The sequence below is a fragment of the Trichomycterus rosablanca genome, chromosome 21 (assembly GCF_030014385.1).
Source record: "Trichomycterus rosablanca isolate fTriRos1 chromosome 21, fTriRos1.hap1, whole genome shotgun sequence".
In the NCBI taxonomy this organism is placed as follows: Eukaryota; Metazoa; Chordata; class Actinopteri; order Siluriformes; family Trichomycteridae; genus Trichomycterus; species Trichomycterus rosablanca.
In genome coordinates, this window is record NC_086008.1 from 6656484 (window position 1) to 6778379 (window position 121896).

Sequence of the window (121896 nt, forward strand, 5' to 3'; positions counted from 1 at the left end):
ACAACTGTACATATTTGATCACTTAATTTTTGACATTTTAGGGGAAGCTGAGCTTCCCTTGCAGTCTTAGAGAAATCGCCACTGCAATGCATTCAGTGTTCATTTGTCGAAGAGGGCATAAAGCATTTGTGTGATGAGGGGACTTTTGTCTGCTTGGTCAAATGTAATTCAAGCACCATCAAAACAGGTCTGCCATGAATTGGGAGCATGGGTAATATTTTCCACAGTCAAGCAAGCTTTACAACGCTTAGAGGCTGTTGTGTGTAATGTTGCTGTTGCTTTATCTATGTTCATGGGATCAGAAAGAAATTTTAACATCTGAATAGATTTAGGGCTGGAATCAGACTACAGTAGTGGTGTAACCCTTTGCTGGCCCTGTAAGGTGCTGAATGAGCCTCTGTGCGATTTACTGGCTGAACGCCCTTCCTATCCATAGGAAATATTCAGTGTTGAAAAACTCAAAACCACATGTCTGGCTGTTTGGCTTAGGCTAAGCTCTGTGTGCAGGTGTGAGCGCTGTTTGGTTGGAAGGATTTCTTTAGAAGAGCTTTAAAGTGGCTACATTCCTGTAAGCCTGAGGGTTAATATACTACAAAAACAAATTAGAGGAAATTAGACACGGGTAAGAAAACAGGACAGTAATTGGATGGTTTGGAGCTAAAAAGCTTGAAAAACATGTTTTTGGCTTAATATGAAGGCTGCGATCTTTGGTCCTGATTACACGATTCTGCTGATGGAGTTATTTGATATATTAGTATGTCATCTTGCACATATCCAGGCTATTATATAATAATAAAATATGTTTGCATGTTTTGGTTTGCACTGGTAAAGTCTATAGCCAAAAGCCTTATTTACTTAGTGTGTACGTCTGTATATAAACAGGAGCAGGGGCTGGTAAGCCACCCAGAAGTCTTCTTTACAATAAAACATTTCTTATTTAAAATAAACACAGTAGTAGAATATCAATCTGTTTAATTACACTAAAAACATCACATTCAAAACATCTATAACAGATCGTCCACTCTTCTGGTAAGGCTTGTTTAAAAAAAAGTGACCATGGGGGATTCACTTCCATTCCATTACAAGAGCATTTGTAAGACCAGACTTACTACTTACTATTGAGTTACTGACTCTCTGGAAACAACATGAGGTTCTAAAGCTTTAACTGAAGAGACAGCAGCGGTATGCACTGTAAGACGAACCACCTTAAAACGCACAGAAGTTAGAGACCCTGCTATGTGCTGATACCAGCTACCTACAATGACTAGAACAGTTTTAAATAATTTTAATATAAGATAAATTAGGAAGTAAAGCAGAGCAATGTAAGATTTTATATACAGGACATCAACTGAACATGTTTGGTAATAAAATGGCACCCCATGAAATGGTACCATATTGAATTGGTTTGATGACTTGAGCACAGAAGAACTCAACTCTAGTTTGAAGGCTCACTTTCCTGCTTAGAATTTTCTTTACTCTCAACACACCTGATTGAACTTAAAGTATTTATAAATAAAGTATTTATCAGTCTCTCTATAAGCTTTATTAAGTGTGTTAGGGAGCAGGGATTAGACACGTCTGCTGGCACCAAGTACTAGGAAACTCTTTTCTGGAACATTTCTAGTACTTCTGTAACATTCTGTAGTGCTAAATGTAACATAGGAGGCTTCAGGCTAATTTCGCAGAATTATGCTGTAGCAGTTATCTTTATCCTGACAAACTGCTAACGAGCTGCCATTGTGGCTCATGTGTAGCAGTAGCATTTAAATGTGGCCTAAATGTACTATGTAATTCATGTCATTAAGTCACAACACGGATCAACCCAAAAATAATATTAATAACAATAATATAAACTGACAGGCTATGTATTGAAGAGCATGTTTAATACATAAATTACGGCATGGTGGCTCGGTGGGTAGCACTGTTGCCTCACAGCAAGAAGGTCCTGGGTTTGATTCCCAGGTGGGCCGGTCTGGGTCCTTTTTGTGTGGAGTTTGCATGTTCTCCTCACGTCTGTGTGGGTTTCCTTCCACAGTCCAAAGACATGCAAGTGAGGTGAATTGTGTAATGAGTAACTTCCTGTCCTGTCATTTTCTGAAGGCGCATTATGTTACATGAACCTAGTCTTTGGGGAAACATATTGGTGCACCCTTAGTCCCGGTCATAAACCCTGTTAAATAGTAGGGTGGCATCAGAAAGGGCATCTATCATAAAAAACTGTATCAAACATGCGGAGGAACAATCCGCTGTGGCGACCCCTATCGGGCGCAGACAAAAGGAATCGTTCATATACAGTATTTATTTTATGTAATTAGTGCTTAGTTTGAGGTAAAGTAAGGGCTATACACAGCATAATGCTTACTTTGCATGTCTAATAATTTTTACACATGATCGGATCCCTAGATTATAATAAACAATTATAATGTATTTGTTCCTATAGATGGTGCTATAATCCTTGCTTTCTCTTGTGAAACATCTATGCTGTTCAGATAGTCTATATTTAGGCAAATCATTTGAGGGATGGGAGCTGTGTTTGTGTGCTTTTGTGTGTGTGTGTGTGCTTTTGTGTGTGTGTGAATGTGTGTGTGTGTGTGAATGTGTAGGATTCTCAGTTTAATAGTGAGAGTATGTGAGGTCAGGCATGTTCTTATTCTGTTGTACAGACACACACTCACATGCTGAACTTTCTTTTCTAAACTACTGTAGAATCATTACTGAGTCTATGAGCACTGGTATATTGGGTGTAAAGAACTGAGTCAGATTTGTGTATCTGATTTTCCAAAAGGATTTTTGGCAAAAGTGAATTCAAAACATTCGAGTGACTGAATTCTTTAGTCAGAATTTAGAAGTCTGATCTCATTTATAGCGTGGAGCAACAAAGCGAACTATCCACAAGCAATGACAGAACCTGTTGCACAGTGTCATTCATTCAATACACTGTCATATCACAAAAATCTTTTGCTAAAGCATGATGATGCTTGGGCATCTCTGAGATTGACAACTGGGAGAAAAATACATTCAGATGCAGATTGGCAGTTCTGTTATATGACGACTGATAGAATCAGACATTGACAGTGAATGCACTTTCTGTGCCTGCTCTCTTTTTCTTTATCTTTTTCTTTTTTTTTTTTTTTCCAACCATAAAGAATGACCTCATCGCTAAAAATGGCTCCCGGCTCCTTCCTCGTCTCATCATCAGCAGATTGGAGAGTGGGCACTGAGCCAGTTTTCTCCATCTCTTAAAGGCACAGTCGCTTTCTTGCTTTATCTTTCGGCTTTCTCTGTGGCACTCTATCTCATACACATATATCAATGGGAGCATACATCAGAAAACTAGGCTTTGCTCTGTCTCTTTCCACTGCCTTCATCAATCTCACACATTCCCAATCCGGGCCAATATATGAACATCAATTATAGCCATGAACTGTAGAAGCTTCATCTCGCACGTCTTGGAAGTTGAGAATTCTGCTTTGAGTACCATATCAGCAGACACAACAGATCCATCAGTATTTGCTGGACATCATAATAAAAATATGGCTTCAGTCATCACCCAGCTACTGAAACTCTTGGCTTTTTCCAGAGTGCTCTTTCTCAAAATTGAGTCTTGGCATTGGGTGCCCATACCTTTTAATATGTGATTTCCAAATTTAACACATCAATGGCTAACAGTTGAGTCTGAAACTTGTTCTGGTCTATATTATCTGTACTGATGAGCCGAAACATTCGGACCACTCTTTTGTTTCTGTTTTGTTACAAGTTTAAATGTTGGGCTGATGGTTGAATGCTGCAGATATAGGCTGCATATAGACCGACTGCATAAAGAAGTGACTGTGAAAATGGCCAAATCATTATGGCTAAATTACTGGGTTAAAGTATCTCTGAAACAGCAAGGGATGCAGACAGCCATGGTGAACACCCATCAACAGTAGTCCAGGGAAGGACAAGCCTCCCCCAAAAGAGTTTTGGGTGGGCAAGACTCATTGACTTCCAACAGAGAGGCTACTGTGGCTCAAACTGCAGATAATTTTAATACTGATGATAAGTTGAATGTGTCATAACACGAAGCACATTTAACCCTTGTGTGGATTGTGGTGCGTAGATGCAGGTCTGTCAGAGTATAACTCAACTTCTGTCCACAGTCGACAACATCTACAATGGGCACACAGGCTTCAGAACCGGATCACTGGAAGAAGGTCGATTGGTCCAACATAATCCAACATCATGTGGAAGGCAGGGCACATGTTTCCCTGTGGAAGAGATGTCACCAGGATGCACTGTAGTACAGGTCAGCTCGCAACATAGCGAAATTGAAGGACGTGCTTGTAATGTCCTTGTACCAGATACCACCGAACTCCTTCAGATGCATTGTGCTGTCAATGTTTCTATGGATCAAAACTATTTTGACAGCATATAATGCAGGGGTTTTAATGTTTTGGTTGATCAGTTGATCACATTACAATATTTTACTTTTTAAGTGACCTGGGTCCTCACTAATGGAATAAGTTTTCATCTTTGATTTGTATGGGCCAGTATCTTACTTCCATTTTAATTAATACCAAAGGTGTTGGATGGGGTTGAGGTCAGGGCTCTGTGCAAATCAGTTCTTCCACACAAATCTTGGCAGGCCATTTCTTCTGGACAAGTGACAAGTGGTAGAATGAGCATCCCACTTTCTACTAAGTCTAAAGTCATTTTTGTGCAAAAAGTATTAATATGAGACCCCTGTAGATTTATTTTATTAAAACAACTATTTAAATGTTTAGGACATTTAAGGATTTTTCGTAATGTGAATAACCTCGTGGATTCAGACCATGAATCAGATGCACCATGACCCTGACCAGGATAAAGTGGTGGTAAAATAATGAATGAATGAAAAAAGAATGAACTCTTGAGGATAACTCATTCTACCATTATTGTTTGTCTATAGAGAATTTAAATGTTTTGTTAATTTTCAAAGTGTAAAACAGTTGAAAATTTTTTATTCACTACTGTAAATAAACTTCTGTACATTTTAATGCACAATTACGAGTTATTTGCTGAATTCAACATGTTGAAAAAAATAACACAGGACTTACAACTCCAAAGTGACTTACAGTACTGTGACAATATATTATCTAAGCAATTATGGGTTAAGGGCCTTGCTCAAGAGCCCAACAGTGACAACCTGACAGTGGTGGGGCTTAAACCAGAGACCTTTCCATTAGTAGTCCAGTACCTTAACCACTAGGCTACGACTGCCCTTTGAGGTGAATAATGCAAAATGAATACTTTGGAGAATTAGGGATTTAGCAAACATAGAAATTATGTTTAAGTTTGTTTCCTGTGGAGAACATGTTATTTTAGTTTCACTTAAATAATGAATGAAACATGGAATTGAACAGAGGTGTCCAGAATTTAGACTAAGTTGTGTGTGTTTTATGCACCTGTTAGAAACAGTTGGGGCTGAAATTAACAAACTCAGATATTAAAAGAAGTGTTCAAATACTTGGTGATATGTAAGACCATGCAGGAATTGTCAGTCCCTGCAGGAAGTCTATACAGTGTTATATGAAGAGTGTAGCCACTCTTGATTTCTCCTGATGAGTCCATCAATTCTATGCTTAGCACAGACTTAATCAATGGTCCTCACTGAGGTGACCCGGCAAATTAGTCTGCAGTTTGATGAGTTTAAAAAGAAAAAAGCTTATATCATGTCTCAACCTGTGGCTAAAGCACCCATTGCTCTTTATGTCCTTATTTTATTTGTTGTTATTGGAGTATGTATTGGAGTGTTACTTGTGGCAACTTTATGGTTAAAATCATATCAGATCAAAAAAGTATTTCTCATTCACAAAATATAAATCCACCAGAGCCTCGTTATAATGATGTGGTTCATTCAAGTTTTGTTTTCTGCATTATTTTGCTGCTCTGTGGTGCCCAACTTCTTCCAAAAGCTCAGATGGTTTAAATTAAAGCTTTCCCTTTTTCCCACTGTAAATAACGGTTTGGGGTTCCTCTGCCAATGCTTGAAATTCTCCAAAGTATTCATTTTGCATCATTCACCTCAAAGTATGCTGAACCCGGGCTTTTCAGACAGTTTCAAAGGCTGATTAAAAAAATCTGGACCTCTTTGTCTTAAAAAAAAGAACTAAATAAATATTTTTTTTTACAAAAGCTATGCCAGTATGCCTGTGTCTTCCACACTGAGCTCGAAGGGCGTCCAAAAAAAAAAAAGGGTTAATGATCTAATCTGCAGTTTGGGTTTGAAAATTATTAACAGCTACAGTCAAGACAGCATTTTTTGAAGAACAACACACCAAAAGAAAGCCCTGATTCCATTCCGTCTGTTAGTGCTTGGCACATCTACAGTAGCTCTGAAGTAAGGTAATTTCAAACCTGTTGCACTGTGGAAAGTGTTTGTTTGTTGTGGCTGCAAGGAGCAGCAGGCCAAACCAAGCGCTGAAGAGGTCTAATAGGGTAACGGCCTCCAAACACGCTGCCGTCCGCTGCCTGCAGCTTTATAGAAGTATTTCCTGCGTCTGTTTGTGCAGGCAGAAAGTGGTGTTCCAGTAAAAATAACAAAAATAACCACAACAAGCAGCAACCAGAAGGAAATAAAATACAGTAATATTAAAAATATTCTGAATCATTTCCATGATTGCTTAAAGGCAGCACAGGCAGTACATAATGTGTTCAGTAAGTTTATCTTTGATGTTTAACAATAGATTTTTCGGGTATATTGCTGCAGCTTAGTCTACAGTGTGATACCATCATTCAATATTCCAGTCATATATACCAGATCTAGAGACAACAGTTGTTAATAATGCTTTCAAGACAGGCATCTGGAAATCTTCTGAAACATGTGTCTTGATGTTGGTGGGGTGGTTTGGCACACTGATTATTGAACTAGTTCCTACTAAATGTAAATGTTATAACTGTAATAGTTAGGCTTAAGTTAAACCTAAAGCTCTGATTACATGTATTTATATGTTTTTGTTACATTTTTACTGATTTTACTATATATTTTGTAACACATGATGTAAAGGCTTGAAGGCAATTAGTGTTTTCTGAAGAGTCCTCGAAAGCTGTCCTTAACCTGGGGTCCATGGACAACTTGGGTCTTTAAAGGTAACATAAATATTTAAATTAAAAATATAAAATTTAGTTCTAATGTCCTGTGTTTTTCCTGTTCCTTTGTAGATGTGCTTACTTTATATCGTCTCTCATAACGAATAAGAGGGAGTTCATAGCTTTCACTCTTGTTTTTCTGACTCCCAGATGTACTAAAAGCTAAGAAGGAAAACATGTATCTTAAGGTTTTTCTGTTCTTTATCATTGCAACATATTGTTGCACAGCTGGTAGGTTTGGGAAGCCGAAATCAAAAGCAGTGTATTTTGTTTAATTGGGAATGCACTGGAAGGTCATTCCAGGCTATGGATTGTTAATATCTGTGTCTCTGCAGTGTGTCTGTCCAACTATGACCTTAAATGTGCATAGTTTTGTATTTAGCAGGTCACGGCTCCAGTGGCGGAGCCAGACAATTTTCATAGGGGTGGCCAGACTGAGACCATTGCTCACACAGGGGTGGCACAGAAACTGATACCTTTTTTTATGTGGTCACTCACTCATTTACCTATACAGGCAGTAAGTGCCATGTAGAATTACATCACGAAAAATAATAAGCTTTTTTTTCTCTTTATTTTCTCTGACAAGTGAAAAACCAAAATATAGCCTATAACCTTAACATTATGAGGAAGAATTTCAAAGATATTCCTTTGCAATACTTTATCATTTGGCTGCCAACTAGTGTGCAATATGATGACACTCAATTGAACCCCAGAACATGCTAGTGTGAATACATGGAAAACTAATTGTAATTTTCTTTCAACAATATGATACAGACTGACCAACACTATTAAGCCAAATCAGCATTGAAAATAGACTTTACTTTTAATAGCCTTCTACAATGCTGGAGCTTCTTAAAACGGAATATATTCTTTTAAATAGAAGTGTTATTTAACTGCTATTAAATTGTTTTCCAACAATATAATATTGGATAATCGCCCAATCTGGCAACACTGGAATGCGCAGAGCCAGCTGGCGCCTTTACTCGTAGCTCGCCACAAATACTACTAAATAGTAATAGTAGTACTAGTAGCACTAAGTAGTACTACTTCTGTAATTGTGTTGGTGGTTGACATTTATGTCGAGTGTATTACTGCACTGTTTTGGTGGAGAACTACTTCTTTGAGGTGCGCTGTTGAATTGCGTCCCTGTGAGAACACCTGCGTGCAGAAATGCTTCCGCAAAAAAAGTTGCCGGTGATGGGGGGGCCGGAGGGGTGGCCGAAGATTCATTTATGGTGGCCATGGCCACCACTGGCCACCCCCTGGCTCCGCCCCTGCACGGCTCCCTGTAACCACAGTACCTGAGATTCTAGTGATATAGGAGGGTGGTCTGTCATGTTTTTTATTTGTAGGCAATAAAAATGTGGCAGACTGTAGGGCTACTGATGGTAATTTCTACAGCATGAAAAATGTGTTTTTAAAAATGCTATTTTTCAGTCTTATAATACACTTAATTTGACTGTATTATTTGAACACTGTTTTATTGTGTTATACAGATATTGATGACACAACTAGATATTGTTTATCTAGTTTTACATGTTAAGAGTAATTCAGCATTGACCCGTATGTGGCACACGGATGGCATAATAGTGTATCATGCCAGACCATCACTGTGGAAAGTTCGAGCTTCGATTTGGAATCTCAGCAGCCTGACAAGATGCTTAGCACATACAATTGGCCATGTCTGATAGAGGAAAGGTTGGATAAGGTTTTTCCTCATCTCTACTCCTGGGTTTCTCCTGCTGTCTGGTCCAGGTGCTGACGCAAGTGAAGAAACACAGGTCATTGTGTGATCGTATGCTTTATAGCCCTGTTTAACAAAACAATGATGGCTGGTGTAAGAAAGGAGTCAGTGATTGTATGCACCAGTATTTTGTTGCCCACTTCAGCCAACATGAGGGATAAAAGCGTCTGCTAAATGCTGAAAATGTAAATGTAAATGGAAGAAAAAGGGGTAGAGAAGCTAAATAAATTAAGAAAAAAATAAAGGAAGAAAGGAAAAGAAATAGTAAACAAAGAAGTAGAAGAGTGCCCCTTAAAACAATACTCCAGTGTTTTCTTATTTCTCTTATGGATTTTTTTTGTTTGTGGCTGTTAAGACGAAACGCCAAACCAGTTTTGGGAAGATTTTAAAATGCAACGAAAAGTAACACAGTGAAATGCAATATATAGCATAGTAATGTCTCTGCATTTGTTTTGTCTGAAGAGCCTGTCCACATTTAAAAACTGCAGGGGTTTACACAACCACAAATCAAACCTTCAGCAGTAACACCACTTCTTTCATGCTGTTCTTCAGTAATCAGGACTCTCCCAGGACCACTACAGAGCAGGTATTATTTAGGTGGTGGATCATTCATAGCACTGCAGTGACACTGACAAGGTGGTGGTTTGTTAGTGTGTGTTGTGCTGGTATGAGTGGATCAGACACAGCAGTGCTGATGGAGTTTTTAAACACCTCACTGTCACTGCTGGACTGAGAATAGTCCACCAACCAAAAATTGCACAGGGCAGCGTCCTGTGACCACTGATGTACGTCTAGAAGATGACCAACTCAAACAGCAGCAATAGATGAGCGATCTTCTGTGACTTTACATCTACAAGGTGGACCAACTAGGTAGGAGTGTCTAATAGAGTGGACAGTGAGTGGACACGGTATTTAAAAACTCCAGCAGCGCTGCTGTGTCTGATCCACTCATACCGGCACAACAAACACTAACACACCACCAGTGTCACTGCAGTGCTGAGAATGATCCACCACCTAAATAATACCAGCTCTGTGGTGATCCTGTGTGGGTCCTGACCATTGAAGAACAGGGTGAAAGCAGGCTAAAAAGGTATGTAGAGAAACAGATGGACTACAGTCAGTAATTGTAGAACTACGAAGTGCTTCTATATGGTAAGTGGAGATAATAAAATGGACAGTGAGTGTAGAAACAAGAAGGTGGTTTTAATGTTATGGCTGATCGGTGTATATATATATATTTATATACACACACATAAATACATATATATGTTAAAAAAATATTTCATGATCAAGCATTATTGTAATATAAGAAGTCATCCAACCAATATCATTTTAGTTTTCTCCATGTAGATGACCCTTTGGTTTTTTTTCTTTGTACTGTATCTTCTAAAAGTTAGCTGGAAAATTCATTCATTCCTAGGGTTTTAATCGATTTTCAAAATTTCCCTAGATACCCAACAAGACGTTTTAATGTAAGGTCTCTGTTTTTCATAGACGTGCAGCTTCCATGTCAATGGCTGCAGATATCACACACTTTTCCCATCACATTAAAGGGTCACACACATCGTGACTGGAAACAAGTAAACAAAAAGCAATGACGGCTACTACAGCTGCTGGGGCCCAGATTCTCCTTGACTACCAAAAGACTGAATCACAAAGACTTTTTCTAAACAAACTGTCTTCTCTCTCTTTTGTAAAGTTTTCACCTGATGCAGTCCATCAGGTTTTCATTGACAAGAAAAACAAAAGATTACCAGTTTCCACAACAGGTCTCCCCCACCCAGCTACCTCCTTAGAAAAATCCTGGCTAATTCTAAACAGCTGTGTATTGCACCCGGTGGTACATGACATCCCTTTTTTTGTAGACCTCTGTTGTAATCCATTGATGACACTGTTGACCAATAAACTGAAGGATTCTGCATGGCCATATTTCTTAACCTACAGTATGGATAAGAGTGGCGCTATCAAAGGCCTTAAAGCAATGGATTCTGGCCAAATCAGACCTGGAAAACAAACCTGTATGTCTTTTTATTAATACATTGTTTAGTCTGTTTTTTTATTATTTGTTATTTTCGAGAAAATACAAAAAAAGTTATCAAATTACAGAATCTTAATTATTAAAATATTAATGAATGTCAAATTTGGAAAGCCTTCATGTTTACAGATCATTTAATATACTGTTTAGTTAGTCCTCCCATAAGAAATGAAATACATGGACTACTAGTTTCCAGTTTTAAGTAAAATGTGCATACTGAATGCCAAATTTTGCAAGTGACATTTCTGCTCACTCTTGGCACACATTTTTCCTGAAGAGAAACTGAAATGTCGACTCATCAACCGCAACACATGGGTTTCTGTCTTTTGGCCCACCTGAGATGACCTTTGGGCTAGAGAACTTAGGGCCAGGCCATGCATGGACCAGAAGAAGTGTTTTGTATTGTGTTTGGAAATAAACAGGAAGCCAGTATAGATGTTTGACTATAGAAGTGATGTGGGCCGGGGGTCTGTGCAGAACAGCATTTCAAGAGTCAAGTTAAGATTTGAAAAATGCCTGGACAAGCTTCTCTGCAACAGAGTGGAAAAGGGGGTGAATAAGTGTTATAATATTCTTGAGGTGAAAGAAAGCTGCTTTAGCTGTTTTTTTCATGTAAAAATTATAATGTCATAATGGATTCCTAGATGACACTGATGCTTTACTGATGTTATAAGGCCTGAGATGCTCAAGGATCAATGTTTGTGATTGCTGGTGATGGATTGCTGGTCATGCAATCAATAATGCTTCCTTTATATTATTGTTTATCATGTCTGTAGCTCAGTAAGACAATCAACCAGAGCAGAAGGAAGTAGATATTTAGTACACACACACACAGTAGGCCACAGGTGTGTTCAGAATGGTCTACCATCCAAAAAGTGATGGGTTATGTATAATAGAAATGTCAATATTTTTTCCATGCATTTCCCAGCTTTATTCAGTGTTGTGTGTGAAACATAAAGGACAAGAAAACTGTGGAATACTGATTCCATTTACCTTCTCAAAAACACCAACTACAACTGTTGTTCAAGACCTGATAACTACAGGTATATAATTTGACCTATATACATGTATATATAAAGATGATATATAAACAGTGTCTAATTTAAGTAGTCTCTGCATATACAATTTATTGTGCATTACTGAAAGAATGTTAATTAATACAGTAAGTAATTAATTAGTTAACAGCATTACTTAATATGTTAGTAGTTAACAGATGGCTTTATTAAAGGCTATTCATATGTCACTCATTAATTTGTTAATGTATACATATCATTAATTCATCATTAATTCATGATGCACTAATTATTAGTTGATGTATTAACTCATTGTTAATACACTGGTAGTTAAGTGTTAGTATATGCTTAGTTATGTACCCGTATTGTAAAGTGTTACCATTTTTTGTTTGCTTTGGAACAACAAAAAGCTGAGGAAAAGTCAAATCTAATATCATTGCACACAGATTTGGATTGAACAAAATTGTGACTGTTGTTAATGCTCACATATTGTAATCGTCAAACACAAACACAGTTAAAATACTTTTACTGTAAAGCCCTGCTATGGCTAAATTGTGTCCCCATTAAGAAAATAATGAATCCCCCCCATACACACACACAGACATTATGATCCCAGTACTAAAAAAGGTTAGTCAGGTTAGAGATGTTCAGTGTAGAGTGTTTTACTTTACATTTATAATGTATATTTGCTCAACTGGAATTAAAGAGCAGGAAACAGTTTGTGCTACAGAGTGTTCCATGCCCTACGGTTCAGCTCTTTGAGCAGGACTACCATAAATCTTCCCAGTCCCAATCGAAAGTGTGGGATTTTTTCTGCTGTGATATATGATACTTGGTGATTTACGTGGACGTGTATGGCACAGAAATATAACTCCTCCAATCACTCTTATTAGCCAGTATGTACTGGGACTTTTCCATAAAAAAGTAATAAACTCTGGATAAAAAATGAGCCATTATGCTTAAATTTGAAGGATCTTTCCTGTTCGCTTAAGACTTGTTCTATCTTCTCCCTACATATCCTTTTTGCTACTGTGCAGCCTTGTCACCTGGCATTCATCTTCTGGAATGGAAAGCAGTTTAAGAGAGAGGAAAAAACAATATTTGGGAGGTCCGAGACAGCTTGTTTTTATCTTTGAGTGGGTCTATTCTCTGTTTCCATTTGACATCTTTTTCAGTTTAGAAATTAGCCACAATTTAGTTGGTTGAGCAGCTTCATAGCTGGCTGGTAAGGCATCCTTTGTATGCATTAAAATTTTTCCTTTCTTTTTTATTGGAACAGCAACTGATTTTGCTACGTAAATGGTCCTAAACCCAGATGTCTCTACCTCGATCAAAGCCTTTTCAAATATTTTACAGCATCTTTCTGTGAGGATAAAAAGTGTCATAAAATATAATGGACAAAACGTTTATGCCTGTCTCATTAATAAATAAAACCGAGGAGGGGTTTCAGTCTCACTTTTCACAGTTCTGTATTTTCTATTTTAATGCTTTGTACAGTGTAGCTAATGAACATGAATTTGCTTTATGGCTGTAAAATATTTCCTTGTAAAGAATTCTTTAGAATTAAAGCAGCCCACATTACACAGTTTACAGCAAAACATACACTGACCAGTGTATGCCTGATCGGTGTATAGCAGTCTTGGTTAGATGCTTGGCAATTGGTTATTTATTGCTTTGTAATGCATTACCCCAAGCATTATTCATAATAATGTCTATTACATCAACAATGTTATTTGAATTACATTTAAATGCTTCCCTCCAAGCTTTCCTTTTGCTGGCCTACTTTATCTTTACTTTATCTTTTAAAGAAAGTGTGTGTGATTTTGATGAAAGCAAAGAGTGATGAGCTGGATGTAGTGTAGGAAAAATATGAGTACATGTTTTTTGCCTTAAACTTGATGCTAAAATTGTGTGAGCAGAATAAACTGCTTGTGCATCTTTGAAGGGATAATAGTCCTGCATTTATTTATTTAAAGCTAGCAGAGTATTGGCGGGTAATATAATTCCCAGGAATCTTTGCTGCCAACCTGCTACTCGCTCCAACTCCATCTCAGCAGCATCAAATTCTATGGTTGTCTGCACAGACCCATATGAATTTCACGTGTGGAGTCCGGATACATTTTTGCACCACGAACATAAGCTTAGTCATGAAGAGTAAGAAATGGACCTAATCAGTGATGTCTCTTTTAGAGATGTTTTTCATTTTTGTAGCCTGTTCTTCTCCCAGTCATTACACGCAGTGTTACTTCAGTTTGATTGGATTAGTGTTTGCACACGATGACTGAGATCCTTACAGACTAGTCCATACTGATTAAACTCTAGCAGGGTGATACAGTAACACTTTTTTTAATAAGGGCAAATAAAATGTAATGTATTGCTGATGCTGATTATTTATCATTAAAGCACTGTTAAAAATTAAGTAAACAAAAATATACATTTAAGTGAACTTCTGACGCCAACACTGCACAAAGTCTCCTGGTAAACTTGTTTGTTGTTTTTTTAACCTCAGAGACCATACATCACACAATTCTCTAGCACTATAAAGTCCTGCACAATGATCTCAACAGCAACACCAGGTATTTTACAGTTTAAGTTTCTGTATGAGGATAGATGTGGTGTCTGGTGTAGGGTGTCTGGATGATTGAATAAGACTGAAACGCTCAAGAACTGCTGCCGAATCTTTTTTCGTTGTTTTTTTTGTACATGACCTTCCTAAATTGAGTTCATTTTTTTCTTTTTTATGCTAATAGCATCAATCGGTGCCAAGTTTCCCTTCATTCAGTGCTGGAAAACAGTAGTTCTGACTAACTTCCTTAGATACTGTTGTTATCAACACACTTCTGTTTGGAGTGTTTTTTGTTTTTCGTTGTCTTGCTGCTATCATGTATATTTTACATATTTATCAGTAGTTCAACATAGTGTAAATAAAAATAAAAAGTAGACCATACTGTGAAGTCGTTTTGCTCTTTTTTTAGTTTGTTTTACCTATGTTGACTGCAATTCTCCCACCTACCACATTTTACAGTTGCTTTACTGGATCTGGTGATGATGGAACAATGGAAGTAAACTATCATGTTATTGTTAAAGTTTGTATGCCTGAGTTTACAACAACACAGAACACACAGAGGTATAACATGATTTTATGATTTTAAGTTGTCATACAGGTATCCAAACATTTAAAACAGAACATAAAAACATTAATGTATTAAGTACATTTCTAATTGGGCGGCACGGTGGCTAAGTGGGTAGCACTGTCGCCTCACAGCAAGAAGCTCCTGGGTTCAAACCCCAGGTGGGACAGTCCGGGTCCTTTCTGTGTGGAGTTTGCATGTTCTCCCTGTGTCCGCGTGGGTTTCCTCTGGGTGCTCCAGTTTCCTCCCACAGTCCAAAGACATGCAAGTGAGGTGAATTGGAGACACTAAATTGTCCATGACTGTGTTCGATATAACCTTGTGAACTGATGAATCTTGTGTAATGAGTAACTACTTTTCCTGTCATGATTGTAACCAAAGTGTAAAACATGAAGTTAAAATCCTAATAAAACAAACAAACAAACAAACATTTCTAATAATGCCACCAAGGTGCCAGATTCTTTTCACTTCTGTGTTTATTTCAAAAATATCTATAATATCTGTGTTTTCATGCACTGTCGCCTCACAGCAAAAAGGTCCTGGGTTCGATTCCCAGGTTGAGTGGTCCGTGTCCTTTCTGTGACTGTGTTTGACATTAAGCTTGTGAACTGATGAGTCTTGTGTAATGAGTAACTACCGTTTCTGTCATGAATATAACCAAAGAGTGTAAAACATGACGTTAAAATTCTAATAAATAAATAAATACATTTGCACTCTCAGAATTGCATTTTAGACCCTTTTTGGTCATTATTGGAGCCTTGAGTTGGTCCATGTATTACTGAGAGTGCTACTATTCCAGCTGTACAATTTCATCTGTCTTTGCTTATGTTTTGCAGCACTGTACTTCTGAATGCATCATGTAATTGGTTTGCAGTTTCTTTGGTCTGTATGTGCAAGTGTGCATGTTGAATCAGAAAATGTTGAGCAAATGTTGAAATGTGTTGAGCAAATCCATAAGGAGATAAAATTTACTTTAGGTCTACATATGTGATGTAACAGCTGTGTAGCAAATGACCCACACAAAGATTCTAGCAAGGTAACAAAACATGTTTTTTGCTGATTTTGAGTGTAAGATGTGCTTATATTTTCATAAAAATTGCATTTTTGTTTTCTCACAGTTCAAAAAAATACCTAAGAAAAGATCCAGCAAGGAGGTTAAGAGCTAGCATGCCTTTTATATAAGAATGTACTGTATTTCTACAGATATGGAAATGGTTATAACCAATCTGTGGGAGATAAAAGTACACAGACTTTCTAACGTATTGTGGTCAGTGCAGTGAAACATGCCAAATGATTGTCTATGTTAACTGCAGACATAGTACAGATGTGGTAGATGGAAATTAGGTTGGAAAATGCTGACGTATTTCTTTGTGGCAAAATAAGAAACCCTTAAACAATAACACAAAATAAATGTGTGGGGGTTGGGGGTATGTATGTGCCCCCAGAAACCCAATTGACCCTTTAGTCTGAAATGGTCTGAATCTCTTGTGCCACTGCTAGTCCTCTTGTTTACAGTGCTGTGCGTGTGTTTTTACACACTGACTGCTGGCCATTTGAATTCACAGTGGTTCCCGTCCGTATTTACCATCCCAGAATAGCGCTGAAAAATAACAGGCTCTGCTCCTCTGTGCAATGGTTCGCTACCAGTCCCTGAGGTCAAGTTCTTTTCCAAAATGAGTTTGTTCTTCAATTTTTCCACCCTTGTGGAAGGTAAGGGAAAATCCCTCGCTGTTAGAGGGACACCCAATTTGGGCAGAGGCCTCCTCCCTGAGCGGACGGGCCTCCTGCTGACCTTCTGAGGGCTGAACTGGCTGCTGTAAAAGCCACAAAGCCATGGTTGTCTTCCTTATGCCAGTTTTACTAGCTTTTTAGAAAGTTGAGTGGCCTCTGAGTTCAATAGGCACCAACTTGTTTGGCCACAGTGGGGCTATTTTATGTTACAAATGCCAGTAGAATCATAAAGGATTTTGCATATGGTCGCTGTAAATGAATGATAAAAAAAATACATTTATTAAACAAACATGCCACACAATGGCAAGTTACACACCTAGTCTGGTCACATTAAGCATCTCAAAAGTACTTCCAGGAATCATGTTAAAAGTGCTGATATGACTAAAATGACTAAGAATGCTTAATATTGGGTATCAGAAGAGTATAGAAGTTTTATATTTGGTTAAGCAGAGTTATACACATGCCACCCCATATAATAATAATAAGTAAGTGGATCTATACAGAGATCTGTGCACATTTCCTATTTCTTGTTGTCGTGTATAAATGCATAGGTTTGAGCTGTGGTAAACCTTATATCATGACTGTTGTTGACTCTGTTGTTTCTGTATGCTGTATGTATATCAATAATCTACTGTAGCATTAAAATTAAACATCAAAAATAGCTGTCACTATGACATTAAACTGCTAATCATTTAGATGTGGGTATTTTATTACTTTCGTCACATACCTCTATGTATAGCAACAAAAGATCCTAAATGCAGCATGGAGAATGTATGCTGGTTAATTTTAAATGAAGAGCCTTGCACTTTCATTTAAACCATTTGTTGTAGGACCATCCCTGATTTAATTTTTAAGTGTTTTTCATTGCTCAAATCCTTCATTTGACCCCAGATAAGTGCAATTGGCTCGTGGTTTTATCACTGGTGGTTTAACCCAAATGAGAGTATACACGAGGAAGCAATAATTACTAGGGCATTTTGTTCATTCTGACAGATTTCAGATTTCAGTTCTGTTTTGTTTTTAAGGGGTTGGTGGCATTTGATCCACTCCTGTGTCACTGTGTTGCATGCATTTATGCAAATAATTAAAGGAAGCATTAGGAGCTTGTTGAGAAGTAAAACTGAAGTTTGTATTTTGCCAGTATGATACTGGTGGTTTACATCTATAACACGGTGTCATTGTTATTAAGTGTTGTTAGTTTTGTTAATCATTTTCTCACCCCTGTATTGATTAGTTAGAAAGGCCTGCATGCACTTTGTAATATACAAAAATACAAAAAAGTAACTAACACCAAGAGAGGCTATTTAAAAGAGGTAGCTAGTATAAAAATAAACTACAAATGTAAGTAAATGTTTCATAATCATTTTTAAACTAATTCTGCTTAAATTATTTATATAAAATGCTACTTAAAAACATATTTTTTCTAAATCGAATGACTGTTTAAAAGCACATACAATTTTAATCTAAAACTAGAGGAACATGTATGAAAGTGAACTAAAAATACAAAATATTTAAAACAGTGAAAATCATAGTATTTCAAAGAAGTAAACACAAGTGTGACAAAGATGTACTGAACCAGTGTTTATTGTCTAAATAATACATATCAAGAAAAATAATGTCAATGTCCTTCCTATTAATAATGTTTGAGGAGTTTATGAAAATATACAGTACAGCTGATGTCTGTTGTTTTTACAAAAAAAGACATTAAAACATGAAACATGACAGATCTGTATGGAGAACATTAGGTTTTATGGCAAAAAGAAAAAAAACAAACAGAATGGTGGTAAGTGCCCGAACCAGTGCATTATTGAGTGTGGATCAGAGTAAAGTGGGTTCAGTAAGGTTAACCAGTGCTTCCAGAGACCAGTGCTTGCAGTGTAGATGTACAGCTCTAACCTTCTGCACCATGACCCATACAGTCACACCACGCTAACATCAGCAACGAGCAATGTAGAACGCTGGTGCTTTTACTTTATTTTCTTTATTACAGAGCAAATTGAGAACAGGATTTATTTATATGTGTAAAAAAAAATAATACAGCACCAAATACACCTGTTGCATACCTGCCAATTTCCCAGGTTCATTTAGAAATTTAAAAAAATTGGTAGATCTTGGGTGATCTAGTAAACATAGTAGCAGGGTTACAGTTTGTCTGTTACTCATCAATTAATAAAAACATTCTTGTAAAAAATGTTCAGTTTTAATATTGTGTTATAATGGAATTATGGAGAGCTAAAATGCTATGCTTTTCTCATGTGCTTAACTATATACAGTAAACCACATGAATGCCTTTAGTGATAGTTCAAATACACACCAGAAATCCAGTTGCCCATGCAGAGCATTTCCCCTGAATTACATACACACAGATTATGGAATTTCAAACAGGGCAGGAATTCAATGGAACAAAGATTTGTCTAGATTTTGCCCACTTGACATTCCTATAACATTTTCTTCAGAAAGTTGGTATGTTTATTACTGATGTGAGTGTGACTGAGAAGAAGGGATCATTTCTGCAGTTGGTTTGCAGTAAGGTTAGACCTGTAGCTTTTAACCGGAAAGAATAAGTGGACAGAGATCGAAAGGAAAAAGAAAAACAAACGTTCACTGACACCAAGTAACGTTTACATCCAAGACATATAAAAAAATAACTTAGATGAACACTGTGTAAATATAAATAAAAAACAACCACATTTTAATAAATAATTCTATTATTTACAACATTGTATATTGCTAAGTGACTTAAATTACTAAAATACTGAATAAGTAAGCAGCAAACATTCCAAGCATGAGGTACAGCAAAAAGAATCCTGTTCGAGTTTACAGTAGAATATGTATTATCTTCAAACATCTACATCAGGCTTCACTTGTTTCCATGGCTTTCAATTGATTTATACAACGTTTCTACAGAAAATAAAAAGACATTTATAGGAAAATCTCAGAAGTGGTCCCTTCTGAAGTGAAACCAGTTTTGTATACTGCTTCATGAAATTGCATGTGTACTGGCATTAGTTCTAGGCACTCTCTCCAGGTGATATAAATATAAAGCAGCAGTATTCTTGTATTTATTATTACATACAATAGCATACAGTTTAACACTAAGAATAAAGACATTAATAAAGACTACATATCACGTGGTACATTGAAAAAACTGAGCACAGACCTATGTTTGAATGCTAAACAAGCAGCCCACTACTTTGCTATGCTACCTACATGGTCTTTTCACTTGTTATTTATTGCCATGCTTTTCTACCGGTGTTGAGTTGGTCCTTTGGATAGCTGTATTAATGAAAGCTGTATTTTGAGTGTATTTGGGTTTGCACATTTTTACCTTCATTAGGTGCTAACAAAGTATAAAAGGGGGGTAAATAAAAACAGGTTAAAGTACATTATTAAGATGTAAACTAAGAATATCATCTCATGCAACATTTACCTTTCTGACCATAGCAGCTTTTGTTTCTGATTTTTTTTTAATCTCATTTTTTATCTATGACATACAACTTTACAAAGACAAGTGCAGTAATTGAGGTCAATGGTAAAAATACTGATGCAGTTTAAGTATACACCACCAAATACAAAGACATATTAAAACAATCTACATACACTATCTACCCCTTTATACTCATTGTGACAATACACAATAGAACCATTTCTTTCCAATCCATTCCATAGACATCTATTAGCTGAGATCACTTGTTGAACTAGCTTGACCCGTCTCTGCTGATTATGCAGTCTTACATTTTAAAGACTACGTTTCTGTATCTACTGCTGTTCCCACATTATCAGTAACAGATGCACAAGAGGAAGCCACAGTGTGAGTGTGTTTTGTAGAGTTCATGGACAGTGTGAAGGATAAATGTCTGTAAGTCCATCTCTACACTGTTGTTCAAATTTATGGGCCTGAATGACAGAAAAAGTCCACATTAAATTCTGTGTAATCAAAAAGCTTCCTTTAGCAGTTATTTTCAGCCATGTACCATGACCAGCACACTATGAGTGGGGGAAAGCCTTATACCTCCAAACTCCAAATAACAAAACTGATGTATGTGAAGTCACTGGGCAAAGGTAGTTTTTATGCCTAATAGTGACCCAAACTATCTGCATCCTTGTACTACATAGGATACAATATAATGGGTAGTGCACTATGTAGCAGAAATATAATGGTTTAGGATTTGGGTTCAACATTCTAACATCTATGTTTTTATCAAAATGAATCAAAAGTGTAAGGCTTACTGTATTTGTATAAATTATATTATTCTGTTTGGTGTCATTTTGCACAGATCTGGTATCTCTTTTATTAGAAATTCATGTTGATGAATTCCTATATTTAAATCTAACTTTGTGGGAAGTGCAAGGGTACAAATAAATACCCTTGGGACAGTGGTAGCCTTGTGGGTAGAGCTTTGGGCTATCAACCGGAAGATTGGCGGTTCAAATCCAGGCTCTGCTATGCACCCACTGTAGGGTCCTTGAGCAAGGCCCTTAACCCTGTCTGCTCCAGGGGCGCCGTACAATGGCTGACTCTTCGCTCTGACCCCAGCTTCCTAACAAGCCGGGATATGCAAAGAAAGAATTTCATTGTACTGTACAACTGTATATGTGGATATGACAAATAAAGTGTATCTTCTTCTTCTTCTTCTTCAAATAGAATGAAATACCTGTGCTAAAATGCTAATCTGTGTATACAGACTGTACAGTATAGACAACAGCCTGTAATGGTAAATGAGAGAAAATAGTGTAACTGCTAATATGAAAAATGCTTTTTTATAGGGCATTTTATGTAAGTGCTACAGATTTATATTTCTTTATTATCTGTGCTATCCGAGAGCCAGAAATTTGCTAACAGTTAAAAACATGGTAGATATTTACCTGTGGGTCTGTTTGTGCATTATGGCAGGTGGTATGAAGGAAGGCAAACTGTATTTAATAGTACATGATGTTTTACATGCAGAGATACTTTATCTGGCAGCACAGTGAAAGCAGCTAAACAAGTAATAACAGCTGTGCTTAAACAACGTTTACTACTAGCTCCTAACAGCCAAATTCTGTTTCACTTCATTTTCCTCTTTATATCTCTATTTCCCATGTTTCCCTCCCTCCTTCACTCCTCCTTCCAAACATAACTGGGGTTGTAATTTATTGAATTAGTGTCTCCTTTGAGTCGACACTTTTTAAGTTCAGGTGTGAGTATCTTGTGGTGATCTGGAGATTTTATTGCTGATTTACTGCCACACACACATGCTGACCCCCCCTCCCCCACAATGTGTTCCAGTCTAGACACCTCTGGCTTCCTATGTTTCGTGCAGCTCAGTTTAGCTGAGAGAACAACATCTGTCAAAACGTCCTGGTAGTGCTTGTCTAGATTAAGTGGATGATCTGTTTTCCCAGTTTCTATGCTATATTAGGCTATCTGGTGTTAGAAAAACCTTTATAAATAACCTAACTGAACCGGGACTTCTGGCTTTTCACTTCCTCACTTTTAGTTCAGTCATTTTTGTTTGCATATAATATCTTAACAAGTCACTTTGAATAATAGCTGATTTTAAGAAAGAAAAACTGATTTCTTTTCTGTGTGTCTTGTGTTTACTTTTGCACTACATTGTTTTTGCTATGGTTGCACCTTACAAGTGATGACTAGGGAATACAAAAACAATAAAACTGTCAGATCCAGGCTTGTGTCCAACTTCTTCCACTGATGACATCTGTGAATTGTTTTATTGAGCTGGCCTCTAAAACACCGCCTCTTCTTTTATCCATATGTGAACCCTACTGTATGTTGTATTTTGAACTGTGTGGTTTGCATGTTGGACGGCATACCATGGTGGGTTGGCATTGTTGGCGAGGGCACATCAGCGGGCATGTCGGGGTACAGCATGAGTGGGATGGCCCTCTTGTAAGCAGCATGGAGAGAGAAATGTTTTTGTATGTTTTTTTTTTTTTTTTGCCCTGTTGGGTACTTCAGGCGTTGCAGGTCTCAGCCCATGGAGCGATGTCTGGGTCCTTTGCTGTTTTCCTGGGCGTTGGGGTCTCGACATGCACAGTCTTCTTTTGTATCACAAGACGTGGGGAATGGTATCACCTACAAAAGAACATATCACATGAGACAAAATGCCAAAAAATCTTTCTGCTGACACGGTCCTGGTGCCTAATTGTTTCTGTACCACAATGTTGCTGGTATAAAATCACGGTTCAGCGATGTTTAACACTTGCAGTAGTATTTTGGGGGTAAAATTATTTTTGTGTAGTAAACAACTTTGGAAGATTACATCCAGCCCTGCTAAAATTCATTTTTAAGATCAGCAGTTTTAAGATTCCAAAACACCACTCAGCCTAACCACCAAAACAAAGGTTTTTTTGGTTTTGCATGGAAATATCACAGTAGTAAACTGTTTGCTGCTCCCAGGTCTGTTTTAGTGGACATTGCAGGGTAGCTGAGACACATGGTCCAAGCTACAGTACAGGAAAAAAGGAGAAACAGCGCACACATATGGATGTAGAAGAACAAAGGCTCACTTATACTTGTTGCAGTGGAGGGTGGAATGGCCTCACATTGCCCCGTGAAACACCCAGGGTTTCCCTCTTACTGTCCACACACACCATGGGAGATTTTCCCAAGTATAAATCTGGCCCATTCATGAGGCCCACAAGGTCTAGCTGACAACTTTCCCCCATAGCCATGCTCCTCGTTACAAGCCGCCAACACTTCTCCAGCCACTGTGTTCATGCGTGTGTGCACAAAAATGTTTTCTCTGCCCTCAAGCATCATTAGAATTGTTTGTAAAAGTGCAGCTTGCATTACACACACTCTCCAGGCAGTACATCTGGTTTAGAGACCTTAATTACTGCAATTAAAAAGAATACTGTAATGCACCAAATGTTGTTCATTAAGGCACAGTAAAAAGTAAGCAGGATAAAATCTGCCTTAATTTTTTATATCATTAATATTTTATAAATGATATAATTTTATATTATATTTAATATTTCAATTAGGAAATAATAAAGGCTGAAGTTAGCTAAAAGTTGTACAGTCCCTCCCACAATTCTTGGTACGTCAGGTAAAGATGAGTACAAAGAATGATAAAAAATTAACTTTTGGTGCTTAATTTCACTGAATTGATTATTACACTGGATTGAAGAGAATCCAACCTTTGATTGAAGTAAATTTATTCAGAGAAAATAAAGTAAAGGCACTAAGTGAAAATAAAGGTCCTAATCCTTATAATTGTAGTTACTTTTACTTTGTAACAGAATCCCAAATGCTTGCCATAAATAACATCATATACATTGGATTCAGAAAGTATTCAATGCTTTTGACATTTTGCACACTTTTTCATTTTCAGTACCATAGTTGCCATTTCTACCCATCAAACTACAGTTAATCATTCACAGTGACATTAACAGTCACCCTGAAATATCCTATTTACAAAAGTATTCTGACCCTTTATTTAGTACAAAGTGTAAAAGCCCCTTTGGCAGAAATTACAGATGCATGTCTTCCTTAATACGTCTCGCTTTGCACACCTGGATTTGGGCAGTTTATCCTATTCTTCATGGCATATCCTCTGTCAGATTAACAGGCGAGTTTGTGTGAACTGCTATGCCCATGCTTAATGAATTAAATTAATCTCATTAAACTAGAGAATCTTTAAAATTATGTTGCCAGAGACCTTTACAAATTCAAAGCAAGCTATCATATGCCTTTAACTGAACAGTGGCTTACGTGTTGCCACACTGCTATAAAGACCTGAGTTTTGTAGTTTAGTGTTTTGTAGCATTTTAGAGTTAGTTAGTTTTGTAGCATTTATTTATTTATTTATTTATTAAGGTAAACCAACCAACCAGAAACACCCACGTGTCCCACATGCAAGCATTTGAGTTTTTTAAGGTAAGTATCATTTATGTCTTACGCAATATTATAATCTAAATATTACTACTACAATTTTACTGTATGAATCAGCAGACTATTTAATGGGTGGTTGATTGTTAGAATGTTAATTTAAAAGAAAGTTACTTAGAAATACTTAGGTAGCTTAATGAGGCAATTCGTGTCTCTGGCTAAATCCTAAATTCTGGGTAAATTACACGTTTTAAAATGACCCTCAACAGTGCTGACTAAAAACTTGGGTTGTGATAATAAAGCTCCACTAACGTTGTTGTTTTTACTTGTACAAATCGCAGATCCACTGAACGTTCTAACAACAACCAAGCTTATCCACATTGACGTCACTTAGCCAGGGAAACATGCGTTCTGTTGACAGTCTCCATGAGAATATTGTAAGCTAACAGTCAGTTTTTCGTCTTTTAGTCATAACATTGGAGTAATAAATAATAATGTTATCAAAAATAATCGATAGCACCATGGCCATTGTTTAAAGTCTGTCATGTTAAAGGCTGGGTTATCTAGGTGTGTTTAAAAGCACACCATTGTTAATAATTACACTGTTAGTAATAACAGACAGTTCTCTAGGAAATACAAAACAATTTGAAGATATAGTCCATACATTTTTGTTTAAAAATTAGCATTGTCAAAACTAATACAGTGATTTCTGTATTAAAACTTCATTCATTCATGCTCAGAGCTGTAGCATTGACATTGGCTTGCATATTTTTTGGAAACACATGATAAATTTTCCCTATCACACACTGTTCGACTTGAATATGTGTTTATTTGCCACAAGCAATTATCAGAGAGGATTAACCTAAGATTTAGTTTAAGTTTATTTAATTTCAGATTAGCACTAATTCATGCAATTTTTTATGATGATACAACTGCCAACAAAATCTCTCTTTCTCAGAAACATGTGAGTTGATGGAATGAGATGAAAGTTCACTTCCACTGCTTTAATCTCATTTCCAAAAATGTTAGACCACACTCCTCATGACCTGACCATTAGGTTTTGTGTTAGCAGCTTCCCATTCAGGACAGGTTTTCCTGCACGAGTCCTGGGAGAGCAATTCTGTCCTATTGATGGCACACTGAGAACAAGAAGATTTTGGCTGAGACCAGGTTTAGTAAACAGACATGTGATGTATGCTGTGACACTGTGGAACACTAGACAGAACCATATGCAGGCAATCCAAAACAACAATGCGAACTGGCAACCAATTTTGCAAGACTGCTGAAAAATATGCCAGCATAGACCTCCAAAGTTCTTTCACACAACATTGGCTTTAGAAAAACAATAAAATAAATCCAGTAAACCACTAAAAAGAAGAAAAATGGCTGCAGGAATATAATGTTCAGGCTTTTTGAGGTCATCTCGAATGTTCAGCATGTCTGTGTTCTCTTTTGTGTGCTGTTGCTATATGATTGTTCTCATCATACTAAGAAAGAACAATGATGCCACAGAAACGTTGTATTAAGTAACAAATCGTTTTAGGATTTTAATTTTATCTACTAAAGACATTACAACTGAAAGCTTGTTGGATTCTTGTCACCCACTCAGTGGCTCAGCATGACATTTATCTTTATTTCTGTGCTTGAATAATCTGTGGTGTGATAAAGCAAATCTAGTGTTTATGTACAAATGTAATTACACCCTCAGGAGCTGTTTAATGCATTTATAATTTGTTTGCAGATTCACTGGGGTTTTTCCACAGCACATGCCATGCGTGTCCCATTAAGCACTAAACAGAGGAGTTCACATATGCCCACTATTGTGTCGGCATGATAAGAATTAAAATCTTTTGTAATAGGCCTTATTAAGTTAGTGCATCTTTGCTATAGACATTTGAACCATTTTTGCACTTAGACATAGAATTTAAAAATTGAAACAAAAATAGTTCAGGTTATTATGAATTGTTAATCCAACAAAAAAATTTTTATTTCATTATTGTCACCACAGTTGCTTATTTTAAACATGTCAATCCGATTTGGTGTTTTAAGTACTGCACTACTTGTGTCGTCTTCTCTCTAAACACTCATAGTATTTCAAAAGTATTTGACTTTGGTCATACATTGTTAAGGTACTTTTACCTGGGTTAAAATGTTTGTTTAAAAATTCAGCAATAGTCAAAATACCAGATTAATTAAACAAACCTGTTAGAATATCTTTTTATTCAAATAAATGTGCCCATCCATACTAAATATCATGCCTTTTAGGTCTATGTTAAGTTTGATGTCTTGTAAGCCATCACAATAGGTGTCCTTTCAACACTCTTTCAAAATGTATTATAACCTATTATTCTGGTTTAAATTTATCATCCCATTAAAACCAAAAGTCCTTCGACAGACCTAACATTTTAACTTTTACAGGTTTACATTTTAATTTAGTTTGGTTGGGCATTGTCAGCGTTTTCCCCTTTTCCGTTTGGAACAAGCACAGATGTGATTACCTGCTGTTTTTAGTAAACTCACTGCAGACTGATGCCACACATATAAGGGCTGGTTTTGACAGCTTTATGAGGTTGCTTTAGAAAAGTCTCTGAACCATTTTTTGGTAGGGGTTGAAATTATTCACTATTCTCCTACATGACAGTTCAGTAGCCCTGTCTACTTTCCTAAAATAGGTGCGGTAATACTAAATATGTCAGTTTTATTTGTGGTGTAGTTATCACATGTAATTAAAAAACAAAACAAATGATTAACTAAAGAGAAACATGTACACAGTGGAAATGTGCTGCAGGTTTCTCTGTAGTAAGTAACAATAAATATATGGGCCAGGAAATGAAACACATTCCACTCAGATGTAGCGTTATTTTTAACCACTGTTCTTATAGAAGGTTTAGATTGCACATATTATTTATTACACAATCGGTATAACATTGATGAAAGGATCAGAGACCCCTTCCCGCCGTGTGACCTTAAACTGCACAAATCCAACGAATAAAAGCACGTTTGTCATTAGTTTAAAACTGTAAGGCCTTTTTATTGCAAACATTTTAAATACGTTTATGGCTGTATATATTTAACACGGGTCATAATTAGGCATGTGCTATTAATTATTTATTTGCCATTCATGTAGTCATTAGAAATAGGTGAATGTTCTGACCATCTAAAATTATATTGCTGTTATTATTATTATTATTTAAATACCAAGCCATAGCCTAGTGGTTAAGGTACTGGACGAGTAATCAGAAGTAATCTGCAAAATGGCAAAAATGTAAAAATATAATATTTTTACCAAGCACATTCATTATCAATGTTTAAAAGTCTTACGGATTAGCAAAATAGCAGCAAATAATACTTATGCCGGTGTGAAAAAAAATCTTATGGTACATTTAATTTTATACAAAAATATGTTACTTACCATTTTAGTTTTAACAGTAGAATGGCAGCAGTCTCCACCATCATAGTTACAGAATGCTCGGTTGTTGATAGCGTCACAGTAGTTATCACCCATGAAAGGCTATAAAAGAAAGAACATGATTGGGATAAGCATTTTAGCTCAGCAGTCATTGTGATTAGTGGTTTTACTTGTTCGCTAGTAAGCATTATAACAACCCAAATTTCTGTAGGTTGTGAGATGGATTGTCCCACAATGCATCCTTGTGCCACCTTGCAGGTAAATCATGCACATGTGCCTGGTGGTCCACAGGATCTTAAAGAAAATAGGACCCTTCAGTGGTGCTCATTGTAGATGCTTTGGATGGTGGACAGGGGTTTGCATGGACACTTTGACTCGCCTGCAACTTCACAGCCCAATACACAGAAAGATTCAATGCGCTGTGTGTTGTGACACTGAGATAACTCAAGCCGTGCAGCCCCACTTTAGCTCATCTGCTGCCATGTTTACTTGTTTCTAATATTTTGCTTACTTTGTGCATGTTTGTGGCTGAGATCAGTGAGAAAAATGAATTAAATGCTTTATTTAAAAAAAAAAGTTAAATACATTTCGGAATACTGGGTGTATTTATGTGAGTTAAATGTAAACCATAACCCTAATTTTAATACATGCCTGTAAAATGTTGATGTAATATTCTTTTTTTTTCAGTAGTTCTCTTTCTTACAGTCACTATTATTTTGTAGTACACAGCCAGAAAATCATGAAGACCAGAATAAACCCTTCCTGTGTAATTCCAGACAGGGAGAGAGAGCGAGAGCAGCATTCACACATATACATCCACACCATGCAAAAAAAGACACACAGACAGAGTCTGTTGTAATTATGCTGGCGTGGAAAAATTGAGTTAGTATTCCCGAGCCTGTGGATGGAGGCTTCTCTTAATGGGGAAACTGAAGTGCTGTTAAACTCATGTGTGTCTCCCCTGAGAGGTTTTTTTTCCATCTTGACAGACACCAAATGTTGTCCAGCACACCTGTGACCTTTTTGCTGTTAGAAATCATCTCCTAGGCAGAACCTGGCTTTGTTTGCAGGACCGCTAATTAATTATCCAGCAGCTAAAAGTGGGTCAGCATGTGGCTACTTAAAAGACTGTTGCTTGGGCGCAAATAAAAAATGCCATCACATTACTGTCACATTACTGTGCTGCCTTATTAAAGATCGTTTGTTGGAAGGTTATGTAAATAACAGTTTTTGTTTTAAATTTTTTTGGTCTGAGGATGCACTGGCACTTTGTTAAAAACAGTCAAAGTCAAATCCATGCCAGTTATTCCTGGACTTGCATGAAAAGTGTAACTTGGGAATCAGATACTCTAGTATTCTAGAAGAGGGACATTGTAGCCTCCTCTTTTCCCAACCTAAAAATTAACACTGGTGCAGACAGGCATTTTAGGTCCCTCTAAAACACAAACAAAAACAAATCACCCGTCTAAACAAAACACACACACACCCACAAACACCCCTTTATAACTTTTACGACAGTCTTGTTAAAGCCGAATCAGTTCAGCTGGGACTCAAAGTGCCCAACAAAGAGGAAGACACCCACTGTACGCTTATTTATATATAAAAGAACCCAAAACTTTAAAAGAGCACAAAAACTGTACAGGAAGACTTTCAAGAAAACTTCACACATCCAAGGCTGTAGGGAATCACTATAATTTAGCATTAGGTTGTATATTTTAATTATTTATTTTTATATTCTATTTTTCTTCGTCCACAAATTAAAACAGTGTTTAAAATACACAATCAGGCATAACATTATGACCACCTTCCTAATATTGTGTTGGTCCCCCTTTTGCTGCCAAAACAGCCCTGCAACTGTGATTCTCTGTGTATTCTGACACCTTTCTATCAGAACCAGGATTAACTTTTTCAGCACTTTGAGCTACAGTAGCTCCCCACGTGCATCAATGAGCCTTGGCCGCCCATGACCCTGTCGCTGGTTTAACACTGTTCCTTTCTTGGACAACTTTTGATAGATACTGACCACTGCAGACCGGAAACACCCCACAAGAGCTGCAGTTTTGGAGATGCTCTGACCCAGTCGTCTAGCCATCACAATTTGGCCCTTGTCAAACTTGCTCAAATCCTCACGCTCGCTCATTTTTCCTGCTTCTAACATCAACTTTGAGGATGAAATGTTCACTTGCTGGCTAATATATCCCACCCACTAACAGGTGCCATGATGAAGAGATAATCAGTGTTATTCACTTCACCTGTAAGTGGTCATAATGTTATGCCTAGTCGGTGTATATTTGCATAAATATGGACACGTAATAAAAAAAAAAAAATCGTATTAGATGTGAAGGTAGTATGTTAACAGCATAAATATATGGCTTACCTCACAACCTTTAATGCAGTGGAGATTTTCAGGGCTTGGATACCACTTCAGACCAATTGTACAAATTATACTCTGCAAAGAAGACAGTTTTATTATTATTTTTTAAATTGGAAACATCAAATTTCATCAACATCAAAATTGGCAAATCAATTCCAGGCTACATATATATGAGGGATCTTCAAAAACTTTTTACACTTTTATATTTTGGTTGGAGACGGTGAGGGTGGGAGGAGTAGTAATTGGTTGTGTCTGAGAGACTGAGAGAGAGCTTATAGTCCAGATTTAGCACCATCTGATTTCCACCTTTTTGGACACTCAAAGAAGCTTTAAGGGAAAGATGATTTTCATGTGATGATGTGAAAGCAGTGGTGCATCAGTGGCTATGCGCTCAACCAAAAACATTTTTGCTGATGGCATTGAGAAGTCGGCAGGTGACGATGTAGAAAAGTGATGTCATTTGTTTTTGAAATTCTTATTAAAACATTTTTTAAGAAGTGCTGAAAATTTTTGAAGAACCCTCAATATTTTTTCATAGTGAAAATCACACTAAAATGAATTGCACAATTTTTCTGACAAAAAAAAGATTCCGATTTGCAAATCGATTTGACTTGAACATTTTTCTGTTCTACAAAAGAGTTTCACATAAATGTATATACATAAATGGACCCTTTATAGAATTAGATTTGAAGCATTGTAGATCTAAGAGCTCAGTTTGGTAGATGAGCGTTTAATCTTGCTAGCTGGCAGCGGCTTTGGGGTTAGCACAGGTAGAGAGGATGTTTGAAGAGGCAAATCGACATGCTCTGGGGGAACTCCAGCAGCCATGAGGAGTGGAAAAGCCTAAACATAAACATAACATTTCCAAGAAAGCAGGCATTGGCCCACTGTTCCGGCATGGCATAGGGTGGTGAGGCTTGGACAGGGTAATACACATATACACACGCTCATGCGGACACACACAAACACACAGCATTCAGTGTCACACAGGGGACCCAGGCAGCCTGTTTACTTAGGCCTAATTTAAACCGTCTGCTCTTGAACCTGTGCTTGTTTTTACAGTTACTCTAAAGACCCGGCCTGGATAAGCACTACCTGCCTCCTATTAAATAGACTTTTATACTACCCCTATCAGAGGGCCGTACTTTTTCCTTCATTTTCTGAAGCAGACTGTTTAGACATGGACACTTTCCTATGGATTTAGAGACTGATTTCTTAAGAGGTTACGTTACAAGAGCTGCATGTTTTCTTTTTCTTTTAAAAATGACGTGTCTAAGGTTAATCACGTAAATTACAAGCGCCGCCAATTTGCGGGGGCGACAGTTCCATCAACACGCTCGCCTCTTTTGGGGCCACACAGGGTCAAAGAAACGAAGAAGTATTATTCACACACTCACACATGGCGGGCAGCTTTCAAGGCAAATGAAAAACAATCAGGCTTCTAAAAACATCCTCTACAACAATTTGGGGGGGAAAAAAGGGAAGAAAGTCAGACAACCTTCTAACCACTCAGGCATGATGTCACTTAAAAATGGTTCAGTTTGCTAAGAATAAATTAATGATGCAATAAATCATGACGATGACTTTTCCTTTAAATGTCTTTTTCCCCTAAACTTCAAGCTTTAAGCTTTGGTGCTTTTTCTGGATATGATGTGAAATGTTTGTTTGTGACAAACACAGAGAACTTTTGGTGGTGGGCCTTTATTTTGTGTGTCATTCAATGAGTCTAAACAATGAGTCATTTAATAAAGGAAAAGACATTTTTAACGAGTAAACTGTGCTCTGTGGTGACGTGGTGGGGGAACACATTCATTGTGTGAAAGGAAGGACAACCACCTGAATTATTTGTTTTGCTATTTTGGAATGATGTCAAGCCATTACATGGTTAACGCCACGCCGTCACAGCTTTGATGAGAAATTCACTCTCAGGAAAATAACAGCTGTTCGTCCGGCTCATTCACCACCCTCATGCTTGAAGGTGCACTAGGTCAGGTCAGACAAACAAGTCAAAACGATGTGTCATACTTCATAAAACATAATTTAGAAGCCAAGTCAAGGTTTCTGACAGCTTTCGGTGTCTGGGACACTTCACTACATTGAGTCTTACTTGGCTGTGCGTTTGTGGTTTTGTGCCAGGCAGTTGTCTGCAGGGGTAAATTACTACTCAATAAAACTACTTGATATTTGGCTTGTGTGTTGACTTTATAATTAATTATAATTAATATTATCACATAATTTATTATAATTTATATAACAATTATAAATTATAAAAGGCTTTAATTAAAAGACTAACTTTGTAAATGACTGATTTGAAAAAGAAAAAAAAGCTGTAAATGACACAGTTTATTTGATATAGTGTCAACCTCAATATAAATATATTTACATTTTCAGCAGATGCTTTTATCCAAAGCAGCTTACAGTACTGTGACAGTATACAGTCTAAGCAATTGAGGGTTAAGGGCCTTGCTCAAGAGCCCAACTGTGGCAACCTGACAGTGGTGAGGCTTGAACCGGCAACCTTCTAATTGCTGGACCAGTATCTTAACCACTAAGCTACAACTGCTCTATAAATATATAGGTCTATTAAAACACTGTATAATGTATTTCAATTACTAAATATTTTAAAGGTCACATTTTGACCACTAGAGGTGCTATAGAGTGCAGTAGGACAAGGAGGACCCTTAAAGAGAAAGCTTAACTGCAATCATAAAATCAGAAATCAAATTCAATTCAAAATTGTTCAAAAATCAAATTTTTGATTTATTTTAATTTTCTTTATAAACATTAAAATAATAAAAAAAACTTTACGTTAAAAAGCGACATACATTTTCACATTTTCAATTAGATCTGGTGTTTTCCAGTGACAAGAGGCAGCGTGAACATTGCTCAACTTTTTTGCGTCGCCAATTCCACCCACTTTGGGTTGGCAAAGTTTAACTTTATACAAGTTTGGAGAAAAGGGTTTACCAATAGGAACTGAGTATTTAGCAGTGTGGTACACGCATTGGGTGCTTAGATGATAGTTTCTACTAAAATGAAAGAGAAACACAGCAGCAGCGATCACAAAGAACAAACCAGCTTTCTTTTCACACTGAATGCACAGACAGTGATGCACTATACACTACTCTACTGCTTTTTTGGTGTAAATCTGATCCTTTGGAGCAACAAACTACTTAATTATTGGCTGTCTAATATGTAAATGAAATGTCTTTACGAGCAAGGATTTAAGCTACTCCATGTATGTCTGGTTCTGTTTGACAACAACACATTTTTTTACCTGTTATCTTAATATCTTATTCAGTCTTGTTTTTTAATCCTTGTTTAAAATACTGATAAGGGCAAAAGGAAAAATGTAACGTGTGCAGGTTACTGTGTAAGTACGTGTGGTCCTGCTGGACTGTTCTCCTTCCACCTGATAAACAATATGTAGCCCAGGAGTGGAGTAAGAATTTATGCTTTCTATTTTCATGATAAGAATGAGAATCACAATCTGTTATTACTGTTCATTTTAGGATTTATGTATGTTTATCCTGCCCACATTTGGTGCTTATGTTAAAACCCTATCATAGTTGTATATGAGTGATTTAAAGCAGTTATATCATGGCTTATACGTGATACAGGGTTATAGTTACAGAGCTATAAAGGCATTATAAATATATCATGCTTCTGTTATGACTTTAAAATACTGTTGCTGAAAATGAATAATATCTTTGATTATTTAGTTCTAAACTCACCCGAGCTTTGAGTGGATTTCTCCAGTGGTCCTTCATCAAGGCCTCTACTGTCATGTTCCTTGGGAGATGAACCACACTGCTGCCAGAATCCATACAACTCAGCTCACATTCCTCTCCTGTTAAACACACAGGTCTGAAATTAGCCCAGACTAAAAGCTCTACCACATTTATAATAACCTATATGCATCCAAATGTCAGTGAGTAATGAAAGTGTAGAGGTTAGATGAATATAAATTTTTTCTAGCTGAAGGCTGTAAAGTGATCCAGTTGTTTTAGTAAAGGTCATGTACTCATTCATTCCTCACTAAAAATAAAGCCTGACGGCGAGTGTAGGTTCGTACCTATGCCGTATCGTCCGCTGCAGCTGAGCTGGATGTGAGGACTCAGGTTCTGAGGAAGTGAGCACTGGCCTTTTATTTGTGGACAGATCTGGAAAGATCCAGTCCAGTTCCCATCCTTTCTGCAGCGAATAACAGTGGTGGTGGTGCTGGAAACCTGGAGGAAAGGGGAACCAGAATTTTGTTGATTGTAAACTAGCATGAACCAGTTTTAAATGTAAAGGCAACTTCAGAATAATGTAACTCTGAGTTTCTAGTGTAATGAGTCGTTTTCTTTCTTGTTGTTACATGAAATGAAAAATGAGACGTGAATAAACAGTGAATAAAGTGCTTGTCGAGAGGGTGAAGAGGCTGAAAGGAGGAGAAGTCACATAAATAAAGAGGACAGACCTGAATGGAATGGCTGTGTTTTCTCACCATGTCGTTGGTCTCGGGGCAGCTCAGCCAGCACTCGCTGTTAAACTGGAAACCGTTGGTGCATTGGTAGCTGCCGTGGAAGACTGGTGCAGGTGGCGGACATGTCACGGGCACACACATGCCTGGCTGCCAGCTACCATCCTCTGTACACTGCCGGGTGAATGCGCGTCTGTGTGGACTGGTTATATGGATATGTCAATGGAGCACCAATAAAAATATTTAATCATGAACTATTGAACAGACACTAAAGGACAGAATAATTGATTGCAGTCATGCATGAGGTGGGGTTCATTTACATAAAGGTTTTTTGTAAGTCTCAAAAAGTCTCACTTAGAGACACTGCAGGTTTAAAAGTTGTATTTCTGATTTCTAATCTTTATGGCACAAGCAGATAAACACTTGATAATTTGTTTGTTTTCTTTAAATACAAGGTGCTGACTTGCATAGTCTGACTTGCTGACTATGCAGGATATTTTGCAATGTGTTGGAGTCACTATCCACTTTGGCTATAAAGTAATTTGTAATAAACAGTTATAATTGGTGCGACACGTAGAGACAAATGTGTTTAGCTACCTTAATGCCAAAGCAGGTTTCAGCCACCAAACATGTCTCAGCTGATCTACCACATCTGGGCTAAGTTGAAAATGTATATAATGTTTTTTAAACTGAATTATTACTTTAATCCTGCAGTAATCTTAAGACCCCGATGAAGTCATCATGTCTGCATATAGTAATTTCATTATGCATGTACTAATGTAATCACTGGTATGAAATTTGTATATTAATGTAATCATTTTCACCAAGGAAACGTGGTGTGATGTGAGACGTTGCATACATTTATTACAGTGATTACAATGATTAATGAATAATACATAGTTAGCCGGCGCCTGCTGAGGTTCTGCAGCAGGAGCAGGGTTAGAAAAGCTTACCTGGTGTGTTTTTCAGCAGTAGGAATGTGGTATCCAGGCTTGCATTTATACTTGCACAGGGAGCCCACTTTAAGACCAGTGGTATTGCACCGTTTGGTCTGCAGGATGGCATTGGGGATGGGAGGTGGTGCAGGACAGCGTAGCTCGCACATTGCTTGGGGAAAGGACCACATCCCATCTTCCATACACGTCAGCACATTATTACTGCCTGTGGTAGATGAGAGGTGTTAACACACTTAACACTTAAATGTCATGATGATTTAGACTGGACTTTAGATGTATAAAGCTTCTTCTGTTTAGCTTATTGGAACTCTGGAGGATTTGCAGACTATCATGATCACATAAATACTTACTCATTAAGTTAGTAATTCCACCATCAAAAGGTACAAAAATGTAAATTTTCACCTTAAAATGTATTTGGTATGCAGTGCCATTTAAAAACTTCAGTAAGAATTGGTGGAGGTGGGAAGTACAGATGCAGAATTATGGATCAGTGGTTTGTCTGGTGCTACAAAGGCAATGCTTATGACCACAATAATACCATCCCAATGGTCTAGGATAGAAGAAGGTCAGTGATTACATGGGAATGTTTTTTTTGCTACAGGAACTGACAGTCTTGACTGTATGACTGGCATCATGGACTCACAGAAATACCAAGACATTTCAAAGAATTAAAAATTTCTTTGTTTAATGATGGTAAAACTGAAGCCATGTCTAAATTTTTGTGTAATTGTTATGTCTAGAAATGTATTTATTTAATTATCAAAATAATGAATTTTGGTCCTAAAACAGGTTTTGTGTAACTTAAAAGACACATCAAGTCCTTGTGGCATTAAGTGTGACCAAATATAGGCAGTATTATATTTTGTAGCTGTAGCAGCTTTGACATTTACCGAGTCGACCTCTCATTCACAGTGGCCTTTTACCATGTTGTACCCACCTATCAGCTGTGCTGGATGCCTGCACTGGAAAGTGCACCTCTTGCCGTAGGTAGTGCCCTCTAAAAAGTGAAAGATGGCTGGGTGAACGTGGTACTTGTCGGGGCGTCCGCAGTCCACTGGCTCACAGGACACGTGCTTATTCCACTTTCCATCAACACAGGTGAGGGTGGCAAAGAAGTCCGACTGTCCAGAGAAGGTAAAAAGGAATTAAAAATCTGATAACAGGCTTAATTTTTAGGAGTTAACCCAACACAGCCAATGTACGAGGATAATATCTTCAAAATGCTTCTCTTCTTCAATAAAATTTTATGTGTCTCTGATGATCTCTTAATGAGAGCAATCAAAGGCTGCGTTCATTGTGAAGTCAGTCATTGATAATAGATGGCATGGGCACAGCATATAAAGCTGTCAGGGGTCATTTCGCCTGATTTAACAAGTAATTTCAGAAGTGTGGAATGCCTGTAAAGACATCAGCCGGGCACCATCATAGCCACCGGAGGATCTGGGGCCGGCCAGATTCTCTCTTTTCTCTCTCTCTTTTCCTAACTTGACCATTGTCCCCCAGACAGAACCACAGTGGCAGGCATGCAACAGAGCCTGTCCAACAAATGTCAGTTTACTGGTTGTGAAATGGATCAGCAATATTCCAGCCAACAGAAAGAAGCGGTCTGCTCTGCCTGGAAATCATTCGGCTTGTAAAGCATGGACTGAGAAACTGTAGTGATCCTTGTTGCAAAATGCAGTAGGAATTTATTGGACCGTTACAGTTTAGAGCCACAGGCTATGTTTAAGTTTACAGAGCTTTACTAATGTTTCATTGTGTAAAAACAAGAGATCCATGATGCCTAGGGTATTCGAAAAACTAAACAAAATTGTGCATTCTAGACATATTTATTTAAAAAAAGCTAACAGAATTAGCTGAGCCAAACATATTTCGGTTTATGTGTTTCCCCTCACAGTAACTAAACAGCAACCGACTGTCATTTGAATGTCAAAAATAATGCATTAAAAATGCTTGTAAATTTAGCAGATAGCAGATTTAAGACATTAAGCCAACAAAACTATTGCGAGCTTCCTGCATTTTAAACTGCGGTTTATGGGTTGTCACATTGTTTGGTGTGGTAGCAAGCATTAAGCAACACGAATCCATCCTTAGTCTTGGAAGGCAGCCTGGTGTATGCAGTCTGTTTCAATGAAACAGAATAAAACACGCTCTCCAGTACAGATCTCTTAATTTGTTTATGACAAGCGCCAAAAGATCGGCTATAAAAAAGAGATGTCAGATGTTTGTTGAACCAGATTTTGTGAAGCCAAATAGTTTTTGCTGGCAAAGCACAGATTATTGTGGCAAATGTTCTTTTCCTCGCATCCATGAAACTAAACACAGAACTGGAACAGCTTTTTTTTCTCGTCATGTTTTGACCCCAGTCTCTCGCTTTTCTCTCTCTCTCGTTCCTTCTCAAATGGCAGATTTAAGACAGGGTGGAATGCAGCACGGCCATGGAATCCAATGCTTATCTAATGTTCTTTACCCTCTCAGGAAATATACCAGCACCTAAAACTAAACAAAACAGCAGGAAACAGTTGAAATGCAATCCAGACCCAGTTCCAAAACTTGCCCTCTTTTGCTGCCTCTTTATTCTCTTGGCTGATGCCCGTTATTGAAAACAGCTCGGCGGCGGGACTGTCTATACTTTTACTGAATAAAAAATAAAAGAAAAACAGCAAACAAATGCTAAATATACACTTGCTTCTTCATCAAAATTATGATCCATTAGCAAAATCAAAACTGGCTTTACTGGAATGCTGAGTTAGCAAAGCTTTACCTGTGATTTACTTCTCTCTTAAATATATCTTACCATGGTGCCACGTTATATAGAAAGCATGACTGTCCTGCTAATAAAACCACCCAAAGGAGAGAGAAGTACATAAAACAGGCGTCTGAGGTTCCCCCTGTGGACCCCTTTTCAGTCCCGCTTCCAACTTTCTATCCTGTTTCAAAGCCAAGCAGAAGTTTAGCTGCCCACTTTACAAGCCTGCACTGACCACACTGCATCAACAGCCATTAAACAAACAAGCTGAGCTCTAGGGGGTGTCAAGAGCTGAGCTAGGAGAAGAGGGACCAAAACACAAGCGCAAACAGTCGTGGTTAAACAGGAAACAATAAGAGAGCTGTTTAAATACCAAGCACAGTTTTGTGTCTGACACACAATTCTCTGAAAGGATAAACTGCTGCTGAACAGTCACATGTTGCCTCCTTATTACCCCCCCCCCCCCCCCCCACCCCACCCCACAAAAAGAGGAAAGCTTGCTTCAAGGAGGCAGCTGGCATCATGTTTGGGTTGGGAAGCGGTGTGGAGCAGAGCAGGGGTGTCTGCGTGCAAGGAGTTTCCTTCTTTTAAAAATTTACAGCTTCTGATTCCTTCTCCACTAAGAATTTAACTACCACTGACTACTGTGCCTAATTCAACACAGATGCCCCTGTTGCCTGTTGGACCTTCTTTTGCACCCCACCCCAAACCTTTTTCTCTCTTTGAAAATGTGAAAACACACACACACATTCACACTCACACACACACTCACACACACACACACACACACACACACACACAGTTGGAAAAAAGGGAGAAGAAAAGTAAACCTCGAACTCTCCGTTTGCCTTTCTGGCCAGCTGAAATGTTGTTGTTTGTCTAATGCCGATTTTCAGGACATGTTCTGCTTTCAATAACAGCCTGGCAAAAACAAGTGGTGCACGGCCGAGACACCGAGCCCGCAAACGACACTGCCCTTGTTGTGATGTGGCACCTTGCCCCGCAACCAGAACAAAAATCATTCAGCTCGCAGTGCGTTCTCTCTCCTCGCGGAGAAAACAGCACGTGTAGCTAACAATGTTTTGCGCGGTCGTTTTTAAGTGCTACTTTTTTAAAAATTCAGAACGTTCTGCGCTCCATTATAGCTCCAGTTTAATGGTGAAATGGCTAATTTCTCACTGACTGGGCTTTTTAGAAGGAGACGTTAGTGCTCTCTGGAGACAGCAGATAAGCTGTAATTGCTGTGCTGGGATCAGCACTTTCCTTTTCAAATGCAAGCCTCCGGGCACGCTCATACCCTCATCCATCAGAACATCTCACTCATTCTCCATCTCTCCCGTTCTTTTCGGGCAGGGTTACGGAGTTCCTTCAGGTTAGTTCAAAAGCAGGGCATCTGATCGAAATGTGCCTCAACTGCAAGGTTGCAATACACCACCCGGTGTCAAGTAAACACACACGTTTTCACCCACTGATTAGACTTGGTCATTAATGCTCATAAAAGTGTGTTGATTTGTCATTAATCAATGTGTTACATTAAAACAGCAAATGTGGTAAGAGGCGCAAAAGCCTTTTCACTTTAGCAAAGCCAGTGGACTAAGAAAACTCTTTCACCTTATATAACCAGACCAGACATCTCCCCTGTAAGGGCCCCTGCATCCCCCAGTTCTGGCCCCTGAAGCACAGCACCGTTATATAAGCCAAGGCCTCCCAAAAAGCCGAGAAAATCTGTCTGTTGCCTCTCTCCTCTCTCCTAATGCGTAATAGCTGCTGTACGCAAGCCAAGCCTCTCAGTGGACAGCGGTCTCTGGCAGCAACCAGCCCAAACACCTACATACAGTACTGCCCTTGCATTTCTATAACACGCTAAACACGTTTTTACACTGTTGCTCTTTTCTTACACTTTTTATGATCTTTTAGTGTTGTTCTTTGGTTATTTTTTTTTTTTTTTTCTATAGCAGGTGCATAAACCCACAGAAAAAAATTCTATTTGGTTATTTGTGATTGGAAAACTTAGGGTCCGTTCAAAACCTAGTGAGCTTTCTACACAGACGCATTTTACGTCATTCTACACGGTCCTGAAAAAAATGCTGTTCAAATCCTTAGATGCCTTAAAATGCTGCCTTATGAGGTGCTTTAATTCGAAGCTATAAACTGACTGAATAATGGGGGAGCATCTGATGCTTCCGGGCAATCCCAGCATTCAGAGCGGCACAACTTTTCTTACAAAAATGGCAGAAATGGCGGACGAATGCAGAACAATGAACGGTGTTCTTTTCAAATGTAAATAAATTCTCACTGATTTTTAATTTGTTTAAAGGTGTACAAGTGTCATTTGTTTGCAAATTTGGGCTTGTCAGTGACATTTTAACCGTTTTTGGTAAATGGAGGGCGATGTTAGCAGGCATGCTAGCGGGTTGTGCCGCCTCAGCCCATTGGTTTGAATGACCTGAGGCTAACTGTGTTAGCTTAGTAAGCAAAAACTGTGGTGATATAATTGCGGTAATCGTGTCTAAGTAGTGCGTCGCTGACATATTAGAATCCTCTATACTGAGGTACCATCAAGGCAGCTCACTAGGTTTTCTTACAGACCCTTAGAATGGTTTGCATGAGTTAACAGAATTAAGCTGGTTGGTTGATCCTAAACATTATGCCTGTCTGCCTAGAAGAGACATTTGTCTTCACTGACTAGGTGACTAATTCCTGTTCTCTCCAAGTGTTTCTCAATAGTGGACTGTAACAAACATCAATGATCAAGCAAAATTCTTTATGACCAAGCTTTGGTTTTCACAGAAGTTGCTGGTAAAAAAGCACATTGTTTTGTGCTTGTCTTAAATAGCAAGCAGCAAAATATCTCAAAGCATAAAACTGCTCCTAATGCAAATGCAGCTGGTTTAAACTCTCTGTTCATGCTTCAATCACATTTGCAGAACAAAGCAAACACAATGAAAACATCTCCAGTCTCATCCGTCTCTGTGTTTACTGTCTGGTGGTTCTCCTACCACTGAATGTATGTTGTATCAGTTCTATAGCCTGTTATTGTACATACGGTTTAAAGTCCCTGCAGACGCTAACCATTAACTTTTAGAAGCCAAACCCCTTTCTTAAAAGCATCAGAACATCTGTGGAAATTATTACATCAATATGGACCCTATTCTCTGGGTGGGAGACATAACCATGTTTCTGCTCCCTTTTTTAATTTGTGCAACCATTAACCATGGACATGTAGGTTCTGTTCTAAGGTAGTAGTACATCATGAGCCAATTACAAGCATCACCATGGTTATATCCCACTTTATGGCAGTTAGTGCTTTTCTCCATGACGTTGTTTGAGCGGCGGTTGAAAAAGATGCCCTGTCTGACCTTGCATGCAATAACGGTAGACCCAGTTAATGAGGTGGGAATTGGCAACAGCTACATTGGGAGAAAACTGGACAAAATCCTTTGGGGGTGAATTAAACCTAAAAATGCAAGTACTGTTAACAAACTTGGCAACAATCACGCACGCACATTTAAGCTGCACAGCCCAGAGTGGTGTAGGCCTTATTTGCTGGAAATTTAACAGTCATGTGCTTATGTGGGGAGGAACAATTGTTAACGTGCTGTGACGCACAATTTCTTTGTTAACTTCTGTATGTTTTACACTATGCAGAGGACATATTAATGTAAAGGTTCTTTTATATGTAATCTATAGCAATAATTCCATAGCATGAGCATAACACATTATAAGCATTTTTGCTTAGGAAGGAGGAAGGATAGAAGCTGTAAAAAATTTACAATACCTCTCGCTAAGTTTTGGCTTACCCCGCGTGTTTTCTCTCCCCCTCCTGCTTGCTCGGTGAATGAAGAACTTACTTTTATTTGAGCCACATGAGCCGTTTCTATGGTTTCAGGCTTCTCAAACAAAGTGGTTTAGGAAGAAAGACATAAAACTGGGGAAAACCTAACAACAGCTCTGAGCGCATCGACTTGAGCGTCGGTGCTGCTCCCCTCTTCGGCTGCTCGCCCCGACCAACCCACAAGAACTATAAAACTTTACAGCTACTCACTCGATAAGCACTTGATGCATGAGGACGTGACTGAGGTGTCAGTGTAATATCTAAGCTGTGTACACATGTAGTACTGTTAAAGGTCTATCAAAAGTCTGCTTCTGGGAGTTTTATAGGTGCTGGGTCACACAAGCACACATATTCCACCAAGTGATAAAACACGCTGAATAAACAGAGCAGCACCTGTGTTTTGATGATGTCGTCATCTCTGTGGATTTTGAGGCTGTATCCGCGGTTACAGGTGACGGTACAGCGGACGCCGTTGAAGTAGCCTGGGCTGCTGCACTTCATCTCTGCGTTATGGACTATAGGTCTTTGACAGTCAATAGTATCGCATGAGTAATGCACACAACTGAGGAGGAAGCACATCATCATCATTATTATTATTATTACCATTTACATTTTTGGCACTTAGCAGACACTTTACAGTACTGTGACAGTATATTGTCTAAGCAAATAAGGGTTAGGGGCCTTCCTTGTTGGTCCAACTGTGGCAACCTGGCAGCGATGGGGCTTGAACCGGTGAACTTTCGATTACTAGTCCAGTTCCTTAACCACTAGGCTACAACTGCCCTAAGTGGTTACCAGTGGTTAAGACAAGGCTTAATGCAAGGGTATACTTCAGTTCATCAGAGGGCATCTTAACTCTTTATTATAACATTTATTTATCCATTTGTTAAGATTAAAAAGGCATGATTTGAGAAGTTTGGTGCAGTTAGTATCCTGCACAGAGTCTGAACCATATCCCCACTGAACACCCTTGGGATTAATTGAAATGTCAACTGTGAACTAGGCACTCTCAAATGTCTAAAAAGTTTGCAGTCAGGTGTCCATACACTTTTGGCCATATGATGTATGTGTGTGGGTAACAAAATAACATCTTGGTGAAACCCCACCCTTTTTACAAGACACCCCAAACACATTTGCAGTAAGATTTGATCTAGAGGTTGTTCAGTTGCATGAAATAGCTCACCTTTGGCCCATAGGGTTGTATATCTCATTGCTCTGGCAGCCACTGATAGTTATGGGGTCAAAGTACTGAAAGGAGCGCAAACCCACACCAGAGATTGCCACCAGAGATGAGCGGAAGCTCACCACAATGGCCTTGGTCCTGTAGAAGGCCATGCTTAGGTCATGACTCACTGGGATCACCAGAGGATTGTTCCGGCAACTGAGCCGCCAATCACCTGGAAGATATTGATTTAATACATGGATGGTAAATATCTGATCACAAGCATACTGAAAATACTACTGTATTCCGGGACAAACTAAAGTGCTGGTTAATGTTAAGGTATTTTTTTATAATACATTGCATTGTGAAATAAAGTCAGACAGACCCAGACTGTGGAGCTGCTCCTTAGTGTCCACCAGCTGGACAGTGATATTACTCTGACTTTGGTCGTTGTAGACAGTCCCATCTGCAGCCAGGTGAATAATGACAGCAGCAGCCACCATAGGGTGTGAATAATAGGCCTAATGAAAAAAAAAAAAACCAGCTAGTTGTGTAAACATATTCTTTTTTTTTATCTTGGTACAAATGGTACAAAATGGCACAAAATGGTAAAATGGTACAGATTTTGTACTTACATAGCTACAATAGAACAATAGAACTTCTGGAGCTCTTTTAGAGTGACCATTAGGTTATCCTACCTCCTTGACCATGGCCAAATATGGCTGAACAGCCAACTCAAGGAAGGTTCAAGGTTGAGCTGCTTCCATTTTCAAATTACTGTGGCCAGTGTGGTTTTGGGAACACTCAAAGTCTTAGATATTGTTTTATTTCTTTGCTCTGATCTATGCCACAATGGACTTCTTGGTTTTTGTCCTGACAGTGCAGTATTAATTGTGGGCCCTTATGGACCCAGGTGAGTGTCTTTCTAAACTACATCTAATCAATTTAAATAGCAACAGATTGACCACTCAAGGATGTATCTCACGGATACTGAGCCTTTCTCAGGAAGGTAGATGTTTTCCAAAACAAAATAGTGCAGACTTACCTTTAACCTGTACTGGAAGTTCCAGATGTGTGTCTGTGCCTGATCACAAGGAAACCAGGCATACTGAGATACCCCATCAGAAAGGTCAAACACCTTGGACTGGCAGCTCTGAGAGAACATAAACACACACTGTGAACATGTAGCATAGTAAGCACTACTTACTGTATTATTATATTGTATAGGGCAGATGGAATGTCTGTATTTGTCATATACACATATACACATGCATAACACAATGAAATTCAATGAAAATGTTCCTTATATTCCCCTGGAGGTGAGAGGGTTAAGGGTCTTGCTCAAGATCCCAACAGTGGCTGCATGGCAGAGCCAGGATCTGAATCCACAACCTTCCGAATGACAGCCCAAAGCTCTACCTACTAGGCCACCACTGTCACCATAATAATGTTTGCAATGCAAATTTATCAGTGTAATAGAACATCTTAAAGAAGCATAAGAGACAAATATTTCCTTTTTACATAAAGGGATGAATTAGAAAGTGTACCTAAAACAGGAACATTAAACATAAGCAAAAGTGAAAGTTAAAGATGCGTTTCTTTATCAGTATTTAATTTAGGCAATCTGGATGCCTCCAATTAAGCAAAGATCGGGCAAAGTCACACTGCCCCGCTGATTAAAAAATGACAGCCAGTAAAATTGCAAATAATATGACCCCTTCATTCACACTGCAAGTGCATTTTAGAATAAAGGTTAAATGTGTTGGAAGTCTGTACTTGCACATAATGATCTAGATATTAGCTGACAAGCATTTAAAAAAAAAATCTAAATCTGAACGCTTCACAAAAATGCACATTTTAATCCCTTAAATACTTGTGGCCTGTTTAAAAGCCAAAGATTTCCCAAGTTACACAAACCATTTAACTTAGACTCGATAAACTTTCGACTGAACCTAAAAAGGGCAAGTCAATCTGACTTATTTAATTTCTGTGACAATTGCAAGCAGCATGCCAATTACTGCACATGTCTACAGACAACCTGGAGCTTTGAACCCCTTGAACCTGAGTGTGGGGTGACAGCACTGTGACGCTAGGTGACACTGGTGAGCTGCGTGCTTCCTACGCATATAAATGCCACTAATTATGCATTGTGTGTGTGTGTGTGTGTGTGTGTGTGTGTGTGTGTCTGTGTGTGTGTGTGTGTTTGTAAGTAACAGGAGCACAGCAGTGAAAACAGTTGGCCTGTCTGCTGTTTCTGCACAATGGATGTCCCCAGTATTTTTGGAGTAGTTTATAGCAGAGAGTTTTGCGCTATCAGCACTAGAGTCACACTGGTTAAGTGACTGTCTGGCCTTTACACACCGAGTTTTCCCCCTCATTCACACGTCTGTCTCTTAGTTTTTGTTTTGTTTACCGGCCTTCTGCACTCATTAACGTAAATACATTATATACAGTTATAAGCCAGCATACATATGACTACACTGTCAGACCTAAAATTAAACTTAACTAAAATCCAGTCCGGAGACGTAGCAAATTTGCCTAAAACTGCTAAATTGATAAAAAGTCTGTTTTTAAATATTTTATGTTGATATAAATGGGGTCAAAATTATTTGAATATATGTAATAACATGCATTATATTTTATTTGCAACAGGTAATCAGACGTGTCAACTTACACACAGGAATAGTTGTTTATTTGCACGTCACTATCTTTTGTTCTTTCTATTACAAATAACATGCAAATATCTTAAGAACACAATGAAACATAATTTAAGACTAGCCTTGATGTTGTGTTTACATTCATTTTGTCAGTTACAATGTAGACATGATAAATTGACCTTTAACTAACAGTTATACCCAAGACCCATGACCGTAGCCATGAATTGAACATTAGAGTGGACCAAATCAACCTGGGTGGGTGAATAGGGGGTTCCTGTCATTTTAAAACATTCCTGCCATATCAACAACTGATGGGAACACTCACAGATCCTAACATTGTGCAAAGCTAGTGAGGGGAATGTGTTCATTTAAATCTTTACATTAGTAACTTATATCGTGATTACAGCCTTATTTTTGGTAGGACTTGCAGGAAGTTTCCATGTAATCTGTTATGTTACTCCTTATTTATTGGTAAATTCCTAACAAAAATGCACTAATGGAAGGTCTTTATTCATGCATTTATTCATTTATTAATTTGTTCATCCATTATTACTAACTGCAGTATTCTGGATAAGGTCACATTGGTCTGATGCATATCACAGAAACAATCCATCATAGATATGAAACCTGTCATATATGTTATAAAAACACTCCACATCAAATGAAAGATCAATCATATTGCAATTCAGCCATTAGTTCAAGCTAATTCAAATTTTGACGTAGTGATGGCAGATTCAGAGCAGCACCCACACAAATACAGCCATCAGTGAAATTAAAAAGCAGCGTTGAGAAAGACACATAAAGAATGGCCTGCAAAGATTCGGGACCCCCTGCTGTAAAGTACGCTGGTATCATGCAGGGCATTTAAAATTGTGTATTCTTTGTGATATGTAATACGTAAAATGACACTTATAACTAACGTTTTGGCTGAATCTTAGTTTTACAGGTTGTATATATTTTTTTACATGTTTGTTTTTATTGCTATTAAACAGAAAAGCTCGAAACATTTGAAGATAAGACAGCAGGAAGGCCATTGATTGAGTGTAAAAATGTCATGTAAGAGGGCACTGAATGAATGAAGAGGGACTCGTAAAAAAAATTTTTTATCTCTAAATACCTCATAAAATTTAAATGAAACAGTTATAAAATGGTCCACTGCTACAGAGAATCCTGATGTAATGCTAGAGAAAGAGCATGATTATATTGAGACGTCTGCACTTGTTCCACTGTGAATTACTACTCTTACAGTAGTAAACCTCTGTGCCCTCCTCCCCCTCCTTCATCCTCACATCAATTCATAGACTCCTCTATCGTACACTCAGCACTGCCACTGCTGCCGTAGCACAATAACACTATATATGTATGATTACTCACCCTGACAGCACTGTGGCATCAATCACTGCACCACTTAAAGCTGCATGCAGGCATTTGTGAAATTCAGTTGATGGAATATTCACACTGATTCTCACTGATGACAGCTTTTAAATGCTTTATTTTTACGAGCTTTCTTCTTTAGTGTGAGTATAGTGTGGAATACTTTAGATTTTAAAGCCTCTGTCTACAATCAATATAAATAAAGGCAAAAAGGCTCTTTGTTGTCACATACAATTGCCTCCAGCACTTAGCAAGCTATCTATAAATTTGATGATGGGACAAGCATCCAAGCTAAATCAAAGACGAATCCTCCCACCTGTTAGCAGAGGTGTGGGTTATTTACCAATCTAGTTTAAGACTAGGACTCTAAGCATTGAAGGTTTAAGCAAATAGTGTCAAATGCTAGAGCAGTATGAAACCATAAATGAGGCAACTTAGAATCCCCCCATACAACTCTGTAAATGTATCTACCTCCCTTTCCCACAAGGTACCCAGTATGTATTAGCAACATTTTTTAAACTATCATTAATTATAGAGTTAGTCTTAGAACTACTGGCCCAGGAAAAATGAGTAAAAAAGCCATTCTTTCACTTAACCACAACAAAACTGTCTACAGTTTTTATTTAAAAGGTGCTACAATATGGTCTCTTTGTTATTATTGAAAAAACAGCTAAACTAAAATACTAAACAAACCATTTCTAGGTGCTAATAATTCTGAATTTAAAGGACGATCAAACTGGTAACACATGCATTGTTATAACCAGTAGAAATGTGGACATTTTATAAAATCTAAATCCCTTATAAAAAGATCAGTGAAGCAGTGTTTACTAGTAAAAGACGTCCAGGGTTAATCTTAATATGTAATTTTTAAAATAAGCTATATGAAATTAATTAGGCTATTACAATAATTGGACTGATAGCTAGCTTCATGGATTTTCCTGCAGTTAGATTGGTTGAAACCAAACCCCCTTTTCCCCCAATCTGACCAGTGGTTATTCACATTCTGTATTAACAAGACTCTCCACATCTATTATCCCCAAATCCCCAAAAAGTATTTCTGTCCAAAAGTAAAAAATTAAATCTCAGCAATGTTAAATGACCACTTGGCTCAGTGCTACAAATCCTACAGCCTGTGCACAGCATGGTAAGAGTAGTTTTCTAACATGATTCATTCAGGACAGTAAATGGTTTTGTATGAGGGGGGTGTTCTTTGCTGTAAGAACAACACAAAGTAGAAAAGAGTCGAACCAGTAGCCAAGAAATGTGTAAAGTATAAATATATCATATTAAAATGTCACAAAGTCATTCAGGTTTTTTTTTTTACAAAGAGCAAAAACTTTTCCATGCAGTTTCCCACAAATGGAGAATGTACTTAACAATAGTTACTGGTGAAAATCCATAGAGAGGGTTTTTCAACTGGATTTATTATAATTACTGAAGATGAGTTAACTGAATAAACAAACACACAAGGTTTTATTATCATTGGTCTTGGAAATTCTACATTAGAAATAAACCTGTTGGTCTAATGGTCACACACCTTCCCAAAAAAGACCCACTCACAAGTTATGAGTGTTTACAACAACTTTATGTATGTGTGTGATGTCCTCACCTTTGTTACAGCAGGATACCCAGCAGCCACCTCTGCAGGGCAGTAAATCTTGTCCTCATTGGAAACCTCCACCCTTGTGGCCCACTGGTCCAGGAAACCATTGGGTGTGTAGAGTCCACAGTCCCGTACACTTGTCTCACGCTCAAACTCCTCACAAACTCCATCACCATCATAGAAGTAGCAAAGACTGGGCTCATCTACAGAAGTGAGAAAAATCAACCAAGTCATGTGACCACAGCAAAACGGTATTAAATCATACAGACTTGGGTCAGGAGATTTAGTTCATGTTCACATAAAACATGTTCTGTAGACAGAAATGCCTGTTTGATAAGAAAGGTCAAAACAGAATGGTCAGAGCTTACAGGAGGTCTTCAGTAAAAGAAAATGGTCAGAGCCTGCAAGACATTTATAGTAACTCAAGTAACCAACCAGCAAATTCTCCTCACTGGACAGTCGAAATTAACAAGCGCTTTCTCACATAATTCAGCCACTTCATCTGCTGCATGTAACATTAAAGATCAGCATCTCCGGTTGCCAAAGGTAACAAAAATCCTTTCATTTTACTAGATAGATCAGAGCAAATTGAGCGTTTTTGGACTCCTATTTAAACAACTTATATGACAATTCCAAAATATACAAACTTTTAATGAAAATATAAATTATACTATCTTTATATTGCTTCAGGTTTTCACACCTTCCTTGATAATCATGTCTGCCCATAACAATTATGTTTAAATAGCCTAAAATAACTTAAGACAGGACACCTTTATCCATAACTATGTACTAAAAAGACTTTTAAATTAAATATACATTTTTTGCACTGGCTACCACAGCTACCAAATATGTACTGGCAAAGTACATTTCCTGTGGCACAACAGTAAAGCATTGAGTGATCACAAGTTTAACAGCCATAGCCACCCATGATCAGGAAACCAAGAGCATAATTGACTCAGTATCTCCGGGAGTGAAGAATGAAGAATGTCTCCTACAATAAATGTTTAGCTTTTTTATTTATTGTCTTTTTAACCTTTTGTCATATTGTATTGGTTTACCCTTAAAACCATGTCTGCCTATTATAATGTTTGACATAAGTCCTGTAAGAACACCTACAATTTTAAGACTATATAACTAAAGCCTAGTAAAACAATCAGGTTCTTAATGAATTATTTTTTACTGGATGCCACAGCTTTGCCATGTCATTTTCCATGCCTTATATAAGTAAGACATTAATGGAATTTTGGAATGTCAAGTGAAGGAGGCATCTCTACTCACAAAGTCACAATGTGCTGGACATTAACATCTGAGCAACACCTTGCTGACTTTCTGTCAGTTTCATAAATACCACGTTTCCACATTCTTGTCAGGTGACGCATCAAAAAACAAGAATGGAAAATACTACTGTCAGTGCCAGCTCTGAAATACTTGTACTAACTCTGAGGTTTATGTTGGTGCCAGTTCAGTCTTACTGTGAGTCAAATAAAAACACAATGAGACTAAGCTGAGGCATTTTTCTCATGTCACATATTTTACCACTTGGAAAGTAGGGAAAGGAAATATAAAGCCGTGTCATAAAGTGTTTTGGACGGACTTTTGCTTACAGTGGGGATCTTTTAATAATACCATGCCTCCATCTGTGAAGGATCAACTCCATATGACATGGACTTTCAGTGGAAAACTGCTAAAGTAGAGGGTATATGGAGAAAATAAGGACACACAATGGTCAGGGATGCAGTTGAATCGGTTGGGATCCTCTGCTACATGGACTGGCATTGTGTTAAATGTATAGCTACAAGTTAAGTATAAGAACGTTGAGGACCATTAGATAACAACAGATGACACTGGTCAATTCAATGCACCCCGTGACCACACGGAGACTCGAATTCACTTTGGCAGACAGATGAAAATAGTTGCTTTGGGTTGACAAGTAGCACAAAAGTAAAGTTTGATTAACATAGCTATTTATAGGAGGGAGTGAAAAAGGGCATAATTGACCCAGCTGTTGGTGGGAGAGGTGTTGGCAGTCTTGTCCACTCAAAAAGAGTGGTCACTTGTGAGCACCAGTGAGCTTGGACCAAAAAGAGACTGGTCACTTGTGAGCACCAGTGAGCTCAAGTATGCAAAATCTGTTGCATTATCCAACAATTCCAACATTCCGACTTTTTACATTGATGCTCTAGTGGGAACTATGCAAAACTTTTCAACACACCCAGACGTGAGGCAACTGTCATGGCTTCTGTTATGTCTAGATAAATTATAATCACAGCTAATGTCAGATACAAGAACCTGACATATTTACCTCTACAAAAATGTATAAACACTTTAAATTTTAAAAGAACAGGATTCTTATAGGATATTTCCATCCTTTAGAATTAACCCACATATATGCAGCTTTACTGCTCTCCACTAAATAAGTTTCATTTTCCTTAACCGCTTTATCATGGTCAGGGTTGGGGTGAGTCTGATTTTACTGGGAAACTCTAGGCTCAAGAATACTTAGCAAGATTACCCTGGACAGGGCACCAGTCCATCACAGGGCTACAGCCATCCCCACTTTCAGACATAGCCAATCATGTCTGTGTAGACCAAACTTAACTGGCTTATAATGCTGGATAAGCAGGAGTTTAAAAGGAGACAGTAGATGGCTTTACGTGTCTCAAAAAGCATGTGTTTACCGTGATCCTTCCAAACTTAGGGTAAATGGTAATTGCCATGCGATAGATGTGAAATAGCTAATTGGTATAAATTGGACAAATTTTGTTTTCAAATTCACCAGTGCACCTGAAATGTTATGATTAGCATGTAATAAAAATTCACTCACCCACCATTAAAGTGAGAAAGATAAAATAAGGTAAAATAGCAAATTGGTGTCACAGGATTCAATTTGGGGGAAACAGAAACTATCGTCCATTTAATTTCCCTGTCTTTGAAGGATGAACCCATTGAACCCCTTCCAACAAGTAGCTTTCTTAATGGTCTTTTCTTTAAAGTAAGTTGCTAATTAAGCTGTTTTAGACATCAGAGCAACTCCAGAGGGCACACTTCTATAAATGCCCAGGGTCATTGCTTCAGCTAGCTGAATATACATTCACACTTAAAAGGCCTGCTGGAATCTTTCGTCACTCTCTGTCGCTACACTCTCTTTTACTCCACTTCCACCTCTCCCATTCACAAGTTTTGGCACCATGAATGAAACACTCACAGTGCCAGCAGTACAAAACCCCTGAAGTCTTCTCATCTTTTGCCTTAGAATTCCTGTTTCTTCTATTGCTATGAAGAATGCAGTGGGATTATTTGAAGGTCTTTGTAGAATTACACTAGTCCTTTGGTCTAAATGGTCATTGTGAGTCTGAAAGAGTTCACATCATGTCAGTTAGAGGGCTAATTAATAATGTTTAGCAATGAAGCTGCAGCGTTAGCATCACAATCAATAGCTACGACTTACTTAGGAAGCGTGTTCTTTAAAGTGTTGAATCCTGCTTTAAAATCTTTCCGTCTTAATCTGGTTTAACAAGCTACAGAAGAATGTCAGCTGCCCACAGGTATAGTGCACAATGTAAAGTTTTGTAGGTTAATGATAATGCTATGTGACTGGCTATGATTCTTTTGGATCATTTGTTCCTGTGAAAAAAATATAACAACGATACATGTCGATGATACATTTCCCCTATGCAGTGCCAAGGTTCACTAATGCTTTAACAGCAAACATGGTTGAGATGTTCTAGTGTCTGTATACTTTTGTCAAGTGTCTAAACAAAAAAAGAAGTTATAAAATTAAACTAAAAACAAAATGAATCACAATGTTAATGGAACATACCAACACAGTTAAACAAAGGTTCTTTCTTGCACTGGTTGGAGCAGCCATCTCCATTGGCAACATTCATGTCATCACATTGCTCTCCCAGATATCTGAAACACAAACACACACACACACACACACACACACACACATTTGTTCAGTTATTTGCAAAAATGTATACACCCCTGATTAAAATCAATTTGCTCAGTCTTGTTTCTTTTTTAAGAGATAATAAAAAAACACATTCATTACAGCAGCAGTCTCTACTGTGGTAAACCCCACATACGGTTGTCTATAAGGGTCAAAGGGGTCATTTTTACCATTAATAAAGAGTTCTAGACAGATAAATCTAACTAACTAAAATACTGCACCACAATATATTCTATACTATATACTGCTTATCAGTTTATCATTTATACAAAAAATGTGTTCTAAACTAGTATACAACTGTAGTAAAATGAATAAACATATACTACAACCTATCAGTGTTTATGTTAACACTTTTTATATTTTGGTTTTAAAATGTCTCGCTCCAGAAGTTCCAAACTCTACACAGAACTTTGCTTAACAAGTTTAATTGCATGGACTTTGTGATGATAACCACTAAAATCAATGTGATTTTTCATACACCATTTCACTATAAAAGGCTTATAATTACACTAACATGTAACAGTTGTGTTAAATTACATTATTTATTTATATATGGAAATAAAACCTGCTCTCAGTTTTTTATTATAGGCTGTGTTTTAAATGTCTTACTGTTGAATAAGTCCATCTCCACAGTATGGTGACCCCAACTGATGTACAAGAGGGGGTGATGCTTCACTTTCTGCTGTCATGGATACAGTCAGTACCTGGTAGGTGTACGTCTCACCAGGCTGTATGTCCCTGCACAATATTCACATGAAAATTAGATAGGCAGGAAATTCAGACAGTCACATAGAAACTTTGTTGTTGATACATTTTCTCTGTAAATAAATATTTTGCCCAAATAAAAATATATAAAATATTAATTTATTATTAATTTCTTTTTTAGTACTTCTTTAAACCAACTTTTCAGGCAGCTTTTACAATCCCAATAAAAAAAAGGAAGAGTAAATAAAAATGATTTCTGTTTCTTTTTTGTCATTATTGTGCTTCAATGCTCTACATATTTTTTAATGGAAAACAAAGCTAGACTGCAGACAGGCCAATCTAGCACCTGCACTCTCGTACTATAAAGACATGCTGTTTTAACTTGGCTTGGTATTGTCTTAACAGTTGCAAAATGCACTGTTTCTGGGTGTTGTCTTGCTGTTGATATAAATATTCCTGAGCCTATTTGTTTATATAGGTACAGTTTGATAATTTGTTGATAATGTAGAAGCTACACCAACCACACAGATGAATATAGACAGATGGATATAGATTGATTTTATACAGGTTGGTTTATACAGTTACTGACTCTAGTCCATATTTTGTTCTGTTCACAACATCACACGATGCACATGCAGAATACCACAAATGATATTACTACGTTGTTAAATGTTCAGTCTGGGACAATAAAATGTAAAACCAGTTTAAACAATGAATACTTTATCAGAAAGATTATGTAGAATGTAAATTCTGAAATTCAAAAGATTCAAAAAACCATCAAGAATATCATCACACAAAGTGTCTTATATAGTAGGAATGGCAAGTACCCAACCCAAGTGACCCGTAATACAAACCCTGAGGCTCACAAACACCAGACTCAGCTGTATTTCTGCAGAGTAAAGGCCTTGTCATAATAATTGAGACTACACTGGAATCAGCAGAAGCCTCTGCCACTTGGCATAACTCATTTTGGCATAACAAACAACAGAGAAACCTACGAGTGCAATGCCACCTTAACGCATCCAAAGTTTAACTCATAAAGTGTGGGGAAAACCAGTTCAGCTGGTGCAGGTACAGTAAGTTCACTGCTAGAAACCACAATATGAAGCAGTAACCCTGCTGGCCTCATTCGGGAGATTTCCCAAACAGCCAGACATAGGTCAGAGAGTGTCAGAGACGTGAGAACTGCAGAGAGCCAGAGGACACTCCGTTAGAAGTACACATGCAGGAATCTGGGCTAACTCAATAGGCAGGAGCTACGTTTACTGTGCCGTCATAGGGCTGTGATTTTCCGAGACGTTTATTGTGGTCAGAAATTAATAGTCTACTGTTATGCTTAACATCCACAGACTACTGAGGTAGACCATTGGCTTACAATGAAAGAAAATAATACATTTTACATTAAATAAAATAAGCATCTATTGGTCATGAAACTGTGGTTACATTGTTTGCAAAGTGGTAATAATTCACTGCAGTGGAAACATCCTGCACTGTAAATTATACTTAGCCGTCATGACCTTTCACATTTTACAGTTAAATGAATAAAATAGTATAGCTTCTAGTAGGATTTAAAATGTTAAAGGGTCAGTACATGTAAAATATAGACATCAGAGCAACTCCAGTCAAATAAAAGAATAGCTGAAAACATTCCATTAAAAAACAAGAAGTATTTTGGCATGAATCCCTAGATTATAAAACCTACAGGAACCAGATCTAATCTTTTTTTCTCCTGAATGCTAGCTAAGACTATAACCAAATCAAATTGGCCATATAAATCACCCTTACGGTTTATAAAGATTTTTCTACATCTTTTTTTGGTATCTTCTTTAGATAAGTGAAGCATTATTTTGATGAAAAGAATCTGATTGTAGTGTAAGAGGTAAGTACACTGATCAGCCATAACATTAAAACCACCCCCTTGTTTCTACACACATTGTTCATTTTATCAGCTTTACTTACCATATAGAAGCACTTTGTAGTTCTACAATTACTGACTGTAGTCCATCTGTTTCTCTGCATGCTTTGTTAGCCCCCTTTCATGCTGTTCTTCAATGGTTAGGACCACCACAGAGCAGGTATTATTTGGGTGGTGGATCATTCTCAGCACTGCAGTGACACTGACATGGTGGTGGTGTGTTAGTGTGTGTTGTGCGGGAATGAGTGGATAAGACACCGCAGCGCTGCTGGAGTTTTTAAACACCTCACTGTCAGTGCTGGACTGAGAATAGTCCACCAACCAAAAATATCCAGCCAACAAGGACCCGTGGGCAGCATCCTGTGACGATTGCTGAATGTCTAGAAGATGACCAACTCAAACAGCAGCAGTAGATGAGCAATCGTCTCTGACTTTACATCTACAAGGTGGACCAACTAGGTAGGAGTGTCTAATAGAGTGGACAGTGGGTGGACACAGTATTTAAAAACTCCAGCAGGGCTGCAGTGTCTGATCCACTCATACCAGCACAACACACACTAACACACCACCACCATGTCAGTGTCACTGCAGTGCTGAGAATCATCCACCACCTAAATAATACCTGCTCTGTGGTGGCCCTGTGGGGGTCCTGACCATTGAAGAACAGAGTGAAAGCAGGCTAAAAAAAGTATGTAGAGAAATAGATGGACTATAGTCAGTAATTGTAGAACTACAAAGTGCTCCTACATGGTAAGTGGAGCTGATAAAATGGACAGTGGTTGTAGAAACAAGGAGGTGGTTTTAATGTTATGGCTGATCAGTGTATGTTCACCAGCTGTACAAGAGTCATTAACTCAAATGCTACATATTATGAAAATATTATTATGGTGTTGGTTACATACTGATTGGAGCCCAAAAATGCTCATTGAAGGATTGAATCACTGAGGGAATCGGAAGTAACCAAATTAAAGACTGGCAGCCCTAACCAACACTATTATATTTTAGCACCTTTTCACCACAAGTCAAATGCATAACAGATTCGACACGGGTGACTGTCAAGGCGCCCGACCATAATAGGCCTACTTTATGGATGTTATCTCTGTTCCGTGACATTTGTGGTGCATTCTCTCTGACCCATAATGGTCACTCAGCCAGTCCACACTTTGGTCTTAACACTTCAATCTTAGTCAGTTTGGAATAAAACAAACAATACAGATGTGAATCAGGATAAAGACAAAAGGTTATATCTGGTTATACCTCCACGTTCACACGAGAAGAAATTCCACAGTACATCGTACAACAATCTGTCAGAGCCACTTCCTGTGTTTTGATTTTGAAACTGTAACAGTATTTTTCAAGCCTGTCTGCTGGAATGTGGACAAGCCGTGATATCATTATTTCTCAGGCCACACACAAAGCAAAAGTGTGTAAAAATGCCCACAGTCCATGAAATATGTCAAAACAGGATATAAGATGCCAATTAACATACAAAAATCTAATAACAATAGAGTGGTATGGCTTCCTTAGAACTTCTTTCAATACTGATTAGCACACTATACACTAAACGTAATCAAAATTAAAGAGAAAAAAAAAACAGCAGGGGATTTTGTTGGAGAGTGATTTAGAATTGGGGTGTCGATTTGACAAATTTGTGTTCATTGGTGTGCATCTATATTTCACCAGCATGCCAGCAGCCTCTGTCTGGCTGCATCTTCTGCTTTCCCCAAGGACTGAAAACAGATGAGTGCAACTCAAGCGGTGCAATCTCCCATCGATCAACGGAGCCTAATCCGCGGCTAGTTAGAATTAATAAAAGTCTGTTTAGTCGGACGCAGATAAGAAGCCCTGCTGGCATTTACTTTATCTCCCTGTGTGTAGTGAAGTAGTTTGGTACAGGTGTTGTGCACATTGCTGGCTATTCCGCTCTTGGTAATGTGGAAAGAGGCAGTGAGGAGGGAGACAAAGAAAAAGAAAGCACAAAGAGAGAGAGAGATTAGACTTTTGTATGTATGATGTTAGCATTGGAATTTGGTTATACAAAAAAATCTACCCTTTTTTTTTTTACAAAGTAATTGAACAAAAGTGCATTTGGTGTATCCTATCACATGATCCTCATGGGAAAACACCTTTAGAAGAGGGATTAAGGATTTACGCCTGAACTTTTTGAGGACTAGGTGTTCTGGAAGATGAGAAGCTATATGGCAGAACACCACAAACCTTTCTAAAACCCAGTAGGCAAGTTGTTTTCATGTCAAAGTCAGAAGTGTGAATAAAGCTTAGGAAGGTAAGTAATGTCAGGGACCTGTGCAAACTACTGAAATAGCTCCACATCAAACTCGACAAACTATGTTTTTAACGACCTTGCTTTGTGCATGCCACAAACTTGCCACAAAGGTATGTATCATTTATTTAATGTACATTATTATTTATTTTATACACATGATACACAACAACTGGTGTAGCTGATAAACCTGAAATCTATAATTGACAGGGGTATTCACATATTTTTGGCCATATGGTGTATACAAGACTTAGTAAAGTGGCCCATGTGAGCCATCTTTACTGTCATTTTTATGATTTACTGTTAAATTAAAAGAATTGGCAGACACTGGACTGTAGTATAGCATGAGCTGGACATTTTCAAGTAAAAAAAGAAGGAAATAGCAAAGCAGGGATATAAATGTTTACTTGTTCATTGTTATTGTTTTTGCTATTGGTAACTAGTAACAAGTTAGCTAGCTGCCTAGATCTTATATAATGCCAATGAAATGTTTATAGTTTGCATCATCGTTGTTTATTAGTGGTGTTGTGTCTTTGACTAAGTTGTTTGTCTAATATGTTTCACATCAGGTAAATGAAGCTTGACTTGCTCTTTTCTCAAAACTCTTGTAAAATAAAGGTTTATTCATAACCATAAAGTGAAATACGCTCTATGCCTTTATGAACACACAGTTGCCAGTGTATTGGGTACACACTGTACCTTATAAAAAAAAGAAAAAAACAAAGTGGAAACACACATACAGCTCATAGTACTACTTAACACCTAATAATTCTTTCAATTAAGCCTATTGCTTCCTGAAAGCAGCCAGATGCTCTGAATCATGATTACCTTTAGTCTGCAGCTTGTTTTCACAGTGTATTTTAATGCAAGCCATTTGTAACTACTATTACACGTGTGCATGGGCTCTAAACATTCTATTAAAAACAGCATTTTTTCTTCAGTCATTTGTACTGTATTTAAAATTCAACGCACCCATTCCCACTGTTATACAGTGATCAGCACCTGTGCCTTAATCACATTTATTCACAATGTTCCTTATAGATGGTAAATTGAATGTTAGTAGAAGGTTGTTGTGCTTTATGGAGCAGTTACTTGCTATGCTTACACCATCTTTGCATTATCTAAAATGCTGTTGTCATTGTTTAGTTGAAGCTACCGTCAATCTATAAATAACTGACTGGCCACTGTTTCTTTACAGGAGAATGCAACCCACACTGGGAAGAACAGATGACACGTTGAAGCCTCCTATTTTTCTGAAAAAATGCAAATAATCTTTGGTTAAACAGTTATGTCATAATAAAAGAGGGCGGGAGAATTGCTCTTGTGCAGGCCACCCACTTAAAAGATGGATGAGAGAAAGAATATTACAGCAAAACTGAACAAAAACACCAGCAGATAAATGACTGGTAAGTTGTAAAGGCAACCACAATGCTAAAAAACAATATAGGCGTTTTTGGGCAGAAATCCTACTTCAGATAGTTAGATTGTTAGAGTTCTATGAACTTGTTGGCACTGGTGGTACATTTACATTTTTGGCATTTAGCAGATGCCTTTATCCAAAGCGACTTACAGTACTGTGATAGTATACTGTCTAAGCAATTAGGGGCCTTGCTCAAGGGCCCAACTGTAGCAACCTGGCAGTGGTGGGGCTTGAACCAGTGACCTTTCAAATACTAGTTCAGTACCTTCAGTGATAGCTCAGTGGTTAAGATACTGGACTAGTAAACAGAAGGTTGCCGGTTCAAGCCCCGCCGCCACCACCAAGTTGCCACTGTTGGGACCCTGAGCAAGGCCCTTAACCCTCAATTGCTCAATTGCGTCTGCTAAATGCTGAAAATGTAAATGTAAATGTTAACCTCTTGGCTACAACTGCCCAAGACAGAAGACCAAAAGACTAATTGATGTAGTGAGGAATGAGCATGCAGCATTTGGTGACTGAATTAATATAGTCAGAAAGGTTAAGAATTACATTAAGACTCTGAGCTGCGTTCAAGAGGTCTGTTCCATGGGAATTTTTAATGACACCCAAGGATGTATGGGTGCATTCCAGCTATATGTGTACAAGGGGTGGGTATATGTGAGGTTCACTTATGACTAAGTGTTCACTTCTGATCATGTGTAACAGGGACAATGTTGGCCTGAAACAACAAATTAGTAAGTCTAATAAAAAAACAATAATAAAACATATGTTCCAGTCTAACAGGGTTCCTTGATGTTGCCCTTTTTCCCATTATTTTGCCAGTAAATGTATTTATTTATTTATCCCTCATCAGTAAACAGTCATGCTTATTAGGGTCATGTCAGGTCCAAAGCCCACCTGGAGGAAATGTGGAAAAACAACCCAGACAGGGCACTAATCCATCACTGGGCTGTCTGATCCCATATTTGCCCATTTAATCACTTACACATAAGAGGAGGTCCATCTAGAGGCATGTTTTAGGGTTATAGACAGAACACTGCCACACAGTGATCATGGACGATGTTTGAACCCATATTTCCAGGCCCCTGGAGCTTGGATCAACACCTGTAAACGCTCTGTATAACTATGCAAATAGCCAATTTTGTTACTTTGAAGATCATTTTAATTAGTATGAGGTATTAGTCTATAGACAGAGGTAACCATTATTAACCATTATGTAACACTATTAAAACAGAAAATAGGATGAGTGCACCCCAATATAAAATACTAAATATAACCAAACATTTTAAGGCCTAATATCAGTGCTCGTAAGAAATCTTTCACAGAAGTTGATCAAAAATATTTAGTACGCATCCCTCAGCTTGTTTTGTTCCGACTATTCCAACTGTTGTGCAACCACTATAAAATTGAATGCCGCTACCTTCGTTACGACTGACAGCTTATGACAGACGTTTTATGCACTGTATGTTTATGTACTGCAGTATGTGTTTTTGCCTTGCACTCCTGCCGTTCCACAGTGCAACATTGTGCATCAATGGAATAAACAGTGAGCTCACCTTTAACAGTTTTTCATACTCAGTTCAGTGGTGTAGTGTAAGCTCTTAAGCCTGCACTGGAACAACTAAACATCCCAGCCAATGAAAAGAAACAGAAAGAAGCTGGGTATTACCTAAGGGACTCCCACAAGTTGGACCTGACTGGGAGCACTTCGTTTTAGGATTAATGTCTTGCGTCATTTCCCCGGAAAACTTTCCCTTCAGCATGACTCTGGCTCGATATTAAAGGCCGTTCTAGAACCAGTTTATGTCTCTCAGCGTTTGGAGGTCCGAATGAGGGTAGACATGGGAAATCTATGCATTTAATCAATTCAGGAAATGACCCTCTTTACTATTTACCTAAAGTGCCCATACAAGATTTTTTCATCTACATACTGGTCTAAGCGATTCTTAATGAGCGTTACATATGATATGAAACCAGCATGTCACTTACCACGGTCATATCTGGAAATGCAACTGAGAACGCCTAGACTGTTTTGCACTACATACTTAAACATTAAACTAGTGGGTGTACCGTGACTAAATTTATTATTAGAACTCATTATCCAGTAGAAAAAAAGTGTATAGTGGGTGTACGTGCGTATGTCCACGACTACAACACTGATCTGGGAGATTTGTTGAACAACATTCAAGTATTTTAGCAAATTTGGCATAACAGCTGCCATTCTTGCACTACTGGACAAGATTCCTAGGATCACTTGCAACTCCTGCTGGTAAAAGATGTTTGTCTTGTTCCTAAGAAACCTAAAAATGTCTAAATGTGATTTGAAATAGTACTTGTTTAACCTGGCCTATTTAAAGGTTTTGAGTGTTTTGCCTTATTTGTTATGGATGGTAATTTTCATAAATGTGTGGTTAATGTATAAAGGAAGCAAAGGTTGTTCAAAACAAACAGATTTGAGCAGTTAACTGGTTTAAACTGAATATCAGATGCATCACTGGTGATTTGTGGTAAATAATGCAGCCATAAATTTGAGGTCTGGGGTCATAAACCCTACAAAACATTTTTTAATTATCCAAAAATGTAAATACGAGGTGAAAATCGATCTTAGCTATTTGGATAAGTTGGCACACAGTAGATCGGACTTTTCATGGTTTGTGTTTGGCACACAACTTTTCCTACTTCAACGCTGTCCATCCGCATGAGATACAGATCAGCATAAGTTTTCCTGCCAAAACCTTCTCACCTAATTGGCCTCTGCAGAGCTGTCAGCACTATTGAAACATTTTTGTATAGTCTTTGTTTAATATTATACAAATGTCAAGGTTTTTATCTGTATTATATTGTGCAATTATTTAATATTGCTAATTTTTAGTGCTAATGAATTAAAAGCTGATTAACAAATAAGCTAATTAATGCGACTCACTGAGGGCCAGAATGTTGCCAGAATCATTTTGCAGAGCAAGCAGCACAACAAACTCCTTCAACTATTTTTTTTATTTGTAAATGTACTGCCACAATTGAATACTTAAATAATTCAAAAGCATATTGATGATTTTAATGATATACTTTCTAATGTGTGGTAAGTTTCTGGAACATTTAAGACCCACTTAAATCGGCATAGTGATGCCCCTGCTGGCCGTGACATTGCGGTTTGCCTATTCAACACCATTAAAAGTAAAAACATGAAAGAAAACCCATAACTAAAGAATTACTGGGTTTGCAGGGTTTGCAAGTGATCATTTTTAATAATCATCAGATGGGTATTTTTAATCATCAGCAGATGGGGACTGGCCTATAAATTGTAAAAAAAGGAACAGAAAAAATCTAATTAAGCTTCTTAAATGTACTCATTTAGTGTTTGCTTCATTATCATTCAAAGTCAATGCTTATAGGCATGTACACTTCACCAAGCAACAGAGCAACACTACTGGTCTTCATTATAGTACAGTTCCTAATCACTGGACTCTCTTAAGTTTCAAATGACCTAGCAGGTATTAATGAGCTACCACTGAATTTTATAATGTTTTTTGACATATTTATTAAATCACAGAAAGGGGTTCTGGAAGTGACCTCACTTAGACTGGCCTGCATGAGGCCCAAAAGGTTCACTAGGTTCACATCAAGCCGTATTTACAGAAACGATGGAGCTTCTTAGTGAAAGCTAATGTATGGCTTTGGCAGCATGCCAGCAGAGGTGTAGAACCCCCAGCCTACCCCCTCCCAAGAAATAAATGCACACACCTTACAAATGTCTAAAGTCTATGTTTTGCACTGTTATTATGAAGCTGCTCTGGCAGAAAGTAAGAACAGATGCTGTAGTTGACACATTTTTATGTTTAAAAAAGGGAAGGAATTGTAAAAAAAAGCTTTAAACTTCTTGTAATTCTCAGTCTGAATGGTCTGGATAGTTGTGACACTTCAATGGCAATTCTTTGAGTTGGCCTGAACCCCCGCAACCCTGGGGGCAAAAGGACAAGCTGGTGGACCCCACACATACAGAGACGCCCTGGGACAACATACCACAGCAAGGCACCAAACATGTGTCCTGAACAGGATGGATATGAATATTTTTTTGTGTTAAGCATTGAGGAGTGGACAAATCAGTAGCCTGGGTGAAAGATAGACAGCTTATGTGTTAGTGATATTATTAACAGGTGGAGAACTGACTGGTAGGTAATGTTTGTCCACCAGGATAGCTTTAATCTAACATTTATTGTTACTTTGAATTTGATTCTTTATGTTGCATAATACTGTAGTTTATGACTCTCACTATAAATTAGCCACTAACTGCACAAAACATCAACCAAGGGCTGACGGTCTATATTGTTATTGCAAAAATTTAATTACATTGTAAAGTCAGATTAAAAAACAAAATAGCTTTATGTAATATAACTTACAGGTCTTGATTTGATGAGTTGATATTATATGACATTTATTATCATATATAACCTTATATCACCATATCATTATATCACCTCTATAACCTCAAGCATGGAAAGGTCTGGCTAGTTAGCTCAGGATTTGAGTTATCCCAATTTTTTAAATAATCACAATCACCAACGTATTTATCCTTACCTGTCTGTAAATCTCCTAGTGGTGTCCATGAAGACCAACCCATGAGGAGCATTACTAAAAGGTGGATCCCGTGTCAGCATGTAGTGCAGGGGTTGGCACTCCTGGCAGAGAACATGACCTGGTTTTGAGGCCATCAGTGTGGCATCAATCTCTAAGTGGTGGTCCATGGTGAAGAACTGAACCCCATACACCTCCTCTTCCACTGCCAGTTTTACTGTCAGTGGCGTGTCGCAGAACACACTCTGGGGGCCCAACGACACATTATTACCACTCAGAGTCAAGAGTAGGATGTTGTGGATAGCAGCCAGATCACTTTCCATTGAGGAGAAAAATGTAATCCAGACAGTAAGCGAGTCTGGTACCAGTGGGTAGGCAAAGTTCAGCTGAAGCATGCATCCCTGCGGGGGGCACGAGGCTGAGCCCACACTGCTAGAGTCAAGGCCAGCGTGGGGACTCCAGGTTCGCACGCTTGGTTCACACACCTGCTCCACGTCCGGTGGACCTGAAACGCAAAGACATTCCATTCAGAGTGCAAAATGTGATAAACAAAAGCAAAGAATAATTCAAAGCTTATATCAGAATTAAAGTTATTATAAAACCTCAGACCAGGGGTGTCCCAAATTTATTTGTTTTTTTGTACAGAGAAATAAAATGAAGAAAATAAAAACAGCATGATGGTACAGCAGATGGAATAGGGGCAACACAAATCTTGGTACTAAGATTCAGCCCTTGTGTCCAGTAACTGTCTTCTTATAGTTTGACATGTTCTCTCCGTGACAAAACAGGTTTCCTCTTGATATTTTGGTTTCAGTCAAAGACATGCCAGTAGATGAATTGGTAACACTAAATTGCCCCAGGTGTTAATAAGTAAATGTGTATTGTATTGCAGTAGACTGATGACCTGTCCAGCGTGTAATCTCACAGGTCATTACGTTTTTATGTTTCAGGTGGATCTTATACATTAATATCACAAAACCTTAGGGAATGTTTAAGGCATGTTTGAAAAAAACCTCAACAAACTTCAACTTTGTGTACCTGGATTATTGAGCATGCATCAAGAGAGTTGTCCAGAAGTACATCGAGCTAGAGTTCATAAGTAATTTGTTATTTTTTCAGTACAGGATACATGAAGAAATTCATTTAATTATATGGACAGACTAAGTTAAATAATTCTGAATTATTCCTTAAAAAAAAAAAAAGTTTTATACCAGACCTTACTAAAATGGATAACTGAAATGAATTCAAGAAGTACAAACTGACTGTTCGCCTGTGAGCCAACGCTGTAGAAAACCCTAACTGCTGCACATTTTTCCTGTTTCTTTTTGTAAATGGAATTGCGGTTAACATGTGCTCCAACAAATTTGCAATTCTGTTTAATTCCAGTCAGCCTTGCTTTCTGTTCCAGTTTTGAAGTACTGTACGTTCTTGCGAGTGGTGAAAGACGTCTTAAAAACAAACAAACAGACCAAGAGGAAACAAATGATGCCCTTTAGGGAGGCAGCAGGAGGTCTCTCTGGCAATTTTGGACCTCGGCCTAGTTATTCTTTCAGGAGCTGTCAGGAGGCCATTATAAGGCGGCTGAAGGGGGGAAGGGTGTAGAGAGAGGGAAAGTTTAGCAGGGAGGCCCCACTGAAGAACAAGAGGAAAAGGAGATCAATGAAACCTACAGCAAAGAGGGAGCTCATGCTAACAAGCACTTGGTTATTAGAGGCTGACGTGATAGACACAGTCACTTGTTTGCCACTGTAGAAAAAGAGACCTTTAATGCATCTGCTGTAGCTTTAAAAGTTTTAGATCTTTTTAAATATTTTTTTTATTTTGGTGCTATGGTACTGATAAAAATATTAACTATTATTACATGGAAGAAAAAAGTTAACAGATAATAATAATATCCACATAATAGAACATCTTTATAAAGGCACATTTTACTATAAATGACCAAAAGCCCTGTATTATAAAATTATACTATATGACCAAAAGTATGTGGACACCCCGTCTAATTTAAATTCAGATGTTTTAGCCACACCCATTGCTAACATATGTGTGAAATCAAATATACAAAATATATTTTATGCTTCCAATCTTTTGGCAAGAGATTAGGGAAGGCCTTTCCTGTTTTAACAAAGTGAGATCCGTGAAGAACAGATTTGACAGGTTTGGTGGCCTAACTTTATTGAGCGCTTTTGGAATAAATCCAAAATGAAATCCAAAATGAAATCCAAAATGAAATCCAAAATAAATCCAAAATAAATCCAAAATGAAATCCAATGAAATCCAAAATAAATCCAAAATGAAATCCAATGAAATCCAAAATAAATCTAAAATGAAGATTCAACATCAGTGCCTGAGCTGACAAATACTTTCTTATCTTAATAGGCCCAAATAGACTTACTGCAAAGTCTTGTGGAGAGAATTCCCAGAAGAGTGGACGCAATTGTGGTTAGAAAGGGAAAGAGGTGGATCGATATTAATGCCCGTGGTTTTTAAATGTGATTTTCAACAAGGTAATGGTCAGGTGCCCATATAACTTAAGCCATTTACTGTAATTGATTTCAATACACCTGCTAACAGTCAGTATGGCTAAAACAACTAAATAACTAAAAGGGGTGTCCACATACTTCTGGACATGTAGTGTACATATGACTTACATTTTCGACATTTACCAGACTCTCTTATCCAAAGTGTGGCAGTATATGGTCTAAGCAATTGATGGTTCAAGGGCCCAACAGTGGCAACCTGGCAGTGGTGAGTAACCAGTGACCTTCTGATTACTAGTCCAGTACCTTAACCACTCATTAAGTTAACTAAATAAACAAAATATGTCTATTAAGCTTTAATTGGCATTTTAATTGGCCTTAAGTCGATTCTGTGCTTAAGTGGAGTGGTTATCACGCTTTCAGTCCAATCTTGTTTACGCTGATTTTGCTTGGAGACACAAACTGCAAGTTTTTAGTGCGACAACATAACAGTTCCGATCATAATCCCTATTCTACTTTACCATATCAGAAAGAAAATAAAGCAGGCCTCCAAATCATGTGGCTGCTAAATGTTATTAACATTCATTTTTTTGTTATCTGTACATCTACGTAGTATTAACAAGTGCATTTATAAAATATATAACTTTTTTATAAGTTCTACACTTATGCAACTTTATGCCTGCATAATGAGTGTCACATGTTTAAAAAAGTGCTTAAACTACACATTAACTTCTAAAAGCTTTGCCAGCGCTCACCCTAAGAAAACGACCAGGCTGCTGATGTACACAGGGATATTGAGTTGTATGACTGCGGGTACGAGCTAATCTGTTTGGCATGATGGAGTAGCCGAGGTGGTTTTCTGGGCGGCACAAGAGGCTCACGAACTGTTGAGGTAAGGGTCAGAGACACCAGGCATTCCTTGCATTCCTGGGTTTTGTGTTTCTCACAGTCACCCAATCTGCCTTCTTATGAACCTCGTCGACCACAGGGCAATTTGCATAGCAAAAAATCTCAAAATCTTGCCTTTGGCGCAATCTTACGAGTTTATACGTTTTCTGCCCTAGCTGGTCTCGTGAATTTCAGCAACTTTAAAAGACCACCAATAGTGCCTGTTCTATCTTTTCAGGTCAGGAAGCAAATGAGGACACTCAGAGTTGGCAGAGAGGTGGATAAATGATGGAATCATAAAAACAGAAAGTCTCCGACTCGTATGCTTAGCTTATATAGTGGAAGACAAAGAGCATGCATTAGACTGTGTTAGTACTGTAGCTGTAGGCAGGTGATTTTCTAAGAATCCATGGAAGGGTAGTGGTTGAAGGCAGCTGCAGGTTGTCAAAGGCAGGTTTGTATCCAATTGTAAACAGTGGAAAGATCACCCAGGCTATGGAGTACACCAGGGAAGTGTTCCAAGTGCAGAGAGGAGCTAGTTCAAATGTTGTGGCAGTGGCAAGCCTGGGCATGCCTTCTCCAGCTGACTGTGTGTAGCCACCGTTGAGCCAACTTGGCTTGGATGGATACAAGTGTGCACTTATGGCCTTTTCCCACCACAGGTCTGACTCACCCAGTTTTAAAAGCAACCCAAACGAAGTGATTAAGTAATTAAACAGAAAAACAGTCAGCCCTGGGGAATGCAGACCTCTAGGGTTGCTTTCAATGTCAAGTCTTATTCGCCGTTTCGAGAGTTTTCATGAAAGCAGGCAACACCGCGAGAGGAAAGTGTCATCCTCGCTAAGCATCCATCGTCAAAGTCCACAAAAACAGACCAAAGTATTTTAGTTAAAAGTAAAGCAATCGTAGTATTTTTGGAACAGGGCATGTTTTTAGATCAAAGGTTAAAATGCTCGGTCAAAATTATTCATATAGTTATGGAAAACGTGACTCACTGTCAGTTTTATAATGCTCTATGGACTAATTATTTTACATAGATCCAAAATTCTCATCTCTTAAAATAAACTCATGAGAAAATCAGAATTTGTGAGAAACTTCCATTCAATAAAACAAGACAATTGCCTATTTAGTGCAATTTCTACATGTTAAAAAAGGAACAAATCTCAACAATATTAACAACAACAATATTAGTTTTAGATACTTTGGGGATGTCCATATATCCTGACTCCGTGTAACATTAAACATTTACGAGGGATCTTCAAAAAGTTAAAACGGTGAGGGTGGGAGGAGTAGTAATTGGTCGTGTCTGAGAGACTGAGAGAGCTTATAGTCCAGATTTAGCACCATCTGATTTCCACCTTTTTGGACGCTCAAAAAAGCTTTAAGGGGAAGAAGATTTTCATGTGATGACAATGTGAAAGCAGCAGTGTGTCAGTGGCTACACACTCAACCAAAAACAATTTTTTGCTGATGGCATTAAGAAGTTGGTACGATGCTGGGAAAAATTTATCAGAAGGTGACGATGTAGAAAAGTGATGTCATTTGCTTTTTTTTTATTTTAAGAACCCTTGTATTTGTTGATAATAAATGGTCTTTTTATTATTTGTTCTTCTATTATTTTGTAGTTTTTATTTACAGACAAAACATGCTCGTTTATCATTGTTTACTTACTAGAAAAATGAATCATTTTTACGTTAACATCTTTCTTTTTCTGTTTTTAAAATGTACTTGAATGATGGAATAGTGAGCTGAGTGTATCGTTTTATTCCTATTATTACAGTTACTATCTGTGTAAATGATTAGTAATAGTTTCCTGTTCTATCAGACATAATATTTATTCCTTACCCTCCGCCTCTCGTGGACTCCAGTGTCCTGATGTAGCACAGGGTTTGGGGGAGGACGAGTGTGAGGCGTACTGTAGGAACACTTGGCCCTCAGTACAACTGTCACATACTGATCCCACTTCTCTAGGAAACCAACAGACAGCCAAGGTGGCAACTTAGACACAGTAACAGAGCCATTACTAGCACTACTAACATGAAAACATATTGCGTTGTAGCTGCTAAATGTGCAAAGCTGCTTTTGCATGGCATGTCAGATGCATGGAAGAAGTTCGCAAAGAACATGGTAAGTTTATAATAACACTCTGACAAATAAACCAATCCATTGTAAATAAAGCTGGCTTAATGGCATAGCTTGTCTTATGATGTCAGTAATCATTTGAGGTGTACATTGTATTCATGGTCAGCAGCAGTGTGCAGTGGAAGTGTGACGTCTCTTATTGAACCCCGTCCAAAAATTTGCAAGACAGCTTGATGGTCTCATGAACACTTGGTTTACCTTACAAACACTTTTCCACCTAAAACCAAACAATTTTAAAGTGTTACTTTTACTAAATAATACCTTGTGTTAAATATGTAATACATTTGAGGGCATATGTCTACATATACAGTGTATCACAAAAGTGATTACACCCCTCACATTTCTGCAAATATTTCATTATATCTTTTCATGGGACAACACTATAGACATGAAACTTGGATATAACTTAGAGTAGTCAGTGTACAGCTCGTATAGCAGTGTAGATTTACTGTCTTCTGAAAATAACTCAACACACAGCCATTAATGTCTAAATAGCTGGCAACATAAGTGAGTACACCCCACAGTGAACATGTCCAAATTGTGCCCAAATGTGTCGTTGTCCCTCCCTGGTGTCATGTGTCAAGGTCACAGGTGTAAATGGGGAGCAGGGCTGTTAAATTTGGTGTTTTGGGTACAATTCTCTCATACTGGCCACTGGATATTCAACATGGCACCTCATGGCAAAGAACTCTCTGAGGATGTGAGAAATAGAATTGTTGCTCTCCACAAAGATGGCCTGGGCTGTAAGAAGATTGCTAACACCCTGAAACTGAGCTACAGCCTGGTGGCCAAGGTCATACAGCGGTTTTCCAGGACAGGTTCCACTCGGAACAGGCTTCGCCAGGGTCGACCAAAGAAGTTGAGTCCACGTGTTCGGTGTCATATCCAGAGGTTGGCTTTAAAAAATAGACACATGAGTGCTGCCAGCATTGCTGCAGAGGTTGAAGACGTGGGAGGTCAGCCTGTCAGTGCTCAGACCATACGCCGCACACTGCATCAACTCGGTCTGCATGGTCGTCATCCCAGAAGGAAGCTGACGCACAAGAAAGCCCGCAAACAGTTTGCTGAAGACAAGCAGTCCAAGAACATGGATTACTGGAATGCTCTGTGGTCTGACGAGACCAAGAAAAACTTGTTTGGCTCAGATGGTGTCCAGCATGTGTGGCGGCGCCCTGGTGAGAAGTACCAAGACCACTGTATCTTGCCTACAGTCAAGCATGGTGGTGGTAGCATCATGGTCTTGGGCTGCATGAGTGTTGCTGGCACTGGGGAGCTGCAGTTCATTGAGGGAAACATGAATTCCAACATGTACTGTGACATTCTGAAACAGAGCATGATCCCCTCCCTTCGAAAACTGGGCCTCATGGCAGTTTTCCAACAGGATAACGACCCCAAACACAACCTCCAAGATGACAACTGCCTTGCTGAGGAAGCTGAAGGTAAAGGTGATGGACTAAACCCAATTGAGCACCTGTGGCGCATCCTCAAGTGGAAGGTGGAGGAGTTCAAGGTGTCTAACATCCACCAGCTCCGTGATGTCATCATGGAGGAGTGGAAGAGGATTCCAGTAGCAACCTGTGCAGCTCTGGTGAATTCCATGCCCAGGAGGGTTAAGGCAGTGCTGGATAATAATGGTGGTCACACAAAATATTGACACTTTGGGCACAATTTGGACATGTTCACTGTGGGGTGTACTCACTTATGTTGCCAGCCATTTAGACATTAATGGCTGTGTGTTGAGATATTTTCAGAAGACAGTAAATCTACACTGCTATACAAGTTGTACACTGACTACTCTAAGTTAGATCCAAGTTTTATTTCTATAGTGTTGTCCCATGAAAAGATATAATAAAATATTTGCAGAAATGTGAGGGGTGTACTCACTTTTGTGATACACTGTATGTGCTCTGGTGGCGCAGCATACCATTACGCTAGCCCAGCACCGCTGAGATCCGGGTTCCAATCTCAGTGGTACTATCACCTGGCTGGGCATCTAAACAGACGTTACTGGCTCTGTGTGAGGCGAGTAATAGACAAATTAAGCTGACAAGACTCAAGTCAAGTGATGTGAATTTTCCAAACAAATACACAGAATATATCACTCAATTTGAACTGGATTGGTTTATTTGCCACAATGTGCCATCAGTTGTTATACATCAGTCTAAAAACAAACTTATTGTTTTTTTTTTGGTTTTTTTTAAGAAAGGCCAATGTAGCACTGTACAAACCACACAGATTTCGTAAACCGTCCTTTAATTAAGGCTACCTATCAGGACCAATAAGTTGTCAGATTGTCTTTAAATCTAATAAATGTAAATAATCAGCAAAGTGATCACTAAAACAATATTATTAAGTTACAATAAATAAGTTACTTATATAACAATATAAGTTAGAATTTACATCAGATTTCTAATGTGTGTATTGATCTGTGGTGCAGCTTGCTACAAAGCAAAGATTCACAGACAGTAGTCTTATTTTCAATTTCACCTGTCAAAGTAATGGCCAGTAAGTGTAGGGAACCACTCCAGAGTGAGGGCATCTTCTGCTTGCTCCATCAGTCGAGGAGCTAAGGGAACTGGGGCTGGTTTACTCTCAGTCCTCCAAGTTTGGTAAATCAGATCTAAGTAGCAGTGCATTCGAGCCACCTGGTTCATAGTGAAGGAATCCGTGCAGCCGTCATCTTTAGGTCATAAAAAGAGAATAAAACCCAGTGTGAACACAGCAGAGAATCTGGGTACGAGGAGAGGAACACATGTAGGCTAAAACACAGTGGGCTGGTGATGGTACTTTATATTAAAAGTAAAAGCACATTCTCTTCTGCAAGTACCACTTTTAAAACATTAAGTAGGCATTTTATTAATGGGAGACTAAAACAAAGCTTTTAAAGGGGAGTGTGGCTTTACTGTAATTAGCCAATAAAAACTTTTAAAGAAACTTCTAAATTTAATTTGATTTGTGCATGCAAATTTGTGATGAATGACAGGTCTTCATATAAAATAGGTTTAGGTTTTTTCTTAACTTAATTTCTTACATTAAGCATCTGGAACATGAGAATATGAGACTTTGACAAATTTCAGAAAAAACTCCAGCATCATTGGCACTGCCAATTACAAGGAACTAGTCAGGAACTATGTTGCTAATAGTCACGCTATACATTTAAGAGGCTAACGTATGTATCTGTTTGTGTATGTATATGAACAGTGTAGCTCAGTGTCTCACCAGCATAGCTCATATAATTCCTGTATGGTGTGTGCTTGAACTGGCGCTGGCCGCAGGTATCATTTCCACTCTCAGGGTCCCGGCAGTACTTATACTTGGGTGTGGGGTTTGTATCGGCACACAGGTCTCCAGTTTCTAACGAGGGTTCCGTCTCCAGACAGGCGTCGTTGCATGACTCTACCTCAGAAATCCCCCTGAAGACATGATAGAGTCCGAGACTATGGCCGATCTCGTGAATCATGGTGTCTGTGTGGCCAAATGTGCCATAGAACAAGGGGTTCAACACGATCCCACCTCAAAAAAAGACCACAAAGACAGATAAGACAACTATTCCATACACAGGGAAGGTCAATTTCATCTCACGGTTTAGAATTGATAATCACTTTCTATCAATCAATATTATAATAAAAGGTTATACAGCCACTGGTGTTAGTAACCTGTGTAGATGTCTGAATTGTCAGCAAACTGGCAGGCTTATTTTACACTGAGATGTGTATGAGGAATCTTCAAAAAGTTTCTGCACTTCTATATTTTCATTGGAAACAGTGAGGGTGGGAGTAGTAGTAATGGGTCGTGTCTGAGAGACTGAGAGAGCTTATAGTCCGAATTTAGCGCCATCTGATTCCACCTTTTTGGACGCTCAAAGAAGCTTTAAGGGAAAGAAGATTTTCATGTGATGATGATATGAAAGCAGCGGTGCATCAGTGGCTACTCGCTCAACCAGAAACATTTGTTGCTGATGGCATTAGTTGATTAAAAAGTTGGCAAAAGTTGGTCTGAAGCTGGGAAAAATGCATTGGAAGGTGAATATGTAGAAAAGTGATGTCATTTGTTTTTTTAAATTCTTAATAAGCAGAGTTAAAAAAAGTGCAGAAACTTTTTGAAGAACCCTTGTATAAATATACAGTGGTTTGGAAAAGTGACTCCCTGCTCATATTTGTTACATGAGTAAAAACACATTTACAAAAGCAACCAAATAATTTTAGGCACAGCCTTATCCAAACCATCCCGAGAAACAGTTCTACAAAGTCCATGCAATACAGAACGCAAACAGACTGAAGGCAGTTCATTTTTCATAGCACTGTACAGTGAAATAAAACTAATGTGTAGTTTATTTTGATTCCGGTTGTTGATATTTACCTAAATGTGATAAGGCCTCTTTATCCCAAGGCCATGTGGCCACCCCTGCCAGGTCCTCATCAGTGGCATTAGCAAAGAAGACATTCAAGTGTGTGGAGCCATTCAGGCGCAAAACATCCTTCAGTTCCTTCACGTCCAAGTATGCCCTGAAACAGACACACAGAATGTAACAGTTAATGCAAATAATGAGCTCTAAGAACTTTCAGGTAACTATTTGATGGTTATATAATATATGATGGAATTACTGCTGGAAGTGAGCGGGTTCTGTCATTCACATTATGCTAATCTGAAGTGTGTAGGCAGTTTTAAACCTTTAATCAGAGTCCATCGAAATCATAAATCAATTATATCTAGGAAATTATATGCCTCCAACTTTGCAGCACCAGTTTAGGAAAGGCCCAGCATTTCTGTGCCCCCGTGCACAAAGCAAGCTCTATAAAGACGAAGAAAGCTCGGGTTAAAGAAACTCCAATTACCTGTACAGAGCCCTGACCTCAGCCCCACTGAACAGCTTTGAAATAAACTGGAACATTAACAGAGACTAAAATAAATTATCAGCCATACAAATCCTCTTTTGCCTAAATGGACACAAATTCCCACAGACATACTTCAAAGTCTAGTGGCTCAGAAGAGTGTTATTATAGATGAAAGAACACATGTTAATTTATTTTAATTCTATTTGTTTTTGATGAGATGCTCAACAAGCTCATGGTCAGGTGCTCAGATAGTTTTGTCCAGATGGCATACAATGTATAGTGGCATCAGCATCAGTGTTTACAAAAACAATATAGTGGAAGTCCTTGTATGGGACTTAACCATAAAAGTCTTTCCTGAGACTTGCCTTATTCCTAGCAGCAGATAACATGTCCTACCAGAAATAATAAAATACTGGACCATTCCTATTGTACTGTTGATGGTGCATACCGTGCATTCTTAAAAGCCCCTTTGGGCAAATCTGATCACACCGTGGTGCTGCTAATCCCAGCATTTAAACAAAGACTCAAAACCATCAAACATAAGAAAGTAGTGGTCGACTGATGCTTTTAAAACCTTTACAAACTGCACAGATTGGGATGTTTTAATACTACAAGTGAATCTTTTGATGTATATACTGAGACTGTAATTGCCTTGTAAAAGAATGACACTATACAGTAATACAAAACCATTTTATAAACAGCTACGAATACTTCATGGAAGAAGAATTCTGTATATAAAAGTGGTAATTATATCAGCATAAAGCAGCAAAATATGAATTGCCTACTGCAGTAAGGAAAGTAAAGACAAACTATGCAGAGCAATTGGAATAGGTAGAAGGTAAAATTAATAATAAGTTTGGGAAAGTCAGGCTGATGACCTGATCTGGACAGAAACCGTGCGTTATAATTGATGTTGTAGAAATACTAAAAAAAATGAAATCTGTTTTATGCACAGTTTAAAAAGAGTCCACATTGATCACGCCTTGTTATGGGCCTCTTTCATCACCTCTCCAATCACTGAGGATGAAATTAGATCTGTTTTTAATACACAAAACTCAACAAAGCATCTTAAGTCATTAGCTTATCTTAAGTCCATATCAGTTCACTTATCGAGCCAATGGATCAGTTAATGATGCCATTAAGAAATTGCTAACGTTCTCTTTATAGACTTTAGCTCAGTCTTTAATACAGTGAATATTACAAAACTCTTTCAGAAGTTGTTGGAACACTAACCCAGCTTGATGTCATTGTTTTTTGGCTCTTTAAATAGAAGGAAGCAGTCTGTTAAAATAAACACTTTAACATCACAGTGTTTGTAACTTAGCACCGGTGTGCCTCAGGGCTGTGTACTGTCTCTGTGTTTTTTGTCTCTTTAGACTAATGATCTGCTATCTCCTTTCATCCAGTGCACCATCTTTTCCAACCACTTCCTTCTGGGAGGCGCTGTAGATCTATAAAAAGTAAGGTGACTTGTGTTTGTAATACGTCCAGCCCTTGTAAGAACACATTAATACAATTGTATAACAATTTCATGATTTCCATCTGTTAAATGTTGTATATTGTGTATTGTATTGTCTGTTATTTACTGCATATGTATTATACTTTGTATTGTGTTGCAACTGAGCTGAACTACATCTTAGTGAACCGGATGCTATTACCACCAACATGTGGCAATAAAAGAGTCAATCAGTCAAAAATCTCAAAAAAATAATTTACTAGCCCATAAATAATGTAACCAGACATATGACAAAGTAATGCAGGGTCATCACAAGCACTGCAATGTATACATCTGGTAGTCTGAGACAGAACTGTGTGGACAGCTAAAAATCTATGGATTCCTGTCTGTTTTTATATTGCTACAGTTACTAAATCAACATTTAGCAACTCTTTGTAGCTGTCTGGAAATTATCCAGTTTGGGCCAGTGCCGTTTTTATAGACTATATATTATTGTTCTATTTCTGCCTCTCATTCTTAAAACAAAATGTTACTTTTGGCTATAATAAATCAGTGGTAGTCTTGATATAACTTTAGAACCTTTTAAAAATGAGACACCTTAAACATAGTAATTGTTCAGTTTAGTAAAACTATTGTCATTGTTACTATCGTTTAGTAAAAGCACACTGGTTAAAAGCTACTAATAGGAAAGTTGTACACTGTTAGGAGAGGAAGGAATGTAAATCAGGAATGTCTGAGCTGTAAAAATATACAACATGTTATCCACAAGTATGAAAATTAGTAATGCTGTAAGTAACATTTCTGCCACAGTTACAGATAGCCACCTAAGATTACACTAACAAAAGAATTATTCATTTTAAACCACCAAATAATCAATGTAGAATTATAAATAGTATTTTAGCTTGTTTATGATCCACCTCTGGGAAATGTAGTGGTAGCTTTACATACACAATACATTTTTGGTGGTTTTATTTTTTAATCACTTTTAAATATCCTTGGCCTGGAGTTTTATATATTGTGTAGTATGCTTGCACAAAATATAGCATCTTATTAACCTATTATAGTTTAATTTTGTACTAGCATGCTCATGTCAGTGTTTTCATTAATTTACTTTTTATATACTGTTTCAATAGTATATAGTATAGTTTCGGTGGCTAAGTGGGTAGCACTGTCGCCTCACAGCAAGAAGGTCCTGGGTTCGATCCCCAGGTGGGGCGGTCTAGGTCCTTTCTGTGTGAAGTTTGACATGCAAGTGAGGTGAATTGGAGATACAAAATTGTCCAAGACTTGTGAACTGATGAATCTTATGTAATGAGTAACTACTGCTTAAAAACCTAATAAATAAACAAACTGTTTCAATAAAATTTAAATATCTTTGATGTTGAAAAGGTAGGAGGAAAAGTTTCAAAAATATCTGTTTGTGTGGACAGTGGCTAGGCAAGGACTAATATGTTTGCAATTTGCTAGAGAACTCGCCATCCTTCAATCTCAATATCAATGATCTGATTAACTCATATACAGGTTGAGTCTAACAGTGACATTATAATTCCTGTTAAAATTTCACATTCTCCATGTTGTTATTTCTAAAGCACTCTGGTAGTTTAAAAAAAAAAATATTTAAATTTTACTTAAATGCCAATCAAAATTACTTAAATTTATATATGGTTTATACTTTGACAATCCAAAGCATTATTAATATTAATAATCTTAAACTGTGTATAAACCATAGTCTCTAAATTCTTTAATATTTACTATAAAATGTATGATTAGATTAAAAAATGAAACCTCTAGACCCAAGACTACTAAATTGTGTAGTTTCAGAATCAAAGCCCAATAAAATGATAATTAAAAACAGTTAATCATATCAAACACTTGGATGGAAAATATTCTACATGTATAGATATCTGGGCCAGAAGTAAGTGTTTTGTAATTCAGTGGCCCTCAGACCACACTGGGAGTTTGTATTCGGAATAAAACTTGCTCAGCTCTGAGGCCAGCTTTCATGTCAGAGGTCACTGGCCCTGTCTAGTTAGTAATGCATTGTGTCACTTGGATAGACTTTAACACAAACGTTTTTAAGATGCTTATCATTTAATTTAAGACATGGTTATCCTCCCTATTAGTCATTTTCCCTGTACTTATAGGTGCCTGTTAGTGAGAATGAGACAAGTCATGATAAGCGCTGCTGTGCTGCTGAGATACGCTTCCATACCTTCCATATGTTTACCAGCATGGGATCCCATTAATGAATTATTTCCTATCTGTGAGGATGTATAGTGTTTCCTATTGCTCACATCTCACCTCCTCTGTCGCTTTGAGTTCCTTACTGGAGGCCTCAGTTTTTGTTGTTTTGTACACAAAATACGTGCAAGACTTGTGAAACTTAACCGAACGCACCCAACAACAACAAATATGTGAAAGCCAACAGAAGAAGTGAAGTGACCACAGCAAGTGACAAAGACGCTATGAGCAATCTGCAAAGCATGGAGCCATAACGGGATCTTCATAGCAAAAATCCTTCTAGTGAGGATTCTGGGTAATTATATCTATTTAAAAGCAGACGTTGAGCTTTACCAGAGCCGGACAAGTCCGAACCGCCAGGCTTGGTCTGTCATTGCAGCAACAGGAGAGAGTCACACAGAAGGATGCTTATGCATTGCAGTACTTAGAAGTTGATGTAGTCCTGCTGCTCCTAGTGGATCATTTCTGTACAAGTATTATTTCTAACACAATATTTATTTATTTATTTATTAGGATTTTAATGTCATGTTTTACACACTTTGGTTACATTCATGACAGGAACGGTAGTTACTCATTACACAAGATTCATCAGTTCACAAGTTTTAATGTCAAACACATTCATGGACAATTTTGTGTCCATGTTTTAGTTCAATTCACCTCACTTGCATGTCTTTGGACTGTGGGAGGAAACTGGAGCTCCCGGAAGAAACCCAGACACAGGGAGAACATGCAAACTCCACACAAAAAGGATCCAGACTGCCCCACCTGGGGATCAAACTCAAGACATTCTTGCTGTGAGTCGACAGTGCTACCCACTGAGCCACTGTGCCGCCCTTAACACAGTAAAGTGTCTTGTTTTGATCTGAGAAACATTTCATTAAGAATGTAAATGTAAAGAATGCAAATTTAATTTAGCTAATTTAGCATTTTATTTTTCCTGATTTACTGATTTCCTGGTGAACTGATGTGCATGTTATTTATGTGACGATGCACAAAATTAGAGACTTTTAAATAATGTATGTTATGTGTGCACTTATGCTGACAAGGTCTAATTAGGAAACAGAAAATAACAAAAAAGAACTTTAGAATCTGAACCCACTGGGAAATCTGAGATCTGCACAAAAACAGGAAAACAGTACAAATCATGGAAGCAAATATAAGCTTTGACGCAATGTTTTGTCCTTATGTTCAGGGATAACAGTTTTTAATATAAAACTGCTTTCAGTGCCAGACACAATCATGTTTCAGCTGTTAGACATTTCTGGACTGTCCACTGAGTTCATTTCCATTCAGTGTTGAAGTCTGTCAAGATTTGCTGAATATGCTGATCAAATCCAACTAAACTTTTTTGGCAAAGGACATGTAGATATTAGAAAGTAACCACTTATTTATACTCTGCACTTGCAAAGTATGATGTTTGAGGGAAAGTCATTATGGGACAAAAGGACAGTTTTGATCATGTGCATTTTTCAGCGTTATGGATTAAGTGTATCTATAATGCTATATATTTTTCGTCCACTTGCAACTAAAAACATTAATTCTGGGTTACAGTTATATTAATTAATAAATGTAATTGTTTTAAGGTGTTTTTAATTAACACCACAATGTTTTAAGTGAAAAATATGATCATATACTGTATTTTGTTTGTGTGCTTATTAGGATGTTAACGTCATGTTTTACACTCTTTGGTTACATTCATGACAGAAACGGTAATTACTCATTACACAAGATTCATCAGTTCACAAGATTATAACGAACACAGTCATGGACAATTTAGTTTCTCCATTTCACCTCACTTGCATGTATTTGGACTGTGGGAGGAAACCGGAGCACCCGGAGGAAACCCACGCAGACACGGGGAGAACATGCAAACTCCACACAGAAAGGACCCAGACTGCCCCACCTGGGGATCAAACCCAGGACCTTCTTGCTGTGAGGCGACAGTGCTACCCACCATTCCCCCGTGCCACCCTATACTGTATTTTAAGAAGGTTTAAAAGCCTTTCTTCACAGTGACTTTACAGTAAAATAAACAGTTTATCTAATGTTTTAAAACTGTCACTGTTTTTTGGATCGACCTTATTGGCTTGAATAAATACATTTTCAATGTTTTAAAAAATTTATGTAACCATTTTTGGTACACGGAGGAAGATGTTAGTTGACATGCTAGCGTGTTATGCCACCCTATCCCATTGGTTTATTGGTGCCACCTTATCCCATTTGGCCACTTGTGTTAGCTTAGTAAGCAAAAACTGATGGAATTGCTAAGTAGTGTGTTCGAATAACCTGACTTATAAGTCGATGACTTATTAGAATCCTCTCTACTTAGGCAGCTGCCTATGTAGGCAGTAAGACAGCAAGGCAGCTCACTAGGTTTTCGAACAGACCCTTGGTCTCCTATGTTGTAAAATATGTCAGTGGATGGAGCGGTATTGGAGCAGAGCATCCACACATACAGGGACAGTGGTAGTAGGTAGAGCTTTGGGCTATCAATTGAAAGGTTGAGAGTTTGAATCCTGGCTCTGCCATGCAGCCACTGTTGGGCCACTGAGCAAGGCCCTTAACCCTCTCGGCTCCAGGGGCGCTGTACAATGGCTGAGGATATGCAAAAAAAGAATTTCGTTGTACTGTACACCTGTATGTGTATATATGACAAATAAAGGCGTTCTATACTTCACTACTCTGACAATGATTTTGTACATTGAGTTGTACATTGTTAAAATCAACTTTTTCTCCAATTTTGTATAAATGATGTACTTACGCAAATTACACCCAGCTTATTGATGAGCAGCCTGGCAGTGCCCAATATGCAGTTTCGGGCATTATCCAAGCCTGGTGTGGTATCAGAGCAGTAAATAAATTAATCACAGCAACTGCAAGTTCTCAACTGAAAGCATTTAAAGGCATTTTTGCAGCTCAATCACCACATTTTTAGCATTACTGTTTTTAGGCCAGATTTGTTTTAGTACAGTCAAGTGAGACACAGCAGGATGGAAGCAAAGGCCGTCAAAAGTCAGCCAGTGAAAACTGGCACACCTACACAAAGGACAGATCTGTTGAGCACAGATGATATAATGTTTCCTCATAATCATTCCAGGAATTTTTGTTACCCATAAAAATATTTGGCTGGCCACACAGACAAAAAGGGTTCAGCAATTTTTCTGGTATAAACGTGTAAGAAAGCTCATTTTTACAAAAAACAAGATCCCTGTACTGAACTTTCCACTACTGAAGGTCAAATCTGATATAATCAATTCAATTTTATTCACTGGCTCACATGCAAAAACACGACTTGAATCAGATGTGGACGTCAGCCTACTACAAAAACAGCACGCCAAAGTATGCTCGTGGCCGAGCCAAACTATGCATGCATTACTGGATCGCAGAAGAGTGAACACGTCAGGTTTTTCTATTCCTGTTCTAGCTCAGTAGGGTAGTGGGTGACACAGATCATGCTGATTTTGTTAATATCCTATGTATGCATTTTTCCCTTTTACCTCCAATCTAGTCAGATCCAATTACAGCTGTATCTTTCTTCCACTGCTGCAGAGCCCTACCCTGACAGAGAAACCTAACAAACTGACACCTGCAGTTGCCAGCCGATTCATTTCAACATGGCAGTCATGCACTGCTCTCCATTTTTCAACCAGCCAGCAGAGGCTGCCATCCCTTCAGTCATTCTTAACAGACATAGCCAGTAATGTCTGTGCAGGCGCCCAGCTGGTTGAAAGCACAGCTAAAATTTGATCATCACAAACTTTATTCATTAATAAAGCTTGGTCAATATGGTGCTATTCATCATCCAACTATGCAAAAGTGTCTACTGCCTTGTTAAGCATTTGTTTACTCCAGGTGGGAGTGCTTCTATATATCACAACTTCTACCTCACTGACCTGCCAGCTCCATTGTAGCAACCTGCTTCTTCTCCAGAGCTGTAATGCCAAACTTGGTCAGATCCAGTTTACTGCTGTTGTGTGATGCCAGCATAGCTTTATCTTCTCACTGAAACCTGGCCGAGACAGTGCCCAGTGTGGATTTACAGGTGGGGTACATTGGGGAAAAGTGATGTACCCATCCCTCTGGGGAAATTCGCTGTTCTAGGAGGCGAGGTCCAAAAGTGTGGCAACCTCAGTCGGCATTCTATAAAAAGATAAAGGCATGCTGGCATCACAGCTCTAGAAAAAGAGCAGGTTGCCAAAGGAGGAGCTGGCAAGTCTGTGAGGGAGAAACCGTGATATATAGAAACACACCCATAAGAATATTTGCCCTAATTAAAAACACAAAAATCTGTTTTTTAACATACATCCATTATTTTAAAACAGGTTTAGTGGTAGTTTATGCATTAATATGAGTCATCATAGATCCACCTGTTCGGAATGCTTAGCGTTTATTGTAGTCCATTTACTTTAGTGGGGTTTATATTAGCTGTGTCAGTTTATGTTGAGTAAAGAGGAAGTGGGTTAAACACAAACGTCACTGATCATCAGTGCAGCTACGTTGGCACATTTAAATTTAATGTAGATTAAATGCATAATTACAGCTCCATCCATTTACACCCATGTATTATTCATCATAGCGCATAACAACTCCCATGTACCGATGTAGAGAAGTGATACTGAGCTGCCTTAGGCGGGTTGGTATGAAAATGCCACCCTGCTTTCACTGAGAACGCTGTGATTTTTAGGAACACCTTCAGTAATCTTTTTATTAGTCCTGTGTGTATGTGAAATATTGTCAATAATTTACAATGTACCACTACACACAGCTTTGTGCTTAAATTTACAACCACAAGGGTGACTTTTACTGCAAAAGTAATATTTATTCAGTGACATTCTACCATAAAAAAACCTTATCTACAATAAGGTGGGAGGTAACGACAGCATATAGTGTAAATCCACCAGATAACATTACACAGCCATTCCAAAATACTTTTAAGAATGTTAGTTATTTATTTATTAGGATTTTAACGTCATGTTTTACACACTTTGGTTACATTCATGACAGGTACTCATTACACAAGATTCATCAGTTCAAGTCTTTTAATGTCAACCACAGTCATGGACAATTCATGGACAAATGTGGAAAGAAACCGGAGCACCCAGAGGAAACCCACGCAGACACAGGGAGAACATGCAAACTCCATACAGAAAGGACCCGGACCACTCCACCTAGGGATCGAACCCAGAACCTTCTAGCTGTGAGGCAACAGTGCTACCCACAGAGCCACCATGCTGCCAGTTTTGGTTAAAACAACTTTAAACATTAAACACATTAGGCAAATAGATGGCAAAAAGTATATAGACATACATTTAGCAGACACTTTTATCCAAAGTGACTTACAGTTGAGACAGCATACAATCTAAGCAATTAAGGGTTAAGGGCCTTGCACAAGGACCCAACAGTGGCAACCTGGGAACGGTGAGGCTTGAACCGGCAACGTTCTGATTACTGGACCAGTACCTTAACCACAGCTACAGCTACAGCTACAGCTGCCTGTATGTTCGCACAGTCGTGTACTCATGACAAATGTAAATACATGTCTACAGCAAATATCTCCCTGCTCTTCTCTTTTCCTAAATCTGTATGATAAGAACTTCCTAAAGTTCTCATCCGAATGAATCAACTGTGCTCACAATGATGTGGTAAAGAGCTGTTTAATTGCTGCTGTTTAACATGAGGAAATCCCTTTGTCCCTGAGGCTTAGCTCTTTATCCTCCCCGTACTCCTGAACACCACAGGATACGCGGCTGTGTGCCTCAGTCTGTGTTTTGTTGTATTAATTTGCAAGAGGAAGAAAGCATAAGCAGATCTTCTGTGTCTCTTCTCGCTTCAGGCAACAGGTGATGTTATGGGCCTTTCTGAGTCTTTTATAGTACAGTAATGACAGAGGTGACAAAAAATCTTCTCCCTCCCAAAATATTACCCCATTTAAACAGCCTGGTTTACAAGTTACATGGCTTCAATTCTACAACCTGTAAAGTTTAAGACCCTTCAACGTCAAGTTAATGGAGGGCACAAGTTTCCCTCTGGCTATATCCTGTAATACAGTGTATTTGGCCATTTCAAAGCCATCAAGTGCATTTTTTGTAAACAGTTTCAGATATAAAAGATGACATACACACGCACAGCACTTAATTAGCTGGCCATTATTTTATTTATGCATTTTTTAAATCACTGATACATTTCCCCAGACATCTCTGATACCTGCTGAGTTCTTAAACAATTGTTTTTGAAATAAAAGAAGCTGCTCTTCTGTGCACACATTTTTGGGGGTTTTCACAAAAATGAAATTCTTGTCTGTGCCGCCATTTGAAACCTTTTTGTGTAAAAAATAAAAGAACATTGGCCAAAAAGACATAGATTGTTTTCAGAAGCACAATCCTCAGACCCCTAAGAAATGGAATAACAGTGTAATTTGATGAATGAATGTTCAGCAGATTTGCTACATCTGGATGTATTTATGTTTGGAGGAAGCCAAAGGATGCTTTTAGCACACAATGTCTGCTGCCATGATGCAAATAAAAAACATTTCTGATGGTGTTCCCATATAATGTCACTAGACATACAAATACAATTATTCAAGGGTGGTTTGATGAAGTCAGGCACCATACTTGGCTTTACCAATCACCAGATTCAAAAGGTTCTGACTGTAAGATAGATATTTACCTCCAAAATTCCTCAAAGAACTGAGGAATTGACTACTGACTATTGCCATGTGCAATTAGCCTCTTGTTTCCTTATACATCAATGGAAAAAGACAACTATTACAATACCACTATCCCACTATTTAAGTATTTTATTGTTTTAGCTCATTACTCTGATACGATCAGGCGGAGCTGATACATAACAGCATACATGCACACACATGCACAAATTACAGTAATAAACCGTTTCAGACACTGTGTTTAAATGTCACATGGATAATGCAGAACGCTTCCAGTAACTGGTTCCAGTGACTAATCAAAAATAAATAATGGAAAACAGAAAGTGGAAAAACATTTGTGGGCTTTGCAAATTTCCGATTTAGAAATGTAACTCGACTCTGATGTTTGTTCAAAGATCTGTCGTAAACACGGGTGTTAAGCAAACAGATACACCGCAGCGTTCAAGTCCATTATTTCTACGCTTGCACAACTTTCTCCTGCTTGTACATTCTTCGACAATCAAAAAGGAATGTCAAATCGTTTGTTATGCAGCCCTCGGCAAAACACTCCAGACATGCCACGATCAAATCAAAACAAGCAACAAGTTGGAAGGCTTCTTTCTTTTTGTTAGACTCACGTGCTCGAGTTTCTTTAAACTCACTCAGACACACAACGTCCCGATATCACACAGGATGATTACAAGCAATAAAAAATGAAGACGCTGACCTTCTGTACAAAACAAAAACAACCTGGAAAGCAGGACCATTATGTAATCTGTAATCAGCAGAACATCAGGAATGTGTTCAGGACTTCTAGGAAAAATAAACACCTACAGACAAACGTATCCTCAGAAGGACAGAAATTCATTTGTACAGGACATGTATGTCATAGCATTGGTGGAATTTCTAACCATTAATGCAACCACTTTTTTTCTCTGACTGAATGATTGGAACACACATACATGTGAATAGCCCTAATAACGAAAGATTTCAATTGTTAGAATTTGATGCCTGCAAAACACTCAAAAAAGTTTTGACAATGTTTACCACTGTGTTTCATCACCTTTCCAATTAATTACATTTTTTTGTTTGGGAATTAAAGATACTAATTATTGCAGTTATTGCAAGTGAAATTTTTGCCCATGTTTTATGAATACAGAACTTAAACTGTGCTCTAGTCTATGATCAGAATTTTCTGGTTAATCATTAATGGTCTGCATGGTCCTTTTTGCTTTAGGCTCAAAGAACTCAAGCAAAAACATGGACGTGTCCACTGTCCTCTGGTCCATCTAAGATGAGCTTGAGAACCCAGAGAACTGACTGATTTATGTCTTTCGTTTTGCATAACAGGGTTTTAGGTTGCATTTCTTGATGCAGAATTGGACTGTGTTTAGTAATGGGTTTCCAAAGTACTTCCAAGCCCATTTGGCTATGTTTATTACAGTAGCAGTATGGTTTTTATGCAATGCTTTCTTGGGGCTCAAAGGTCATGCATATTCAACAGTGGTTTCTAATGATTCACTGAATCTTTTTACAATATTATGTATGGTAAATGGTAAAAGACCTTCAATTCTTTTTTTTTTTATCTTGGATTGGATTGACAATTCTCTCACGAAGTTTGACACAAAGTGGTGAGCCACAACCCAGCTTATACTTTATTTATGATCCCCTTACCTGTTACTCATTCTCTTGATTAATTTGGAATACTTCAAAACAGAGTAACTTGACCTGACCTTAAAAATTTTTTTTTTTTCATTAAATGACCACAAATTCCCACAGTCAAAATCTACAGCACTATTTGTTTATGTGTATTAGCTTCTTTTACTCTAATATGACACATTAAATAGCCAAGTTTTACAGGCTTCTGGCACAACTTTAGTTGGATCTTTAGGCACTCTACTTGGCAGAACTGGCACGGTTAAAGCAAATTTGCTGTTTTCTTACTGACACAGACTTCACATTCAGTACAGTCCACATATTCTAAACAGGGTTGATGTAGCCATTCAAAATCAATTATGACATGTGCTTTAGGTCATTGTCCTGTTGGAACACTGAGTTCCATCCAAGATTCCACTTTTCATTACTTCATCCACCTATTGCAATGCACCAAGCAACAAAACAGCCAGAGCACAACCACAAAGTGTGACAGTTGGTATAGTGTTGCTGGGTTTTAATGCCTCATCTATTTTTCTACAAGCATACTTCTGGTCATTGTGGCCAAATCACTTACTTTTGTTTCATCTGACCACAATCATCCTCCCAGAGGGTTTTTCCCCCACTTAAATAGCAACACACTTTAATTAAGCTTTAGAGTGACAATATTTGTTGCAAAACATCCTCTAAGGGCATGGTGATGTAAAGCTTGCATGACTGTTGAAAGTTACATGTTCTAGAAGCTAATTCTAAGAATAGACCTGTTTTGGAGTTCATTTGATTACATCTGACCATCCAGACAATTTTCTACAAGCATGAAGTGATGGTTTAGATCTTAGCCACTGACATGTCCAGTCTAATGGGCGGAGTTAAACTAGCTCTAAGAGGTGTAGTCGATTTAATAAATTTTGACCCAGAAGATTTTGTCATATACATTTTTTTAATTTTCTATTTTTTCCACTTTTATTCCCCAATTTTTCTGCCCTCCTAATCTAGTCGTGTCCAATTACCCTGATTGCGTCCTCTATACTGATTTGACCCCTTCACCGCTGACTGAGGACGCCTCTCAACTGACATACGCCCGCTCCGGCACATACAGTCAGTACAGACTGCTTTTTTCACCTGCACGAGTCAAGTTCATACACTGACGGGCACTGTGTACGGAGGGCCACACCCCCATCAGCATTATTCCTCAGCCCTGTGCAGGCGCCATCAGTCAGCCAGCAGGGGCCGCAGTTGCACCAGTTATAAGAACCTATGATCCAACCTCTTTACCCCTATGAACAACAGCCAATAGTTGTTCATGCCACCCAGCCCAGTCGGAAGGCAGAGCTGAGATTCGATACGATGTATTCAAAACCCCAACTCCGGTGTGCTAGCGTACTTTTTACCGCTGCGCCACCTGAGCGGCAGTAAGATTTTGTCATATTTATAACATATAAAAATCCTCATACCTATATGTATCTTACAAATTAAAATTTAATATAAACTTTTTACGTTAACTATTCTTCTAACATCTAATATTCTTCTACAGAAATACACACTTTAAGTAAACATATCTTACTCAGTGTTCACTCCGTCCTGAAATCACAACATTTCTTTGAAAAGTTATGTTCCTGACTAGTGGTCCCAAAAGAGCCTCCACTAACGTAAGTATACTGTTACAGCTTCAGCTCTGAACTGTAATTGGCTCTAGCAAGTGCCCAGGGGGGACATAGTTTCCATTTCCACGTACTCCCTATCAATCCACTTTTATATGCTCTTAATAAAACCAGAACTAATATCTCCTTTCTTTTTAGTCAGACATACGACTGACCGGCTGCTTAGTTTTGAATAAATGCCAATCAGGTCACGGAGGACCTGTGAAACTTTCACTGCTAGTGAACACCAAAATACTAAAGCTCAACACATCACACAGCCGATAGTGAATTAAAGACCAGGCATGTTTTGGGTAGTGAAAAATGTCTTCAGTGTCTGGGCAGTCTCAAATATCCATGTATCTGAAAACTTGGCTTTCTCCACTTTCTATTACATTCTTATGTCTGTTATTGATATTCTTACTCACTGTAGTCCATCTGTTTCACTACATACTTTTTAACCCTGTTCTATAATGGTCAGCAACCCCACAGGACCACTACAGAGCAGGTATTATTCAGGTGGTGGATCATTCACAGCACTGCAGTGACACTGACATGGAGGTGGTGTGTTAGTGTGTGTTGTGCTGGTATGAGTGGATCAGACACAACAGCGCCGCTGGAGTTTTTAAATACTGTGTCCACTCACTGTCCACTTTATTAGACACTCCTACCTAGATGGTCCAACTTGTAGATGTAAAGTCGATCGCTCATCTATTGCTTCTGTTTGAGTTGGTCATCTACTAGACCTTCATCAGTGGTCACAGGACGCTGCCCATGGAGCGCTGTTGACTGGAAATTTTTGGTTGGTGGACTATTCTAAGTCCAGCAGTGACAGTGAGGTGTTTAAAAACTCTATCAGCATTCACTCATACCAGCACAACAAACACTAACATACCACCACCATGTCAGGGTCGCTGCTGAGAATGATTCAACACCCAAATAATACTTACTCTGTAGTGGTCCTATGGGGGTCCTGACCATTGAAGAACAGGGTAAAAGCAGGCAAAAATATGCAGAGAAACAGATGCACTACAGTCAGTAATTGTAGAACTACAAAGTGCTTCTATATAGTAAGTGGAGCTGTTAACATGGACAGTCATTTGTCAGTATTTAAATGCCTAATGTACTACAGGAAATAAAATTAGTTAAAGAATCAAAGATTCAAACATTGAATTAGCATCAAATCAGACTTGACATATTTTTCTAATATGACAGATCTTGCACCTGAAGGTAAAACAATTTTGTATCTACCCCATCTGTGATGTCTACTTGATCTAAAACAACAGCAGGCAGTGATATAGCTTTGCATCTTTGAATGTCAGTATCAGATACTGGCAGAAAACCAGAGCTCTGGGTGTTAAACATATGATCAGTGAAAATCTAAAAGTGGTCAAAATTGGTCTTTAACACATGTGATGCAAACAAATATCAAAAACATTGTTGCTTACCTGTTGTGTGATTTGGGATTAAAGCAAGTCTTGGTGACGTCGGTATAATTGGAGTTGCAGCAGTCGCCCTTATCATAGTAATAATTATCCCAGTTACACTCAGGATCACAGACTCCGTTTCCCATTTTGTACAGAGGACAGCTCATGGTCTGCCTCCTACAGTAGCCCGCATCAAATCCAGTCAGCGTGTGGTTGCATTCTGGGTCGCACTCCTCATCACCCACTTTGTTGATGTCACAGTTGGCCAGGACCAGCCGGTTGCGTAAGGAAGAGTTGAAGACGTTGTGAACTGTACGCTCCCAGGTGATGTTGTATTTGCTAAAGGCAGAATTGAGATACTGATGTTGAAGGTTGATCTGGTGCTCTGTAACAGTTGGCCAACGACCATCATCATCATAAACGTTCACCAGGCGGTAACGCACTGTCTTGGGCTTGCGGAAGTTCCAGAAATTGTTGTAGTTCGTGACCACTTGCACATTGTCGCAGATGGTCTGCCCACACACTGGAGGGATAAGTGCTGTGTTAACAGAGCCACCAAGGTCTCCTGTCCATGTCCGGTCAGAAATCCCTACCCGGGGAAACCTTCCATCTTTCACCGTCAACCATTTCCGAGAGATATTTTTAAAGTTCTCATAAACTACCATTTCTGAGAGGTTTTCCTGGTAGTCCCGACCATGGCTCTTCATGTATCTGATTATCTCTCGCTGGCTCAAAGCTCCTTTCCACAGGCTCAAGTGCTCCAGGGTTCCTCTATAGTTTTGGTTGAGAGCATTGCCACCTACCATTAGCACTTTGCACTTTTTGGTAAGTGGACTAAAGATCTCGCCTGACTGCTCTCTGCTCACAGCCACTTGTGCTCCGTTCACGTAGAGCTTCATGTGGAGGCCGTTGTAGGTGATAGCCAGGTGCTGCCACTGGTTGGGAGAGTAGGCGGCATTGGAGGTAATCGTGGTGGCCTTGTGTGCTCTGTCTGTTTTGAGAGAGAAGTAGAAACGAGGGTCCCTGTTTCCTTGATCGCTCACTGGTCTGATGCCAAGTAACCAGCCTCTGTCGCAGGATGCGTAGAAACATTTGTCAAAGAGCCCTAAACAAAAGCAGATTAAGTTACAACCAGTCCCAGTGACCCCAAGGTACAAAGTAAAAACAGTAATGAAAAAAATGCACCATCATTTTCTGCCAACTTTATAACCACTAATCTGTAGCAAATGAGTGATAAGCATGAGGAATATTTTAAAGCAAAGTTTAAAAATCCTGTATACTCATTAAATTAAACTGAACGTCCACAGGAAGGTGTTCATCTAATTTTAAAAAATGTATTTAATTGTAAATTTTGGTATAATGTTGTAGTTGTTAATCAAACTTCCCATGGATACATGGATACCACACCTGCCATGGGTGGCATGGCAGTTCAGCATGTTGTGTTGGTCCCACTCAACTCCAAAAACCCAAGTTTAAATCTAGCCACATTCCTTCCAAAAACTGGTAACTGGACCAGGTTTACTAATTTGCATCTAGAAGTGAAGCATGATGGACTAAGATCCTGACCCACCTTGAGCCTATTGTTTTTGGGATATACTTTCAACCTGACCAGGAAAAGCAAACACTGAGGACTAATACATATTTTATTTTAACAATGAAAATTACTTATTTATTTATTTATTAACATTTTAACGTCATGTTTTGCACCCTTTGGTTACATTCCTGACAGGGCAGGTAATAAGTTTAATGTCAAACACAGTCATGGACAATTTTGTATCTCCAATTCACCTCACTTGCACATCTTTGGACTGTGGGAGAAAACCAAAGCTCCTGGAGAAAACCCACGCAGACACATGCAAACTCCACACAAAAAGGACCCAGATCGCTCCACCTGGGGAACCCAGGACCTTCTTGCTGTGAGGTGGCAGTGCTACCCACTGAGCCAAACAAAAAAACAAAAACAAAAAACACAGTCCTGGATAATTGGGCATGTGCTATAAACATAGCAAAATAAAGAATAATTAAAACATCTTTAAAGTTGTTTGATAAATAAAGTAAAAAAAAAAAAATTACATATAAACTGTCAATTTTATTCCAGATGAAAAAGCAAATTAAAGCATATTTTTACTATTAATATTTGAAGCTTTCTAAGCATCATCAAGTGCAAGCTTAAACTGCATTAGTGCAAGTCCAGCAAAGTGAGCAACACTGAGCAGTTCCCAGACTTTCAAAACAGTCTACTACAAAGACTGCAGGCAGGCCTACAGCAAGGCATCTGCTAGCAATCAGACTCCAACACTGTGGTCTTGTATCAACAGACCAAAGGTTACATGAACTTTCGTTCTATTTTCTTGAAATGTGCCTTAGCAGTGGGTTAGCCTAAAATAAAAAACGGACCTTTTTCGGCAAAGACCTTATTATGATAAGAACGCTGAAACCATCTTTTCCTGTTTCGTTTGGAAAATGAGTTAGGTTATGGAAAGCCGTATTGTTATATCTATTGTGGAAAGTAAGAGTAAATATAAGAGCCGTAATTCTTTAATTTTGGAATATGACTGCATCAGTCTATGGGAATTATGTTACGACATGCTAGATATGAAAATCTACAACAGCTTGGTGTTTTCCATCTAAAGCTTTTAACAACAATTTTTTTTACCTGCAATCAAATCCCAAGTCATTTTTATTCAACTGTGGGGTCTCAAAAAATAGGAATAGTTTTGAATTCCATGTGTGCTTGATACTTTAATTACACTTCCAGTTAAAATAAAATTTTGTATTTTGGGATAAAGTATTATTAAGGACAGCAAAAACACTCTCTGAACCATTTTTAAAGATCTCATATGTGTCAATATGATGGCTGGTGGCCAATCATTCATCATAATCTGGGAACTTAATAATAAATCCACAAACTGTAAAATTCTCAGAGCCAAAAAATAACAGTTTACTGATCAAATTTTACACAATTTATACTGCTCATAAATGGAATTCATTAATAAAGGTGGTGGTTTGTATCCTACATTTCTCTTTTTAGTTTCGTACTGAAGCTATAAAGTTCATGTTGCAAATAAGTAATAAAAGTTTTTACATGTACTTGTAAGAGAGATAAAACATAATTCTGTTTAACTTTTCACAAATTTGAGGGTTTTTTTCTAAATATGATCGGTCTACAGCAGTTTAGATTGTTAGATTGGTGGTATAGAAAGTTCAATAATGCCATTTAACTTGTGACATGGCCTCATGTTTCTTTATTGACTATGGATGAATATTGATAAGTACTTCTAAGTATAGTTGATTACAGATGGTAACTTATTTATGCCTATATAAATAGGGCTAATTTGATTTACACCTGTTAAAAAGTATATGAAACATCAGTCAAACATAAGCAACAAACTTTTTCCAAACTTTAAGTCGATTTTCATAAGAGAATTCTTTCTGCACGACCCTTTATTTGCTTCTCTAAACCAGGGGTGTCAAACATGCAGTTGAGGAGCCAGAACAGGCCTGCAAAACAGTCTAATACAGACTGCACTGTGAATTCCTAATCAGAATGACAAGCTCCTAACAGCTTATCCAGCCTTAGTCAATATTAACTTTTTATTTCTATTCAAAAATACCTAACAGTAGTGTGTATGCTGTTAGGTATTTAAAGACACAAGTTTGAATGGCAATTTATATTGGTTAATAATCCAAATCTGTAAGTAGCTGCAGCATTAATTGGTGTCACCTGTCATCTAATTCAGTGGTTTTTAACTGGGTAACTTCAGCCCACTAGGGGGCCTTAGTGAACCCAGAGGGGGGTCCCAGTGTCATTTATTTAAAAGAGCAAAAAAAATCACATGATGGGACAAAATCTCTTGTGATGTCACATTTGTAGCTAATTAGGTTTATTATTGAGTTTCAATGGTTTTATCATGCTGTAACCCAACTTAACGTTATACAGACTACCAGTAGGTTTTAAGATTAGCAGTATTATGTTGTGGTTGAATAATTGAAACATGGTATGATTAACACAATATCCTGCTACTCTGAAATACTACTTTTAATTTTCTTTATTCATTTGCTGCATCATTCAGCTGATGAAGACTTCATTTGAAGCAAAAGCTAACTCTGCATAAAAGTTATAAATCCTTATTATTTTGGAGGGTTGAATATTTCCAATTGCAACTGTATGTGTTGTTATTAAATCACAAAAAAAGGATTTTTTAGGATTTCAGCATCATGTATTACACACTTTGGTTACATTCGTAACAGGACAGGTAGTCAACAGGTAATTCAGGTTTTCAGGTAGTCCACAGTCTTTGGACTGTGGGAGTTCCCAGAGGAAATCCACGCAGACACGGAGAGAACATAAAAAAACTATTGCAGCTGTCATTAAAATCCTATTACGACCATGACATGCATGTCATGTATCATCTTAAAAACCATTTAAAATCCATAACATTATTAAAAGATTCAGAGGATGCTCAGGTGGCACAGAGGTCTAAAACTGAAAAGTCTGAGCTGTGCTACCAGCCTGGCTGGGCACTCAATAGGCACAAGTGGCCATGTCTAAAGAAGGGAACAAAAGTGATTTTTTTGCTGGTCAGGCAGCAACAGGAATAGTGGATTAACATCACTGGTTGGTGTAAAAGCTGGTGACGTCACATGTGTCAAAGGGGTGAGTGCTAGTCAGCATTCCTCCTTGGCCAGTATGGGGGTGGGGCAAGTTTTTTTTAATGTTTTATTTTATTTTAAAATTTTAATAATAAGATTCAATAATTGTTCTTTCATTGTAAGTTAATTTTGCCTGAACATAAAAACATAGTACTATTATAGGGTGGCTCAGTGAGTAGCACTGTCGCTTCACAGCAAGAAGGTCCTGGGTTCGATCCCCAGGTGGGGCGGTCTGGGTCCTTTCTGTGTGGAGTTTGCATGTTCTCCTCGTGTCTGTGTGGGTTTTTTCCCACAGTCCAAAAACATGCAAGTGAGGTGAATTAGAGATACAAAAATTGTCCATGACTGTGTTTGACATTAAAAACTTAACTTAAAAGTTAAAATTCTAATAAATAAAAAATAGTACTATTGTATATAATATATAATACCATAATAATGAAAAAGAATGTGTTAAATAATTGTTTGTGGGCATAAACTATAAGCTACAGATGTGGTAGATTAGGTAAAAAGCACTGGAGTATTACTTAAGGGTAGACAACAATAGAGTTGGTATTTGGCATAGTAAGAGGAGGTTTAGGAATACGTGCAGCAGTCAAAAAGAGGGATGATGACTTTGTGACCCTCAGTAAAGTGCTGTGTACACAGTCTGCTCTTTCTCCGTGTGTGTGGAATGTTCTCTCTTCTCACACAGCTGTGAGAAGTGTGTTTGCTAGAGGTAATTGGTGAAAATCATGTAGCCTAAATAAGCTGTAAAGTGTTACCAGGGAAGCAGGGGAAAATGTCAGCTTTTGTGTGTGTGTGTTTGTCTGTGTGCGTAACTAACTTTTACCACTAAACACTCACAAACGCTGTTCTTATATATTTAACAACATTTCCCACAGTCTCTTAAATAATTAAAATACTTTGCAGTTGTGTATACTAGAGTATTAAAAAGTGTATGTGCAGTTCTTTAGCAGGGATATTTAGCTAACAGTTTGAATCAGCTGGAATGCAGCACACTTTAATGAGCGTTCCTTTTTTTATTTTGACCACTACCATTACAAAAAGATTTCTCACATTAAGCGAGAAGCCTCAAATTCGGGGTAGGAATGGCTAGCGCACCGCTTCCTCACACGCTTTGCTGGCCGCAGAAGCACTGCCAGCAACTATAAAAATAAATAGTGCCATAAAAGTAAGGAAATTACAATCTGCGAAATCCTGGAAGGAGACCACTAAGTGGCAAATCACAGACAGGTAAAAATGATGCCAGGTCTGACCTTTGCTTGTGTAAGTGTTAAAAAGGAAAGCACAAAGTGGCCTATATTGTCAAAAACAATTACAAACTGCACTAACATTTTAATAATTTAATAATTGTAATAATGGTGGTACACAGTATAAAACAGATTGACATTTACATTGAATTTAACGCCGTACTAAATTTAAATATGAGCCACATAGGTTCACTATTGCATTTGTTCACTTCTGTGTGTATTGAAACTCAGCACCATGGACAGAGCACACAAGTTAGATTTGCCAAATGAAAGACACTTCAAGCATAGCTGAACAAACCACACACCTGATGTTTCACAATAGAGGCTAATTTAGTAACAATACATTTATATTATTAGCTCCTAATATTTGTTAAAAAATCCAACAAATCATAACAGGTCCAGACTTAATGTTCCCAATTTTGTATGACACCTTTTTGCATTCGTTTTTCATACTTTTTATATTCACAGAAGCACATACAGCATAAGTGTAGATGTACAAATAAGCCCTTTCAGGGGTTAAAATCTTAAATTAAAGGCTTAGTGGTGGTATTTAAACTTCTATCCCAAATTCCCTTTGCTTTAGAAGTATGAGGGGTGCACAATAAACACTAGGAAAGTCTGCTGGGAATTTACTGCATAGTACATAACAACTGCCAATTTTGATACATGGAGTTGTGTGTACAGAAATGTACTGCAGGTTATAATGTTGAGCTACACGTATAAAACAATCCCTCTGTCAATGCACACTGTGAAGTGACTAGACCAGTAATGTTTGTTTGCTTTCAGATCTCTCTCTCTCTCCTCTCTGTGTGTGTGTGTGTGTGTGTGTGTGTGTGTGTGTGTGTGTGTGTGTGTGTGTGTGTGTGTGTGGTGGAATTTGATTCACAGCTGTAGTTGCTCAATTTGATGGCTTTTGTTAGTTACATCTTAAAGCAAAAGCAATAACAAAACCACTTGATGAAGCGATGGACAAGGCACTAATTTTACAGCTTAAGCCATCAAGAGTGCCACTTTAAAACCATGCCTTCATAAAAAGGCTGTAATTTGCAAACAATATGCTTCTGTCAAGTTAAGAATTACCAGCTTACTTCACAGCAAAGGAAGGAAAATACTGCATTTAAGGCTGCATACTAAAAAGGTTGCAAGGCAAAATACTGCATTGTAGTAGAAGGTAAATAATAATCAACTGAATAATAAACCAGTAAAACAATAAAATAAGTATGTATGTCTTGTCTAGAACATTAAATAGTGTTATAGTTTTTATGTTTTGGAAAATGATGTGTACAAATGAACATTTTACAAGGTGTTGTAGCAACACAGTTAATTAAAATGCAGTGAAATATTTTTTTCATATATATATACAATTTTGTTGTTTATATTTATGTTTTATTAAGCCAGAATTCAATAATGAAACAGATTAGATAAAAGAAAAGATATAATATTAATAGAATATACGTTGTGAAATATCTGATTGCGTCACAAAGGACTGGTCTAAATTATGTCATAATGAAGTACAAAAAAATCAATGAGACATAATTGTGTCAATACTCTAAATAATTTGATTTTCAAGAGCTCACTTCAAATACAAAAAAAGAATAAAGAGAAAATAAACACTAGACAAAAGGAAAAATAACACAACGGAACATTATAAGCTATTTAATGCTAATTCGTCAGGATTTGTAATTATAAATATTTTAATTTGACTTGGGACATTATCAATTATGTATTACATGAGCACATCAATCCGTCCTCGTATGACGTTTAATACAAAAATGAAACAGTAAATCAATAAGTGGTTAAATTCATCGAATTTATGAAATGTTTGATGAATTCAGAAGCTGCTTGAGAGGGAACCTGAGGTCCGATGATGTAAACTAAGATGCGGGCGGCTTTTATGCCCATCAGACCTGGAGTCCAGCCTACAGCTTATTTAATTAAGGGGCGGGACTTTATTACGCATCAAAGCAATGACGTATTCCTTCCAGATTCAAAAAAGACACGGGCTGCGATTCTGAGCGGAATGTTGTCACAGACGCTCACCACATCCACGCACCTTATCCACATCTCACATTCAGATTTGGTAATAAAACGCACGTTGTTTGTTTGTGAATATTATGTTGGGCAGTGTGATTTAGGATATACATGCCGGGAGTGTAACCCAGGGCAATATCCTGGCATTTTTTTATTATAGGGGATTGCGACGCTTATAGAGGGGGATGCTAGAACAGAAAATTAAAGTAGATTTTAAATACATAGATGGAAGTTGGGAAAGAAGTTGCGTGGTTAAATTGGTTGAGGTGGTGTTTTTGTTTTGAGCGTCTGTGAGTGCGCAAATGTGGAAAAAAATCCACAGAAACTTGGACGCGCGTATTCTAAGTAAATACCATTTACAGGAAAAAAATAAATAAATTAGTTATTGCCTGGTAATAACTTTTAAGGAGTTTAAGTACATACAAAAAATAATGTAAGGTAAAAAAAAAGCATGTCAACAAAAAATGCTTTACATTGTATCTCAAGTCTAATATTTCTCCATGTCAGTATATATTTTAAATGATTAAATGAAAGAAAAAAATTTTTTTTTAATGATGATTAAGGTAAATCAAATACTTGACTGCTGTATAAATACTAGGCTATGTGTTTTCCCCGATGGCAGCGTCTGCACAATGCAATCTTGTATGAGTATCACATCGGAATGTGTGCAAGCAGCAGTAAATCCAAGCAAACCTGCGATCACGTTTGGGGAGCGCTGCCCGCCCTCGGGTTTGATCCACATCTCCAGGGTGAAATTGCCCCGCGGGACCTCCACGCTGGGTTTCAGGCGCATCTGATCTCCTCTGCCGCTAAAGTAAACGGAGGTGCGACGGAGCGCCTGGTTCTCCGCCGGCTGCCCGAAGCGCCGCTCCGCTCCAGACACTGAGCGCTTGCCCCGCGGCAGCCGAGTGCCGCACACACCGCGAGAGACAGCAGCAGCAGCCTCCCTCACCCGCACCAAGTCCCTCTTAGACCTGCCGGTCCGCCTCAGTGCGCCGCACTCACAGCCCAGGCACAAGCTGACCACCAAAAAGCACGTCAACCAAGTGCAAAAAGGCAAAAGTTTCATTTTCACTGTGGCAAATGAATTCTAGGCTGTATGTGTTTATTCTTCTTTAACAGAGTGTTTAAAAAGAGTGCTCTTCAAAAGCAGCGCGTCTTGATCCTCTTCTCCTCCGGCGCTTCGTATTTTTTTTAACAAAGCTTGTCAAGACGGCGGATTCCAAACAGCGAGAAAGCGATGCTGTCTTATTTTTTTCCTTTATAATGTTAAGCCACGACCCCCCTTTCCTTGCCCCTTTCAAAGACACTTCAACGCAGATTGGGGTGGGGGGGAGATATGTTAATTCATCCAAGTGCTCCACCTTCCCAATTGAATGGAGCCCATGAAAGTGCGGGCATGACTAATAATCAATCAATACAGAGGGGTCAAAATCATTTCCCTTTTAGGGCTTTTTTATTTTTACATTTTACTCCAAATGAGCTCGTTTTTTCATCAGCGCGCCACCGAGTATAAAACGATGCGTCAGCGACCCTATAATAAAGCACTTATTACAATAAGGATGCTGAAGTTGAAAAATTCCTATATGTTATTCCTACACTAATTAAGACAGAATGTAGGCAGCTAGTAATGTAATTTACACCCTGCATCAGGACTAACAATATGAGACTTTGCAGCTGCTCTCAGGAAAATAAATAATGCAAAGTCTTTAAGTTAACGCCGGCGGAGTTATGGGAGTCCCGGGTGGCCCACTGACCGCCCTGATGCTGTCTGTGCGTTCCTGCGGCGGGACGGAAAAGCTCGCAGGGCGCCGTCTAGTGTTCACACACCTCCCTCACAAACACCCACCAACCTGAACTCACCATATAAAACCTACAGGAATTCAAACCAGTCCATGAGCCTCGAATGAATTCATAAGGACTACTTCAAACCCTAATCAAGCACTCATTCTCACCATGGGGCAAATTAGACATGCAAATCCACATACTGGCATGTTTTTTATGCGTGAGGAAACTCACTTGTATGAAAATAATATGCCAAACTCCATACAGACAGTCGTCTGTGTAAATGCACATACAATTCAAATTCTGTTTATGAAAAATTCAGTAGTAAAATCAGGTTGCACTATGACACAACAGGTTTGTTTGTTTATTAGGATTTTAACGTCATATTTTACATTTTGGTTACATTCATGGCAGGAACGGTAGTTACTCATTCCACAAGGTTCATCAGTGCACAAGGTTATATCAAACAGTCATGGACAATCTAGTATCGCCAGTTTACCTCACTTGCATGTCTTTGGACTGTGGGAGAAGCAGCTAAATTCAGCCTGATTGTGCATAGACCCCCCCCCCCCCCCCCCCCCCCCACACACACACACACATATATATATAAATAAGCCAATTTTGATTTTTTTGCATCACAATTTTTATAGAGCTAGGCTGCAGTGTGACTTATTTAATTTAGTAGATACAGTGAAACACATAAAAAGCTGGGAATATGTCCACATAATTACATTTATTTCCTTTGTTTGTTTGTTTTAATGGATCTACAAGTCTTAAGAATGATATTTATTTATTAGGATTTTAACACCATGTTTTGGTTACATTCATGACAGAAATGGTAGGTACTGGTTACACAAGATTTATCAGTTCACAAGTTTAATGTCAAACACAGTCATGGACAATCTAGTATCGCCAGTTTACCTCACTTGCATGTCTTTGGACTGTGGGAGGAAACCGGAGCTCTGGGAAACCCATGCAGACATGGGGAGAACATGCAAACTCCACACAGAAAGGACCCAGACCGCCCCACCTAGGGATCCAACCCAGGACCTTCTTGCTGTGAGGCGACAGTGCTACCCACTGAGCCACCGTGCCATCCAAAGAACGATATAAAAACTTTTATTGGCATAATCAGAATCAGCTTTGAAATATTACTGAATGAAAACAGTGATAAGTGATAAGTGCATACTTTAATCACTGCATTTAAGGCAATAATAACTACATTTCTGTACTGGTGACAAGAGCAAAAGTGACTTTATTTATTACATCCTCATATCAATTTGGCCAAAATAGATTGAGGGGCCTTCAGTAGCCCATTTCCAGCATAAACCTCTGCTCTGTGTTGTTTGCTTTTCATGCTGAATATCAGCAAATGAAGCTTGGAAAAGTACTGGGTGCACTTCTTCTAGGTTTAGCTGTTCCTTTTAATTTTTATGGCTTTATGGCTGCAAAGGTTCACTCTGCAAATATTACATCACCGCCATCAAATATCAGTGAGCAACTACTAAAAGGTGGGAAAAACCTGTGGGGAGGGCCCAGTCTTAAAATGGCAATATCTCTTTTTAAGTTACTTTTCATATCCTAAAACCAGGTTGGAGCTATTGGACAGTTTAATATTGCTGTTTAGTGATCACTGGCCACATGCTGTTTGTCTAAGTGTTTCTGTTTGATCAAACCAAACTGATTATAGTTACATGGTGGCATTATTATGCATAGACTGGCTGTTTGAAGTATTTAGACATTACTAGGAGTTTTACTGCAGCATAAGTGTCCTATTTTCATTACGGTAAACCTGTTTACAATGCAAAAATGCTCACACTCAGTTGAATGAGATCACTGCTTTTCATGGGAGTTTCCTATTAGACAGCAAGATAGTGGTTCACTTATTGATGCTCAGCATTTTCAGCAGGATGCGTGCTGAAAAGTGGCAAGGCTGGGACAGCATTAAAGGAATTAAACTTTGCAAATCATTCAAATGTAAGACTAAGGGATTTTCCAGACTGCCTCTTTTTAAATCAGTTGTACAGGAGAGAGTCACATTTACGCACACCACATCTCACAGCAGTCTTTACTGGTCAAGCTTATATTTAATACTACAGATTGGACTGAAGGGCATACATCTAATTTACAAACTATAAAATTACACCAACTGTTTTTCAAACACGATCTTTAATAATTAAAAAATAAAGTCAAACATAAAGCAAGTTAGATGAGGCTAGGTTTCATCTCGCAAATGTCCTGTTGATTTTGCAGCATAAGACATAACGAGTGAAATCTAGAGCTAGTCCTACTATAGCTGCTTCATTTACCCTATAGGCCATGTCACTTTATACTAAAGCAATCTGCAATAATATAAAGGATACCACCACTGTACTCTGGAGCAGTAGAAATATGCTCTTTGCTGCAATTAAGCACAATATACCACCTGGCAGTCTGATAAATCAGCCTGGGGTTGCCAGATTCCAGGAGAATGCTACCTGCCTGAATATATAGTGCCAATTGTTTTATTTAGGGGGAGCAAAAAAAATGATCTGAGCTGTTGATGAATTGGGCTGGAAACACCAGGAACACAAGGAAAAACACAAGGAAAAACACAATGCTACAGCATACATGGCTTGGGGAAATGCCTTGTTTTCTTAAGCTCAACCTTATAAGAGATAAATTACCCAAGGGTTGATGTCAGAATTATTGCTTCTGTGGCTAAATGAAGAAGAATGAAATAAGTCTAAAATCTAGAGGAAATGTTTTCCAGATTTAAGGCTGTTTTAACAGCAAAGAAAATCAGCTCCATAACAAAGCCCATGGTTTTTTAATTAACTGTTTAACAAGCACATTTTAATGACACAATCTAGAGTACACATAATTTTAGGCAAGTTGTATGTATATTAACAGTAACATGACACTGTTAAAGCTGAAGTCAAAAGTTTATAAAGACTTGTAAGAGACGTGTATCATAGCAGCTCTGGGATTTTAATGATTTCTGCAACTCTATTTTGTTTGTGTGACTATGACTTCATATTTGAAAAACGTTTCTATCCAAAAACGTACGTTATTTCTATTTTTGTGGGTTTTCAGAAAATTTGACAAAACCTGCTGGGTTAAATAACTCTTTTTCCCTGGCCAGCTCCCTGTACTATCCCCCAAAAAGCTTCTGGTTGGATCTAACCAATTTTACTTGGCAGAGTTAAAACATATTTATTGTTTTTATGGCAATGATTAGAATTTTTAGTACAGCCAAAATATTCTCAAAGGGGTTGAAGACAACTTTGAAAAAGCTTATCCAAAAGCTTCACTCCAGCTTTAACTCGAAACCATTTTTGATGTGTGATTTGGGTCACCGTCACCCAGTTGCGTCCAAAACATAGAAATTTTGAATTAATCATTTTTTTATTATGTTGTCCACTTTCTTCAATGCATCAGTTTCATTGGCAGCAAAACAACCCCAAAGCTATGAGTACACTTACAAATGTGTTTTTTTTTTTTTATCCTGGCAACTAAACCACTGTTTCATGTACTTTGTACTTTCGGACAATTGTTTGTATGATCTAGGGACCAGAACGTTCTTCAAAATAGACTTAAGAAAATCCAGAATCTGCTTTTTAAGGTTTGTATAGAGCTCTCTAGAGCTTTTCTGTGTTATGCATTTGGCTTGGTCTAATCGGTGGGGTCAAACTAGCCTTTTTTATACGGCTACAGTGAAGTCACCAGCTTATGTCAATCATAATTGCTACTGACAAATTAAAAGGCTATGCCACAAAGTTACACAATCAAATGAATAAGCTAGGGTGCTGTATATATTTTATATTAATTTTTTTAGAAAGTCCCATAATAAACCTTGGAAAGTACTGTTTTTGACAGTGTTACAATGTTTCGATCACAAAACAAGAAATTACTGATAGACTGTTATAACATGCATGTCCCCTGCAACTGCATGTGAATTTTTGACCTTAACTGTATAATACTAAATATACAGTAAACCACTAAGACATGATCGTACGTTTCAATTTTGACATGAATATGCCATTTTTAGGAGTTCACACAGGGTTTAAATTGTGTTTCTGTTCTGACTGAGAAAAATCTGAGACTGCAGTGTAAGCCCTCCTTTGAGACTGATAGCTCATCCTACAGTCAGCAGTGACATCATTGTGACGTACACCACCTCCTTTTTTGCTTGTGCTCAATCAGAAAATGCAGGACAGTTAATTTGAATTGATCCTGACCTGTCTCCGGTCCGAGTTGCCCTATTACGCCACAGAATTCAAAGGGCAATTAAGCAAACACTAAATCTTAGGTCTCATGCTGTTAATGGCTGGGTTTTCCACCGTCTCAATTCTTTCCTTGTCTCATCTTTTACTGTTTTATTTTGTGTTATCATCCAGAACAGAGCTGGCTAGTCCAACATTATGTCCAGAATTATGTACATTTGTTGTATTTTTTGCCATACATAAGACAAGGTAAGGAAAGTTAAATTTATTGCCCCAACACACTCTGGCACAGAGGAATGTTTTTCTATTAATTAAACTTTGTAATTATTTGGGAACTGAATTTTTGGCTATTCTTGCTTGATACTAGACTTTAGCAGCTCAGCGGTTTGTGGTCACAATTGGCTGATTTTCCTCTTTATGATGCACCATACATTTTCAATGGGAGACAGATATGAACAGTATTCAGGACAATCGAGGACACACACTGTGTGTCTACAAAGCCCCTCTGGTCTGGCTTTGTTTTGCTTAAATATTCATGGACCTCCCAGGAAAAGACATCACCTTGATGGCAGCATGTGTCTCTCTAAAATGCCAATATATATCTCTGCATCAACTGTAACTTTTAATAGTAATAGTCTAAATGGTCCTTTTCATTTTTGGCACAGAGAAATTAATGTCAGTTTTTCCTGAAAGCTAAAACACGGACTCAACACACCACACACCATGCATTATTAGTGTCTTTCAGTCCTTTTGTGATGTCTTTCATTCCATCCCTGATATTAGTCTGTTACTCTTTGTGCAATTGAGTTTCAGATTCTGTTTCTTCTTAATTATGTCAAATTAAGTGACAACGGTTTTCCAAATTACTCCTGAACCCATGTGGCTATATTTATCACAGTAGCAAGACAGTTTCTAATGAAATGCTGTCTCAAAGCTCAAAGGTCACACACATACAACAGTGGTTTCTAAACTGGACTGAGATTTCTCCAGATTCCCAGGATCTTTTTATGATATTATGTACAGTAGATGGTGAAGGACCTTATTTATTTGGGTTAAGAAATGTACTGAACTAACTAACAATTCTCTAATAAATAAAACTTTTGTCTGTTAAATAAAGGTTCATGGGACTTAAACTGACAACAGATTGATGTTCTTATTGCATTTACATTTTTTTCTTTCATTTTCATTTTCTTTCAAAGTCTACAGTATATGTGTTGTTTCATCAGACTAGAAGGTTGAATTTTGGCTGGTATTTCCTGTACCAGTCAGTCACAGTATAATTACTGGTTAAGACCTGAGTGATTGCTATTCTGACATCCACTTTGTCAGCGCTGTTAGATTACTTTGTGCTTTTTAAAATTCAGAATTTCAAGGTGTTCCCTCTGAAGACAAGATCAATTTATATTTGGCAAAATCTTTTGAAAAACTGTTTTCAGGCCAATGCAAAAGACAGTGATGGATGATTGGGAAAGGCTGGTCACCTAAAATGCCAATAATCATTGAAACAGATGTGACTGACTAAAAGGCTCTAATAAATGGTGCCTCTCTGGACTAAAATTGGATCCAAATGATGCAAAAGTGGACTAATGATTTAATTAGTATGGAAGATAAAGAGTCTTATAACTTTCTAATAAATAAGTCTTATAAATGTTGCCATTCTGGCTTATTTCATTCATGTGATAAAAATATTTTATTGATTTCTCAAACTTTCCATATTTGCCTTTCATGGGTCTGCAGTAAGTATTTTATGTTTGACAGCCGTCATCTGTTTCCTGAGCATACTGAATATTTTTTAAAGATTTAAATACTATTTTTTTCTTTCACAGTGTGTTCTGAATTTTGTTTTTATCATTCAACAATCTGCATAAGCACAGTACACTTGATTTAAAACACACTAAACACTATATTAAGACAGGGGCTTCTAAGCCCGTGGCCATATAAATAAATAATGAAAGAATTGCTTGTTCCATAACTTCATTTACAAAAAAGTGTTGCAGAAATCATTGGCACGGTGGCTAAGTGGGTAGCACTGTCGCCTCACAGCAAGAAGGTCCTGGGTTCGATTCCCAGGCGGGACGGTCCTCTCTGTGCGGTGTTTGCATGTTCTCCCCGTGTCTGTGTGGGTTTCCTCCGGGAGCACCGGTTTCCTCCCACAGTCCAAAAACATGCAGTCAGGTTAATTGGAGACACTGAATTGCCATATACTGCCCTGCGATGGACTGGCGCCCCGTCCAGGGTGTTACTGTGTGCCTTGCGCCCATTGAAAAGCTGGGATAGGCTCCAGCACCGCGACCCTGTTTTGCATAAGCGGTTAAGACAGTGAGTGAGAAATCATTAGAATTGTTTAACTGTACCTCATAACTTTATTTAATGACCACAGTAGTGTTGGGGTTTTAGTACACCTCCCATGTATAACATACTGTAACTGCTAAACAATTATTTTATTGTGCCAAAAACTAGTACTGTAAATTAGCATGTTAAGCAATTAAACAACATTCAGAAAGGCCTAATAAGACATTAAATCTGATTTATTAAAAAGTCTGTGACTGTATGAGAATCGAGTGCTTGTCAACAAACGTTTTAAAACAATAACACACAATATTGCAACGACAACTTACCAACGTCTCGATCTGCTGGACAACTAGTGTCGTTTGCTTAATTCATCTTTGTTGTCTTCAATGTTTAATTTTAGCGTGGCTTTACTGAAAAAAATACAGTTTATTTAGCTGTCTATTCAAGTTCAAATGAACTTGGCTAGCCGCGGTCTATTTACAGGGTGCGTCTGTTATTGTGTGTGGAACCGACTCCCAGCTTTGGTGACGACTCTTATTTCTTAATGTTTGAATCAAAGAACCGACTCTTTTTTGAAACCGACTCTCAGCAGTAAACGTGCGACCTGAGATTGAGAGTGCCTGTGTGTGTGTGTGTGTGTGTGAGAGAGAGAGAGAGAGAGAGAGAGAGAGAGAGAGAGAGAGCACAGATTTAAAAAAAAATGTTATTTATGGTGGGTCCAACGTGACCTGAAATCCCTGCACACAAAGCAGGAATAAAAAATAAACAGGGCACTATAGCAGAGCATCACTTACTTATTTGTTTATTAATTTACTTACTCATGTCCTGTGACTATTTATGAGTAGCATATTCACCTTCTGCATGTTTTACGGAGGTGGGAGAAAATGTAGCATGAAGACCCAATTGTGTCTGTATGTAGACGTCCGATCTGCCAGTAGTACTGCTGGGGATCCCAGCAGTAGTGGGCTAGCGTAATTTACCGCTGCATCCCCCAAGCACCTTTACTAGATTTTTATTTTTATTAAATTGTTTTATACTGCCGTTTGTGAGAAGTGTGGCTGAACACCTGAACCTAATAATTAAGCCTTATATACCCAGTGTATTACACTTAAAAGTGTAACTTTTGAGTTATAATGCGGTCAGTCAAATAACTCCAGGTTTGGAGAACAGTACAGTTAAGTCCAACAATGTCCAGCCAAATATATGGATTTTCTGGTCCAAGTGGATGTTCTCTGATTTCTCTGGTTTTCTTCAACCTCTATTTAAAGTGCAGAAGGTGGAATGGCTATTTTCAGTTGCTCCTAGGTGTGTGAGAGTAAATAACTGTACAAATGTGTCCAGGCTGTATCCCTGCTTTGTGCCCAGTGTTTCCAGGCTGTACCATATCCACTGAGATTACAAAAAGGAAGTGGATATTTCAAGTAAATAAATACATCTTACATAAAGAAACTTCATTAATTTCTTTTTTCTTCAGCATATCCTTCTGATAAAGGACTAGAACTCTAAAGAATGTTCCGGAAATGACTGTAATTGAGTCATTTTACTGATTTCTCACAATGAAACATCCCCATATTCATGATCTGCACTTGAGTTGTGTGTGGCTTTGCTTGTGATGGTTTCTGGGCTTCAGCTTTATTCTGATTTATGTCACACCCAGACGAGACCAGGTCATTCACTCACAGCATCAATAATTTGGAAGAACATTGATAAATGAAGCAGACTCAGTTTCTGTGAATTTGACCTCAGTGGGGCAGAAACTACTTTCTCCAGCTTTATTACGGGCAGAATTTGAGGTATTGGTAATCTTCCTGTACTTGGAGTACGGCTTATAATAACTCCACAGAGACACATTATTTTATTCAGGAATGAGAACACTGTGCACGTCAAGCATTACATCAATGCACTTTAAAACAGTAATTAAAAACAACTTTGTCGTAAAATTATACCCAGTTCCTACCCTTCTCACTTTCTCAATGAGCTCTACAGAAGTCTCCAAATAACAAGAAGAAGCAATAAGTCTTCAGATTATAATAAAGTTGTGGCAAATGTGTCATTTTTCTGAGCACATCTTCAGTTTGGCCGTTGTAGTACACAGCTTGCCAAGAACACAGTCATCCCTAGTTTGCTACTTGCAGCTCAGCACTTGCTGGCAGTGCCAGAAAGAAACCTGTATATCAATCAGGAACACAGACAGGTTGTTTCAGTCACTGCCTTGCTTTAAAGATTAAAAGAACACCCTAGCCATGGTAAAAAGACTTGGCCATTGTGAGAAAGGGATCTGAATGTGGTGATTTGCCCAGTTGGACTATGTTAATTTCATTGTCATGTTTTACCACTGCTTTATCCTGGCATCACTGGATGCAGTAATGCAGTAACACACCCCAGACAAGACACCAATCTATCGTAGGCATGTAGATGCCTGACCGGCCGATAGCTGAATATTCGAACCCTGGATCTCAGCACTAGTGGGCTAGAACAATTTACCATTGCATACTCCAAGTGCCCTAATACTATGTAGAATTCATCTTAAATAGTAGAGTAAACTTGATCAGGGACACAGTGGACCACCCAGAAACACAGATGCAGGAAAATAATACACCCTGGACAACGCATCAGCCCATCGCAGGGCACCACACACTTACCAATTCACTTGTTAATTCACTTACAGTTTTAGGCAGTTTCAGTTTTGCATGTTTTTTGAGGGTAATAATACCTGGGCTGACAGGACAGTAGTAGAACATAACAAATGTCTCGTTAACATTGACCAGAGGTGAGGAGTAAACTGAGGTCCAAAGGGCCTGTGCTGCTGTGCGGCCCTTACTCCAGCTGTGCCACTAGGTCTCCATAAAGCAAAAGGTATGGTGGACCATGTTAAAAGCCTTTAGTGCAACTTATTCTCCCACTTTTTTCCAAAGGGTGTTTAAATATGTTTGACCATACATCCTCAGTCCTGAGTTATACAGGAGTGCAGATCAGTTTGTTCCAGCCAAGTTCAGGTTGGACTGTACTTTGTGTTTTCAGGACCTGAAAGGATCAAACAATATTAATAGCATTCACCATATTTAACTAAAAATAAATTGAGTCTCTCTCTCACTGCAAACGGTGGATTGATATTATTCTGATGTAGCCCTGTTACGAGCCAAGACTGTGTCTCTGCTGAACATGTAGACTGATGTAGATTGATTAGGCCTGAGTGCTTATGCAGCAAGGCCAGTGGTTTGTGCCAGAGGTCCGAGCTGAGGCAGCAAAGGCTCACGATGTGTCCACCACACTGGGGCAACGGTGTCACTGTCAAACAGGGAAACGCATACTGACTGGCACGTCTCCTGTTGTCCTCTGTGAGGAAAGGACGTGGCTGTCCGAAGTGAGAACATCCAGTTCTCTGTGAGAGGAGAGTTACGTAAAGAACTGAAATTCTCTGCCGACGTGAGACGAATTTACTTACATTTTACATTTACTGCCATCACCTGAGAGAGCAGTCACCTCTCACATCCAGATCAGCATGTACATGTGGACTATAATCACACCCTTACACAAATCAACCTCTTTCTTGTGAAATATGTACCTAATGTTAGCAGAGGCAGTAATACTAGCCAGTCTTTACTTTGCTTCAACTCCTCTTGAGCTTTCTGGAAAAGCGTATGAATGAGCAAAGTTGTAAAGATTTTGGGCAGCACTGTGGTCAAAGTGCCTACACAGAGTGTGTTGTCTTCTCTCTGTGTGTTCTTCAGGCAGACCAGTTTTCTTCTACCTTCCAAAAACATACATGGTGAGGACCTGGCTGCTCTAAATTGCCCCTAGGTGTAAGTAAGAATGGGAAGGGTAAATGTCTTATTTACATTTGCATTACATTTATATTTGCCATAATTTACAATTATGACTGAAAACAATTTGAGCAACTGAATGACCTTGCCCAGAAACCCAAGTAATGGTGGGGCTTGAAACGATAACCTTCTGATTACTAGTCCAATACTTTATACGCTGAGCTACCACTGCCCTTATGGCCTGCAATAGACTTTTTTCCTGTCCAAGATGTGCTTCAGCACTGGACCCAGTCTCTCCACATAGACTCTAGTCCACACCACAAATCTGATATGGTTAAATTTAATTCTGAATGAATTAAAAATGATTTGCTATCATGTATCATGTAGCCCAAATAAGTACAAGCCCTATTTCTGGAAAAATTGGGACATTTCATAAAAAAAAAGCAGTAAAACCAAGAGTCTAAAATATGTTAATACTCCTGAAACTTTATTTACCCGGCTAAAGTACAAGGAAATATTTAACACATTAAAAAATTGAAACATGCCGTGTATGTGGTAAAACACGCTAGCACACCAGAGCTGACATTTCGAACTCTGTTTGAAACTCAGCTCTGCCATCCGGCAGGCTGGGCAGCTACATGAACAACGATTGGTTGTTGTTCGTACAGGGTGGGAACTGGAGCCAGGACTTTATAACTGATGCAATCACTACCTCTGCTGGCTGATTGATGGCGCCTGCACAGAGTTGAGGAATAATACGTTGATCAGGGTGTGACTCTATACACAATGCTTATCGGGCAGGTGAAAAAATGCTGTCGGAGGGGGCGTGTGTCAGCCTCGCTCTCCTCAATCAGGAGTGGAGATCAGCATTGCTAGAGAGGAAGCGTAATGTAATCAGGTAATTGGATACAACTGTGTTTACTAAAGTGCTTCATCACCTTTAAATTACAAGTTTAAGTTTTTTCGAAACTGGTGATGCTAATTGTTGACAGGCACGGCAGCGTAGCTGGTAAAGCAAGTTCTGCACCAGACCAGTAAACCTGGATTTTATTCTTACCTCTGGATTCAGTGTGTGAGAAGCTTTACAAGCTCACCAAATCCATGCAGAAGGTGGACTGACTCAAAATTGCTCCTAGTCATAAATATGTGAGTGTGTCGTTTTGTTCAAAGATTACGCCTGCCTTCCCCCCCCAAAAGTTATTAAGAGTACGTTGGACAGAATCTTCAGGCTGGTCATATGAGACAAGAGACAAACACCAATGTTCTACTTTACTAATGAACTGCAGTTTCACCATAAACTTTTCCTGAGGAGGCAAAAGAACATTATTTTTCTGTTTTCTGTATTTGTCTGTGGTTTCCAAAGTTTTGGTTTCCAAACTTTTATAATTCAATTTACAATGTCATAACAATCACACAATACGCAAAGATCATAATGTCCTCGATAAAACGTTTTCATGTCATCTTCAACCAGTGTTGACTGAGTTCACCATGAACCAGCAGCAAGTCAAACAATGATGCAACGTGTCTATAATTTCCTTTTGTTGAAGACAAACAGCATCAGCAGTAACTTGTAAAATAAGAGTAAACACGATGTTATCCTCACCACCGCCATCAAAAATGATGGAAAAGGACAAAAACATAAATATTTCAGGATCCCTGCGATTACAATGTCTGAAACTGTGAACTATTTTATTCAGTGTAGCAATAACAAATTCTTCTTTTACCACATTTTAACAAAATTACCAAACAGTGCCATTCCAGAGGGCATAAAAAGTCTATGTGTGTGTATATGGCTTTCAACACCATTTCGTATATTGCGTAGATTGAGTCAGGCAGTCTTTGTATTCAGTGGAAACAGGATCTTTCCTGAATCAAGACCGAGCGGTGTTTTTAATGTTAGGGATTTTAGGTGACCTTGCACAGAAGCAGCGAGTGCTTAAGTGGCTGGTATTAACAGGAGTCATGCTCAAAGACAACAAACAAGTGATCCTTTTAGGCGACTGCACAGACTTAGACTGTTTCCCCGACTCTAAGAACACGGTTCGTGGACCTGTGCCAACTTACACAAAAGCAGAGTCCCCCACCAGCTTGGAAAGCATACCTATAGGAAACTGTAAAGACCTTAAATTTTGCCTGCAGCTACAGCTCAGTGCAAGACAGCTCTCGTTTTATTATTTTTTTTCTTAAATCAAAGAGACCACAAAAAAAATGAAGGATATAGCAGTTCCACATGGAACCCCAGCGTGACATTTATGTCAAATAAACAGTCTGAATGTGGCTCGGCGGCCAAGAAAGGGCAATGTGAGGAAACGTTTGTGCCTTCTGAATGTTCAGAGGAAAGAGATACTGTTACGGTCCTGTTCCCAGCTACTGACTTCACCTTTACACCCCCTTCTGTGCCCACCGTTTCAAAAACCCAGCCATTCACCCCCTTAGCCTTAACCTCTTCTCCCCTTTTTATGACTGTCTCTAATGATCCTACAAGTGGTTTCAGTTTCAGAGCAAATTCAACATTACTTAATGTGACTAAACACACAGATCTATGTGCCCTCCACATACAAAATCAGATGGTAATGATATAAGTTCCATTGCTATGAGTAAGTGAACTGGCTGAAATTAAAATAAACAGGACACATCAAACACAATTCTATGTGAATAAGCTCTGAAAAGTAAATTCATGTCTTTCAACAACATGGAATCAACTTTAACACAATAACCGCAAACCTTAGGAGAAGAAAAACACTTGGTGAAATTGTTAAGAAAATGTTAAATGATCAAGAATTCAGGATCGAACCCTTTACCCTTGAGCTGTGAAATACCAACACTACCTACTGCACAGAAGTGCCATACCAATTCAATAATAAAAACCCTAAAACTTAATCTATAGCAATTAAACATACATAGATACAAATGTAGTGGGAAGCAGTGGCAGCTCAATGGTTAGGGTACTCTATAAGTGATCAGAAGGTTACTGGTTCAAGCCCCAACACTGCCAACTTGCCACTGTTGGCAATCCCCTTTCCCTCACACATGTTGACATTCCCAATCCCCATACACTCACACATGCCCATACTAATTTTAATCCTTTAAAAATAATTCATTTTAAGTCATTTTATCCTGATGAAGTTTATCCCAGAAACATGGGAACAAGGGGGCATAGATTCAGTTTAAAACACTGATGCTCGCCTACAAAGCCAAAAATGGACCAGCCCCAAGCTACCTTAGAGGTCTAATCAAATCCCGCTCTGTACCACGCAACCTCCGAGCCACTAGTCTCGCCCGACTTAATCCTCCACCCAGAACTCGAGGAAGGTGAGCATCAAGGTTCTTCTCTGTACTTGCACCCAAGTGGTGGAATGAACTTCCCTTGTCTGTCTGAACATCTGAGTCTCTTGCTGTCTTTAAAAAATGATTAAAAACCTTCATCACCTCTTTACTAAGCACTTAAGCTGACATGTACTTACTTACTTACTAACACTTTCATTCATTTCTTGGAAAAAAAACCCACTTTGGTTTTATTAGGGTTTCAGCAGATTTGTGTTCTTGAACTGTTGTCTACTTAAACTAGAGCTAGGTAATGTTCACTATGGAAGCACTTCTGTAAGTCGCTCTGGATAAGAGCGTCTGCTAAATGCCAAAAATGTAAATGTAAATAACTCATTCAAAGATGAAAACTAATAACACTGATAATGGCAAACTGTACTACGTAAACATGATTCCTATGTTCATAAGTTCTCATAGAGATGTTATTCAGCTTAATTTCAGTTCAGCTTCCTACAACATTCCAGCGATCTTCTGGCAAACATGGTCAACAAATGTCCAACAACAAGATATGACTTCTGACTGATGTGGATGAGCGCATTTAGACCAAAGATTACAGCTTATCCACAAAGTGAGGTCAATCGATGCTTCTCTTTCTCCTCTCTGGGGTATTGTGTGTGAAGCCAGGAAAGACAATGGGATGCACCTCACATCAATAAATGAATTCATTTAACCACAAAGCACATTTGGAGACACAGATACTCTTAAAGGGTTCTAGCTGAACTGTAGTGTTTAAAGCAAACCCTTCTGCTTTTCAGAATATCTTTTTTTCTAATTAGTGATCAGTTACATAATGTATTATATATACATTTTACATATGTGTGTATGTATATCTGTCTTTCTGTCTGTCTATGAATACAAATAAATGAAAATAATTTAATAATGATTTTTTGCCTTACTAAATTCCAAAGTCTAAAAATGCACTGAGGGCGCCCAGGTGGCACAGCGAGATATTCCGCTAGCACACCAGTGCCGAGATTCTGAACTCCTCGGTTCGAAACTCGGCATTGCCGCCGGTCGGCTGGGCGCCATCTAGCAGGCATAATTGCAGTGCCTGCAGCAGACTCGGTTCTGATAGGGCGGGATGACCGGACTATGTGGGTGGGGTCTTCAAACGCTGTGTAAGGACCCTGATTGGCAGATAGAGAGGATTTAAAAAAAGGGTTCCGCTAAGGGCTGCGCACAGGTCAGAGAAGGCGTGAGCAGCAATATACTCACCTCGACTGCAATCAGGGATCCCCCAGCAGCGGAAGACAAATTGACTACGCTAAATGGGAAATGGAAGAAAATGCATAAAATAAAATACAAAAAAGTAATAAATAAAAATGCACTGAGGTGGGAAATCTATGCCAGAAAACCAACAAATTCAGGTGAAATCTAGCCAATGTAAAAAGTAGTTAAAATGTTAACATAATTGTGCCAGAAATATTACCAGTATGTGGCACAAAGTGTATTTTTAATCTAGCAGTAAAACTCTGAAACCCCAAGATGACCAAATCATACATCATCTTCTTCATGTGTGTAAACCTTTGACTTCAACAGATCAACTGGTTTTACTTTAAGCAATCCCCATACCTTCATTCTCAGAAGGATCAGAGGTTCTGGACTAGAAATCAGGACCTCAACAAGGGATGCCCAACCATTCACACTTAGGGCCTAAATGAACTTGGGTCTAAAATAAAAGTGCAAGTGTAAGAGAGCCTTAAGGTTCTGCTGTCAATCAGCGATGAAAGTCCAAAAAACACCAAATCTGAGCTGGCAGCAATTACGAATATTTCAAGCTTTTTTATGCAACACGTCATAGTTCCCCAGATCTTGACCTAAAAAGTAACCACACCCACTCAATTCTACCCACAAAACCTTTTCCTTTAGTGATGTACCACATAGTTCTAGCTCTGCTAGTTGTTATAAAAGTATTTATGAACTGAATAAATATTGAACATATTTCTTAAGTCTATCTGGTGAGATTGGTATGCTACACGTATTAGCATAGAGTATCTACACAATACCAGGTATACACATGCATATGTACACAGTCCACTAAGCTTTGTCTATTTGCATGCCAGTGTGCTTTAGCTGAATTGTTTACCACCCGAAAGCAGTGAAAGCCACTGGAGGAGAAAATGGAGAGGATCCTCTATTGTTGTGCAATTGATCCATGTTTGCTTTCAGTCCCTTGGTATTCCAGGCCTGTGTACGAGTATCCGAAGTTACTTGTCAACGTTTGCATCTTAATTCACCAACTGTTCTCAGGGGACAAGCCTCCTCCCTGCCCCCACGCTGAGGCACCCTTCTGGTGGGTCGACCCCCAAGCCCTCGTCTCTTTGTGCAGCCCATGCGGTCCATCAGCGCCCCTTGATCTTCAGCTCAGATGCGGGCCTCAGCATAGAACATCCTTTGCAGATCAATGGTATTTTGGGCCCTACCTACATCAGCACCAATAACAGAACCCTCCATGAAGTCCAAACAAAGCTGCTTTGGATATAAGATCTACATAGAGTGGTAAAAGGATTAGAAGAAATGGAAGATGGGAAGACATGGTTTAGGGGTGCTTCATATTTTAATGCCAATACTAATTTTATCCATTTAGATGGACAGCAGGCATGCTTCAGTTCTTCAGTAACACTCACTACTCTTCTTAAAAGCTTTCTAACAGATTTTGTAATATGACTGCAGGAATTCAGCATTGGTTTAGGACAGTAAGGCCTGGCTCCTATTTAGCTCTACGTTTCATCTTGAATATAATGGATGGCACTGAGGACAGTGATTTAAGCATTCTGGTCAAGATCTGTAACAAACTCACCAAACCATTTCTTTATGAACATTGCTTTATCTGTCAAGGCTCTGCTATGCTAAACAGATGTGGGCCTTCCCCAAACAGTTGCCACAAAGACTGAAGCATATAGTTCTATAGAATCTCATTGTTGGGTCATTAAAGGCCAATGAATTATTAATCAAACTTATAGAATTATTAATCAAACTTATAGTAGGTTCACAGAAAATCCACAACAGAAAAACGAGATATTTAAATTGACCGGAATGACCATGGATGGTCCATGTTCTTTACAGGTGTGTGCAAACATTGGACACATAAATGTAGATTGAAAAAGAAGGTAAATTCTATGTACAACATTGGTCATTAATTTCACTGGTCACAGTAATACTTTTTAATTGCTTATCAAATATCCTTTTTGGAACAATAAAAATGGATTGTGTATTAGTGATTGATGTTCAGTTGTGCTATTAAAAATGAAAAAGCTCTGTCTTACTTTAAATCATCTACACTGTATAAGTATTTTGTAAATTGGTAGGCCTTTTAAGGTATTGCACTTACAAAACCAAGATGGGCCCCAATGAACATAAAAAATAACTGGGAAAAAATTCCTGGGTCAGCGCCAAACTTAATTGGCAACCTCGCTGTACGCTAATGGGGAAAATTATGAAAACATGGGCAATGAGATCATTTTGGATGCAAAAGATCTACGTCAAAATGGGCAACATAGTGGCACAGCAGGTAGTGTTGGTGCCTCAACGTTCCAGTGTCTGTGTTTGATCCTGAGCTCTGGCAGGGCTGGGAAAAATACACTGAAAAAGTATTCATGGCTGCTTCATAGTACGCAAACAGAGTAACATTCAGAGAACATTTAGAATAGAACACATTCTTAAACTGTACACATTTAATTAGCTGGTCATGAAGCAGCAGCACAAAGTCTACAGTCAAACAGACGTGGGTCAAGAAACCGTTTAACATCATCTATTAAAATGGGTTTAGAGAGTTGATGCTCTATAAAATTTACACAGAAAGGGATGGAATGATAATTAAAAAAACATCCAGTGAGTGGCAGATCTTTTATGAAAACACATTGTTGATGGATGAAATTAGAGGAGAATGGTCAATTGGTTTGAAATAACCACTCTTAACAAGTGCAAGAGACAAAAGGCACTTTTAGAATCCACAACATAAACACCTTAAGTAAAGGACCACTTTGTTTTTTACTCCTGTCTGCCAACCGCAGTAATATAAGACAACACCGGACAATTAAATATTAAATATCTTTGCCTATTCTGATAAATCATACAAATAGTGAGGTGAAAATTGCAGCATGAATTATTGGACCCCACCCGGATTGTGTCATTTGGGTCACCTGTTTGGGCTGATAGGGGTATTTTTGGCAGACACTTGGCTTTGAATGCTGTGCTAAATCATTGTCACACTGTCATTACGATTGCAATAATTTTTGTCTTTACAGTACAAAGATTTAACAATTTTGTTTTTAACGGCAACATGGACTAAGTGCTCTGAACATTTTACAGGCTTTTACCTTTAGAGCTCTTTTTAGACACTTTTAGATCTAAATATCTTAATAAAAAGAGAACATCTAGCACCCACACCTCTAATCTGTTTAAGAAATTGTTAGACCAGGTTTATTTATTTCTAAAGGTGAATTAATATAGAAAAAACTGCATCTACAAAACCACAGCGGACCCCAATGATCATAAATTATAACTTAACAAAGCCTCGACTTCAGCCAAGCTTTACTGCCTACCTCTGCTATACACTAATGAGGGAAATAATGTAAATATGGACTTTGAGACATGTTTTGATTCAAAAATGATACTCAAAGCCTCATTAGCCTGTTTTTAACAAGAACAAAGTTCTTTATATTTGAACAGAACTGTCTTGAAACGTTTCTCCACCATTAACCAGCTTTCATTTTGTCAGCTGTAAGTGAAGTACAATTTTATAGCGGTTTTAATTTCTGTTTTCTATCAATATTGTAATGTGTTTTGGAATTTCATATGCTGAGGTTCCCTGTTTTTACAAAATTATAAGTGGCAGGAACTGAAACAGAAACACAAATAAAGGGACTGCCAGAAGATTGATGCCAAATCTTTTAGAGTTTATTTGAATTTGGGCCAAGAAGTTGAGTGGTCTTAGTGTTCCAGAAAGCAGTATTTCCGCTAGTGGAATCTAGAGAGGATTTTAAAGGGGGAAAAAGGGAAGAGGTCTTCACCAGTCTGTGTTAAAATACCTTAAAATCAACATGTTCAATGCAATTTGTAATAATATGTCCAATATATACAGTAGATCTCATGATTGTAAACTTTTTAAGCCTTAAGACAAGAAAAAAGCCACAATACTTCCTGTAACGGAGATAAAGTCTGTTTCATGGTATAAACATGAAGAGAACAGACACAGCTCCTACACTGTTGTTTGACTGCTGCAATGTACAAACACCACAATCATTAGCTTGGTGAACATTGCAAATTGTGATTAACCAACCGAAGGTGTAGACGATTTTAAGAAGTGGGATAATTGTTTATTGTTTATGGTTGGTTAGCGGTGTTAACTTTAAAAAAAAGTTTGGTTTAAGTAATTGTACTTACAGGTCACCTAGCATAACACACACTACAGTGGGATTAACATGTTAGTGTTATTGGAGCGGTGAAAATAGTAAACCATTCAAATAATATCTGCTCGAGGGATTCTATTTGATAGATGGATGGGTTAATAAAGATACATTGTGCATTTATATGGCAGGTGTGGCTCATAAAGTGACTAGTCAGTGTATTTACTGTATATAAAAATGCAATCTGCTACTAAAACTATAATGCTGACCAAATAAAAAAAACAACAGTGAATTCAGGGGCTGTTTTTAATGTTTGGTGAAACCTTGTGTCCACAAAGGGAAAGCAGGTTTAAATCACTTAGTGGCTAATATCTTTATAACTGCTAGGGCTGTTCCATCCCGTGCACCACTTACTGGATCATCTGACTTGAAGTTTTTGGGTCAGTGGTTTGCCAACTTTTTCAGCCCAAGCTGCAAATTAATCAATGTGCTCAATAAAGATGAAAGGTACAACTGTTTTTGTCTATAATGCAGAAATCCAAGTAATTACAAAGCATTTAGAGTAATTTTTGGCGAAACACAACTACTCTCATTACATCTCAGCATCTTCTTTATGACTGCTCTAACTGTCCCGCTCATTTACGTGAGTGAATGTCCGGTCTGCCAAGGGGTAGTACAGCACTTACAGTACCTACTCTACTGGATGTCCACATCTGGCTTGAGTAATGGAATAAAATAAACATGGTGGTCCTGTCCTAATCCCATATGAGCATTAATTCACTTCACAGTGCCCTCATAGCCAGATTTTATTCCTCCTTTGGCTGGCAGGAACTGGGCCCTTGATCAAATACAAGGCGTGTACAAGCCGTAACTATGTCTGAGCATTAGGCCTCACATCACAAATCTATACAAATCTTCAACACAATGTGGCTAAAAAGCAGCCTGAAAAGATGCTTCAGTATATGAACTTTGACCTTAACTTTAACAAATACATTCATCTTCTTTCCAATATATTGTTCCCGTGGATCCAAAAATCTTAAAAACTCCAGATCACAATCACAGATGTTCCTGATGTCATTACATCAGACTATTTAGACTACATTTACAGCTGTATGTATCAACCAAGCCAGTCCCTCCATCTGTTTGAGGACAGAGTTTAACCCCCACCCAGGTGTTGTGTGGGAACTGGAGCAGCATGTCTTGTCCCAGATGCCCACCTTGCATATCGATTGTTCTGAAGATGAAATGCCTGAACGAGAAGCCGGGGGACAGAGCACAGTGATGTGGAGGAAACACCTGACTGGAGAAGATTGTAATGGCCTCTGGCAGGTTCCTGTGGTCATGTCAATGTGGATCAAATCAACCTTCCAATCCTCCCAGCTTTTCTACAAGCAGAGTCCAGCTTTAGCCTTAGTTTTTTTAGTGTCCCCCTAAACTCAAAAACATGATTTTTATATAATTTATGCCTTTTACGTGGCCTCTTCTGACATATGCTTTGGCAATTAGGAGTCCAGTGTGTGGCAGGCAAACATCATACCTCATACCTTTATACCTCCAGTGGTAGTCTGCAGTGTTGACACAAGGCAAGTTAAGTTCATGAATTCATGCTAATCAAATTTTGACCAGGTCATAGCAAAAATCTAAATTAATTCATCGGATGAGGCATTATTTTTCAATATTTAAATGTCTAGTTTTAGTGAGCCTCTGTCCACTGTAGAATCAGATGTTCAGTATATGAACTTTAAGCTTAACTTTAACAAAAACATTGATCTTCCTTCCAATAAAATTGTTCCAGTGGATCCAAAAATCTTAAAAACTCCAGATCACGATCACAGGTGTTCCTCATGTCATTACATCAAACTATTTGGAACCCAGTGGTCTTCTACTGTTGTACCAAATCTACCTAATAATTCAACATGTTCATTTGGAGATGCTTTCCTGCTCACCATGGTTATAATTAGTTATTGTAAAACAGTCTGTCTATTCTCCTCTGACCACCATCATTAACATGACATTTCTTTTTGCAAAACTGCCACTCACTGGATGTCTTTTCTTAACATCAGTTTGTATAAACTGGTGCATAAACTTTTGTGCATATGCCAAAAAACAGGGTCACTAAGATCAAATTTTCCCACCACTGTGATTACCTGATTTGTGTTTGTATGATTAAGACATCACTACCACAGCACTGACAGCAGCTCACCCAGGTAAGGAGTCATACCCCTCAGTGCTACTTAGTTCAGCTGGCAAAGGAGGCACAGAGGCACCGTGTGTGATCTCTTCATCTCTCTTGATTGATAATCATCTGTACCTAATGTTAATTTGTTCCAGATGGAAGGTTTCCTATATATCACAGCTTCTCTCTTTCTTCTTCACCAGCTTGTTGGTACATTGTCTGTGAAGTTGTGATGCCAGATTGCTTGGTCTGGGCCGCTTTTTTTACTCACCTTGGATGCCAGCTGTTTTTTGGCATTTCAGGACCTCACAAAGGAGATGCACTGGAGGAGCGGATTGCTCCAGTAGGGACCCAAAGATTTAAAGATGCAAAGACGTTTGTAAGTTTAGGCCACCTGTCAAAAGCACTAAAGCACTTCAGTAAACCTGGAGATCATGAAGGCAGTTAAAACGATTTATTTACAGTTTAAGTCAAAACTGTACACGCATGTGTTAGAGGAATGTATATTAAGGCAGTTTGGGAAATGTAATGATTTTTGCAAATGTTCTGTTGCTGTGAGTAAAAAAACACAGAAAGAAAAAAACACAAACTGTCACCGTACGCTGAGAGGAAAATTGTCCGGACAGTCAGATGCAGTCCAAGAGTGACAAAAATAGGATTGCTGTAAATTTAAAACTGCTGGAACTCATGGCTCTGTGGCTTAGAATAATGTGTGCAGTGAAACTAGTTTTTTTATAGGGGTACAGAAGAGTCACCAATTATTTATAATTAATTAGATAGTTAGGAGGCCACGCCACAATATCAAACAACATAAAGAAATAACCACCAAATGAATCCTTATTGTTGTATATATTTTTGATTAAGCAGATTTTGCCATATGCCATAAACTCAAATTTGTAAAAGTTATTTTGGACGTAAAAGCATGTGTTCCTATTATTCACTTTGAGAAATGAGTGAATTTCCATGCCGTCTCCATTACAAATTCATGTGACCTTTTGCTCTTAACTGTAAGCGACGAGTCAACATGTACTGGAACTAAGAACCGATAAACAGGTTTTATTACATGTAACGTTTAAATTGTTAAATGTTGCCAGAAAGTGTGACCTAGTTTTCACAAAACGACATAAACCGGGTGCCAATCCAGTGCCAATTACAACAACACACACTTTTACACAGTTTAAAGCCTATTAGAACCAATCCACCTTCTTCATTTTTTGGAATGTGGGAGGAAACTGAAGTAGAAAAAATAATACATAAGATACATAAAGTTATGTAATTTTGTTGGCAAAACAGACAACATGTATCCTAGCCCATTAAAACCCATTAAAAATCAGTGCCATCTTTAACTTAAAGAATTAAACTGTCTATGTCAACAGCAGGCACCCTGGTTTACAGCTGATGAGTGTAAGTTTTTAAGTCCAAAACAAAGTGCAAAGCCCTTTGATTAACGAGGCTATAGTAACAATAAAATTACATGATTATTACACACAATATGCCAAAAGTGGACACTTGACCATAAGTGTGTTTAATGTTTTCTATAAAACAATAGGCTTTAATATGGAATTGCTTCTCATCCTTGTAGCTACAACAGTCACCATTCATCCAGCAAGGCTTTCCACAAAAAATGAAAGTGTGTCTGTGG

At 38.3% G+C, this 121896-nt stretch overlaps 1 protein-coding gene across 1 annotated transcript; it reads right to left on the reverse strand.

Moving 5' to 3' along the window:
- Window positions 1-22732: 22732 nt before the first annotated feature.
- On the reverse strand, window positions 22733-98429 carry pappab (pregnancy-associated plasma protein A, pappalysin 1b). The gene is made up of 22 exons (XM_063017853.1): window positions 98054-98429; window positions 89448-90531; window positions 73894-74039; window positions 72754-73047; window positions 72022-72214; window positions 69238-69359; window positions 64028-64529; window positions 53741-53869; window positions 53000-53091; window positions 49186-49382; window positions 44591-44698; window positions 43931-44066; window positions 43567-43780; window positions 42777-42945; window positions 36737-36920; window positions 35797-36004; window positions 34868-35036; window positions 34454-34607; window positions 34113-34228; window positions 30382-30453; window positions 28008-28106; window positions 22733-22837 (listed from the first exon to the last, which is right to left on the reverse strand). Exons 1-22 carry the CDS (start codon window positions 98427-98429, stop codon window positions 22733-22735), a joined length of 4869 nt encoding a protein of 1622 aa, XP_062873923.1.
- Window positions 98430-121896: the final 23467 nt, after the last annotated feature.

Bases quoted from the DNA above. Each gene is read 5' to 3' on its own strand.
- pappab (XM_063017853.1), bottom strand. From the start codon at position 98,429: ATGAAACTTTTGCCTTTTTGCACTTGGTTGACGTGCTTTTTGGTGGTC. The intron at 35,037-35,796 runs GTAAGCTTTTCT...CAGTCCACACAG, and splicing joins ACTGCTGAAAAACACACCAG to ACGCGCATTCACCCGGCAGT. The intron at 30,454-34,112 runs GTGAGTTTAGAA...TCTTCTTTGCAG, and splicing joins GAAATCCACTCAAAGCTCGG to AGTATAATTTGTACAATTGG.